This window comes from Lutjanus erythropterus, chromosome 15 (genome assembly GCF_056507025.1).
Source record: "Lutjanus erythropterus isolate fLutEry1 chromosome 15, fLutEry1.hap2, whole genome shotgun sequence".
In the NCBI taxonomy this organism is placed as follows: domain Eukaryota; kingdom Metazoa; phylum Chordata; class Actinopteri; order Lutjaniformes; family Lutjanidae; genus Lutjanus; species Lutjanus erythropterus.
In genome coordinates this window covers 33,806,894-33,946,205 of record NC_139331.1, presented here as the reverse complement: position 1 = coordinate 33,946,205, position 139,312 = coordinate 33,806,894, and the positions used below count along the sequence as shown (strand labels likewise).

Sequence of the window (139,312 nt, the reverse complement as noted above, 5' to 3'; positions counted from 1 at the left end):
AGCAGCACACTGGTCAGGGCCAGTATTTATATACACAATGGCCACAATATAATACTATGTCACTCCTGTGCATACATGTCCATGGTTGACTTTTCCTGTCCAGGTAAAACTGTAACTAATTTTTCACTTCAACCTCTGGGTGCAGTTATTTTCCCATTCTGGTAACAAACGACAACAAAGTTGACTCTTTCAATTTAAACTGAATTTCAATTTTCAGTTTATTTATTTGAAAAGGAACACGTGCATTAATCAACATTCAAACAAATGGAAATGTACCTGACTTCGCCAAAAGGTGACTTTTCATCTGCAATCCTTTTGTCTGTGAAAAAAGCCCAAAAGTGACAATATACACAATGGTAATAAACCCATTGTATACAATATAATTAAACAAGAGTAGATAATATCCATTTGCAGATAATATAGTTACAGTCATCATTGGTTCTTCATAAACCACTTATTGACATTGTACTTAAATGAATAGTAGACTGGAGAGTCTCTGGTTGATTGCAGTACTGAATTACAATAATGTGAGGCTCAAAAGCAAAAGACTGCCAGGCTAAATGCAGTTTTTCTAAGGGGGATTGTGCAGTTACTTCTTAACTGCACCTACAGAAGTTTTGTTTGCAGTAGATTTAAAGTTGATGAATCCGGCCAGAGCAGGAGAAGCTGAGCCATGGATAATCCTACGAACTACAAAGACATTTATATGTATTTAATGGGGTTTTCCCACCTAAGTAAACTATACTTTTATAGTATACAATACTTTGACTCAATGTGAGCTCCAAAATATTTGTATTCTCAGACAACTTGTAGTTTCTGTCCTGAGATAACATCAGCACTGTGACCTAGAAAACACATACAAACTGTTTTTGATGCTTTCAGTTGTAGACTTTAGTTGACCGAGGATGTGACCTTCAGCATGTTCTCTGATAGTTCAGGCTCTTCTGCTGCTCTACCAAGAGTAATAACACCAGCATGCATTAAAATGCCACATTATTCATACACAGAAGGCAGATCAATAATGTACATACTGAACAGTTGAGGTTAAGTAATTCATGCAGCAGGATGTAATGATTAATGATTAATGGCGTCGAGCTGAACTCAAACTAAAGAAAGCATCGTCCTTAAAAGCGGTTTACTACTTTTGTACTGCTTTTTGTAGGTGAACTTTGACCAGACGTCTGTTCTGCCCTCTAGCTGGCTTGTTTCCCTCACTGTCAGATACACATCTCTCCTCATCAAAATCACTCAGTGAACCAAAAGTAACAGAAAGGAAAACTTACTTTATCGATATGCTCACAAGGACACATTTTCTTTTAAAGACATGGGGATATTAGATCTTTTTCTCCAGTCCTCCAGTGCTGGCGCCATGCTGGGGGCACTAGTGGTCCTGCTACTGGTTTACCTCATCTCCTCCTCCAGCTTCAGCTCCCAGGAGGACATGACGGCTCCTCCAGGACCAAAACCACTTCCCCTATTGGGGAACCTGCTGCAGCTTGACCTCAGCAGACCCTACAGGACATTACTGGAGGTGAGGAAGTTTTATTGTAATTTATCTACTTATGTCTGGGTCTTATATTAGAAGGTGTCATGACATAATGTCTCTGTTCATAGTTTTCCAAGAAATATGGATCGGTGTTCACTGTCTATTTTGGACCTAAGAAAGTGGTGGTTCTGGCCGGATACAAGACAGTTAAAGCGGCACTGATCAATCATGCTGAGGTGTTTGGAGAGAGAGATCCTATTCAACTTATGGGAGAATGCAGTCAAGGACACGGTAAGAAAAGAGGAAAAACTGATCTTTTTCCAATCATTCTCCTCATGTCAACCGTTTTTACTGGCCTTTAGCCATAATCAGATATTTAGTTAACATGTTTTGTTGAAATTCTTAATCTCAGGGATTTTATGGTCTAATGGAGATTCATGGAAAGAGATGAGGCGCTTTGCCTTGAGCAACCTGAGAGACTTCGGGATGGGCAAGAAGGTGTGTGAGGACAAAATCATTGAGGAGTGTGACTACTTCATTGAAGTGTTAAAGAAATTTAAAGGTAAGCGTCTCATTTTAAACCGTATTTTAACTGTATGATGAGTAGGGATGGGAATCAAAAACCGGTTCTTGTTGAAAACCAGTTCCCAGTGTTTCAATTCCTTGGAATTATTTGCCAATTTTGTAAAGACTAGTCATAATTCACTTAAAATGTTTTGGAGATTCTGCAGTGTTGTTTTACTGTGAAACTCCAGGGTTAGGGTTAGGTGAAGGAAATTTTTCTCGATGACTTCCTTGAGTGAGTCTTAGGGTTAGGGTTAGGGTTAGGGTTAGGGACTAAAAAACTAAACCTGACCTTCAATCAGCATGAGGGTAAGTAGATTCATTCTTAGTAAATTATTACAGGCACTGTGGAGTTACAGTGGACACTTATTAAATTGAACTTAAACAACCTTTGTGTATCGGTGCAGCCACCCTGTGCACAGGTTAACATCGGTATACACATGCACTTTGTACCTTGCACTGTTTGATGATGTGCCAAAGAGAAAAAGGTAACGGTGCAGGAACCTGTTTGCGTGAGTGCACATCAGAATACGTGTAAGCTTGTCACGCCCCATGGGCTGTACACATTCTCTACTGAAACCAACTAAAGACATATCTGAAAATCACTCACAGAGCATTTATCAGCACACTAGCTGAAGTCATGGGGATCTTAGATCTTTTCCTCCAGTCTTGCAGTTCTAACTCCCTGCTGGGGGCTCTGGTGGTCTTGCTGGTCCTCTGCCTTGTTTCCTCCTCCAGCTTCAGCTCCAAACAAAACAGTAGGGATCCTCCAGGACCAAAGCCACTGCCCCTACTTGGTAACCTGCTGCAGCTGGACCTCAAGAGACCCTTCAAATCATTTCAGGAGGTGAGGCAGTGCTTGGCAGAGCCGGCTGGCCAATTAGGCAATATAGGCAAATGCTAAGGGCGCCGTGGCCTCCAGCAAAATCAATATAATTATATTAAAACTAGTTATTTCTATTAACTCTTAAAATAGAAAAGCTAACATAGATTCAAATGTAAAGCAATGCCCAATTAATATTACTACAATACCACATAAGCCCCCCCCCCCCCCCCCCCTCCTCTGGCTGATCGATACCTGCTCGCTATCTGTGAGGGCAAACTTATTGATGTGACCCAGAGAACTTTGTAAACATGTCAAAACGACCTAAACTGTCCGGAGCACAGGGAAGAAAAAAAAGAAAAGAAGAGGAGGAAAAACAGGAGAAAGAAAGAGGTAAAGTAAAGGTACAGTAATGAAATAGAGCATCTGCAGCAACAGTGTTGCTTTTTGTATATTTTCCACAGCTCCTAATCTGTGCTGCTGTGACACTGCTGCAAATGAAGCAGGAGAAGAAGTATACTGTCAGAAAATTACTGATCGACTTAATGCTGCCGTTTGTCTCCAACATGAGAACCGCACGTTAAAAAATAAAACTTCATACAGGAGATTTAAACATGACGCTGTCAGTCTGACACTATCTCCTGATGACAGAGATGTGGAGATCACATAAGTTTTTGGCCAAAGCAACGTAAAATGAGTGTAAGTGATTTAAGATTTTCCGTGATAAATGATGATGAATTTTCTAATCAGTGATATGAGCTTGCTTCATCATTATTTTAGTGTGAGGATTATATACCATGTAAATTTAAAGTGAACCTGGAGCAAAAGGGAAAAAAAAAAAAAATGACTGCTTCCCCACACGCCGGTTAACATGACAGTGTGACGCACACAGTTTGTGGGGCTGAGACACTATGTTAGATTTATACATTATATGGATTCATTCAGTGATTTTATGAACATACAGCTCAGTTACTTTTCATTTTTAACGTCTTCCCTCAGTTTTTAGGAGGTAATTAGTAGCTGTATTGGAACACATTTTTAAAGTAGCCCCACCCAGGCAGCTGCTGCTTTATTCTGAATCTGTTACACAAATATAACTAATGACATTATGTACCCGTTATCAGTTTTCCAAGATATATGGATCAGTGTTCACCATCTACTTGGGACCCAGGAAACATGTGGTTCTGGCAGGATACAAGACAGTGAAGGAGGCATTTGTGGACCACGCTGATGTGTTTGCAGACAGAGCCACAATTCCAGTTATCCATGAATTTCATCAGGGACATGGTGAGGACAGAAAAATATGTTTTTACGTATTCTGTAATCCTGACAGCCTTAAACCCCCAGTTTAGTATTTAACTTTTTCTTTTTTTTAATTAATTCAACTCAGGTATTACGTGGGCCAATGGGGATTCATGGAAAGAGATGAAGCGCTTCGCCCTGATGAACCTGAAAAACTTTGGAATGGGCAAGAAAGCATGTGAGGACAAGATCATTGAGGAATGTGGCCCCCTCACTGAAGTATTAAAGAAATTCAATGGTAAATGTCTTTATCTTATAATCTATAAGTAATGTGAGCAACATTTTCCATGAAAAAAGTGGTTTAAATTTTTACATTCTGTTTTACATTCCCTGTAAATGCATGAGAGCTAAAGTAACAAGTCTGTTTTGAAAATATAAGGAGTAGAGAGTGCAGATTCTTATGTTAAAATGTATAGAGTAAAAGTAAAAAGTTGTCCGAAAATAAATAAGTACACATACATGAAAAATATTAAGTGCAGTAACAAACTATTTGCACTTAGTTACTTCCCACTTCTAATTTATTTTTTGTTTTTCTCTTGATGCAGGAGAAGCTTTTGATACAACCCAACCATTATACTATGCAGTCTCTAATATTGTCTGCTCTATGGTCTATGGCAGCAGATTTGAATATGATGATCCAGTCTTTACATGTTTATTAGACTCCACCACCAGACGCCTTCTACTTCTGGGCACCATTTCAATACAGGTAAAAAATTTTGTGAAGCTATTCATTTCAGGATAGTGACTGAAACGTTGAAGAAATAGCTCAAAATGTTGCACCTGCAAAGAAGAAATATTGTCATTTTTCTCTGTAGTTTTGAGGATACATGTGCACCGTCAGCAAACATACTTCTAGGGATAATATTCAACCCTAAAAATAAAATTATTCAGCAGCTTCCCTTTACTGTCCCTCAGGGCCCAGTTCTTTGACCATTACTGTTCATCTTTTACATTCTTGCCCTTGGACAAATAGTTCACACTATTTTCCACCATCCACTCCGATCGAATGCTTAAATAATATCAATGCCTGGATGCATTGCACCTATGTCAAGATTAATCAGGACAAATCTGAGGTTGTTCTCAAAGATTCCCATCTAAATCTATCCATTCCTGGTTTCATCACATTCCCAAAAACCCTGGTGTAACTCTGGATTCTACCCTCTTGTTAACAGTCACATCAAACACATCACCAGAACAGTCTCTTCCACCTGCACCTTCCTCTTAAATGTAATTTTAAAAACTAATACATACCTGTATATATTTTTGACAGCTGTACAACTTATTTCCGTGGATTGGCAGATGGATTGTTACCAAGAAAGAATACAAAAAATTGGAAGATGCCATCAGGAAACACAACATGGAGATGTTCAGTCATTTGAAGAAGACTCTCAATCCACAGATGTGCAGAGGTTTTGTGGATGCCTTTTTGGTCCAAAAGCAAAAGTTGGAGGTTACAAAATAAATTTTATATTTTGGTTTATGTATCTGAGGTATAGTGGGAATGTTTAAATGTTGCTATGCATGTACACAGCAACCAGCTGTGTGGTGTTCTTGCAGCCACGTTCATGAGCATACAAGTTGGGGCGTCCCTGTAGTTTAGTCAGTAGAGCATGCATAAAATATACTGAGGCTATCAGACCTTATTTATATGTGGTAACAGATTCTTTATGTATCAAATATGACATTTTATTGCTTCTAACATTCTCTGTCATCACTCACTTTACATGTCAATAGAATCGACATCAAAGCACAGCTAATGACTGCTGGGTAACAAAGTATTTACCAAGCAACGCAAGTGTGCAGGCCTTAAGTAAACAGGCCAGCGTGTAAGATTTATGGTCCATAGGACCAGGTGGTCTACTGCAGCTCCCCTTAGCCTCCTGGAGCAGTGATGGCTCAGCAGTGAGGCGACTGCTTACATGAACAGTGGGAATGGCATCAAAGCTAACAAAACTGAGATTTCAACTCTTAATGGTATGTCAGGTATGGAATTAATCTGCAGATGATGCGGTTTAAGATGAAACTAAACATTTCCATTGGATGTCAGTTTTTGAGTAATGACAAGAACCAAAAAATGGCCTGCAACTGACTAGGAACGCCTTGTTTTTAACCTGATGGTTGTTGATGGGAGGAGTCATCTGGAGTGGGTATAAAACAGAGCAGTCAATAAAATAAGTGTTTCAAGGTTTTTCAAAAATTGTGCATCACCACAACGATGGTGCTTCAGAGTCATAAATATGGACAAAAATATTAGGCTGATTGGTTCAGTAGTGTGTGATATTAGCTGTAGTTAGTAGTTCCAGCCCTAGTGGTTAAGCACTTTCTCTGACAAATTCAACTTACAGCTTGATCTGAATGAATGAGTGAAAACCTAAGAAGCACTGCAATGACAAGTCTATTCACACAGGAATCTGGAAATACCAACAGCCACTTTCACGATGAAAATCTTTTGATCTCAGTTGTGAATCTGTTTGCTGGTGGCACTGATACAACAGCAACCACACTGAGAAGTGGACTTCGACTTATGGCTCATTATCCAAAGATCCAAGGTAGGGAGATTAAGATATCCACAACTTTCACAGAAAAACAAAAAGTCAAAGCCACACTTTGTGCAGAAATTATCTTCATAAAAACAAAAGCTTTTCATCTCTCAGACCAGGTCCAGGAGGAGCTGAGCAGGGTGATAGGAGGACGTCAAGTGCAGGTCGAGGACAGGAAGAACCTGCCCTTCACCAACGCTGTCATCCATGAGATACAGAGACTTGCCAACATCGCTCCCGTAGCACTTCCTCACAAAACTACCCAAGATATAACCTTCCAGGGTCACTTCATTAAGAAGGTCTGACTGAATGAAATGCCCAGTATATTCCATGCTCATCTTAATGCTCTAAAACAAATTGTGACAACTGTTATATTTAAATATTTTCAGTTTGAAGAGAATACTATCATATCATATTGAAAAGCTTTTCAATTTTTATCTTGTCTACAGGGGACCACAGTCTATCCTCTCATGACATCTGTCCTGTTTGATGAGAGCGAGTGGGAGAGACCCCACGACCTTTATCCTGCCCACTTCCTGGACAAGGATGGGAAGTTTGTCAAGCGAGACGCCTTCATGCCTTTTTTTGCAGGTTTGTGAGCCGAGGCATTACCTCTTGTCAGTGTTCAGTCTACTGGAAGATGACCAGAAGCTTTTCCTTTGTTCTCTCTTGCAGGTCGGAGAGCTTGTCCTGGAGAAGGTCTGGCCAAGATGGAGCTCTTCATCTTCTTCTCCACCCTCCTGCAGCACTTTCGTTTCTGTCTTCCAGCTGGAGTTTCAGAGGATGACCTGGATCTCACTCCACATGGCTTCCTCCTTAACACCGTACCTCATAAACTGCGTGCTGTCCCTCGCATATGAGGAGGAGGGCTTGGAAATTTAAGCTGTTTAACCACTCCTCTCTCCCGCTCCTCAGCCAGAGGAGCTGCATAATGATCATGATGATAATAATGAATTATAAAATATAACACAAATTCAAGGTGCTTCAGTGTAAAACATAACCAGTTACATATCTGCATGATATTTTCAGTTCATTTGTTGTATTAACTTTTGCAGGTGTTTTGTAAAATAAAAAATTTCCACATGAAGCTGCTTTGAAGACGTCCTGTTGTCTCCATATATTGTGTGCTCTCGCACTTTCACTCGAACAAGGAGATCTGTCTCCCCACATTATAAATCTTTTCACTTTGTTTCCTCCTGGTAAATCTGCCATCAAGCTGACACAGCTTGCGCTCCTGGAGCACCCGCTTCTCAAAGGTGATGAGAGCCAGCTTTCTGATCAGTTTATTGCATGTTTGACCTAAACTCGCTGGTGAATTAATGGAGGCACCTGGTTGCAGCTGATAGGTTTATCCTGCTTTGTGCTGGTGGCACAGCAGGACAGAGCAGGACACCTCTGCCACCCTGGTGGAAGATGGCGAAGGTGGATTTTGACACACCTTGAATAAATTAAATCCATTGTGCCTCGCGCTTTCCACTTGTACTTTACGTCAGCGTAAGACAGGGCCCGAAGTTTGCAGTTACACTATTAACCCACCAGCTGGCTCTAAAATCACACATATGCAAGACAAATTGATGACACAGTAAGCTTTAATTGATCACATAAGCTATATATTACTAAGCTAATCATTTCTTAATAGTAATCAATAGAACTGGTGTTGTTCCCTGTGCTTCCCTGCAATGGCTGCCTATTTCTCCTAATACTGATGTACATTGTTCTTTGTATAATAAAGTTGACCATTACCTTTATAAATGCATTCCGAGACAACTACTAATTACTTGTTAAAAATGTCAGTAACCATATCCAAGCATCACAATATTAAACTAATGTAACTTGATTGCTTTCAGTTACTTTGATTACCTCAGTAATAAATATGGTGATATTGTATATAATGTTTATGTTTATTCGTTATTTGTTCAGCTATTCCTTCGTTATGTGCGAATTAACTATTAATAGCTTTAATCATGCACATTTAAATGTTCTTTGTTAATTATGCTACTCAGACTTCACATCCCAACTTCAAGTAAACTGTAACAAACTTGAGAATCGCTTGACTAACACTGATAAAAACTCGACTTGACTCTGACTTGGTATTCGTGACTTGAGACCTGACTGAGACAGATGACTTGGTTTTGCATTTTGCAGTTTTCTTCATATTGATTAGGTTTTGTTTTTGAAAAATGATTGCTTTTTCACTCCTTTCTTCATGTTTTGACCTCTTTTATTGTTAAATTTCAACCACAAATCCAGTTTCTATACGTTCGTCTGGCATTCAGTCACTAAACTGGGTTACTGCTAACAGGAAAAAGCAAAAACCAACATTGTTTCACGTTACGTAAACTGGGTAAATTTTTAATCCAGTGTTTTTTGTACTGTCAGTAGAACATTTCAGACAGGCATACTTTTATGATGCTGTTTAGCACAACTAAAAGATGACAATTTAATATGACAAGTTTATATTTTTGGAACACATTTCAAGCAGAATGTCAGAATACAAAAGCATTAAATAATTATTGTTCAGTAAAAGTATGTCCATTCCATTAATATGTATCCATGTCCGACTGTGTATTACAGAGTGTACAGGTCTGAAAAGTGATGCCAATGTGGAAGTGCTTTAAATCTGAATTGTTTCTAATGGCCAACAGGGGGCGTCTCCGCTGCCTAATAGGTTTATGGTCTCTAATCACTGGTTTCAAGTTTTCTAAACAGCATGATACTCATTATTATTAATAACACACAATTTATGTGGTAAAGGGTTGAGGGTGAAGCCCACACGTGGAGTCAGATCCAGGTCATCTTCTGAAACTCCGGGTGGAGGGGTGAAGCGAAAGTGCTGCAGGAGGGTGGTGAAGAAGATGAAGAGCTCCATCTTGGCCAGACTCTCTCCGAGACAAACCCTGCGACCTGCAAGAGACAACGAAGGAAAATGTTCATGTCATCTGCAAGTAAGTGAACAAGAAGTGATGGGTAAATTTACTGACCTGCTGAAAAGGGCATGAAGGCTTCAGGCTTGACAAACTTCCCATCTTTGTCCAGAAAGTGAGCAGGATGAAAGGTGTGTGGCCTCTCCCACTCAGTCTCATCATGCAGAACAGATGTCAAGAAAGGAAACACTGTGGTCCCCTGCAGACAATACAGAAAATAAAAATATTTTTTATATCCTGATAGTATTGCTGTCAAATCATATAAAAATATTTCATGGAGCACAGAAATGAATTACTGGTAGTGAATATGAATCAAGCTACTTGTCTTGATAACATCTCATGTCCAGATACAGTGTCATCAGACAACGGCATGTTTATCTTGAGTTAGCTGGTGGCAGCTAACTATTTTGGCAGCCAAAATATCCCCGATAAGAGCACCACCATCCTGTGCTGGTGATGGTTTTTGACCAAAGTCTGTGTAGCAGTGACCAGCGTGGGAGCCGCACTTTAGAGTTCCTGCCCACACAGCTGACCGACTCAGTTGCAAGTAGAGCTCAGCTGTCAGTCATTGCATGAAATCCTGTTTTTTTAATCATCTGATAAGTAACTGAAACCAAACTGATCAAAAACACCTGAACAAACGTCAGCATGATAAGAACTAAAATGTCATCAATTTAATTTATTTAACATGTATTTTGATGAATGTGAGTGTGAGTGGTTGTCTGTCTATGTGTCAGCCCTGCAATGAACTGGCGACTTGTCCAGGGTGAACTCCGCCTCTCGCCCAGTGTCAGCTGGGATAGGCTCCAGCGGCCCGCAATCCTTATGGAATAAGCGGTTACAGAAAATGAATGACTGAATGAATGAATGAATGTATTTTGATGTCTTAGTCTGGTCCATGTTCCACCTATTAACACTGCAAAAGTAAGATTTATGACCTGTACTGCACCCTGCCACCAGGGGGCGATCAACACACATGGAAATGTTTTTTTTCTAAAATTCACATTTACATGTGAAGACCTATAATTTCATATTTACTTTTTGCTCTGTGCTTAGACAAGTTCTTTATGACGTCATGTCCCTTTCACGCAGGTGTAAACTCGCGTCTCACGTCTGAACTATTCTTATACTAATTAATTTTTTCTCATCTGTTTTATTCAGTCTAACCCTCTTAATGAAGTGACCCTGCAGGGTGAAATCTTGGGTGGTTCTGTGAGGAATCGCCATGGGGATGATGCTGGCCAGCCTCTGTGTCTCGTGGATGACAGCGTTGATGAAGTGCAGGTTCTTCCTGTCCTCAACCCGAGCCTGACGACTTCCTATCACTCTGACCAGTTCCTCCTGGACCTGGTCTGAGAGATAAAACATTGAAAAGTGATTTTTGTGTCGGTCAAACACATTGTTGATTGGACTGTAGTCGGCGTCTTCAGCTCCTTACCCTGTATTTTTGGATACTTGGCCATAAGCAAAAATCCCCATCTCAGTGTAGTTGAGGTTGTATCAGTGCCAGCAGAAAAGAGATTAAGAACTGTTTCCAAGAGGTTTTCATCATGAAAGTGACTCTTGGCTCCAGATTCCTGCAGGTAAAGATGGATCAGTGCAGTTATTCTAACAAATCTGACCCACTTTGATCTATTACGTTACTACATATTTCAGCATGGATGTGTTAGGAGAGCTATAGGCTACGCCGTGTTATGAGATGCCTCCTCCCATTCATTCCAGCTGACTCCAACACACACACGGATGCACGCACACACATGCAATAAAGGTGCTATAGTTTAGTGATTTATATTGGGTGGAACCACTGGATCTCGTCTGTGTGAACCTTTGCACCACATCACATTCAACCACAAAATGGGACTTTATTTTGTCCATGTCGGGCAATCTGTTAAAAATTTTCCAACCACCCTCTGTCGGCCCATAAACCCACCTCCTCTAGTCCTCACAAGTCTAATCTGGGAGATATGTGACGTATGTTACATACCTTTACTACGTCCAATAAACAAACTAACCTCACGAAACACCTATTTTTCTAAACAGACAAATCCAACCGCTGACCTTCTGAATTCAAGTTTCTCCTTTCAACCAAACTAAGACGAGCTTAAGTGGCTCATTAACTCATCGTTAAACACACTTCATTGAAACTCAACAGACAAACGTAACACTCACCAAAACCATCTTTGTTAGATTTTCCAGGCTTCCAACAAATCTCCAGCTCTGGTTTAATCAAAATAATCTCTTAATTAGATGTTTAAGGAGTCTGGCTCTAAAGGCTTTGCTCTCACTCTTCACCCACCTCAGAATTATTGGCTCTGTGCCGCTGCATGAGAGCTCATCACTCTGCAGACCATTGCATTAGCAAAATAAACTAACAAATCACCCACATAATTTATTACATCTCATTCTAGGATCACATCAGCAATCAGTATAATACCAATTTTGATAGGTGATGATACGCTCCTACCTCCATCGCTTGCTTTTGGAGCAGAAAGGCATCCACAAAGCCTCTGGGCATCTGTGGATTGAAGGTCTCTTTCAAACGATCCAACAGCTGCCAGTTATATTTCCTGGAGGCAGCATACCGCTCTTGGAATTCCCTCTTGTTAGCGATCCATCGACCAGTCCATGGGAACAGGTTGTATATCTGTTATAGCAGTATATATCAGTGTGTAAAATGACAAACTTTTATCAGGTAAGAGAACATTTACAAGGGTTTCTTTCATCCTATTGCATTATATATAATAAAATCACCTGTATTGAAGGGGAGCCAGCAAGCTGTATATTTCTGTTCACTCGATCTACCTGGGACGTAAAACCTGGGTCATCATATTTAAATCTGCTGCCATATACAATGGAGGAGATAATATTAGAGACTGCATAGTTTACTGGTTGAGTTGTATCAAAAGGCTCTCCTGCAAAGAAGGAAAAAATATCACAAGGATTTATAATTTTGCAACCAAAATGTTGCTTATCATACAGTTAACATACAGTTAAAATGAGATGCTTACCTTTAAATTTCTTTAACACTTCAATGAAGTAGTCACACTCCTCAATGATTTTGTCCTCACACACCTTCTTGCCCATCCCGAAGTCTCTCAGGTTGCTCAAGGCAAAGCGCCTCATCTCTTTCCATGAATCTCCATTAGACCATAAAATCCCTGAGATTAAGAATTTCAACAAAACATGTTAACTAAATATCTGATTATGGCTAAAGGCCAGTAAAAACGGTTGACATGACCCAAGATCAGTTTTTCCTCTTTTCTTACCGTGTCCTTGACTGCATTCTCCCATAAGTTGAATAGGATCTCTCTCTCCAAACACCTCAGCATGATTGATCAGTGCCGCTTTAACTGTCTTGTATCCGGCCAGAACCACCACTTTCTTAGGTCCAAAATAGACAGTGAACACCGATCCATATTTCTTGGAAAACTATGAACAGAGACATTATGTCATGACACCTTCTAATATAAGACCCAGACATAAGTAGATAAATTACAATAAAACTTCCTCACCTCCAGTAATGTCCTGTAGGGTCTGCTGAGGTCAAGCTGCAGCAGGTTCCCCAATAGGGGAAGTGGTTTTGGTCCTGGAGGAGCCGTCATGTCCTCCTGGGAGCTGAAGCTGGAGGAGGAGATGAGGTAAAACAGTAGCAGGACCACTAGTGCCCCCAGCATTGCGCCAGCACTGGAGGACTGGAGAAAAAGATCTAATATCCCCATGTCTTTAAAAGAAAATGTGTCCTTGCGAGCGTATCGATAAAGTAAGTTTTCCTTTCTGTTGCCTTAGGTTCAGTGAGTGATTTTGATAAGTAGTGATGTGTAGCTGACAGTTAGGGAAACAAGCCAGCTAGAGGGCAGAACATACGTCTGGTCAAAGTTCACCTACAAAAAGCATGCCATCAATCGTTAATCATTAAATCCTGCTGCATGAACTTTTCAGCCTCAGCTGTTCAGTATGTATATTATTGTTTCTGGTTGCACTCAAACTATCAGAGAACATGCTGAAGGTCACATCCTCGGTCAACTAAAGTCTACAACTGAATGCATCACAAACAGTTTGTATGTGTTTTCTAGGTCACAGTGCTGATGTTACGTATTATATTCTCAGTCTGTCCAGCCTGTGCACAGGCCTCATGAAACTCAGATCATTTCGTCAAACTAGACACTGCAGATCATTTCTGAATTAATATTCTGTTTCTGCGTTGCCTGTCTCAGAAACACATTTTGGTGCATGGTTTAGTCGTGACATAAGAAACTTTGTGGCCATATTTCTTGCCAAACAGATGAGCCGAAACCAAACACCACCTAAGTTGTAGTACATCACCCACCAGCTCCAAGCTTGTGTCAGTATTGTGTATAAGATCAATACTCCTGTGATGCCAAAATCAAGGCCTCAGATTGGTAGCCTTTTGTGTGATGCAATGATTCCTGTGTCATTAATCTGATTGTTATCACTACATTTGTGTCCCTGTGAGGGTTGTTCTTTAACCCAACATTGGCAGCCTCAACAGCTGGTCAAGGCTGGCAACATGTGCAAAGAGTTTGTGCAGTCAGTCAATGCACCCCGCTGAGTCTTCATCTTGGAGCAGAAATCAGTGTAGTAATATACATCAAAAACTACACCACAATACACATTCTGTGGTGTCACCGTGGCTTATATTTATAATGTACAGTTTTTAGATTTATGTTTTCGCTGTCGTAGAGTCTGAGAGTGACAAAATCTCGATCCTCTGTATGTCCTGTACATATTTGGTATTGACAATAAAGAGACTTTCACTTGACCTGAGGATCACCAAATACAGGAATATGAAATATCAATGCGATGCTCTACTACTTGAAAAATTCTGACAGAGATCCCAAAAGATTTTCCACAGCTGCAGAAATGGATGTATTGACTATTCAAGGGCTTATACTTGATGAAGCAAGCGTGTATTGACAAGTTTACGTCCTCTACTGACCCACAGTGTTGACAAAACTCTGAGGGTTGAAGTAACTCAATACTGCGCTGCAGAGATAACACAAACTGGGTTATTACACTCAGCATTTTTTAATGAGTATGCTATAGAGATTTTCTTCATTAGACCGTTTCAATTTTCCTTTATTTTCTCTTACAGGGGAGTTTTATGGTTTGTTCTTGCTGTTTGTATATCCTTTTGCATTATTTAGGGAGTGTACTTAGTCACTGCAAGTTTTTTGACTGTGTTTATCCTAAAGTTAAAAGGGGACAGTGTGTTTGTCTTGATGTATGTGGACCCCACAATCTCTGCTGGAGAACCTACCCACTGGTAAAGGGTGTGAGAGACAGAGCTCATAGGCTTATGTTCATAGATAACCTTTGGTCAATTATTTAAATTTTTAATGGCAAGATACTCACAAGACGCACACAAGAGGCTATAAAGATTACAATACACATTCTCATTTACAACAGGACACTGCATGGAATATAAGATGGTACAAATTAGACTTAGAGTTATAATCATGAAACTGGGCCAAGCAGCATTTGGAAGCCCTACTGCTCACCAGTGGTGGACAGTAATGAAGTACATTTACTTGAGTACTGTACTTTAGCACATAATTTGAGTATCTGTGCTTTACTTGAGTAGACGTACAACTTTAAGTCCACTACATTTCAAAGACAAATACAATACTTTTGACTCCACTGAAGTGAAGTCAGCTGTTGCTGTTTTTTCTTTTCTAAAATGCGATTGGCCACACGTTGTGTTCCTCACAGAAGGAAACCAATCACAGTACTCGCTCTCAACTGGGACTGATGTAAAAGCAGAAATACATCATCCAGGAGCTCTGTAACAAGAACAAGCAAGCTCTCCCTCTTTCATTCAAAAAAAAAAAAACTCAAATGACAACAGCTGTTCTTTTTGTTTTTGATTACATTTCTATGTTTTCTAAGTTTTTATAGGTGTTTCTATAGACTTTGTGTAGAAGAAGCAGTGGTTCTACAAGCAAGTCAGTGCATCATTGGGTGGTTTCAGAGAGTTACAAGGTTCAGTAAATGCATCGTGAAAAGAATAGAATAATGTACTATATTAGAAAATGTACCTTGTAATTTGTACTTAAGTATTTTTAAAAGCAAGTTCTCTAGTACTTAAACTCAAGCAAAATTTTGACTTAGCAACTTTCACTTGTCCTTGTGTAATATTTGACCAGGACTACCTATACTTTGAATCATGTACTGGAGTTGAGTACTTTGTCCACCACTGCTGCTCACATACAAGCAACTGCACACAATTTATGTGGTAAAGGGTTGAGGGTGAAGCCCACACGTGGAGTCAGATCCAGGTCATCCTCTGAAACTCCGGGTGGAGGGGTGAAGCGAAAGTGCTGCAGGAGGGTGGTGAAGAAGATGAAGAGCTCCATCTTGGCCAGACTCTCTCCGAGACAAATCCTGCGACCTGCGAGAGACAACGAAGGAAAATGTTCATGTCATCTGCAAGTAAGTGAACAAGAAGTGATGGGTAAATTCACCGACCTGCTGAAAAGGGAATGAAGGCTTCAGGCTTGACAAACTTCCCATCTTTGTCCAGAAAGTGAGCAGGATGAAAGGTGTGTGGCCTCTCCCACTCAGTCTCATCATGCAGAACAGATGTCAAGAGAGGATACACTGTGGTCCCCTGTAGAAAATGCGGAAGTTGAAAAGTTTTTTATATGCTCGCAGTATTCCTGTCAAACTACAGGAAAAACACAGACACACAATCAGCTGGGTCAGTTGTGAGAAGAGCTCAGCTAAGCTAAATCTATTTGACATGTACTTTGACGTTTTAGTTTGACTCGTGTCCCAAATATTAACTGTGAGGAAGCAAGATTTACGACCTGTACTGCAGCCTTCCACCAGGGGGCAGTTGACATGTATGGAAGTGTCTTTTCATCGTGTACGTCTAAAATTCACGTTTACATATGTATACCTATAATTTAATGTTTACTCATGGTCCTCTGCACCTAAAGAAGATCTTTATGACCTCATGTCCCCTGCAGACATTAATGTCCCTTTCATGCAGGTCTTACACCTTGACACCTGGCAAAGACAGCTCAGAAGTAATTGCAATAGCCATTTAACAAAAAAATTGTCTAGTTTCAGTTCAATTTAAACTGCCAATAGTTATTATTTATTCTATGTAATTTTATTTATTGATTTCTCATTTTTGAACTATTCTCATACTAATCCATTGTCCCTATTTTGTTTCATTCAGTCTAACCTTCTTAATGAAGTGACCCTGGAGGGTGAAATCTTGGGTGGTTTTGTGAGGAATTCCCATGGGGATGATGTTGGCCAGCCTCTGCGTCTCATGGATGACGGCGTCAATGAAGGGCAGGTTCTTCCTGTCCTCGACCCGAACCTGACGACTTCCTATCACTCTTCTCACTTCCTCCTGGACCTGGTCTGAGAGATGAAATGTTTTCCGTGAGTTGTGTTTCAGTAAAGCACGTGTTGTTGCTTGGACTGTATTCAGGGTTTTCAGCTCCTTACCCTGTATTTTTGGATACTTGGCCATAAGCAAAAATCCCCATCTCAGTGTAGTTGAGGTTGTTTCACTGCCAGCAGTAAAGAGATTAATAACTGTATCCAAGAGGTTTTGATCATGGAAGTGACTCTCGGTTCCAGACTCCTGCAGGTAAAGATGGATCAGTGCAGTCATTCAAACAAATCCGATGTGCAATTTTGATGTGTTACTTTCCTTTTCAGCTACCGTGCACTGGAAAGCATGTTAGGAGAACTATCGCCTACCTAACCTAACCGTCTGAATTCAAGTTTCTCCATTTTACCGACCTAAGACAAGCCTAATTGGCTCATGAACTCGTCATCAAACACACTTCATTCAAACTTGACAGACAAATGTGCAAAACTCACCAAAACCATCGTCCAAGCATCACCAGCTCTGGTTTAATCAAAATACACTCTTGATTCACCACATTAGACTGGACAGTCTTGCTTGCTCTATGTTTGTCCAATACCTCAACCCTAACATGTTATCTTAGACATAATTTGTTACATCTCAGTCTAAAATCACAATAGCAATCAGTATAGTAGCAATTTTCATGGGCGACAATGTGCTCCTACCTCCATCGCTTGCTTTCGGGACAGAAAGGCATCCACAAAACCTCTGGGTATCTGTGGATCGAAGGTCTCTTTGAAACGACTCAACAGCTGCCGGTTATATTTCCTGGAGGCAGCATACACCTTATGGAATTCCCTCCTGTCAGCCATCCATTTCCCAATCCATGGGAACAGGTTGTATAACTGTTATACCAGCAAATAATCAGTATGTAAAATAACAAACTTTTATCAGGTAAGAGAGAAATTACAACAGTTTCTTCTATCCTATTATATATAATAAAACCACAATGCTTAATGTTTAAGCTTAAAATATAAATAAATATATATGATATGATACCTGTATTACAGGGGAACCTGCAAGTTGAAAGATTCTGTTTGACCGAGCCACCTCAGACGTAAATCCATGGTCATCGTATTTGAATCTGCTGCCATACATGAGGGAGCAGATAATATTAGAGACTGCATTGTTTATTGGTTCGGTCGTATCAAAAGGCTCTCCTGCACAGAGAGAAAAATCATGAGAATTTATAGTCTTGCAACCAAAATGTTTTTTATCATACAGTTGGTTAAAATGAGATGCCTTTAAATTTCTTTAATGCTTCGATGAGGTAGCCGCATTCCTCAATGATTCTTTCTTCAGATCCCTTCTTGCCCATCCCGAAGTCTCTCAGGTTGCTCAAGGCAAAGCGCCTCATCTCTTTCCATGAATCTCCATTAGCCCATAAAATCCCTGAGAATGAACATTTCAACAAAACATGTCGTTGGGTGATTCTGGATAAAGGCTTTAAATGTGAAAAGGGATAATGATTTCGATAAATCTCAGTTTTTTTGTATTTTCTTACCATGCCCTTGACTAAATTCATCCATAATAGGAATTGGATCTCTCTCTCCAAATTCCTTAGCATGTTTAGCAAGTGCCTCCTTAACTGTCTTGTATCCAGCCAGAACCACCACTTTCTGGTATGCAAAGTAAACCGTGAACACGGATCCATATGTCTTGGAAAGCTAAGGACAGAGACATAATGTCATGACTTCTGACATAAGATATACAGATAAGCAGACAAAATGAACTGAAAGAAGACTTCCTCACCTCCAGTAATGTCCTGTAGGGTCTGTTAAGGTCAAGCTCCAGCATGTTCCCCAAGAACGGCAGTGGTTTTGGTCCTGGAGGATCCTTCATGTCCTCCTGGGAGCTGCAGCTGGAGGAGGAGATGAGATAAACCAGCAGCAGGATGAGCAGAGCCCCCAGCAGGAAGACAGAACTGAAGGACTGGAGAAAAAGATCTAATGTCCCCATGTCAAGAAAATCTGCTTGTTAATATATCAACAAAGTAAGTTTTCTCTCTTGTTGCATTTGGCTCAGTGTGTGATTTTGATAAGGAGAGATGCTTTTTGTAGCTGCGTGTATGTAGGAGGGAAATAAGCCAGATAGAGGGTAGGGCTGGTTAAAGTTCACCCACAAAAATGGTACAAAAGTAGTAAACTACTCTTGGCACCATTTAGAGCAATGCTTTGTTAAACTTGAATTCAACTTAGGAAAAGCATATGACACCATCAATCATAACAACAACAAAGCGATATTTTCATGAACGCTGATGATGCTGGTGTTATTTTTACTCACCGCAGAAGGGCAGAAGAGGCTCAGAAAACGCTGACAGTCACACCCTGCCTCAACCAAAGTCAACAGTTGAATGTGTCGTAAACTACCAATTGACCGAGGCGCCTGTGATATACTGCCATTCAGTGGTTCTCTCCCAGTTCAGCTTTTGTCTGATAAGTTGGTCTAATACACACTCTACAACCCTAAAACCACTAGAATCACAAAAACAACCACTTAAAACTTCAGATGATAAACCATTCAGTTTTCATCATTACCATATCCTAAAGAAATGTAGTTTACTTAGCAGGGAAAACTTCATTAAATACATATGCCTATCATTAGAAATGTCTTTCTACTTCATGGGACTGCGCATGGTTTAGTTTCTCCTCCTCCTCTCCTTCTCTGGCTTCATCAACTTGAAATTGACTGCTAGCAAAACTGCGAGAGGTGCAGCTAGGGGGTCTGCAGATCCCCTTCACAAAAACTCTATTTAGCCCAGCAGTCTTTTGCTTTTGAGCATCACATCAGTGGAATTCAGCACTGCAGTTAACCAGAGAGTCTCCATCCTATTCACTGAAGTATGATGTTAAGAAGTGGTTTAATGAGAACCAGCAAAGTCAACACTGATGCTGTCCTTACCCACTTTAAAATGACCGTAACTGTATCATCTGCCATTGGATATTATCTGCCATTGTTGTTTAATTGTATTGTAAATGTCCATTTTAAAATAAATAATTGAAAATTAATTGGAGAATTAACTTTATTGTCTTTTTTGATCAGAAAGGGAGAATAATTGTGTCCAAATTAGTTAAAGCTTTACCTGGACAGGAAAATCCAACTATTTACAATTATGAACAAGAGCGATATAGTATTACATTGGGCCAATGTATATGTAAATAGTGGCCCCATCAAGTCCATTCAGTGTGTGTTAACAAGACTGTGACAAAAATACAGTGTTTTCATCTATAGTCCTCTGAGTTTGTTACACCAGATAAAAGTGTGCTACTGACCACTCAACCAAATTTGAATGATTAAAAAATCGCCAAGGATAAAAAAAAAAAAAAAAAAAAGGTTTTAAAATCATTAAAAAACAGTTTCCCAGTTATACAATGTTGTGCATGTATCCAGTCTGCTGTCTCAAGTGTCAAACATATGACCATATAATATGACCTTAAAAATGGATGCTCCGTCTTGCAGCTTTATCGAGCGCGGATGTTTGAGTAACCAGAATTAGAGGGCAGTGACGTAGTCCTTTCTCTCAGTGTGGAACATGATGTTTTGTTTTGTTTTTCTTCGGCGTCACATTGTTGGAGCTGCAACTGCCAGCTGATTTGGACTGAAAGAGTTGCTGATGGTACGTTTACGACTGACCGTTGTGGTGGGTGGTGGTTGGGGGGGCGGGTGTCGTTCGTCTGTCGGTTCTAGCGGCCTATCTTACACTGATCCAAAGCACATGTTCAAAGTGCAAGTTGCAGTGATTTTAATTTGTTAAAGGCATGTCCAAATCTACCTGAAACATTGCATGATGTTACACTTATCAGCTGTGCACAAGTGCACACCCACTGCTTTACACCCTCTTCTGGGTGATAGTTAAATGGAGAAAATGTAATGAATCATAAAATGAATAAAAAAGGTCTGCTTGCCTGCAGCCATGCTGTTGCCCTTTGAAATTTATATTGCAAACAACTGTGATAATTGTTTTTGTTTGGCCATTTCACATTAGATCAGAGTAAATTCAATGCCACGTGCTCACCAAATTAGTTCGTCTGTTTATGAGTTGTAAGAAATCATTAATAATCTTAGCTGTTTAAATTAAACAAGCTTAACTTTACGTTGACAGACGACTGATGGTTATAAACAGCTGATCAACTTACAGTGAAGGACTCGTAATCACCAGTTATTTTAAAGTTATGATGCTGCACACATCTTGCACTCCTGCAGAGCTCCTGCAGCCTGCAGAGCTTCTGGGGAGGACGGGAGAAAACAACTTGTTAGAACCAGAGACCATATATTAAAAATAGGATTTCAGCCTATTTCACTGACAGTCTATGGCTCAAACGTGCTTGGACTGCTCTCCTCCTTTTTGAAGCACAATCAATACATATTGCTCTTCTTAAGCATAATGTTGCCCATGAAAAATAATGGTTCAACATAAATTTAAATCTTATCATAGATTGCACATCTCACATGACGCTAAGCTCTGTGTCCATCTCACCTTCGGTCACCTTTGTCTCTCGTGGCACCAACAAGTCTGAATTATAGCCCTGCCTTATCTGGCAACCTGAATTCTCAGTGCCAAGAGAAGTGGGGCAGGTCACTGAACCAAGTGATAAAGTGATATTTCAGAGTACATTTTCAACGATGTACTCTATTTTTCAGTCAAGTATCCCCTGACCATTTTTGATAGAAAAAAAAAGAAAAACAAAAACATCTAAACAGGCACAATACATTGCAGTGCAACAGTGTTGTTTTTTTTTTTAGGTAAATCCCACAAAACACTCTCACTGGTCAGTTTTTTGTTGTCTCTTTTGTAGTTTTTAAGTTGGCCTTTTATTCAGCCTCTAACCTGGGTTGCTGCTCACATTAAACAGTAAATACCAACACTGTTGACTCAGTTTTGCATCTGCAGTATATTGACCCCAAACTGGGTAAATTTTTAATCTAGTGATTTTTTTTATTGCCCGCAAAACGAGTCAGACAGGCACAGATTTGTGATGCTCTTTATAGGTGTTTCTACAGGCTTTGTGTAGCAGAGTGGTTCTACAAGCAAGTCAGTGCATCATTAGGTTGTTTCAGAGTTACAAGGTTCTGTAAATGCATCCTGAAAACAATACAGTAATGTGTTCATATTAGAAAATGTACTTTGTAATTTGTATTTTTGAATACTTGAGTATTTTTATAAGCAAGTATTCTAATACTTTAACCCTAGTAAAATTTTAACTGAGCAACCTTCACTTGTAGTTGAGTAATATTTGACCAGGAGGACCTATACTTTGACTCAAGTACTTGGTTGAGTACTTTGTCCACCACTGCTGACCTGTGAGAGACAATAAAGGAAAATGTTCATGTCATCTGCAAGTAAGTGAACAAGAAAAGCTGATGGATACATTCACCAACTTGTTGAAAAAGGCACGCAGGCCAGAAAGTGAGCAGGATAAACGGCGTGTGGCTTCTCCCACTCACTCTCATCATGTAGAACAAGAGCGGAAACACTGTGATGCCAAAAGTATTCATATTAGTAAGCTACATTAAAAATACCTCATGCAGCTCAGGAGTGAAGAGCTTGTTTGCATGTGACATTATGGCGCTGCGTCACTGTGGTGGGAACTACAGATAGAGAGGAAGAAGTGATTTTCTACTGAGGGAGCAGTCTAACAAATGGCAATAATGCCTATGTTCTGCATTATTTAAGGCTGCTCAAATAGATCCAACTGAGAAACCACAAAGAGTTTTTGTTGACTGCCTAAAGCTGTTGTTCATAAAGGGGGAAAATGCAAGAAGCTGACTAAAGAAGGCCATTAAAAATAGATTTTGAATCTTTGTCTGCAGTCAGGAGGATCAGATGTGTGTTTAGTTATCACTTCATAAGTCATCTTTTGTGGCTTTTTTTATGTTGCACTACCTTTAAGTTAATTCTCTCCTTATTTTGTAATGTTGAAGTTGCTGTTTCTTCTGTGTTTGTCACCCTGTAACTGAATAACGATACATGTTTTGTGGGGCGCAAACATCTAATCAGGGATTTGTTGCCCTCTTCGGGCTGCCCTAGTACTTTAAAGGACGTTGAGTCGGAAGACTGGGTTCCTACCCACAGATGTACCCTGCCCACAGAGTATTAATACCTGTGTCCAGTATTGTAGTTAGTTACAGCAAATAATTTACGTGTCAGAGAAGCAACAGGACTTACCCTAATTTACACCAGGCGCGGCTGCGGTGAAAATAACTACACAAACCTAAGAAGATGAAAAAAATAAAATAAAACCAAACACTTTATTTTATAAAAAAAAAAAATCCACTTTGAACCTTTTCAAGAAAGTTCTACCTTGAACCCAACATGAATGATTGTACCTAGAACCATCTGTAAGATGTTTCACCACTCTGCAGAGAGCACTTCTGTGGTGTAATGTTCCACGCAGAACCCTCTCTGGTTGTTGTATCCAGAACCTTTCCGAGTTCTAAAGGTGGTGCTTATATTGCATGTGTTTTATTTAGAACTCACCAAGGAGGTTCTACAGACAACCTTTTTTAGCTTCCAAGGTTTTACTTGTACCCAGGTTCTACTGGGAACCTGTTATATTCCAAAGGTTTTATCTACGACCTACCCAGGGGGTTCTATCAAGAACCTTTTTATAAACCAAGGGTTTTACATAGATCACAGTCAGGGGATTCCACTGAGGACCTTTTTATATTCCAAGGATTTTATCTAGAACCCACGCAGGGAGGTTCTCCCAAGAACCTTATTATATAAGTGTTTTATCCAGAATCCACCAAGGTGGTTCTACAGAGAACTTTTTTAGATTCCAAGGATTTTATCCTCAACACACTCTGGGTTCTACCTGAAACCTTTTTATATTCCAAGTATTTTATGTAGAACCCACTAAGGAGGTTCTACAGAGAATCCACCTAGAATCCTAGAACACAATCTGGCTGTTCTACCAGGAAGCTTTTTATATTCCAAGTATTTTATCTACAATCCACCAGGGGGCTCTATCAACAAATCTTTTATATTCTAAGAGTTTTATTTAGAACACACCCAGGGGTATAAAAAACAGATTTAACAGTTTAAGGAGCAGCCGGATGTTTCCTCTGTTCTCCCAGGAAAGGGGTCCACAGTTTGTAGAGTTCTATTTTTTCTAACTTAATAAAGAACAATAAGTAATGAACTCATTGTGTACATCTATGTTTCCACTGGAAAAGGATCAGATGTAGGGCGAGCAAAAGTAATACAGTCTCTCTCTTGTTTTTGAGAGGAAAAGCTTGGTAGATGAGACCTCAAAAATGGCCAGCAGGGGACCTGAATGCACTGATTTACCAAGACAGGAGGAAAAGGAGTGAAAACATTTCAAGCCATAATTCCTTGATTTTTTTTCTGCATGCATGAGCAGAACATTTGCACAAGAGTGGCTTGATGTGCAGCAGCTGCATGCACAGCTCACTTCCGGTGACTATGGTGGAGTGTTTTACATTGCATAAAATAATGACATGTGAACCCTTTATTATTTTTTTATTTATTAGTTTTTAAATTTGTTTCCCAGTCAGCTTTTAAAGGCATAACGCTGGATGTGATAGGGTTAGGTTAGATTAAAACTGCTGGGAGCTGCAGTGTGCCGACCCTTGGCTCTGACTTTTGCGTCCAGTTTGCTTTTTTGATCCAGCACCTATAAAAGCCTCTTGGATTTTCATACCCCACAGCTATTTTATCATTACTTTCCCTCTTCTATATTCAAAGATTCTGCTGGAAATGTGTTCCAAAATTAACAATGAACAGTATTTTTTAATTTTTTTTTTTTAATTGTGCTAAATTACAAACTATCTGACATGTTGGGCTGACAGTTACAAAAGATAGTTAAAAAGTTACTATGTGTGAGGTCAGTGTGACCCAGAGGCAATACAGGTTCAACTCGACCCAGTACTCGTCATTAATGATTACCGAGAGCACAAAGCCAGATCAGTTACTGAATGACAGATGGAAATGCAGAAGATGGGTTTGTGGTTGAAACATAGCAATGCTGCATGTGTTTTTTTGAGCCCTTGTTGATTATTGTAGAAAATGTATGATGATTAATCTCTTCAGATGCCATGTTTCTAGAAATTAGGCACAACCACAGTTGGTGGTATTTGAATGAGTTCACTGGTATAGGGCAAAGTTAACTTAAATGACCAGTTTTCCTTAAATGACTACTCGCGGGCATACATGTCCATCTCCAACAGATTTCACTAATCAATACAGGAGAATGCAAGTGGCGTCCTCTCTATGAAGAGAAATGCTTGGCCGCCACAAGCCAGTTATCCCTGTGGTAACTTTTCTGACACCTCCTGCTTAAAACCCAAAAAGTCAGAAGGATCGTGAGGCCCCGCTTTCATGGTCTGTATTCACACTGAAAATCAAGATCAAGCGAGCTTTTGCCCTTATGCTCCACGGGAGGCTTCTGTCCTCCCTGAGCTCGCGGTTATCTTTCACTGAGTTGGTATTTTTTTTTAGCTAGTTTACAGTGCATTTCCCTTCCGCTGACCATGCACAATCACAAAACACAAACTTGTGCCGGTCAGGAAATCAAGTCCGCGGTTTTCCTGACAGGAGATGAGCGGGTGCTGGCTCTCGCTCCTGGGTGCGTTTCGTGCAGATGAAGAGGCGGGACGTCACTGCTGCCTCCGCAGTCTGACTGCCTGCTGACACTGATCATCTGAAAGTTTATAAAGTCTGGACTCAAAATCTGTATAACAACATGCATAAAGGGAGGACGGTTAAAAATATTAAATTGTCTCTGGTGTAGGACAATTTGCTTCAAAACAATAACTTTTTAGCTTGGTATTGTGAAAAAGGGGGGGGGGGGTATATGAACAATGCTGATGACCTATGTGCTGCGTAAATACCATGGCCACAAGCTATTAATGGTTTACTAGCCTACTTTCTAAAGGAGAGCCATAAGGGGATGGGCAGTAACGGCAAAAAGGCAAGAATTGAGTAGACTTATTTTTGTCAGTGTCAAGGCAAGTCAATACTTAGTATACTCAATACCAAGTCATGGGGATACTAGACATTTTTCTCCAGTCCTTCAGTTCTGTCTCCTTGTTCGGAGTTCTGGTAGTCTTGCTGTTTGCCTACCTCATCTCCTCCTCCAGCTTCAGCTCCAAGGAAGACTGCAAGGAGCCACCAGGACCAAAGCCACTTCCCCTTCTTGGTAACCTGCTGCAGCTTGACCTCAAGGAGCCCCAGAAAACATTTCTGGAGGTGAGGCAGAGCTGACAAAGAAGCATACTTTTAGGGCAGTTTGTTGCTTCTGTCCCTCTGGCTGCTTTGTTCTGCATGTGTCATGATATTATGTCTCTATTCTTAGCTTTCGAAGAGATATGGATCAGTGTATACCTTCCACATGGGGCTCAAAAAAGTGGTGGTTCTGACAGGATACAAGACCGTGAAGGAGGCACTGGTCGACCACGCTGATGAATTTGGAGACAGAGATCCTCTTCAAATTATGCACGAATTTAATAAGGGACTCGGTAAGAAAAGAAAAGAAAGTTTCCCCCGACATGTTATTATTCTGAATTTTGCTTTACTTTTAACGAATTTTGACAGTCTTCAACCCTAAATTGTGCATTTTGCTGAATTACTTCACACCAGGTATTACATGGTCCAATGGGGATTTGTGGAGAGAGATTAGACGCTTTGCCTTGACCAACCTGAGGGACTTTGGGATGGGCAAGAAGGCATGTGAGGACAAAATCATTGAGGAATGTCACCACCTCCTTGAAGTGTTAAAGAACTTTAAAGGTAATGTCTAATTATTATCATCAACTCTTTGAGCAACATTGTTATAAATCAGTTATTTTGATTTAAAGAAAAACTCTGTGGACAGCACACTAGCTCCTTATTGACCCCCATAATAGGAAAACACTCCTTTGTTCCATCATTTAACAACTCACCAACTTTAAAGAAAATTGTATGGGGAGGTCTGAGCAGATTGTACAAATACTGTGCAACACTTGAGACTTATGTGGCAGGAGGAATTAGGAAAAGAGATTTTAGAGGAGCAGTGGGAGGAGGCACTTGTCTAGATTCATTCTTCACCTGTCTGCACCAGACACTGCCTCATACAGCCTAACGTGATTTAACTGGTCTAAACAAAACCTCAACAGATTATTCCCAAATAATGAAGCTGCCCTGCCTTTGACAGCTGTTACTAAATCTTCAAGTGAGGTGAGGTGAGGTAAAACAAACACCTGCTGCAGCCTGTTGCACAAGCTCTGTTTAAGGTCAAACTTAGCATGGTTTTAATGTGAATTAGTACTAAACTGTGATTAATGCGTCACTAAAAAAAAAAGCAGTGCAGCACAGATCACAAGTTACAACATAAATCTCAGAAACAACAAGTGTTCAGCCTACATGTGTAAGGGTGTAAATCCTAAAATGTATTGATTTTGGTCAGGGAAAGCAGCTATTCTAGTGATAATATCTAGCTTCATTGCTGCTTAGCTAGCAAACTACTACAAATGAAATGTCTTCACAAAACTCTGTGTTTTTCCTTAAAGGGATAGTTCACCCAAAAATCAAAATTCAGTCATTATCTGTTCACCTTCATGCCAATTCAAGGTTGGGTTTAGTTTTTCGGTCCAGGGAGTTTCATAGGAAAACAGTGTTAAAGAATTTCCCAAACAATGTAAGTGAATTATGACTTGATTCCGAACGTTACAAAACAGCAGAATAAAAACATAAAATGCCTCCATGCTGCTCGTCTGGTGTGATCCAAGTCTCATAAAGCCCCGACATGCCAACTTGACTAAAATAACGTTATTTGCACTGCAGATCTTGCATCTCGCATGCACACTGTCTGAATTGGGTGTGTGTGGTGTGACAGTATGCAAATGGCATGCCGAGACTTTAGGAGACTTGGATTATGCCTGATGAACAGTATGGAGGAATTTTATGTTTTGTTTTGGGTTTTTTTTCTGGTTGTTTTTTATGTTTGAAAACTGTGCACACTGCACATCAGTGCACACAGTGTGCAAGCCAGGGCAGCTGGAAACGTGAGGAACAGGGGTGCAAAGTATGTGTAAAAGTGAAAAGAAGACGGAGGGAGGAAGGGCGCCCCAGTTTTTATTTTTAGTCATTTTATTTTTCACCATAGGAAACTACCTTTATGGCTACCCGGTTGATTTCATAAAGCATGGCACGTCTGCGCCACCGTTCTGATCCGTCCTCTGCACGGCTTCAAGCCCCACCAGCAACATTTCAGAAGCATTTTAGCAGCGGAGCGTTTTGCCCGCCTGATTATGTTTACTGGCTCAGATATTGTTGATTAGGCCCTGTTAAAAAAAAAACAAGAGGATAAATTTGATAAAATATGGTCAACTTTTATAAATTACTTCAACCAGACCAGAAACTAAAATATCAGCCTCCATCTCTAATACTTGTCTCCTACTTGCTCTTTGGTCAAACACGAGTTTATGAACAGAGTACAGACAGACCATCTCTAGATAAACCAGTTTATTGTTTGATTTGTCTCTGAGACTGTTCGTAAGGCACCATACTCTCCTGTGTACTGTGAATTTATATTACAAGACATAAATTGCATTTTACAAATGTATGATTCCAAATGTCATATTTTGTATGGCCTCTCATCAGGAGTACCGTGTTGTACAAGTTTCAACTGCTAAAACCACAATAAAAACAGTATTTTAAAAAGTGATTTAATTTTTTTTTTCTTTCTCTCTGGTTGTAGGAGAAGCTTTTGATACGTCCAAACCGTTATCATATGCAGTCTCTAATATTATGGCCTCCATGGTCTACGGCAGCAGATTTGAATATGATGATCCAGTGTTTACATCCCTGTTGCATCATATAAGAAAACGCCTTCAGACTGCGAATACCTTTCCAGTACAGGTATCTATTTGTAAAGCTTTTAAATTTCAGTATAGTGAGTGAATGAAACATTAAATAAATGCTATTAACTATTGCACCTTATATAACTCTCCCAGTAAATGTTGAATGTTAAAGTGATGAATATATATTTTTTGACAGGTGTACAACCTGTTCCCGTGGTTCTGCAAATGGATCGCTAGCAGAAAGGAAATCCACAGATTGGGCGCTGCCATCAGGGAGCAGAACATAAAGCTGTGCAGTCGTTTGAAAGAGACCCTCAATCCACAGATGTGCAGAGGCTTTGTGGACGCTTTTCTAGTCCGAAAGCAAAATCTAGAGGTGAGAAAACTTTTCTATTAAAATTGATATGTTGGCTTTTTTTTTTTTTTACCATTGTGAAGAATTATTTTTTGGGTCTGCATCAAAATAAAAGAAAGGATGCAGACCTTACCTGACTCTCAGGGAACCCTACTAACTTTCCCCAATTATTGTTAATAATTGATCAAAACCGGGGGATAGGTGCAAACTTTTTTCCGCTTCTGAAAGTGTGGTATGCCAGAGAAAGTTTGGTAACTCATTTCAGAGCAGATCTCTGCGAGGCAACCCGAACAAAAAGAATATTTGGATGTGACCTCTTTATAATCACCAACATTTTGATCAGTAACTGTAATTTAATTTCATATTTTTTCCTCAATACCCGTAACAGATTGTGGTTGCATGTATTATCTCTGCCAGGCATAGCAAGGCCAGCAAAAATAGATAGGAGACTGCACTGTTTTTCTGTCAGAATGAAACGGTAAATCAGAATGTTGTTTTGGTTTACAATAATTGTGCTCATAAATCTACACCTGCAGGATTCAGGGATTACCAACAGTTACTATGACGATGAAAACCTCCTGAAGACAGTTATGAATCTGTTTGCTGCCGGCACCGATACAACAGCGAATACACTGAGATGGGGACTTCTGTTTATGGCCACCTATCCAAAAATACAAGGTAGAGACCTCAAAAGGGGACCTGTTATACTCCCTTCCAACTCCAGTTTTACTTGTTAGCAGTAGATACTTTAGCTGCTAGCTGACTAGTTAGCCCAGCAATAGGTCTGTCTAGACAAAACTAAAACCCCAGTGCTATCGAACAGTGTCTCTCATCCTTTTTGCAGATGTGATGGATGACACATGGCAGCCAAAGTAACTAGCAAATAGCAATTAGATTTATTTATTATTCATCAGACGACAAATGAGACGAGGAGCAGGCTGGGGAAGGGGTGCGACAACTCTCCAAATCAACAATTCAATTTGACTTTAAATTTTAAGGTCATCATTTGATTGTATTTTTCCACTTAAACATTACATTTTATTGACAGTTACAAGTGGCTTTTATTTCAAAAAACATGACTTCCTCTATAATTTGATACCAAACATATGGAATCTGCAGCTTTTTAGTTCAGGTTGAATTTACCATATTTCTAAACTGCTATGGAGTGAATATCAGTATCTCTAAAAGAAGAGTCAATTTTATAAGAAATGAAAAACAAATGTGATCAATATTTCTCTCTGTAGCCTTTTTTAGTCAACATCTAGAGTCTCACAAAAACCTGGGCTTTCAAAATAAAAGAGAAAAGTTCCTCACTTTACCCCCACAGCTGTGTTATAAGAATAAGTATCAGTAATGTGGCAGTAAGTTGTGTTTTTGGCAACTTGCATGAGAAAAATCAATGAATTTACAGATTTAATCATGGATTTTGGTGGAACTTGAAACTTGTTAGCCACTTTAACTGTTAGCTGCTTGTTAGCTCAGTTAGCCATGTAGCTCACTCTGCTCAGACCAGGATTTTAACTACTCGGGGTGTGCATGGCTAACTAGCATTAGCAGTTAGCTACTTTAGCAACAGGTAAAGATGTCTGTCCATCATATCTGGGAGGCATACTAAACACGTGGCATTAAGTAGACAAAAAATGTTAGAAATGTTGCATTCAGAGGAGTCTGAAACCAGAGTGTTTGGCTCACAGGAATTACTTATTCATATTTTTACCTCATCTGAAACTTTGGTCACATTTAACATGAACATTCAACATTGTAACATTATGGCAGAAACAAAGAAAAACATATGTCCCCTTTAAAATATCCATAGTTTTCACAGAATAGCACACAGTCCAAGCCGCACAACATGCAAAAATTATCTTCATAAAATCAAAAGCTTTTCATCTCCCAGATCAGGTCCGGGAGGAGCTGAGCAGGGTGATAGGAAGTCGTCAAGTGCAGGTCGAGGACAGGAGGAACCTGCCCTTCACCAACGCTGTCATCCACGAGATACAGAGGATGGCCAACATCAGCCCGCTGGGACTTCCCCGCAAAACTACCCAAGATATCACTTTCCAGGGTTACTTCATTAAAAAAGTAAGACTGAATGAAATGCTGAATATCCTCAGTACTCATCTTCATGCTCTAAAACAAAATATGGCAGTTGTCATATGATGAAAAGAATCATATATTATTTGGAAATGTTTTTCAATTGTAATGTCTACAGGGGACCACAGTGTATCCCATCTTGACATCTGTCCTGTTTGATGAGAGCGAGTGGGAGAGCCCACACACCTTTAACCCTGCCCGCTTCCTGGACAAAGACGGAAAGTTTGTCAAGCGAGACGCCTTCATGCCCTTTTCTGCAGGTTCGTGAGCTGAGGCATTACCTCTTGTCAGTGTTCGCACTGCTTGGAAGGTGACCGGAGGCTTTTTCCTTTGTGCTCTCTGGCAGGTCGCAGAGCTTGTCCTGGAGAGAGTCTGGCCAAGATGGAGATCTTCATCTTCCTTGCCACCCTCCTGCAGCACTTTCGCTTCACTTCTCAAGCCGGAGGTTCAGAAAATGACCTGGACCTGACTCCATCCGTCGGCTTCATCCTCCACCCCGTGCCTCATAAACTGTGTGCCATCCCCTGTGTGTGAGCAGGAAGGGCACTTGAAAATTTAAAACGTAGAAACCCTTCTTTTTAATCAAGCGGCATCTGAGTTTTAGAGGTATACTTTACGGCTAAAAGGGTGGCCTTTTCGTAAAAACTGGGCTGTTTATGCAGCCGCAAGGCACAAATATTTTTGAAAGTGGCGCCACCTGACCTGAGAAAACAGAAAACCTAGAAGAAAACCAGAATGCACTGGGTTTATATAGACTTGACCAGAGCCTCAGGAGTGTATAACTCTTGCTCTGCCCCATCCTGCACATCCTGTCGGCCAACACTGTACCACTGTCTTCAACTTCAGAAGGAGCTGCAGTAACCTGATTCAGCAGCTGCTTCTGAAGCAGACAGAGTTGTGGAGGTGAGGGTGGACTGGGCGGTGTCTTTCAGGGATATTGCAATAGTCAAGTTATCCTCAAACTTTTTCTGGCATGCCCTCAGAAGCCGAAAAAGTTCACAACCCACAATTGCTTATCGGTCATTAAAAGAACTAATAAAAAAGGATAAATGCCAGCACAATAACGTCATTAAACTTTATGTTGGATATGACAAACAGAGGGAGAAGGAGTAGATTACTTCTAGGATGACAACTCCTGCATTAGGATTCCTATTACTGATTTATTAGTTTTACTTTTTGTTGTAACTATACCGGCATGAAACAAACATTTCAATCCTTGGTGGGTGTGAAAATCAGCAGCTCAGCAACTCTAGCCTTTGATATCAACTTCTTACCACGGAAACAAGTAATTTTTCTTTCAATGAGAATCTATTGAAAGTCTAATCTTTACTGCAGCATTGATGATTCACGTCCTCACTAATTATTGTGACATAACAGAACAAACTGCAGTTAACAGATATTTACATTTTATTCACAAAAGTTTAGAAGCAATATTTATGAGCCACCTTTATTTGGACACTGGAAGAATTCTGTGAGATGAATAATAATAATGAATCAGTGTATAAAATCAATTCAGAGTCACATATTAGCGTGGTCATGTGCTGTGTCTTTGAATCTGTTCTACTCTCCGTCAGGTGATGGGAAGTTTGCTCTGATGGCTGCGCCACACAGCTCTGCAAAGCTAGCTTCAATTTCTCTCCGAAATCTGTGTGTCGCCCTGCAGAATCCACGCCAAGAAATAATATCCACCAAAAATGAACACAATATTAGCAAGGCAAGCTAATTTACTGTAAACATCACATTTCATACCTAAGGCAAAGTGTGTTACATGATATGATATGATTCACTACAAGTGGAAATACCATTTTTGCATCACAATTTTCATTTTTCATTTAAAAACAAGAAATAAATAAATAAACTCTTGATGATGTGCCATTTGTTTGGGTCTGCACCAAACAAACAAGATTTGTAGGGTAGGACGTCTCTGCAGCACTACAGTACTTCATAATCCTGTTTGTGACACATTATTTTAACAAAAAAATGCAGCGTCTGTGATTTGGACATTGCATGTTGCTGTATATTTAAATTAATTGTGAAACCGTGATAGATATTACAGGAAAAAGGGAGAGTGACATGCAGCAAAGTCCACAGCATGAACTTGTCATCTAATCTGCTATTTTCTAGCCTTTGTAAGTTTTTGCCATGTGCATAAATGACTGTGTCATCAGCATATATTTAAATATTAATTTATGGAGAGATAGATGGTATATCGCTAATATAAATACTAAAAAAGAGAAGGCCAGAACATGATTTTTCTCCTTTAATTCTTGTATGTGTTCTCTACTGTTCAAATATTTCACCACCCAGTCAACAGTATTTTCTGACATATTATTTGCTGATGGTTCAGATGATGCTTCACTGTGAGTGACTGTATCAAATGCCGTTTTCAGATTCATGAACCCATTTGGCAGAAGGGTTGCAGTTCAGCATGCGCAGGAGCTGTAAAGGACAGCGTGGGCAGTGTGTAGAATTTAGGACAGAAATGGAATATAATATCCATAATTATGTTTTAATCTGCATAATCACCTAATGTTTTCATTTGCCCCTTTTCTAAAAGCAGTCGGCCATGTTTCTACAGAAGCCCAGAATGGACAAACCATAACAACCAACCAAACAATCCATAAAAATCAAAGATCAAATCACTGCTGATCTGATTCCTGCTGTTAAATATTAAGATGTCTTGTTGTTTTTTTGGAAAATATGTGTGAGTGTTATCAATATTTTTTTCAAGTTCCTGGCTGATACTGGATTCTTGGTGCTGAAATCAGCATTAGGGAGGAAAAAATAGATTTTGATATATGGGGCAATTTTGTCCTTATACTGAACTGTGACTCTGAACTGTGACACAAACATGTGATGGCCAGGCAGAGCCACTGATTGGTGAGTGAGTTGACTGTTTGTTGTTGAGACTCCAGACTAACAGCTGTTGGCTGAGTCAAACGTTGACTCAGGAGGAGGAGGAGGAGGAGAAGGAAACTAGCTGCAGTAACCATCTTTGTCCAGAAGATGGCAGCACCGCATCAGACTCGCCCGGTGCAAGGTTTTCCTGGAGGTCAGTCAACTCAGTCAGCAGAGAAGCAGCTCTAAGATTTGTTGTACTGATGCAGAAAAAATCTGACATGTCTAATGGAGACGCACATGAATGCGACCAGTTACCACACCTGTTTATGTGCATGTGCCTATTAACCCTTTAGAAGCCTGCAAGTTTCTACAATGTTGCTGCAGTTCCCAGAGAATACTTGCTTAAATGACAAGTTTCCTCTTTAATTTGATACCAAATATGTGGCACTTTGTGTAGCTTTTTAGACCAAGCTGGATTCAATATATTTCTAAAAAAAAAAAAATGCAATGCAATGTAATGCAACAAACGGGAAAAAAATGAACAAGGTTGTAGCAGCCTGGAATGACAACTGGTCGAGTGCAGTATTTGTTTTAGAAAGTTTCGACAGAATACCATGAGCAGAGTGAGTGTTGTAGGCAGCAGATGTAGTTTATAGTCAGTGACATAAACAGGGGGAAAACAGTCCAAAGGGTTTTTTATATAGGCATAAATATTATGACGGGTGTGTAAGGATGGCCACATGTCAGAAGAGTAGTGCAGAGGACGTTTGTAGCAAACCAGATATCAGTGTGTGTGTAAAAAGCCTGTTTTAGATTTGACCTTGGACTGAAATCTGCTAATATGGTGTGAGAAGGAGGGTGAAGAGGAACAGGGCCAGGACTGTTCCTTGCGGGGGCCCCTGCACTGCAGACAACAATGTCTGACGCACAGTCCTGTGTCTTCACATACTGTGTGTGTGAGGTCATCCAGGGTCCACCGGGCCTTTTCCACCGGTGCTTTTGATCATTCTGAGCCAAACTGTACCACGCTCAATCGCTTTTCCATTATCACTTTCAGCCCCACCCCAGCCCCAAGTCTCTTTGTATTGAGCTCTCAGATCTCAAATGTAGTTTCTTCTCTACTTCGTGGTAAGTACCCTCAGATATCTGCGTCGTTTTGTTGTTGTCAGAGCTGTATTAAGTTACTGCTTATGAAATCCCCCTGAATGAAAACATTTTCTGTTTGTGCTGCTTCATAATAAAAGCCTTTAATAATAAATCAACATGGGACTTTTATTGTGAAGAATTTAAGGAAATAGTGTGTTTATTCCAGAGACGTATATGAACCATTTATCTTCCACTTTACAGCCAATGAACTCGAGCCTTGAGCTAGTCTACAGGTAAAGGACACACCTTCAAGCGGGCAGCCCTGCTGTAATAGAAATGCAAACCCTTGCCATGCTGGGCTGAGGGCCGAGTCAACCCAAGTCGAGCCTGGCCAGCTCTGTATAAAGGGCCACAGGGTGGGAGGTGGTGGTCCACCCATGCACACGCCAGCTTATCCCTCAGTAGCGCAGGTTGTATTGTACTGAAAGCACTTGAGAAATCAAAGAACACGAGTCTCCAACAAAATCTATCATTTATATGTTTGAAAAACAGATTGAGGCCAAAGATCAAGCCCTGGGGGACACCCTCAGTAACCGAGAGGGTCTGAGAGAGGAATTGTTCAGACTTTACACAGATTTGAGCAGCCAGACTGAGACACATTGCACACATTGCATTTGGGCTGGCAGTCTAAAGTGTGTTCATACAAAAAGTGACACAAATATTGTAAATCTCCATGGAAGACATGAGGGACCTTGATTAAATGTCTATTCACCCCCTTTGAATCTTGAGTCATACCTGCCCAAATTCACTGAGTCTTAACCCCTGTACAGATTTAAAGAGTAGCTCTCTGATTAAGATAGGTCAACATTAAGAGGACAGTTTAGATAACACATGCACAAACTAATATTAATAGTTAAACCACACAGACCTCTCACCTGAAAAGACCTAATGGGAAATATTTGCTGGGTTTTTATCAGTTACCTTATCCACATTTGATCCCTCCCATTGAGCTGGCAGCCACATCAGGAATCAGTCAACCATTACTAAAATGCTCACAGAGCTAAATGCTCCATGAGGCAGCTCATTTAATCAGAGCATTAGCAACATCAAAACACAATTTATTTTAAAGTCATGGGGATATTCGATCTGTTACTCCAGTCCTCAAGTTCTGTCTCCCTGTTCGGGGCTCTGGTGGTCCTGCTGCTCGTCTACCTCATCTCCTCCTCCAGCTTCAGCTCCTGGGCAGAAGGGAAAGAGCCGCCCGGACCCAGACCCCTTCCTGTGCTCGGGAACCTGCTGCAGCTAGACCTCAAGAAACCCTACAGCACATTACTGCAGGTGAGAACTGTATTTAATTTGCACTGCATTTTTTGCCTTCACATGTAAGTGTTTCATAAAAATGAAAAAGAAAAAAAGAACTGCAACATACTTTATGTACTTTTAGCTTTCCAAGAAATATGGATCAGTGTTCACTGTGTACTTTGGAGCTCAAAAAGTGGTGGTTCTTGCTGGATACAAGACGGTGAAGGAAGCACTTGTCAACTACGCCGATGAGTTTGGTGACAGAGATCAACTGATATTAGCAGTCGAGGATAATAAAGGCCATGGTAACGAAAGAAAAAAAAGAGACCAAACAATTTTCCCATTCTGTTTAACTTTAGGAAAATGTCAGCAAGTTTTCTTTTTTTTTTTTCATTTTAATCTCAGGGGTTTTGTGGACCAACGGAGACTCATGGAAAGAGATGAGGCGCTTTGCCTTGACGAACCTGAGAGACTTTGGCATGGGCAAGAGGGCGTGTGAGGACAAAATCACTGAGGAGTGCGACTGCCTCCTTGAAGTGTTCAAGAAATTCAAAGGTAAATGTTTACCTTCTTAGTAAATGTGTGATTAGATACCTTTGGACTTAAAATATTGTGCTGTGATATCGATTTGGTTTTGTTTTCCCATCTTAAAGGAGAAGCCTTTGATACGACCCAACCAATAAACTATGCAGTCTCTAATATTATCTGCTCCATCGTCTATGGCAGCAGATTTGAGTATGATGACCCAAAGTTTACATCTATGGTAGATAAAACTAACACAAGAATTCAACTCATGGGATCTCCATCAATACAGGTATCAGTCATTATTTTTTTGGAGCTTTTAGTGTTGTGACTTTAGTACAATAATACTGTATGTAAACTGTATGTTAGTATGTAGAAAAGTACTTAGCATTTTTTTGTTTGTTTTGTTTGTACAGATGTACAACATGTTCCCATGGATCTTCAAATGGGCTGGGAACCGACAAGAAGTGAAAAAGATCACGTCCTTCATTATCAAAGAGAACTTAGCACTGTTCAGTCACCTGAAGGAGACCCTCAACCCGCAGATGTGCAGAGGCTTTGTGGATGCCTTTCTGGCCAAAAAGCAAAATCTGGAGGTTTGAAAATTCATATTATTGAGACGTAGTTCTGTGAGAATTTAGAAATGTTATTTGATATAATGGTTTTGAAGATGGACGGTGTGTCTCCATTTCCTCCCGCTGTACAAAAATGAGGCCAAAATATCCCTGATATATCTTTCGCGGATGGTTTCATTTCGAGCAAGAGTCTACGAGGTAGTGATTGGAGTCAGAGACACGATATCGAGGTCCCGCACATACAACCGGTCACCTCAATCATGAGCAGGGCTGAGTTCTCAATCATGGCATGAAACACCCTTTTATAGCATCAAATAACCAATTAAAACCAAACGTACGTAACTTGAACAAATATCAGTGTGACAAGAACAACTTAAAATGACAGAAACCATCACTGGGAAAATTTTATTTGACATATACTTTGGTTCATGTCCCATCTGCTTACATGGAGGGATGCGGTTTATGACCTATACTGCAGCCAGCCACCAGGGGGTGATCAAGATGTTCTGCATTCAGTTTTGGAGAGCTGTCATCCATCATTATTTTAACTCAGTTGTGAAGTACAAGAGCACTTATTCACTTTTCACAGAAATACTGGCATTCACCGATGTATTTAGGGCCCGAGCACCTCCAATGTGTCTCAACAGGAAGTCAGCCATTTTGAATTTCGTAGTCAATTTTTCACATGTCATATTTTCACAAACTCCTCCTATACAAATAATCCAACTGACTTGAAAAAGAGGGTGTACCATCTAGACAAGTCTGTGATTATCAGCTATTAAACGATTTGGTCAGCACTGAACGGTGTGGCTGTGGCTTGGCGCCAAATTCTGATGTCTCGCCATGAAACATGACATTGTTATAACTTGGGTGTAAATTATCTGATCAGCACCAAAATTCACGTTTGACAACAATCACACCCTGAACACATCTACCTAACCAGGAGACATGATCACGACGCTACATAGTGACAACAGGAAATGACATCGAACTCTGTCCTACGGTGTCTAATGCATGTGAAAATGCTGCATGGACCAGTCGGCATCTTGCAACATGGTCGCGGCTGCCACAGGCCCTGAGTGGCACAGGGGCGCGAGAACCTGTTCAATGCCGCTTGTAGTTTTAATCTTTTTTGGGATTTTGTTTTGTATATGTAAGAACAGAATCTGTGCACATTCAGAGCACAATTGTGCACATTTGAGTGCTGACATGATTGTGCAAAACAACCGGTTTCATATTTTCTTCAATTCCAAAGTATTAAAATAGCAATAATATTTTTAGTCATGTTCTTTTGCTTTTCCTAGGACCATTCTCTCCGAACAAATGTAAGAAAAAACATAGGTCTTTGGGGCCAAGGTCGTATGTGTCCTGCCAATGCAAACATTAAAATCACAGCACAGTCGTCTCCCTGGGTTCAAGGATCACGTCCCTGTCTTTACACCAGCGACTCCCAAAGAGAGGTCTACCAACCGTACCACGATGGTTCAGTGTGAACACACAAAACATTACAGTCCAGAGCAATGTAAACTGTCAATGTTCTGGATCAGATTTATACATTTATACCTTGCAGGAATCTGGGGTGACAAACAGTCACTTCCACGATGACAACCTCATGATGACAGTCCTGAATCTGTTTGCTGCTGGCACCGATACGACAGCAACTACACTCAGATGGGCACTTCTACTGATGGCCAAGTATCCAAAAATACAGGGTGAGGTGCATGGCCAACACAAAAATTGTCATTAAAAAATAAAAAGATAATTAGTGCACTGTACAACATTTGAACATTTGTTCATAAATGGTTTCTTTTTCTGCCAATTCATGCAGTGGATGTTAAGATATTTGAATAAGTGAATGTTGAAATGAAAGTCTGTGTGTGCACCGGAGCCATATGTATCCTAACTTTACTACAAGTACTGTTTTATTAATTATTATACCATACTTTTTGATTACTTTAATTTGGCAGACACTTGAGTCCAAAATGACTCAATATTTTTCCCGCTGGACAGTCAAGAACTATCTTGAGCAACTTTTTCAGTCCAAATCAGCCCAAGAATTATGGCTCACTTCAGTTCCAACAACCCAACACCAAAAAAAATACCATCCTGTTGCACATCAAACATGTCTGTACAAGTCTAATAAAACTGGTAGATGGAGCATCCATTTTACAGGTTGAAGTTATATATTATAGCCGAGCAGAGTCATCCCCAGAATTAGTTATTATTGCTTTACACGCACACAAAATCACCATAGTCAATTGGCTTTATTGTCTCAGCACTATGCTAGTAATGTGGCTAAAAGATAAATAAATGTCATAAACTCGCAGCCATAAAGGAGAGACTAACTGAATCCAGATGATAAGAAAATAATCAAAATTTATTTTGTAATTTTGCCCTTATGCCTCTTTTATTTTCCAGACCAGGTCCAGGAGGAGCTGAGCAGGGTGATAGAAAGTCGTCAGGTGCAGATTGAGGACAGGAAGAACCTGCCCTTCACTGACGCCGTCATCCACGAGACACAGAGACTGGCCAACATCGTCCCCATGGCAGTTCCTCACAGAACCAGCCAAGACGTCAACTTCCAGGGTTACTTCATTAAGAAGGTCAGACTGAATTAAAAGAGTGTACGTCTTTTCATACTTTTAACATTTTGAGTTAGGGCTAATCCACATCCTGAGCTAAATTAACCATGCATTGTATTTAAGTTTAATCCAGACTCTTCAATCTGTGTACAAGTAACACAACTTTGCAGGGTAAAGTATTCTAAAGCATTCTTCTGCAGAAACAAAGTAGTTCCTGCATAAAACCTTCCTTTACGTCCACGCTCCGGTAGCATCATACATGAGAAAATAAGGGAAAACTGAAACAAAAGTAGTGTCTATCATTTCTTATTGTCTGAGAAAATCGTTTTGTCACTGGCTGGCCAGATACTGTTGTACAGGTGATATGCTAATCCTTCCCAGTAATTTCTATCTAGATCAGATGCATAGACACCTGACCTACATCGTCATGGTAACAAAGATAAACACATGGTTTATTTAGGTTTGAGCAAAGTCCATCCTGTGCTGACTTTCCTGCTCTTTGTACTACGTGACCTGATTTCTGCAAGAAATCTGAATGCATTTGCACGTCACAGAAGTTAATTAGAGCGACTGGTGTGTCACTTCAATGCAAAGTTGGTCTTTGGTGCACTGCACGCTGTTTGAAAATATCAAGAGTAGACTGTTATTTGTACACAGATTGAAGAGACTGGCCTGTATTTGTGGCACCGGTTCTTCATACCAATCTTCAAGTTTAACAATAAAATGTGGCAATGAAACAGAATGTAGTGGCTAATTTCTTAGGGTTTTATTTTCTGTATCTGTCTACAGGGGACCACAGTGTATCCTCTCTTGACCTCTGTTCTCTATGATGAGAGTGAGTGGGAGAGGCCGCACACCTTTTATCCTGCTCACTTCCTGGACAAAGATGGAAAGTTTGTCAAGCGAGATGCCTTCATGCCTTTCTCCGCAGGTTCGTGAGCTCAGCCAATCACGTCTTGTTAATGTTCAGTCTCCTGGCAGTCGGGCCTTACGGCGTTACTCTTCATTGTCTCTCGCAGGTCGCAGGATTTGTCTTGGAGAGAGTCTGGCCAGGATGGAGCTCTTCATCTTTTTCACCACCCTCCTGCAGCACTTTCGCTTCAAGCCTCCACCTGGAGTCTCAGAGGACGACCTGGATCTGACTCCACGTGTGGGCTTCGTCCTGAACCCTTCACCTCATAAACTCTGCGCTGTTTCCCGTATGTGAGGATGAGGGCTTAAAAATGCTGCTTCAGTGTTCATCTTAACACTCATTCTAGAAAACTGGGGCAAAACTGTATTTTGAGGAGGTTTAGATTTTTACTCTTCATTTGTGCTGGAAAATATATTTTGAAATATAAAATATCTTATTTAGCTCTGATTTAGAAGGGCTAAGCAGCTGAGATATTTTGATAAAAAATGTGACCAAGTTGACAGAAATCTGGGACACAACTTTAAACGGCCAATATTTTCATTTTAAAAAATCAACTTTAAAACAAAGATCATTATAATAGCATATTTTCATATTAACCAGTAAGTATTAGTTTTAGTGTTTGAAGGCTTTTGACACATTTTAAACATTTCTGGCACTGATCAAGTTTAGAAATTGAAAAGAATAAACTAAAACATTTCATAAAATGCACATATTTCGTATGTATAAATCATTAAAGAATAAATAATAAAGACTTTTGAATTAATGTGTTGTTGTTGTTGTTTTTTTGTTGTTTTGTTTTATTTTTTTGTTTTGGAAGGACATGATTTGTTGTGTCAACTTTATATTTGACAATAAAGTTGTTTTTTACCTTTAAATGTAGTAAAACAATGAAATGAGAAAATGTATGCCTATGTAAATTCTGGCTTTGAAAGGGTTAATGTGCCTTTCTAATAGAAAGACAATAATTTGCTCACAACAAGATGTAAGTGGGTCATGATATTTTTGACAGAGATACCTCTGAAACTATCACTACAAGTCAGGAGAAAAATGTGTGTTTCTGAGTTCGAGGTGAGCCGTCCCTTTAAAGTTTATGAGCTGCTTCCTCTGATGAGAGCAACAGGAAACATGATGAAAGAGCTCTGACACAACAGGGAGGACCATTAAACTGTCTCTTCCTTAAAATTTATAGAAAAACCCCAACACAAGCCTCATGACAGATGCAGATATGCAGAGACTTGCGTGTTTATTTCTAATATTACACTGTGGAAAAAAACAGTCAGACTCCAGGATATTATTACAAATAAAAGCACATAATAAGATCTCACCCAAACTGACAACACATTAGATAAATAGACTAACACATCGTCTTATTGGTCATACTGGCAGGTACAGGCTGATGTGTATATTTTACTGATACTGTGCAAACATCATCGTGCATCCCTAATGTTACATTCACTTGGATTCAGGTAGACGGCAGACGGACACCTGGTGGACAGAACGAGAAACAAATAAGCAGTCCAATGAATAGAATAAAAGTTTTTAGGTGTCTCTCATTTTATGTAATCATTATAGCAATGCATGTGGATATAAAACACTGTTTTCTCTAAATATCGCATTGCAAACTTTAACTTAAAGAGAATGTAGACCTGTTTTTCATTTATTTGGTCCACAAATCTCTGTGAATCTCACATTGTGAAAAAATGTTAGGGAGTGTTTCCCAAAGACCAATATAACATCTGTCTGGTTTTGCCCACAACCCAAATATACACAGTTTACTGTCAGAGAGGAGAAAAGAAACCAGAAAATATTCACTATAATATACAAATTTAATTACCACTTAATAACTAATTAATAGATTAACTGTTGCAGCTCTAATTGGATGCAAACTTTAATTTGTAGAATTCTTTCCTCCTTGTGTGCAGGAGCTTCATCACATCTGTTGGTAAATTCTGTCACGGAGGATGGTAAAAAGTTTAAATATTTTAATTTGCACAGTCTGCCGTCGTTACCTCGTCTACTAAAATGATATCCGGTTTGCAGTCTACCGTCTGCCTGAATCCACGTGAATGCACCATAATTTGCAGTTAATAAGCTACAACATGTAACAGGACGGCATGACTCTTTGAAATGATGCAGTTCTAATGGCTTTTACAGTGATGTGAAAACAAGATGCAGAAAACGAGCTGAAACAGAGAATTCAGGCTTGAGGAGGCAGGAAGAAAGATTCCTTTTTATTTAATATTTCTGACAAGCACACACAAGACACACACAATGGCAAAAAATATCAATTTAAGTGAATCCAGTTGTCTACAGTAACCCTCAACGAATTGCACAGATGAAAACAATAAAACACAGGCTCATATAGCATACAGTACATCATGGTTCAACATGCAAATAATGAACAAGTTAGCTAAATTTATAACATAATATATACATTTATAACATAATATAATAATACAATGCAAAATGCCACCATTGGATTCCACAGTATGTTCTGTTACAGCCAGAACTTATTTGACTTTTCACAATTATTATTTATTTACTTACAAAACTGAACATCAGCTTGACTTAAACACCTTGATAAATTGACGTGCAAAGATAAAATCTATAGTAAGACACTCCCTGCAGGATTTCACAGGCTTATTCTGGGATTGCTGCGACATAAAATGCCTGATTTCACAACAGCTTTTCTAAGAAATTGTGACTCATATTCTGGTATTTTTTTTTGGCATCTTTGCAAAGATATTGTAGGAGGAAGTGAAAATCGAAAAAAAAAGGTTTGTTTTGCTTTTTGTATAATTCAAGGCATCTTGTCCCAGGAAGAATTTGGCCTCACTCTGTTTGAGTATTCTCAATACTCTTACCAAAAAAAGGCTCAGGATTACAAAATTTACAAAATACTTTGTTTGTAAATGAGGAAGTGCAACTGGAGGTATTCTACCAAAAAAAAAAAAAAAAAAAAAACGGAAACTCAAACTCAAAAACAGCAAACACACAAACCTTGAGGTCTTTTCAGCAACTGTGACAAAATTTAAAAAAAGAAAAAAAGTAATAAAACACACAAAAAAACAGTAAATAAAACTTTGAGCTCCTTGTGTTCATGCTGAGCAAAGCAACACAAACGAGACATAACTACTCGATATTTGATAAATTCACTGAGGCACAAATCCAACTGACCACCAGGTCTGAGGAATGACGAGGTACATGTAACGGATTATGTAATCTGGATACAAAAAAAGTAACTGTATACCTTTGCAGTCACAGATAAAAATACATAATCAGATTACGGATACATTTTGTAAAAATTTGGATTATTTTTGTAAAATCAAATTTTGAATACAAGGCAGCACACATTGCTCACACAGCTGTCACAGTCTTAAATCAATCAATCAATCAATCAATCAATAATTTGTGTGCAACAAGGGAAGGAACAGACCTAACAAACCTAAAAATAATGAACATAAAATACTTAGAGGTGCAACAATTAATCTGCTATTAATCAATTATTAAATTAATCTGCATCTGTTTTGAAAATCACTGAATTGTTTGTATTTTTTTAATAAAAAATATCCAAATTCTCCAATTCCAGCTTCTAAAATGTGAATATTTTCTGGTTTCTTTACTCCTCTCTGACAGTAAACTTTATATTTTTGATGTCTGATGACTTTGTTCCACGTTTTTGACCATTTTCTGATATTTGATGGACCAAAACCTAATCGATTAATTGAGGAAATAAACCCATTGATCAGTGATAAAAGTAAATGTTAGTCGCAGCCCTAAAAACACTATATTAAGCTAAACATTTTCACCACACTTTATACTGAGGTAATCCAAAAGTAATGGAAAGTAATCAAATTACATTACTTTAATATTGTGATACGTTACTGACTACATTTTTTTTAACAGGTAATTAGTAACTGTATCAGAATACATTTTTAAAGTAGCCCTCTCGTGCCTGCTGACCACTTCCTGTCAGACAGAAAACACTTTTATGAGCATGACACTATGGGAAGTTTCATTTCCTCTTATTTATTTTGGTTTGCTGACGAAGCGATGGAGGCTGCTGGCATCACTGTCTGCTTCTGTCTTCACTAAGTCCTGACTGTAGAATAAGTGACCTCCTCCTCTTTGGCCTGGATGAGACAAACCAGGGATTAAACACGAATCACACCATTAAATAAAAACTGTAACTTTGTGGTGAACTGTCTATTTTGTGGTAAACAACTGGTTTTCATTCACTTTAGGATAAAATACCAAGATAAAGATCACAACTTTAGTTAACACATTAGTATACACCTCACTGTGCCACTTCTTGCACTACAGAGTAATCAATACACACATTATTATACTAATCAAACCAATAACTAACAGCAGTCAATGTCTGACAACTTTATCATCTTTTGCCTAGTGTTTTTATAGTCACAACAAAATGTTAAAAAAAAATCTACATGTTAGCAGCTTGAATTAAACCAAAACTCCCTGCACTCGGTGGGGGAAGCATTACACCAAACTTCCTTTAAAAATTATGAAATATTAACAATTTCTTGCGTTTCCATAAAAACACATAACTCTAGAAACAAAAAATAAAAGCTGTCATATGCCGACAGGCTTCTTGCCAATTCGGCATCAGTAGAATGTATTTTTGTACAAACTTTATATTTTGGACTTTGTCCTGTCAACTCTCAAACAGCCTCCGCTAGTCAGCTGTGCTATTTTAGTGAGAGAAGACCATCAGAATGAGAAGTGAAATTAAGGTTTATCATTAAAACACTTGGGAGACCTATATCTCCAATAATAGCAATGTTTCCAAGTAAATAAATTATATATACACACATATGTAGATAGATAGACAGACAGACAGACAGACAGACAGACAGACAGGTAGATAGAAAAAAGCATAACTGAATTAAGTATCAAGTCACTCACTTTTCTCCTCGGAGAGGTCACTTGGTTAGGATGGTTGACAGTGACGTAGGTCAGATTGCTCTCTGGTTCATCCTGAAGTACAAACAGAAAGTGAAAACTGTTAGTTTGTATTTATCACGTGGGTTTGTGTTTTTCACTTTATATGGAAATGGATACAAGTGCAACTTAAGTTTGATTTTACAATTGAGATAAAATAATGACCAAATCTCTGATAATGGAATGGTCAGATGTGCTTTATAAAGGGTAACCTTCCTTAATGACTATGTGATGAATTCTGAGATAATATTTTCTGGTGATGTCCAAAACTTAATGTTTTACAGTGTGTCATGCAGGCTGCATACAGGTTGGAACAATAGTAGCAGCAAAAGAAGAACAACATAAACAGCATGGATGTGCAGCACTGAGTGAATAAAGTTAGTTTAATAAAAAAAAAAATAAAGATAAAAGATATAGTTCATTATCATTACCAATGAACAGAGCACTGACCCCTTTTAAAATAAAGGTCTGCAGTTTAATGCTAAGCAAAATGCTACTGACTATCTGTCCCAGTTTGGAATTAATGTGGAATTTTGGATTTTGCATAAACTTAATTGGGTTTTCAGTGTAAGTCATGTTTTCCATCTGCTGTGGAAATCAATGAAGATTAAACATGAGAACCGTTGCTTCACTCTTGAGGCCACTCAGTACCAGGCTACATAATAAGACGGCCCAGCATCCTGGCTAAAATAACTGGAACTAAACCCCACATGGATTGTGATGTGGATAATTATTGTTTAACTACATATAAAGACATCTTTAAAAGCATGAATGTGTTTGGGAACAACTCAGTCGGTTTTTCTCTTGTGGATAAATTTTACTCACAGATTGTTGGTGTGTTGGTTTCTGAGCGCCTGGAGGGAAAAGGTAAAATTTCAAAGATTAGTGACAGAAAATCATTATTTTGTACATGATATACACATTATCCTTTATGCTGCAGACATGGAATACACTTGTTTTTGATTGGCTGGCAGAGGCCTGATGAAATTGTGTCTCCTCACACATCTCTCTCAGCTGAATGTCATGACTTTGAAAACACCAAATGACTTGTTTTAACAACTTTTGTTAGTTTAAAATACTACGGATTGTAAAATAATGCTTGAGGCTGTGCAGTCAGACAGTGACAGATCACAGCCTGAACTTGGAATTTCATCCTCAGAACTGCAGTAAAGTTCAGGCTGCATGCAGCATGTGCAGCTTACGTGTTCATTATAAAATGCCGTTCTTCTGGCTCCATAATTATTAACACCACCAGATAAAATACTGAGGTGATCAGGTGAGGAACCCACATACACCAAGATATTGTGCTTCTGTTTACAGGATAGAAAATGTGTAATTTTTGGGAAAATATTAATCCCTACTCCTCACCACATCACATCACACCTACATATTTTTCGCTCCCGGCGTTCAGCACAAGTCAGCGTCTGTGAATGTTTGTATTATAGGGTGTGAAGTGACACACATTTCAGTGGCATTAAAAATACAATCTGGCTATCGAAGAATGTGTTAACATTTTCAGATGACTCTTAACACACACAATATCGTTTCGGACAATGTTTAACATTTTCAATTTATGAATTGTGCTCATTTTTACCTGATTTCTGGGTGTTTTCTTACTGTTAGACTAGTCAACTAATCTAAATTAAAAATTTGGGTTTAATCGACAATGAAATATATCTCATTTAACATTCAACTCAATACATTATGTGTACCACATTTTGAACAAATGCTGTATTTGTTCTGTTTTACTGACCCTCTCTCACTTCGGCTGGTTTTCTGTGTTTGATGAGGACAGCAGCGATGACAAGCAGCAACACCACCACCCCGACCACCACACCGATGATGATGTAGGTCTGATTAGAAAAGCCATCTGTAGTGAGAGGACACCAGTTAGTTAGTCATCATCTTCTACTTGACCCCTGTCTCTACATTATACTCCAGATTAACAAACAAGCCCTGTGCACTGATGGCCGAAAATGTTTTGCGTAACTTGCTACAAGACATGACTGAGTAAAAGTTGGTTAAATGACATAATCCTGATTGTGACCCTCTCTTCTTTATATGGATATTATGCATTTAGGATAATGCACCAGATGGCCACAGTGCAGTGGCTTCAACATTGAACATCACGTTAGAAATGTTTTGATCTTGAATATGGACGTGATGAAAAACTTTTAAATCCAAAACGTCAACCTTTGAGTAAATGACAAGTGAAACTTTGTCACTGTTGTGCTGCAGATTATCTCACCTGGGTTAGATTTTCCTGGCTGATCGTCTCTTTTGTCACTGTTGAAGACAGGTGTGTAGTCAGTCTCTACCACCTTGTTCCCCCTTTCAATATACTGGCAGGTGTATCTCCTGTTGGTGCCACTCTGACGCTTCACTCTGAGAAAAGAGTGACAGCTGTTCTGTCCGAGGAACTTGTACCCGACACCTTCACCATCCAGCACAGTTCCTGTCTCATCCACCCAGCGGATGATGTTCTGTTGACAACGATTGATTTCACTGTATGTCAACAGAGAGCAGACTAATGTGACTTCACCGTCCCTCTCTGGATCAGCATCTGGAGGAGATGGAGAGACTGAGAGAAAACAAATTACTGTTAACTCAGCATAAAAATGTTTGAGTAACTTTACTATTAGACCCTGTCAAGTTTCTACTCGTCTTCTGTCGTCCTTGTTTTCATGGCTGCAGACGTGGATTAAAGATTAGGCGACAAAACATGTATAGATCTCTGTAATGGTAGATGGAGTTACCTGGTGAGGAGACTCTGTCTGCTCTACCTGAGTTTGGACAGTCATCTGCAGGTGCAGGGAACACTTCCAGTGTCTGTGATCAGTCGTCTATATAAGCACAGTGTTTCTGTTGGTGTCTCTGCCTGTGAAGCCTGACTCAGTGATAAATGTGACTGATCATTTTACAGATCCTGGGATATTTTAACTGACTTTAATCTGGTTCATGGCTTCTAATTTACTAGCTTTATACAGTCCAGATCAACTCTGCTGAGAAGAATGAAGGGAGCTTTTTTTCCGTCTGTTATTATTTTATTTTAATGTATTTCTATGCTCCTGTAAAGCACTTTGAATTGCCTTGTCTTATCTTCTGTGACAGCGAACACAACACATGGTCTTTCAGTTACTACAATGCTGCAAACTGAGCTGATCTACACACAGAACAGATGGTGTCCATAATTATTTTAGTTAAAATAGTAAAAGGAAAAGTATTAATATGGACTGCACCAAATGAATCAGTGGAGTCTGAACAAGTCAAAGGAGTATACGAAATTTTTTAAAAAAAGGAAACCTGTACAGAACATTGATCAATCAGCAAATTGTTTCAATCACTATCCGGGGGAGGGATACTTTTTGCATGACAGAAGGAGAAGGATCACTGCAATTAACACTGTTTTTTTTTACTTTTGCTGAGTTTTGTTTCTGTCTGTTTTTTGTTTGTTTCGTTGTCTTAGTTCAGTAAAAGAGAGAAACTTGAGTTTGGAGAGTTTACGGTTTATTATGGAAAACAGGTGTAAGAATATTTTCTTCCTTCTTTTTGTGAGTTTATTTTGTTTTTTTAGACTAGAAAACAACAACCCCTCTGGTATAGATCTCCCAGTTGAGTATGGAGAAGAGGGGAGGTGAGGGAGGACATCAGCGCTGTAAAGTATGTCACTGCTTTTTGTAACTGCTGAGTCAGCATTTCCATTTGAAAAAACTTGAAAAGAATGATGATAGATTCACCCCTTTAATAACTCTCACTCAGTAAGAAGAAGGATATAAATAAACATGAATTCATCACCGTCCACTTTAATAAGAAAACATATCCTGTCAGACTCCTCGCTTCTCTCTGGTTTTGTTTGAGAAATATCTTGAGACATCAGGGAAGGAGAAAAGGGTTTATAACTGGAATGAGGTTGAGATTTGACACAATGCAACATTTTTGTCCCAAAAAACACATCAAAAGTTAAATTCTCTCTTGATAATCTGATAAACAAGTTTTCATGGAAATGAGACTCACTTTTAAGAATATTTAGATATGTAATTATATCCTGATCAGTTCTCTTCCCTCGCCGACAGCTGAAGCGACCAAAATCCTCAGCAGTGATGTTGTTAATGAACAAAGAGCAGTCAGAGTCCAGACTCAGCCTGTCAGCTCGGACTGAGCTCTTCACTACTTTTCCTTCCTGAACGTCATTGAAAGTCTGAGACAGGTCTCTGTTGTAAAGCCATGAAACGATGGAGCATGTTGTGTCAGAGACTGATGCTCTGCCACAGGACAGAGTGACATCATGTCCAGGACTTTTGTAGAGATAGAAGAATTCTACACTGATGCCTGCTGGAAAGAAAAGAACATGTTCTGTAAGAAAAGATGCATTAAATAAAAAATCATCTGCATGGACTCATTAAACACTGAACATGAGGATTTTGTTTAATTCTCAATAAAGAAACAAAACAGATCATCCAGTTCTGAACTGGGATTTTTAAATTGTTTACATTTGCAGCCACATGGAGGGAGTGTGTCACCCTCTGCCTTCTAATGATGGTCTTTATATGAGAGTCAGTTTAATTTATTTCATCAGTCCATTGTGAAAAACTTGCATGGACCTATTGACAGAATATGGCAGAAATGGAATATAACATTAATAAGTATGTTTACATTTATGTATAATCACCAGAAAATTGAAAAAAAATGTGTTTTTGTCATCTTAGAATGAGCCTTTTATATCTACAGAGAGCCGAGGTCCTCTTATATGGAGGCTGCCATACTTCTGCACTGTAAATACCTCAATTTTATATCACTTGGATCGAGTTTCAAAGAAAACTGTGCAGGATTTTCCACCAAAACAAGGCTTAGACTCATAAAAAAAATAATTTCTCTCAATAATCACCCACAACCCTCCAGGAGTTCAACTTGGTCAAGGTAATTATTCACAATAGTCTTTATCTCATTATGAAAATGTCAAATTTCTCTAAAACTGTGATCAACATTCAAATAAGAAATCAGAGCTTTACCTTCAAACTGAAGCACAAAAATAAGGATTAACTCCAGTTGAGACATTTTGCGTCCGTTCTCTGTCAGCAGGTTGCGTTGTGTTAAGATTTTCTCACATACTGCACATCTTTAGGTTATGATGTTTTTCCGCTTTGTGGTTGAATGACTGTGTGAAAAATAACTTGAGAAACAGCAACACCCACCACCCAGTGAGCAGCCTTACAACACTTCTGTTTCCTCCTAAACAGGCTGCAAACTACAGCAACAATTAAAAGAAACTTCTTTCACAAACTGCACTTGTGTCTGTTCATAGATTACAAAGAAATAACATTTTGATATAATTCTTGGACAGAATGACTCAAATAGAAGTAATCTAATGTTATCAATGACTGAAGAAACATTTAAAGTGACTTGACTGAACAGAGATACAGATCAGACGTCACTGATGCTGCAGGAAATGATCAGACTTCCTCCAAATGTACATGTTAATACTTATTAATATCTTAATTTACAAACACTAAATACAATTGTTTATCATTGTTAATCTAATCAGCTTGTGCGTCTGTGGAACATAAATATGTTGCTCACAGTACAGAGAAATGTAAATGTTTTAATTTCCATTCCATCATTTAAGTGGCGTAATAAAAAGAGGAAGTGTTTGATGAGAACAACATGACTGTGCTCAAAATAACACACTCCTGTACGACACACTACACACTCAATCAGTATGAACATACTGCCGACTAAATGAATTTAAAGCCCATTATGTCAGATTTCCCTAAAACAGCATGTTTCTGGATGATGAACACTTTAAAGTTGAAGTTTCAGTCAACATCAAATCTACTTTTGATCACTTGGGACTTAATGGCATTTGATTTTTTTGTCTCTATTATTTTGCTTTACTTTCTTTTGTCTCTGGGATGTAATAATTTTCCTACACATAATGGTTGTTGGTTTGTTAACTTTCAGCGAGTTGCAGCGACAGTTCATCAAACCGTCCTGCTGATGTCGTCATGCTGACTCAGTGTCAGTCACGCAGAAAGTAATGTGCCATTTCTTCTGTTAAACTAAATTTAGTCACATTTTGAGTTAGCAGAGGAATCACGCTGGAAAATGACATCATGATTTACAGTTTGATTTTTGGTTGAGCTGTTGACAGACTGTAATCACTGTGATCATTCTTCCAGTCCTTACTGCCAGTGAAGAGGAAGTGCCACACACTTCACAGCACAGAGGGAGAGAGAGCGAGTGAATACTGACAGTCACTGCTGCAGTGCGCCCCCATGTGGTCAAATTTGTTGCTTCATGTACACACTTGAGTCACTATTAACACAATATACAGTATGTTAATGACAATTTGTTGTGTCAGAATATATATTATTACCTGAGATAATTATGTTGCAACATAATACAAACACTTCTGTTCAGTATTTTTCCTGCCCCACTCAGATCTTTCATTGATAAACTGATTTCTAATCACTCATTCCTTAGCAAAATTATTGATAAAGTTGTCCACAAGCAACCAACAAAATAAAGCATCTCCACCAATCTGACTTTTGACCAAATCATAGTACAGAAACAGCCTTGGTCAAAGTTACTCATGAGTCAAGGATGAACAGTGACAATCGTAGAGTTTCTATTTCAGTGCTGTTGGATCTAAGGGCAGTTTTTGACATTATTGATCAAGATATTTTAATGTAGAGACTTGAGAGGTGGGTTGGCCTGTCTGGGTCGGCCCTGGACTGGTTTTTATCACACCTCAAAAGACGTGATTTTAGTGTTCGTCTTGGGAATTTCATCTCCTGTGGTGTTCCTCAGGGGTCAGTTTTAGGCCCATTATTTTTTAATCTATACTTACTGACTCTGGGAGAACTTTTCCAGAAGTACATGTGAATAAGGTCACATGCAGGGTTTTTATATATTCTGAAAGTCTTGTTTATGTTTTTGAATATGTAAGTTTTAAAGAATTGTGATGATTTAATGAAGCCTCATAAAATTGAATTCTGTCTTCAAGTCAAACTCTTCAGCAGCCAATCTGCTCTTAACTAAAAGTTCAGATGCTTTAAAGACTAACCAAAGCTTTTAAATACACAAAAATGAAATGCAATGAAGGCTGAAAAACTACAAACATTATATGCAGTACATGTTTCTGTCCTGGGGAACAAACCCTGTCCTCTGGATACTTTAATGATAGTTTGTTGTTTGAAAACCCACAAGATGGCGCTCATGTTCTTTGATGGCTCCACGTCTCAGAAGACAGACTGTAGTCACATTATGGTGGTGCTCAGGACGTACGTTAATGTTTGTAAATGTTTCTAAATCTTTAAATTTCATCACATGTGATCTAATAAACAGACTGCTGGTATGTTCTACTGTGTTCATCTTATTTAAAAGTCTCATTGCTCTTGTCTGTAATACATGCAAAGGTTTAGTATTTGTCATATTTGTGTTGCCTCACACCTCTGTGCGCTACGAAGTGAAGAAAAATCTAAAGTGTCATTTACTTTGTATAAAATTCCAATACTTTTACACACTTTTCTCTTTATAGATTCAATATGAGACTTCCAAGTAAGTTTGTGCTGCATTATGACTGACAGAAAATTAATTATATACATGAAAATTTTGAGTTATAGCATCTTGTCTTTTTGTGGGATTATATAAATACATATAGAATGGGCAAATTATATTTAAGTTTAATTTAAAACATGTACATATAGAAATGTCATAAATAACTGTCACATGTTGCTGTTCTGCAATCAACATTTGGTTTTGTTTAAAATATTCAGTTCTCATCCTTTCTCAATTTATTCTTTTTTGAAATGATATAACTTTTAAAAAGCAATTATTTAGTCATGAAAATGAACCTGTCAGTGCTGTTTTGGCAACAGAATCCAAAAAATGAGTGGGTTAAGCCTTTTCCAGGCAATATGAATGTGAGAATAATAATAATGTTTTATTAAATTCAAGTCCTTGGTAAATAATTGTTGCTGTGAATTTGCTGTTAAATTTCATTATAAATGGCATTAAAAAGGTCTTTAAAAAGTCTCCAGTTTAACTTGATGAACCCTGGAGGTACTCTGTAATAGTTAGACACACTCAGGCTGAACATATAAACTGATGGTTAATAGAACACAAGACTACTAACACAAGAAAAAATAAACTGTGACTGATAATAAAAGAAAATGTTCAGCTCAACAGAAATAAAACAGAGAACAAAAGCAGTACAATCATTTAAAGCATAATTAATCTTTTATTTGACTTATTTTGAAGCAGAAAAACCTTCCAACAAGCTGAAAACATGTTATGAAGCAGAGTAAATAGTTACTGTATTTACACATCCAGCAGACCAGCATCACATCTGACTTTGGTCCAGCTGATAAATCTAATCCCAACATTAACTTGTCTTTTAGCTCCGTTTTGGTCTCCACCAACTCCAAAGACCAATATCTGGTTCTTTAGCTTCTATTTGTTATTACATGTCCAACAAGTTGTCTCAAACTGTGTCCATCTGTTTGATGCTTAACAGGTACTTTACACTAGAAAACTATAAACTTAAATGTGCCATAAAATTAGAACTGTAAGCTAAATGAGGCTAAAAAGATATGAAGAGCTGCAAAGTTTGATATATTTCTCAGCTGTCAACTTTCTTTTACAGTACAAGTACATTTGTCCCTTTGTTCATGTAAAAAAAAACACTGATGTAAATGATTTGCCATCTGAAAATATATAAAATGCTTGCTGGTGACAAAGAAAACTTTTTGGATGTAAAAAGAGCCAGCAATGTCCTAAACATCAAGTCACTGTAACTCAAAGCTTCGATCACTCATCTCTGTGCTCATATTTGACTTTCTGGTGAATCGACGTCGTTGTGGAAGTTGTGGATCAGTGCAGTCTAACAGCAGCTGGACCTGCTTCTACATTTTCATAATTGACCTCGTCGCCGTCCTTCTGCACCTGTGAAACACAAAAACACAACAAATGAGATTCAGAAAAAATCCTTCGAGAGAACAAACTGTTGACGTTTGTACCAGAGGGACTGCGGCCTCTGTGATCACAGAAGTAAAAACAGACTCAAATTAAAAATTACATCTTTAATTTTCAAAAATCATAACATTTTCTTTTACTCACTTTGTTGTCGTTGTTACAAAGTTTAGCTTTCACTGGGGGGGGAAACAATAGAAAGTTGCATTAATATTCTGACAGTGTGATATGAATCTTCTACTAAACGATGCTCTGAATTTCCTCACTTCTGTCTCTGAAGAGAAGAACAGTGATCACAATGAAGAGGATCAGTCCTGTGATTTTCAGAGCCAACATGATGCTGCTCAGAGGCCAATCTGTGGAACCTGTTCAGCATGATTTAGAAGAAAATAACATCGAGTTAGAACATCGCTCCAGAAATATCTAATGAAAATACTTCAACTCAACCTTTTGAGAAACCAACAGGAAAAACTGTGTATCAGGTGTGCTGCAGATTATCTCACCTGGCTTAGATTTTCCTGGCTGATCGTCTCGTTTGTCACCGTTGAAGACAGGTGTGTAGTCAGTCTCTACCACCTTGTTCCCCCTTTCAATATACTGGCAGGTGTATCTCCTGTTGGTGCCATTCTGACGCTTCACTCTGAGAAAAGAGTCACAGCTGTTCTGTCCGAGGAACTTGTACCCGACACCTTCACCAAACAGCACAGTTCCTGTCTCATCCACCCAGCGGATGATGTTCTGTTGACAACGATTGATTTCACTGTATGTCAACAGAGAGCAGACTAATGTGACTTCACCGTCCCTCTCTGGATCAGCATCTGGAGGAGATGGAGAGACTGAGAGAAAACAAATAACTGTTAATTCAGCATAAAAATGTTTGAGTAACTTTACTATTAGACCCTGTCAAGTTTCTACTCGTCTTCTGTCGTCCTTGTTTTCATGGCTGCAGACGTGGATTAAAGATTAGGGGACAAAACATGTATAGATCTCTGTAATGGTAGATGGAGTTACCTGGTGAGGAGACTCTGTCTGCTCTACCTGAGTTTGGACAGTCATCTGCAGGTGCAGGGAACACTTCCAGTGTCTGTGATCAGTCGTCTATATAAGCACAGTGTTTCTGTTGGTGTCTCTACCTGTGAAGCCTGACTCAGTGATAAATGTGACTGATCATTTTACAGATCCTGGGATATTTTAACTGACTTTAATCTGGTTCATAGCTTCTAATTTACTAGCTTTATACAGTCCAGACCAACTCTGCTGAGAAGAATGAAGGGAGCTTTTTTCCCGTCTGTTGTTATTTTATTTTAATGTATTTCTATGCTCCTGTAAAGCACTTTGAATTGCCTTGTCTTATCTTCTGTGACAGCGAACACAACACATGGTCTTTCAGTTACTACAATGCTGCAAACTGAGCTGATCTACACACAGAACAGATGGTGTCCATAATTATTTTAGTTAAAATAGTAAAAGGAAAAGTATTCATATGGACTGCACCAAATGAATCAGTGGAGTCTGAACAAGTCAAAGGAGTATAAGAAATTTTAAAAAAAAGGAAACCTGTACAGAACATTGATCCATCAGCAAATTGTTTCAATCACTATCTGGGGGAGGGATACTTTTTGCATGACAGAAGGAGAAGGATCACTGCAATTAAGACTGTTTTTTTTTTTACTTTTGCTGAGTTTTGTTTCTGTCTGTTTTTTGTTTGTTTCGTTGTCTTAGTTCAGCCAAAGAGAGAAACTTGAGTTTGGAGAGTTTACGGTTTATTATGGAAAACGGGTGTAAGAATATTTTCTTCCTTCTTTTTGTGAGTTTATTTTGTTTTTTTAGACTAGAAAACAACAACCTCTCTGGTATAGATCTCCCAGTTGAGTATGGAGAAGAGGGGAGGTGAGGGAGGACATCAGCGCTGTAAAGCATGTCACTGCTTTTTGTAACCGCTGAGTCAGCATTTCCATTTGAAAAAACTTGAAAAGAATGATTCACCCCTCTAATAACTCTCACTCAATAAGAAGAAGGATATAAATAAACATGAATTCATCACCGTCCACTTTAATAAGAAAACATATCCTGTCAGACTCCTCGCTTCTCTCTGGTTTTGTTTGAGAAATATCTTGAGACATCGGGGAAAGAGAAAAGGGTTTATAACTGGAATGAGGTTGAGATTTGACACAATGCAACATTTTTGTCCCAAAAAACACATCAAAAGTTAAATTCTCTCTCAATGATCTGATAAACAAGTTTTCATGGAAACGAGACTCACTTGTAAGAACATTTAGATGTGTAAATATATCCAGATCAGTTCTCTTCCCTCGCCGACAGATGTAGAGACCAACATCCTCAGCAGTGATGTTGTTAATGACCAAAGAGCAGTCAGAGTCCAGACTCAGCCTGTCAGCTCGGACTGAGCTCTTCACTACTTTTCCTTCCTGAACGTCAGTGAAAGTCTGAGACGGGTCTCTGTTGTAAAACCAGTCAATGTTGGAGCATGTTGTGTCAGAGACTGATGCTCTGCCACAGGACAGAGTGACATCATGTCCAGGAATGTTGTAGAGAAAGATGAATTTTCCACTGATGCCTGCTGGAAAAAAAAAAAAGAACATGTTCTGTAAGAAAAGATGCATTAAATAAAAAATCATCTGCATGGACTCATTGAACACTGAACATGAGGATTTTACTGTATTTTATTCTCAATAAACAAACAAAAAAGGTTGTGAAGTTCTGGATTGAGTTTTTATATTTGCAGCAACATGGAGGGAGTGTGTCACCCTCTGCCTTCTAATGATGGTCTTTATATGAGAGTCAATTTTAATTTATTTATCAGTTCAGTATGAAGGATTTACATGGATCCATTGGCAGAATTAGAACACAACATTAATAAGTATGTTTACATTAATATATAATCACCAGAAAATTAAAAAAAAAAGTGTTTTTGTCATCTTAGAATGAGCCTTTTATATCTACAGAGAGCCGAGGTCCTCTTATATGGAGGCTGCCATACTTCTGCACTGTAAATACCTCAATTTTATATCACATGGATCAAGTTTCTTGGAAAACTATGCAGGATTTTCCTCCAAAACAAGACTTAGACTGATAAAAAAAAAAAAAAAAATTCTCTCAATCATCAACCACGACCCTGCAGGAGTTCAACTTGGTCAAGGTAATTATTCACAATAGCCTCTATCTCATTATGAAAATGTCAAGTTTCTCAAAAATTCTGAGCAACATTCAAATAAGAAATCAGAGCTTTACCTTCAAACTGAAGCACAAAAATAAGGATTAACTCCAGTCGAGACATTTTGCGTCCGTTCTCTGTCGGCAGGTTGCGTTGTGTGAAGATTTTCTCATGTGCTGCAAATCTTTAGGTTATGATGCTTTTTCCGCTTTGTGGTTGAATGACTGTGTGAAAAATAACTTGAGAAACAGCAACACCCATTACCCAGTGAGCAGCCTTACAACACTTCTGTTTCCTCCTAAACAGGCTGCAAACTACAGCAACAATTAAAAGAAACTTCTTTCACAAACTGCACTTGTGTCTGTTCATAGATTACAAAGAAATGACATTTTGATATAATTCTTGGACAGAATGACTGAAATAGAAGTAATCTAATGTTATAAATGATTGAAGAAACATTTAAAGTGACTTGACTGAACAGAGATACAGATCAGACGTCACTGATGCTGCAGGAAATGATCAGACTTCCTCCAAATGTACATGTTAATACTTATCAATATCTTAATTTACATGTTAAAAAAACTAAATACAATTGTTTATCATTGTTTTTTAGACTAATCTAATCAGCTTGTGCGTCTGTGGAACATAAATATGTTGCTCACAGTACAGAGAAATGTAAATGTTTTAATTTCCATTCCATCATTTCAGTGGCGTAATAAAAAGAGGAAGTGTTTGATGAGAACAACATGACTGTGCTCAAAATAACACCCTCCTGTATGACACACTACACACTCAATCAGTATGAACATACTGCCGACTAAATTAATTTAAAGCACATTATGTCAGATTTCCCTAAAACAGCATGTTTGTGGATGATGAACACTTTAACTGAAGTTGAAGTTTCAACATCAAATCAACCGTTGATCTCTTGGGATTTGATGACATATGATTTGTTGTCTCCATTGTTTTGCTTTACTTTCTTTTGTTTATGGGATGGCCTGGTCTCGACTTCGCTGCTGCTCATCCCTCATCTGGTGGTTCTGAACTCCTCACCTCGTCGACCTCGCCTCCTGTAAGCCCCTCTCCGTCACTTCTGCCAGGAAGTGAACGGAGCTGTTCGGGTCTTCGGTCCTGCTTCTGGGCTCAGCTCAACCCACTCCCCGAGCCTGAAACCCAGAGACTGTGTGTGCTCTAAGCCCAAAGAATGAACTGTTACCTGCGCATCTTCATCTGCCTAATTTACTGTTTTGCCTGTGTATTAGTAAACGTCATTACCGACCCTCACAGATTTCCAGAGTGCTGCATTTGGGTCCTAAATACACCCATCACACTGAAAGCAGTCTTGATGCTCACACTCCAACTTTGTTTTGATTTTGGAGCATCAGATGCAAACTGGAGCTTTTTTTTTCTGCAGCCTCGGAACATGTTTGGGGAGAACTAAATGGAATAAAAAAGGCATGGACTTGAGGAGCGAGTGTTGATGGAGCTGCAGGACCACCTGAAACCAGGTAAAGAGGGAGCGAGAGGGAGAGAGCATGTGACCGATGTGTTGATGTGATATAAAAACCTACTACGATCACGGATCATAATGTTACTGTGGTATGATTTGTCTACTTGTAAAAACTTAATTACTCCGTACTCATTAATCATAAATGTGATGGAGGAGAAAGAGAGCCAGCAGAGAGGAGGGAGGGAGGGTGAAGTGTGTGTGAGGTGTCGATGTGATATAAAAACTTGATTTGATCATGGATCCTGATGTTACTGTACAGTTCTGTGGTTTATACACTGCACTTGTCTCCCCCAGGAGACGTTTGTGTAACAACTCTGGAAGGTTGAGACTCAGGCGCAGAGAACACACAGGAGGCAAAGTGAGGTTCAAATAAAAATCACTGTCTTTACTAGAGTTCAAAAGGCAAACAAAAACAGACAGGAAAAAAGGCACAAAACTAGAATCCCATAAAAAGGCAAAGTCCAAACAAAGTCATGGGGCCAAACACAGCAAAACAAGAAGCAGCACCACTGACAACAAAGACAATCTGGCAAAGACATGTGGAGCTGGTGGGGGTATAAATACACAGGGAAGGCAAGGAGGGTAATCAGGGGCAGGTGAGTAAGTGGCCTCAGGTGTGGTTGATGAGAGGCGGGAAAACACAGGAAACTGAAAAGACACAAGAGGTAGGGTTACAAAATAAAACAGGAAATGACATGATGAAAACCCGAATGTTACAGTTTGTCACTGCGCTGCGTTATTGTAAACCATGATGAACACTGTCTCTCCTCTGATGTCTCTCCTCTGATGTCTCTCCTCTGTCTCTCCTCTGATGTCTCTCCTCTGATGTTGTATGTTGTTATTCAGGTTTGCTGTCTGCTGTAGTCTAAAATGTACTCACTGATGTAAATTGTCAAAATAAAACTGATGTAAATTATCCTGCTGCCTTAATACAAAAACAAGAAAACTGTTCACACTATAGTCATTATATAGACTGACCATCGACAATTATTGCTTCTAGTGTGTTTTGACCTTATGGTGATAACAAGGAATCATTTCTTAAGATGTGGAACCGCAGCCTTGATTATTTACCTTCACACTCTTTTGAAAGGCTAGTTACACTTTGGTGGAAGCAAATTATGCCTAATGCCACATAAAACAGTATCTAATATTAATTAAATAACTTTTCCTCTTTCTTTCAATCATATTTCTTGAAACAGGAATAACTTATCTTAATTACCCTTTGTTGTGTGCACTGGGGTGGGTGGGGCCTGACTGACTGTAAAAAATGTAAATATTTTATCTTCACACGTGAGTCTTTTATTCTGAAAATAATAAAAACATGGTTAAAAAAAAGTTTGAATTTCATTGTCTTTGTAGATTTCTCCTCACAGTCCAAAGGCAACTTGTTCAGATAAACAGGTATTTAAAAATTAAGATATTTGCAATTCAATTATGAAGTGATTTAAAAAATATACATTATTCTCCCCATCGTGATATCTTTGAAAAGAAATGAAAATCTACCAGAAACACCAGCAAGGACAGGAGGAGGAAGACAAGAGTGACGTCCCATCTGTCACAGCTGCAGTGCGCCCCCATGTGGTCAAATTTGTTGCTTCATGTACACAGTATGTTAATGACAGTTTATTGTAACAGAGCGTATAATATTACCTGAGATACATTATGCTGCAGCATAACACAAATGTTCTACAATAAGACTATTTTATTTGACCATGAACACCTCTTTACAATTTGATATTTTTCCTGACTCACTCAAATCTGTGACTGATAAACCACTTCTAAAGTGTCGCACTCTTAAGAGAGCTATTATTAATAACTACTGACCGATTTCTAATCTAAGAACCTAAAAGATCCTCAGTATTTTACAACACATTCATCTGGCTTTCACCTAAATCATAGTACAGAAACAGCCTTGGTCAAAGTTACTCATGAGTTAAGAATAAACAGCGACCATGGTAAGAGTTTCTATTTCATCTGACATTATTGATCATGATATTTTAATGTAGAGACTTGAGAGGTGGTCTGGGTCGACCCTGGACTGGTTTTTATCACACCTCAAAAGATGTGATTTTAGTGTTCGTCTTGGGAATTTCATCTCCTGTGGTGTTCCTCAGGGGTCAGTTTTAGGCCCATTATTCTTTAATCTATACTTATTGACTCTGGAAGAACTTCTCCAGAAGCACATGTGAATAATGTCACATGCAGGGTTTTTATATATTCTGAAAGTCTTGTTTATGTTTTTGAATATGTAAGTTTTAAATGATTGTGATGATTTTTAAAATTGAATTCCCTCTTTAAGTGAAACTCTTCAGCAGCCAATCTGCTTTTAACTACATGTTCAGATACTTACAGCCTAACCAAAGCTTTTAATACACAAATTAAATTGTTGTTGCTTGAAAACCCACAAGATGGCGCTGATGTTCTTTCGTGGCTCCACGTCTCAGTGACAGACTGTAGTTACAACATAGTGTACCTCAGGAAATACATGTACATAGAACATGCACATTAGAGAGTAGAAGATGACCTTTATTTTGAAAAGAAAAAACACTTTCCTGAAAGCTTTACTTCATAATATTTTTATATATCTTGAATTATCACCTGGCGCCTGATTTTTGTGTTTTCCTTCACATGAACAAACACATCACCACTATGAACTGAGGCAGAAAAGGCAGACATTGGTGCATAAAAAGTCACCAAAATGACACTAAAGTTTCCAGAGGGAAGACTTAATATGTGTACCCCTCAGTGTTGAAACAAAACATATGACCTTCAGACAGGATATCTGAACAGAGGGAAGTGTCAGTATGAGTCAGTTAATTAATAATATGTGATCAACATTTTAAATCATTGTCAAGTAGCATTAAAAAGGTCTTTAAAAAGTCTCCAGTTTAACTTGATGAACCCTGGAGGTACTCTGTAATAGTTAGACACTCAGGCTGAACATATAAACTGATGGTTAATAGAACACAAGACTAATAACACAAGAAAAATTAAACTGTGACTGATAATAAAAGAAAATGTTCAGCTCAACAGAAATAAAACAGAGAACAACAGCAGTATAATCATTTAAAGCTTAATTAATCTTTTATTTGATTTATTTTGAAGCAGAAAAACCAGCATCACATCACATCATCATCATAAATCTAATCCCAACATTAACTTATCTTTTAGCTCCGTTTTGGTCTCCACAACTCAACAATTTGTCTCAAACTGTGTCCATCTCTTTGAACAGGTACTTTAGACTAGAGTTCATCATTATTATAATTATTATTTAAAGTCACTGTAACTCAAAGCTTCGATTACTCGTGACTGTGCTCATATTTGACTTTCTGGTGAATCGACGTCGTTGTGGAAGTTGTGGATCAGTGCAGTCTAACAGCAGCTGGACCTGCTTCTACATTTTCATAATTGACCTCGTCGCCATCCTTCTGCACCTGTGAAACACAAAAACACCATAAATGAGATTCAGAAAATCCTCATGGCAACAACCTTTAATTTTCAAAATCATAGTAGTTGTTTGCTTTTTTACTCACATTGTTGCCTTTATCACAGGGTTTAGTTTTCACTGGGGAAAAATGAAGTTGCATTAATATTCTGACCATATGATACTTATACAAAATGATGCTCTGAATTTCCTCACTTCTGTCTCTGAAGAGAAGAACAGTGATCACAATGATGAGGATCAGTCCTGTGATCCTCAGAGCCAACATGATGCTGCTCAGAGGCCAATCTGTGGAACCTGTTCAGCATGATTTAGAAGAAAATAACATCAGTTATCCAACATGTACAATATTTAATCCACTGCAGAACAAAATAACAGTAGTTTAGAGTAGAACATCACATCAGAAATATTTATACCAACAGGAAAAACTGTGTATCAGGTGTGCTGCAGATTATTTTACCTGAGTTAGATTTTCCTTGCTGATCGTCCCTTGTGTCACCTGTGAAGACAGGTGTGTAGTCAGTCTCCACCTTTACAGTGTTCCCCCTGTCAACAAACTGGCAGGTGTATGTCCTGTTGTTCCCACTCTGACGCCTCACAGTGAGATAAGAGATGCAGTTTATCGCTCTGAGGAACTTGTACCCGACACCTTCACCATCCAGCACAGTTCCTGTCTCATCCACCCAGCGGATGCTGTTCTGTTGACAAGGACCAAAATCATTCTGTCTCAGCAGAGAGCAGACTAATGTGACTTCACCGTCCCTCTCTGGATCAGCATCTGGTGTAGATGGAGAGACTGAGAGAAAACAAGTAATAACTGTTAACTCAGCATAAAAGACCCCGACAAGTTTCTATTCATCTTCCGTCATCACTGTTTATTGAGTTCAAATATGACAGTGAGCTGAACCAAGTGGAATTAAAACCTTTCAGTGGCAATGAGTTCGTAAAATGAAAAAAGGAAACTTGTAAGGAATATTTATCAGCCAACCACTGGAGGAGGTGTACGGTGCATGAAGAAGGATACAAATGAACACATGCACTTGCACACCTTGCAAGCCGAGGCATGGTGCACAGCAAAAGGGTGTATGGCTGGAATGCAGTTGAGTTTGGCACAATGCAACATTTTTGTCCCCAAAAAACACATAAATTCCCTCTTGATTATCTGATAAATTGATGAGACTTACCAGTGAGGAGACTTAGGTGTACATGTGCATCCAGATCGGTGTTTCTCCCTTGCCGACAGGTGTAGCGACCAAAATCCTCAGCAGTGATATTGTTAATGACCAAAGAGCAGTCAGAGTCCAGACTCAGCCTGTCAGCTCGGACTGAGCTCTTCTGAACTTTTCCTTCCTTAACAACAAATAAAGTCAGAGACGGGTCTCTGCTGTAAATCCATGAAACGATGGAGCATGTTGTGTTGGGGACTGACGCTCTGCCACAGGACAGAGTGACATCATGTCCAGGACTGTTGTAGAGATAGACGAATTCTCTACTGATGCCTGCTGGAGAAAAAAGAACATGTTCTGTAAGAAAAGACACATTACATATAAAATCATCTGCATGGACTCTAAACATTGAACATGAGGATTTTACTAAAAATAAAAATCTGAGTAATCCCAGTTATCAGTTCAGTGTGTAAGATTAACGTGGATCTATTGGCAGAATATGGCAGAAATGGAATATAACAGTGATAATTATGTTTTCCTTTGTGTAAAATCCCCTGAAAATAAGAATTCTGTGCTTTTGTTACCTTAGACTGAGCCTTTTTTATCTGCAGAGGGCCGAGGTCCTCTTACATGGAGGCTGACGTTTTCCAAACAAAGCTATTCTTAAAAATCATCACCCACAACCCTCCAGATGTTCACCTGCCTTGTTATTTTCTCATTATTTTTGCTGTGTTTAGGACTTTTTACTGATTAAAAATTAGAGATGGACCGATTCCAATTTTCTTGTCCGATTCCGATTTCTGATTTTTTAAGGGCCTGACCTGCCAATTCCAATTTGTTCGATTCCGATTTTCACTCTTTTTAAGAACTATAATTGGCAGCATTCACAAACATCTTTGCAGCTTTTCTTGCAAAGTTAAATCGGATGTTCATCATAAAACAATGACTGTTAGAAAATTATTAAATACTATTTCACAGTTCTCCAGGTTTCAGCCAGGCCTTATTATATGATTATATTAAGATTATATATTAGGGGGAACATGATCTTGCGACTTCATGTGATCTCATGTGAAAGCAGATGTGAACAAACCGGAGACTCATGCGGTGTAACAGTTTGCTTTAGTAAAACTTTGCAGTGAGAAAACAAGCAGCAGAAGTTAAACGAGTCTGGATGAGAAAAAGTTTGAGGAGACGCATGAACACAGGTTGTTTATTCCTCAGCCAGAACAGGAGGTGAGATTTTAACTGTTCCTCTGTGAACAGCAGTTGGCTAACATTAGCATGAAGGGCTAGAAAGTTTACGGCCGTTCTGCAATCTGCCACTAACACCGACTTCATGCAAGCATGTGTCATGCAAGTGTGTGTGTGGCTGTGATGAGTGCTTTTGTAGGTGTTACGTCAGGTTAGTGTGGTTAGTGTGTGCTGCGCGCATGATGTAACACTGTGCAGAACACATGTGTGAATATGACGGGCACAGAATCAGATATGTGGCGCTGACCGGCTGGCCACCAGTCAGGACCGTTCATGCTGAAAACTGGTTCCAGTCTCTGGCCGATCGATCAGAGCATCCCTACCCAAAAAAAGTCAGTGTTTGACATCCTGGGAATGAAACTTAATAATCAACTATCTATTAGGGGTGAAATCCTGCATATTCTAGAAACCAAAGAACACAGAGAGCAAAGAGTCTGTTTGGTCATTACTTGTCATCTGCAGATGACGAAGGCCAGAAAGCTTGACACAGCTTGTAAAAGTGTCTTATAAAGCAGAAGAATACTGGCTTGATCATCTAATAATGATGCAAAATTCTAGAATAAGCATAAGAAATAAGCGCTTTACCTTCAAACTGAAGTGCAAAAATAAGGATTAACTCCAGTCGAGACATTTTGTGTCCGTTCTGTGTCGGCAGGCGGACGTTGTGTAAGGCTTTTCTTCTCTACTGCAGATCTGTACATGATGCTTTTCCGCTTTGTGGTTGAATTACTCTGCAAAGATAATTTAAGAAACAGCAGCATCCACCTCCTACTGCGCAGCCTTACAACACTTCTGCTTTCCAGACACTTGTTGTTTGTTGTGTTGGTTTATAAAGTACAGAGAAATGACATTTTACGAGTATTTTATATAATTTGTGAACAGAATGACTCAAATAGAACTAATACAATGTTATAAATGATTGAACATGCATTTAATGTGACTTGACTGAACAGAGAAACAGCTCATACTTCACTGATGCTCCAGGAAATGATTAGACTTCCTCAAAACGTACAAGATATGAATGTATATTAATAGACACTAATGATAAAGATGAAATCAATATATCTTTTTAACTGGAATAATCTAATATTTATTTCTGCAGAACATGAAGATGTTGCTCACAGTACAGAGTAATGAAAATGGTTTGGGGAGAACGAGACTCCAGGTGTTTTGACGCCTGCATTGTTTGGTCCGGTTAAAATGGACCGCGGCTCATTTGCCTGCTTCGTGTGGTTTGTTTGGGCTGGTCACTGCAAGTCACTGCAGGTCAGCGAGGTCAGGTCAGGTCAGCCAACACACACACAGGTGTGCAGTGTACTGTAGGCAGCAAGACGCCTCCTTTTCATCCTGTTTCTATCTCTTAGCCTTAATTCATAACATGTTGCAATTTGCTCAGTAATGCTTAGATTTGGTTGTTTCTATATGGTTGTTTATTTGAGCTTGAACTGAAACAGAACTAAATTGCAAAAAGGTTTAATTGCACTCTTTTGGTCCGGACCAGATGAGCCGAGCTGCAGATGTGAAAACACCCCAAGGCTCAATCACTCTTTCTTTCATTGCATACTGCCCACTGAATTAATTATTAAATACAGAAATTTCCTGAATTTTTATGTATAATAATTTTATTTGTAGAGCCCTTTTCAAGCAATAAACACAAAGTGCTTTCCAGTGTCAAAAAAATAAAAACATTCCTCTTCCATCACAGTTGGTTTTGTGGTTTGTGATGATTTACAGACTCAGTTTGATGAGTTGATTAGTTGGATGACATATTTCTGCTTTTACATCTGTCCCAGTTGAGAACGGGTACTGTGATTGGTTTCCTTCTGTGAGGAACACAGCATGTGACCTATCGCATTCGCAGAAAAGAAGAAACAGCAACAGCTGACAGCTACGCTTCGCCTAAAAGTAACGAGTAACGACAACTTTCCTAGAAATGTAGTGGTGTCTATTTGTCTTTGAAATGTAGTGAACTGAAAGTTACAACTTTCCCCCAAAATAATACTCAATTAAAGTACAGATACTCAAGTAAATGTACTTTGTTACTGTCCATCACTGAAAATGGCACTACAACAGCTGCTTTCCCTGACCAATATCAGTACATTTTATACTTTACATATGTGCTTTACCAAGCTAAGTTTGAACTCACACACTGCAGGTGCAACAGGCTGCAGCAGCTGTTTGTTCCACTCTGCAGCTACATGTTTTCACATGTAACAGACTGATATCCACTCTTGTTGTTGACAGAAAAGTGACATTTTTGTGGATGTAAAAAAAGCAAACAATGTCCTAAACATCAAGTCATTGTAACTCAAAGCTTCGATCACTCGTCACTTTGCTCATATTTGACTTTCTGGTGAATCGACGTCGGTGTGGAAGTTGTGGATCAGTGCAGTCTAACAGCAGCTGGACCTGCTTCTACATTTTCATAATTGACCTCGTCGCCATCCTTCTGCACCTGTGAAACATAAAAACACAATAAATGAGATTCTGAAAATCCTCCGTGGTAACAGAAGTAACAAAGTTACATCTTTAATTTTCAAAATCACGAGGTATATTTTACTCACTTTGTTGTCATTATCAGAGGGTTTAGCTTTCACTGGCGGGAAAAAACAAAACAGTTGCATTAATATTCTGACAGTGTGATACTTATGAATCTTCTACTAAATGATGCTCTGAATTTCCTCACTTCTATCTCTGAAGAGAAGAACAGTGATCACAATGATGAGGATCAGTCCTGTGATCCTCAGAGCCAACATGATGCTGCTCAGAGGCCAATCTGTGGAACCTGTTCAGCATGATTTAGAAGAAAATAAAATCAGTTATCAAATATGTACAATATTTAATCCGCTGCAGAGCAAAATAACTTAGCAAGTGTGCTGCAGATTATCTGACCTGAATTAGATTTTCCTGGCTGATCGTCTCTTTTGTCATCTTTGAAGACAGGCGGGTAGTCAGCCTCTATCTTTACATTGTTGTCTTTATCAGTAAACTGACAGGTGTATGTCCTGTTGTCGCCTCTCTGATGCTTCACACTGAGAAAAGAGTCACAGCTGTTCTGTCTGAGGAACTTGTACCCGACACCTTCACCATCGAGCACAGTTCCTGTCTCGTCCACCCAGCGGATGATGTTCTGTTGACAGTGATTGATTTCACTGTATGTCAACAGAGAGCAGACTAATGTGACTTCACCGTCCCTCTCTGGATCAGCATCTGGAGGAGATGGAGAGACTGAGAGAAAACAAATTACTGTTAACTCAACATGAAAACTGTTAGAGCAGCTTCACTACAAAACACTGACAAGTTTCTATTCATCGTCTGTCATCACTGGTTCACTGAGTTTAAGCTGAACCAATTAAAACCATTCAGTGGCATTTTAACAAGTCAAAAAAATGTAAACTGGAGGAGGGGTACTTTTTCATGATGAACCAGCAGAAGCTCTGCAGTCAACACGGGCCAATCAGATTGACTCCTCTGTTTCATTGAGCCGTCCACTACACCTACACTTGCCCACTATGAGGGTTCTTATGTTAAGGGCCCAAACCCGTGAGGCGTTCAGGTCCATGTGCATATCCTCCGTGAATGGAAGGGGTGTGTTGATTAACCTCAATTAATATGAAGGATACAAATAAACATGTAAACTCATCGCTGTCCACTATAACCAGGAAACTGACAGATTTTACTGACAGACACTTTGCTTGCTCACTGCTTGGCTTTGGGAGACACTTTGGGACAGAGTGGACAGGAAAGGAAGGCTTGGATAACGTGAATGAGGTTGACACAATGCAACATTTTTGTCTCAAAAAACAAATGTAAAAAGTAGAATTCCCTCTCGATAACATGATAAACAAGTTTTCATGCAAATGAGACTCACTTGTGAGAAGACTTAGGTATATATCCACATCCTGGTCAGTGGGACCCTTCTGCCGACAGGTGAAGCGACCGGCATCCTCAGCAGTGATGCTTTTAATGACCAAAGAGCAGTCAGTGTCCAGACTCAGCCTGTCAGCTCGGGCTGAGCTCTTCTCAACTTTTCCTTTCCTAACGTCAAATAAAGTCCGAGATGGTTCTCTGTTGAAAAGCCAGACGGTGTTGGAGCATGTTGTGTCAGAGACTGATGTGTTGCCACAGGGCAGGATGACATGATGTCCAGGTCTGTTGAAGAGAAAGAAGATTTCTGCACTGATGCCTGCTGGAAAGAAAAGACCACATGTTCTGTAAGAAGTAACGTATTGCATGTAAAATCATCTGCATGGACTCTAAATACTGAACATGAGGATTTTATTTCATTCTCCTTAAAGAAACAAAAAAGATTATACAGTTCTGAATTGGGATTTTTTATTATTCATATTTGCAAAGATGTGATGGAGGGAGGGAGTGTGTCACCCTCTAACATCAATAAGTATTTTCTCCTTTGTGTATAATCACCTGAAAATAAAAATTGTGCCATACTTATACACTCTAAACATTTGAATATTCTATCACATGGGTGGAGTTTATACATTTATTAGGCAGAATTTTTCCCAAAGAATTATCAGTTATTACCCACAACCCTCCAGATGTTCACCTGCATTCTTATGTTCTCATTATTTTGCTGTTTTCAGGACACTTTATCAACACATTTTTCACATATTTGACATCCCGGGAATGAAACTCAACAGTCAGCTATGTTTTGGGGGTGTTTGCAAACAGCAACTCAGAAATCCTGCATATTCTACCTTTAAAGAAACCAATGAACACAGAGAGCAAAGACACTATCATGTCATTACTGTTCTTTCTTTGACATCTGCAAGTTTATAAACATGAGAGAAAAAAATAACTGAGAAAGCTTATCGAGGCTTTAAAAAGTTACTTCTAAAGCAGAAAAATACTGGTTCAGTTAAGGTAATTTTTTCTCACAAACCTTCATCTAACACTAACAGTAAATTCTCTGTACTCAAGTACAAGTACTGTGCCGATATCCAACAACTGATTAATCATTAATTATTTATAAGACACAGAACACACATTTATTTCCTCATTTTCAAGTTTTTTTTTTGTTTTGTTTTTTTGTCATTTTTTACACAATTAAGTTTAATTTTCATACATAACAAATGGCTCCGCCAGACAAAACCGCCAGTCTATTGATTAAATATCAATGAATACATTTTTAATTTGTTAAATTGTTAACAGCTAATGATTACTCATTAATGTCTTTACTCCAAATGTGTGCTGCTGCAGAATTTAGTTTTGTTTTTCATTTTGTATCTCCTGGTTTTCATTGGCCCGTTTGTGATCAGATCACCTGATTGGTTTCAGGTTTGGATATTAATTCAAATTGTACTCAGCACTCAATTTTAAAAGTAACTAAGTAGATTACACCTTGTAATGAATACTTAAATATGGGTTAAAGTACAGACTAGAAAATCTACTCTTAAAAGTCTACGTACCACCCCCCCCCCCCCCCAAAAAAAAAACAACACATAATTACAGTAATTTGAGTATTTGTAATTAGTTGCTTCCACCCCTGGAAATTATGATCAACTGAATAAGAAATAAGAGCTTTACCTTCAAACTGAAGCACAAAAATAAGGATTAACTCCAGTCGAGACATTTTGTGTCTGTTCTCTGTCAGCAGGCAGACGTTGTGTGAGGTGTTTTTTTTTTCTCTGTACATGGTGATGCTTTGGGAGTGACTTCCTGCGTGGAAATTTCTTAAGAAACATCATTATTCAGCTTTACACCACTTCTGTTTTCCTTCTATACAGACACCATTAATTAAGTGACCTGACCAAACAGAGAGAGAGAGAGCACACTTCGCTGACGCTCCACAAAGTTACTACACTTCCTCAAAAACTACAACACATAGTGGCTGAGTGGCGAGCAAGTGTCCCATGTCCTGAAGCTGTCGGTCCTCTGCAGCGGCCGTGGGTTTCACTCCCACCTGTGGCCCTTTGCCCCAAAATCTCCTGTCATATATTAATCAATTCCATCAGCTAAGGCATAAAAGCCACCCAAAAATATTTGTAAAAAAAATGACGATATTAGCATACATTAATATGTTGTTATTTCAAGATAAGATGCTAAAAAATGCTAAATACATAATAACTTGATCTTCTGAACTGATCTAATGGAAATATTGTAATTTAGGTGATGTCATCAGAAGAGGAAGTGGCTTATGTCCAAATCATAATACAGAAACAGGTTTGGTCAGTCATTCATGGCTTAAAAATAAACAGTGAAAATCGTAGTTTCTGTTTTAGTATTATTGGATCTAAGTGTGGCTTTTGACACGATAAGATATTTTAATGTAAAGACTTGAGAGGTGGGTTGACCAGTGTGGGTCGGCCCTGGACTGTTTTTTTAAGGACGTGATTTTAGTGTTTGTCTTGGAATTTTATCTCCTGTGGTGTTCACCAGGGGATTTCAGGCCCATTACTGTTTAATCTGTACTTATTGCATCTGGGAGAATTTATCCAGAAGCACATGTGAATAAGGTTACATGCAGGGTTTTTATATATTTTGAAATTCATGTTTATGTTCATAAACTTGCATGTTTTCAAGAATTGTGATGTTTTTAGGAAGCCACTGTCTTCAAATCAAAGTCTTCAGCAGCCAATCTGCTTTTAACTTAAAGCTCAGATGCTTACAGACTAATTAAAGATTTTAATACACAGAAATGAAATGCAATGAAGGATGTAAAAACTACATTATATGCAGTACATGTTTCTATCAAGGGGAATAAAGTATTTATAGAATTAATGTTTGTTGCGTGAAAGGCCAGAAGATGGTGCTCATGTTCTCTAATGTCTCCACGTCTCAGAGACGGGGACAGACTACACTGCAGTGTACCTCACAGTGTGGGTCAAGATAGAACGTGTGCATTAGAAAGTAACAGACAACGTTTATTTTCACAAACCATTTGCCTGAAAGTTTTACTGCAGATATTTATGCTATAACTGATGCAGAAAAAGTACAAATTTGCGCATAAAAATTGCCAGGTGATAGATACTTTAAGACCCCAGACCAGGAAAAATTTAATATGTGGTTCAGTGGAGGTAAACCATCTTCCATCTGTTCTGGGATTGTCCCACACTGAGTTGCGGGTATCCGCAAAACATAATAATACTCAATACTCAAAATCCACATACCCCTGAACTTAGAGACTCTTTACCTGCGCCACGTTTTGTTGCTGAAACAGAAAGAGCTGCTGCAGGCCTGACTGCATAATAATTTTAGAAATATTCAAAATGGAAAAAGCAACCAATTCTTCAAGGATTCAAAAAGACAAATTCTATTTTCTAATTTGGAATAACTTGATCAAATTCATGACAACAATATGAGCAGAGACTCTATGACTCCACTCCCTTCCTTTCACTGATGAGAACAACAGAAATCTAAGTTCCTTTGGTTCTGTTGTATATAGTTACACTTTTAATTGAGTGTGAGTTGAGTTATGTAGGTGAATTCTGATGCACATGTGTATAGATGTGATAAACCTGTATGTGTTGGAAGGTATTCTTGAATGCTTGAATTTTCGGTACATATGCAGATATGTGCAAAAAAAGGGGGGATTTATGGATAAATTCTTTTCCTAATAATGAAAAACAATCACCAGAATGCAGCTACGTTAAGCATTTCATGTTTAAAATTCCCAAGGTGACGACCCCCGTGTAATATGTTCCTGCCCCTAATGTTGAAACAAAACAGGATATCAGAACAGGGGAAAGCAAGAGTCTGACATTTATAGCTTGATTTGTCTCTTCACCGCCAAACCTTTAATGTAGTAGATATACATACAAAGGTCTGAAAGAAAAATAATTATATATATATATATTTACACAGAGTTAAGGCCTTAGTTAGCTAATAAAACATTAGCAATAGCTGCACAATTATTTTTCCAAACGTGGCCAATCAATGGCCAAACAGTCACTGTATACAGTTAAATGTACAATAATAGTGAGAAACATGAGACATAAAACTACTAACAACTTTTATAAATTAAACTGGAACTGATAATAAAAGAAAAAGTGTTGAGCTCAACAGAAATAAATGGAGAATAACATCAGTACAATAATTTAAAATCATTTGAAGCTAGTTACTGAATTCCAACAGAACGGCATCCTATCTGAGTTGTGTTTCAGTCCACCTGATGAATCTAAGCCCAAGACTAAAGGGATAGTTCACCGCAAAATGAGAATTCGTTCATTATCTACTCACCTTAATGCCAACTGAGGGCAGCAGAATCTCTCAAGTAATTTTAGTAAATAGTGGACAAAAAAACTAAACGTGATCTACACTTGGCTTCTTTTAGCTCTGTTTTGGTCTCCACCGTCTCCAGAGAAAAATATCTGGTTCTTTAGCTTCTATTTGTTACCATGTGTCCAACAAGTTGTCTCAAACTGTGTCCATCTGTTTGATGCTTAACAGGTACTTTACACTAGAAAACTATAAACTAAATGTGCCATAAAATTAGAGCTGTTAGCTAAATGAGACATAAAAGGTCTTGAGAACTGTGAGGTTTGTAATATTTCTCTGTACAACTGTCAACAATATATGTGTTGCTTTAATCTAAAAGAACTGATTAAAATGTGAACATTTTGCCATCTGAAAGTGCACATCTGCTTGTTGTTGACAGAAAAGTGACACTTCTTGGATGGAAAAAGAGCAAACAATGTCCTGAACATCAAGTCATTGTAACTCCTGCTTCTACATTTTCATAACTGACCTCGTCGCCATCTTTCCTCACCTGTGAAACACAAAAACACAAACAAATGAGATTCAGAAAAAACTCCTTCAAGGGAACTAACTGTTGACGTTTGTACCAGAGAGACTGCAGCCTCTGTGGTCACAGAATTAAAACAGCCTAAAATGAAAAAGTTGCATCATTAATTTTCAAAACCACATCAGTTATTTTTTTTTTACTCACGTTGTTGTCATTATCGTAGGGTTTCGTGTTCACTGAAAAAAATGGAAAAAAAAGTGGCATTAAACTGATAAAATTATGATTCATAATAACCACTTCTACAAAATGACGATGTGAATTTCCTCACTTCTGTCTCTGAAGAGAAGAACAGTGATCACAATGATGAGGATCAGTCCTGTGATTCTCAGAGCCAACATGATGCTGCTCAGAGGCCAATCTGTGGAACCTGTTCAGCATGATTTAGAAGAAAATAACATCAGTTATCAAATATGTACAATATTTAATCCACTAGTCTAGAATCAGCCTGGCTTTAAGCAGGGTCACTACCCAGACTGCACTCCTGTCAGTAATAGAATCGCTGCATTCAGCTAGAACTGCTGGTCAGTCCTCGGCTCTGCTGCTGTCAGATCTGTCAGCTGCCTTTGACTCAGTTAGCCACCAAATCTCCCTCTCTCCACACTCACCGAGCTCGGTATCTCAGGATCTGCCCTCCGCTGGTTCATGTCCTACCTCGTCCAAACCGTACACCTCATCCACAGGAGTTCCTCAAGGGTCAACGCTCGGTCCCCTTCTCTTGTCAATATACTCCACCTCACATCTCGCAATAATCCACTCTGTTCTGCTGATGATACCCAACTCTTCCTGTCGTTCTCTCCGGAGGATCATACAGTCTCTGCTCACATCTTATTATGCCTAGCAAATGTCCTGACATGGATGAAAGAACACCATCTTCACCTTAACCTCTGCAAGACTGAGCTCCTTGTAATTCCAGCCAGTCTCTCTTTACATCAAGAGATCAGTATCCAGCTGGAATCAACTCAGTTCACAACTACAAAGCCTACAGCCAACCTCCAAGATCCAAGCTGCCTCGATTGCTCAGTCATGTCGATTTACCCTGTAGAATATCAGAAAGATCAGACCCTACCGGTCTGATCCTGCTGCACAACTCCTGGAACAGGCTCTCATAATATCACGCACTGACTACTGCAGCTCCTTACAGGCAGGCCTCCTCGCATGCATGTTCAAACATCTGCAGATGAATCTCCAGAATGCAGAGACACGTCTGCTTTTCAACCAGCCCAAAACAGCACGTGTCACCCCGCTGTTCAGATCGCTCCACTGGCTTCCATTCGCCGCTCACATCGAATTCAAAACCCTGACACTCACCTACAAAACAGCAGCTACAACAACTACACTCTGCCAGTGAAAGGCGCCTGATGCAACCTCAACAGGGCCCTAACTCTTCTCTTTTGTAGTTCCAAGTTACCAAACTCCTTTCAATGTGCAGAATCCCTCTCAGTCTTAGAGAAAAGACTTAAGACTCAAAAGTCCAATGCATCCATTGCCTCTTGTCTTGCACTTCCTGTAGGGACCGGCATCCTCTCAGGCTCACTTAATGGCACTTAATGTTGTTCTCTCCTGACTAAATCCTTGTTTCTGTGGTATTAGCTCTCAGATGTATGTCGCTAAATTGTAATTGTACTCAACCTTTGAGAAACCAGCATGCAAATCCTTGTATCTGATAAGCTGAGTTGACTCTTACCTGAATTCGAATTTCCTGGTTGATCTCTTTTGCCACCTGTGAACACAGGTGTGTAGTCAGCCTCTACCTTCTTGCTCTCCTCATCAACAAACTGGCAGGTGTATGTCCTGTTGTGGCCACCCAGAAGCTTCACGGTGAGAAGAGAGAAGCACTCCTTCTGTCCGATGAACTTGTAGCCGACACCTTCACCAAGCAGCGCAGTTCCTGCCTCATCCACCCAGCGGATGCTGCTCCGTGGACAAAAATGGAATCCACTGTAGGTCAACAGAGAGCACTCTAATGTGACTTCACCGTCCTTCACTGGATCAGCGTCTGGTGTAAATGGAGAGACTGAGAGAAAACAAGTGAGAACTGTTATATGAGCATAAAAACTTTATTACAAGACACTAACGAGTTTCTACATCTATTGTCTTTAAATCAATCAATCAATCAGTAAATTGTGCACAACAAAGGAAAGAACAGCTGGACAAACTACTAAACAGCGAATATAAAACACCTGGAGCTGCAATGATTTGCCTATTATTAATAAACTATTACCTATTATCTATTTTGATAATCTATTAATCATTTTGATTCATTTTTTGACCAAATATATGTCCAAATTTTGTGATTCAAGCTTCTTAAATGTAAATATTTTCTGGTTTCTTTACTCCTCTCTGACAGTGATATGAATGAATATTTTTGAGTTGTGGATAAAACAAGACATTTGAGGACGTCATCTTTGACTTTGGGAAACACTTTTCACCATTTTCTGACATTGTATACCAAATAATGAGAGCTTTGATCAACAACTAATCAATTTCTTGAGGAAACAATCGACTGATTGATCGATGATGAAAATAATCACCTTTAAATTAATTATATAAAAATTCACCCTCCACACAGTTGTCATGAATGGGGGGGAGTTTGGTACTTTAATATGGCGACCTATGGGGACTGACTCACTTTTGCAGCCAGCCTCAAGTGGCCACTCGAGGAACTGCAGTTTTTTGGCACTCTCACGTTGGTTTTAGGAGCACTGCAATCAAGAATGGCCAATCAGATTTGCTCCTCTTTTTTCCTCATGCCCCATCCACTCCACTGATACTTGCTCACTACAAGGGTCCATTCAAATATGTGCTTATGAACACCGGGCCTCATGCATGAATCGTTTTATTAAACAGATTTGATCTCAAATATGTGCGTGTGAACAATTCAAAAAAATTCTGTAGCATTCATCAGTACTTCCTAAGAATAAATTTATAAAGAAGCAGAATTCCCTCTTAATAATCTAAATTAGTTTTCATGTAAATGAGACTCACTTGTCAGAACACTTAGATATACAGATAGATCCAGACTAGGGTTTTCCCCCTGCCGACACGTGTAGAAACCAACGTCCTCAGCGGTGATGTTGTTAATGACCAAAGAGCAGTCAGTGTCCAGACTCAGCCTGTCAGCTCGGACTGAGCTCTTCTTAATTTTTCCTTCATCCACCTCAGTGAAAGTAGATGGGTCTCTGTTGTAAAACCATGAAATCATGGAGCATGTTGTGTTGGATGTTCTGTTGCCGCAGGGCAGAGTGGCATTGTGTCCAGGTCTGTAGTAGTGATAGATGTATTCTCCAATGACGCCTGCTGGAAAGAACGAAACACATGTTCTGTAAGAAACATGTTAACATGAGCATTTTATTTTATTTTATCCTCAGCTCTGGTTAGCAAAGACACTCATTGTCTTTTCTGTGTTGTCATTTGATTTATAGGAGGTTAAGTTGACTTTTATTGTGTTTGTTTTACTTAATTTGAAGTTAACTTATTTTTTCTTAATTTATTAATAAAAAGAACCCTTGTTTGCACTTCTGTCTCACTTTTCCCTCCATCCTTTTTCCATGATTACTTTTAATTATTGCTACACCCCTCATCGCCTAGCCCAAATTTTGGGGTCCTAACAACATTTGTCAAGTTTGTCTGCCCAAACCACAAAGAGTTAATCTGCAAAACAGCAATCAACAGAAACCACACAGTGGTGCGTTAATTCTAGAGGTGGAAATCTCTGCTGCACTGCTCTCCAACATGCAGCAAAGCAAAGCTAACTTGCTATCTAATGTTAGCAAACTGCCTCCTCTGTACCAAAACTCTAAAACTAGGCTCTTCACCCTTCATCTGACAAGATTTAGCAAATCTCCCCTAGCACCACTAGATGACACTGTCCCTCATGGTTCATCATATATTGGGGCAGTGACCATGCAAAATGTGCAAAAGCGCATAGAGTGCAAACCTTTGAGTCCATGCTTTGGACTTTCCTCAGTGCAGTTTCACTGTGTGCACAGCCCTGCAATGACTTTAAAAGACATATTTAAAATCAAGACTCAAGTCTGAACCGTCTTTGTTCTCTGTGTGAGCTCTCCTTTGCAGCATGACCTTTTCCCTGACAACCGCACCAGAGAAAAAGACAAAGGACAGTATTTTTAAGACACAGCTGAATCCTGGTGAATCAGCGGTTTATATTTAGCAACGCCGGGTGGCAGAAACCTACGTCAGACCACGTAGGAAAGTTTTAGAAGAAGGGAAAATAGCATTTTTGGTGGTAAAACACGTGCACTTCAACTAAAATTTGATTGCACAGAGTGGGAAACTGCAAAGTGTTAACAACACAACTAAAAAGTTTTAATAAATAATGGATCCAACCTGTAAAATATATAAAATACATATTTTCCTAAAACTGTTATTGTACTTTTTAGTAAATGCTACTCAAAGAGGAGGAAATGGTGCATGCTGGGCTGTTTCCAGCTGAACTGTCCGCTAAAAAGTCTAATATTGCACATTTTAAAACACAATACAGAGGAGGAAGTGTTTGCTGCTGTTTTAACTGTCTACAAATACTGCATTCCAAACACAACCAAACGTATCTGATTTCAAAACATTTTTTTTCCCTGTTTCTTATAATTCACCAATTTGAAATTCAGAAAAAAGAACCCAAACATTTAATAATTCCCGTTTAAAAGTTTCCATTTTCTTAAAATTAGAATAAACGCAGAACATTTACCTTCAAAGTGAAGCACAAACATGAGGATTAATTCCAGTGAAGCCATTCTCTGTCTAATCTAAGGAAGCAGGCGTTGTTCAGTGAGGTTTTTTTTTTTTTTTCTCTGGTAGAGAACTGCAGGTCATGATGAAGTTTCCTTTTTGCGGTTGAATTTCTGACTAAACTATTTGTAAAACAGCATCACTCAGCCTGCGAGCGGGGGTGGGGTAGAGTGTGCACATTTGTTATTAAATTCACCTGAACAGATATGAAAAATATGACTTGCAGACCACCTCACAAATTATTGAGCTCTCCAAGTGTCATCTTACTGTTTTAGCAGGTGGCATGGACACTTCACAGACACTTCATAAGATGCTAATAGCCGTTGTGCTAGGCTCACTGCCGTCCACTTCATTTTCAACATGGCTGCTCCAAATATTCTCCTCCTGATCTGCACTTCACTTTGAAATGGTTCCAGTTTGGAGCCATGATTACAGTATTTTTTTAAGAATTCATGTTCAGTCTCTTCATTTTACCTCCACTTACTTTCTTGTCACGCTGACGTATGTGCACGCTACATGAATGATTGTTGATCATAAACCAGGCTCATATTTAAACAAAAATGCAGGAAAGACAAAAGCGATCTCGTATTTTATGTATTTTCATTTAGAATTACGAGATTTGAACTGATTATTAACTCATGATTCCAGGCTGAGTTTGGAGATTGGCTGACAGTGACTGATCACTTTTATCACCACCTTTAAGAAGAGGGACAACGTGCTGACCTCCAGACCTGAGGTAAAACTCCACTTGGTCAGTGAGAAATTGTGCAAAGAGCTTTTAAAAAAGGATCCAGTTGCTTTCTTATATAAATAAATATTTTGAAGTGCCTACTTAAGAGCAGAGGAAGTGAAAGCCTGAAGAGTGAAGTGAGAGGTACGGTTGTGTGGAAGGCACGTGATCCAGAGGGTTACTATTATTAAAAGAGAAACCTAAACAATATCAAACTGATTTCCAGCTGCAGCAGAACGTGTGCTGAAAGCATGGCAGATCTCTGATGGAGGATTTATTAAGCAGTCAATTCTACATCTGCTATTTCTGAGGTGGCCTCTACACTGCCTGGCCCAAAAAAAAATCACCACCTGCATTTAACTGATCAAATAGTTAAGATCCTCCCATTGGATAATTACTGCAGTGATTAATATGTTTCAGCTGGTAACAAGTTATTTAACTGATGCAGTGAGCAGCTTCTCATTTCTTCAACAACCATGTCAGAAGACAAATCCTGTGGTCAAGGAAAAGATGTTCCTCTGTTTCAGAAGAGTCAAATTATTGACCTGCATCAAGCAAAGAAAACAACTAAGGAGATTAATGAAACTACTAAAACGGGGTTAAGAACTGTCCAACACATTATTAAAACCTGGAAGGATGGAGATGAACCATCGTCTTCAGGGAAGAAATGTAGAAAAAAATCTTGAGTGATCGTGATCAGAGATCAGTTAAACGTTAAATCAAATCGTAGAAAATCATCAGTAGAACTCACAGCTGTGTTTAATAGTGAAATCAAGGGATTGGGACTAAACAGCTGTGTAGCCTCAAGAAAACCACTTATCAGTGAAACTGATCAGGGAGCATAAAGATTGGACTGTGGATCAATGGAAAAAGGTCATGTGGATTGATGAGTCCAGATTTACCCTGTTCCAGAGTGATGGGGGCATCAGGGTAAGAAGAGAGGCAGATGAAGTGATGCTCCCATCATGCCTAGTGCCTGTGGGGGCAGTGTTACGATCTGGGGTTGCTTCAGTTGCTCAGGTCGAGGTTCAGCAATGTTATGAGCCCAAAAATATGAGGTCAGCTCACTACCTGAATATACTGAATCTTTCCTGATGGACATATTACAAGATGACAATATCAGGATACATCAGGCTCAAATAGTGAAAGAGAGGTTCAGGGAGCATGAGACATCATTTTCACACATGGATTGTCCACCACAGAGTCCAGACCTGAACCCCACTGAGAATCTTTAGGATGTTCTGGAGAAGACTTTACACAGCGGTCCGACTCTCCCATCATCAATACAAGATCTTGGTGAAAAATTAATGCAAATCTGGACAGAAATAAATGTGACGTTGGATAAGCTTATTGAAACAATTACATAATAAAGCTAAAGTTTGTCCAGTGAAATATTATAGTGTGTGACTTTTTTTTTTTTTTTTTTTTTAGCCCATTCAGGATTCAGGATTCAGGATTCAGGACAGCTGCTTGTACTTCAGGACTGTCCTAAATGTTTCTGGTCACCATAGTTGTTGTGAGCAGTTGGGAATAAACGTCCACCTCTTTGAGTGTGGCTTACAAATTAGATTCTATCACCATAGTTTCTCTCTGGAGGAGCCAAACAAACTCAAAATACCGACAGTACTTACGTCTGTGGAAAGTATGCCTCACTCTCTCTCTCTTCCTTGTCCTCCATCCTTCGTTTAGCTTTTTGACAGGCAGCCAACATGACCTGCCCTGACCTGAAGTGAGTCACAGAGGTCTTGAGGAAGTTGTGGGCTGGAGATTGTTCGGGCAATCATTATGCAGTCAACCACTTTTCTTTTTAAGATACATTTTTTGGGGCCTTTTTTGCCTTTATGTTGATAGCGACATCTGAAGATATGACAGGAGAGGCGGTAGAGAGAGAGGGGATGACATGCAGCAAATGGGCTGCAGGCGGAAGTCAAACCGGCAGCTGCTGCTGACTGATAGCTGCAGTTCATACAGTGTACGCTCTACCAACTGAGCTACAGAGGCGCCCCATTTACACAATGTTTCATGTACTTCTGTCTATTAAATAGTATAGTAGTAAAATATAAAGTACCTGGTGTCATTTTCTATTATTGTTATTATTATTATTATTAATTTATTATAGAGATTATTACATTTGTATATTACTAAAATGTTTTTCATAATAACGTCGTGGTGACATCATATTGCTGCCTGTTGCTATGGAGAACAGACCGTTGCTATGGATGCAGTTCTGACCATAGACTCTGCTCATATTCCCTGGAAAAGAAGTAAAATTATTTTTAAATGAATAAAATTATTTTTAAATTAATATTTTGTATCAAATTGATGATTTTTTTTAAAGTATGTCACTATGTAGTAAGTGGGATAATGTACAGTGAGTGGGTCATTATTCTGAAATAAACCCCTGCAAGGTAATTCAACACCATCCTGTTTGTTTTGCAATAATGACCCCCTCACTGTACATAATTCCTGACATGTTACATGTTACACACCTGATGAAACTCGCATTATGTGACTTGTGAACATGTTGAAACCTTTCTAAAAAAAAATTTTAAAAAAGGGTAGGCATAGTGTTGTGTTGAGTTTCTGCTACTGCAAACCAAACACTTTCTATCGCTGCAACTTCACATTAAATGCATTTAACTGGAGAAACGTGTTGACTTTTATTTTGAAGTAGTCACAAGAGATGCAGTGTTTGTCACAATTTGTCAATAAGCTTAGCTTTACTGCTACTGCTCATCAAAAATGTGTCTACAAAACCAGGCAATGTTTTTGGCATTTGGTGACAAAATCAGTTTGAAATACTGCAGGTTTCATTCCTGTTACACAAAAAACACACCTATGGTTAAATAAGAGGCTAGATCGTGCAAATAGGGCCCTTTTTGTCTAAAGAAATGTGTGTTCTGTCAGATGAATGTCAGCTTAAAAACAAATCCAGTGTAGACAGTGTGAAAGTGAGCTACATGAGCCAAATATACATTTTGCATCGATTCTGAAACTGTAAAAAAAAAAAACATTCATTCACACCTAAGTTAAAAAAAGCCAACTTTCAGTTAAAAATCAATAAAGAAGGTTACAAAAAACAGAGTTCCTTCTACAAGTCAAACTTTTATATGACAGAAATAAAACCAACATATGGAACTGAAAATAAATTAACATTTTCTTGTCTGTTACAGAGACACTTTTGTGCTTCTCCTGTCCACTTGAAAACCCACAAGACGGCGCCGTCCTTCTGTCCACATCTGACAAACAACAGCTGAGACGCGCAGATCCTCTGTGTGATAACGGACAGGAGTCGACATTAAAAGCACGTCTGAAGTCATGCACTCGAGTATAAAACTTGTAAAGTTGTGCGTGTGTTCCGCTTTGTGCACTGAACTCAGAACATGTTCACATTCGGTTTGGTCCAATGTGGTTTGTGCAGGAAAAAAAACACTGCAGCACAGTTGTGTTGTCAGTCAAGAAGCCTTTGTACAAGCCGACGACATATTCTACACAGAACATATTCAATTTTACTACTGTAAATAGATATTTCTCTCATGTCATTATCTTCTTTAACACTGTCAGAGACACATTAAGGTCTCGTTAAAAACAAGTCTGTAACTTTGAACCTGGATGTGGACTTCAGTGTTTTACAGTTCACCACGACAGTTACAGAAATCATAAGCATAGTGTTTTGATTGTTGGTGTCGGTTATGTCAGGATCCCTTCATAGCAAATAAACAGTTTTAAGTAGCATCTTTTTCCCTTCCCCTTCCCTCTACTGCGCTTTGTCCATTTTGTGGTGACTTTTGGAAAAGAAAAGAGGGAAAAAGCTCAGGGATGCACAGCTGGAATGTCAATAGGGGTGTTACAATTCGCCAAATCCACGATTTTGATAAGAATCTTGATTTTAAGGTCACATTTGATTTTTCAAATTAAACAGTTTTTTTTTTACTTTTGATTTGCACAGATCAACAAGTTATGGGGTTCATGAAATATCATCTTCAGAAAGAGAGTCAGTGTCAAGTTTGATATAACGGCCTGTAAGATACACTGTGTTGTCTTCAAAGTTCTTTTTAAATTAATAATAATAATTAAATAAATAATCATTTATTAATATTAAAATTAATATTGAAAGTTTGACATACATAAATGTAAAAAAAAAAAGCTTTTCTCTTTTGCCTCCATCAGTAGTCGTGACTTGTCTTTGCTGTAGCAGGTCGGTGCAGTCAGTCACAATGGAAGAACGTCACTCCAACCGTTTCTGGATCTCGACAAACAAAAAGCACGTTCATGTGTAAACCTGTGTCAAAAAACAAGAAGCTGCACAGAAAAACCCGTGAGGATTTCCGGTTGATTTCAGACAGCGTCGGCAGATTGAGATGCATTTACTTTCCTGTACTTTTGTAATTGTCTCGACCTCCAGTAACTAACCGTCATTTGATTTGTGACGACGTCCGCCCATCATTCACTGTCTTGCAGGCTAAAACAAACCGTGCAAAAATGATCTGCAGCTGATTCTTGGCTTTTGTCTTAGTAAGTCCCGAAGGCAAGTGAGAAAAAACAGCATGGTGACACATTTTCTTAGTCTGATCTAAACTGTTTTCTCTCCTTTGTTTATGGCTTAAGATCAGGTGAAAAATGGTTAGGATAATATTTCTAATTTCCTTAAGGCTAGAAATGTGCAATATTGTTTAGTAATGGTGCATCTCCAGCTAGCTGAGAGGTTGGAGAGAATAAAACGATCATAAAAAGATCATTTTGTGTTTTTGTAATACTCATTTCGGCCACAAGAGGCTGACAAGAGGCTGTAACACTAATGTCCCATAACTTGCTATCATATGCATGGAGAAAATTAAAAAACACCTGTAGTAAGTAGTAATGTTAAGTTGAATATCGTACATTTTCTGCAGAAAACTGTCGGGGACAGACTCCAGCAAAAATCACACCATATCTCAACATATCATCTAATGTTTTTTTGTTATTATAATATTATTTATTATGTTTTTCAATTAAAATAAGAAGAATGTTGTAAAAATACTCATTCTCTCTCATAAGAGAAATATGGAAGTATCAGTCAAAATAATCGCAAACAGATATTTTTTTTCAAAATCGTTCAGTCCTGCCTGAAAGAAAACATGAATGTTTTTAGTCCTATTTAAAACACGGAGTAGTGTTAGACTTCAGCCTCTTGTGGCTGAGATGAGTATTACAACAAAATTATCCTGATATTGGAAAAAAAAATCACATGCCAGAACTTTTTCTTTTCACCTGTTTTCATGGGTGAAAAAAAAGGTAGAAATTAGCCTGGAAAAACTTTTTCCCCACCTTGTTTCACAGATTAAAAACAAAATTAAGGAACTTAGAACAATTATCCTGGTAAAACTTTTTTTTCAGCTGTTCTTTCATCACCAGATTTTTTTTCTCACTTGCCTCCACACCCGTCTAATATACTGTAGAAAAATAAACATGATTTAACTCAACCATCCTTATCCAAAGCAGCTTCAAAACAGATCCAGATGTGAAGTTTCTCTTGGATAACGAACATAACCAGTGTCATAGGTAAAGAGGAAATGAAATGAACCAATATTAACAACATCTACAGTGGTTTTACAACTTCAGTCCAGAGCATAAATGGAGAATTCAAGTAAACTCAGGAAACGTTGGCCCCAGTGCAGTGGACAGTGGCCGCAGTGCGAAACCGAACAGAGCGGTTCTCCGGTTCTTTCCTCCCAGACGCCTGCGGACTTCACCCGCTGTGATCCGTCAGGAATCACAGGAGTATTCTCTTTCAACTAACAAACCTTCTGATGGTGTCAACCCAGGAGCTGGAAGCTTGTTTCACCAGCCTAAACCAGATTTACATACAGTAAAAGTAGGAGCGCCATGCTTCACCTACAGTACAGATAAAGTGCAGCGGAGCTTCTTCTGCGTGTCATTGCTTGTACACTTTTTTTTTTTTAACAATCCACAACAACCTTTCCAGGATGAAACCAAAACTTCTCTCAGCTGGAGGTAATGTTTCTTCTATGCGAGTGTTTGGGAGCACGAGGACCTGGATCCTCCTGCAGAGGAGCATTGAAGGAGTCGAACAGCTTGGGAGGAGCGTTTCCTGCCGCCTGGCTTGAATCCACTGCAGATTGTTGCTGTGCTTGATTAGACTTGGCTCACATCCAAAATCTCCAGCTCTCAAATTATCCAGATTATGCTTGGCAATAAAAAAAAAAAAAAAGAAAAATCAAGAGCACCTTTAGGTACTTCACAGAGGCTATAGTGCCAACGTGTGTCCCAGGGCAGCGGGGAGAGCTTTTCGTTCATCCTGCGATCCGCCGGCTCAGCAGGGTCACAGCGAGGTTTCGCGGGAGAAGCTGAGTGAGGGTTCCAGCTTGAAGCCGTTGGTTTTCGTGTCTGAAGGGCAGTCCCCGGGACACTCAGTAGGAAGCTAGACGAGAGAAAGACAAAGACGGCGATGAGCAAACAATTCCTCTAGCATTTGTTGCGCTTTAGAAGAACCAGGGATGAATTAGACAGACATCATAATGGAGGAGCCTCTGCTTTGATGAAGCTAACAGTGTGATTTAATGAAATATAAACTTTATTAGACTTTTGACTTTTGAAGACAGAGTCAGGAAACAATCCTACACTGGAATCTAATTCTACAAATAGTATATAATACTACCAGCAATCTTTAACTGCAGCTGTGCAGAAATACTGGATTTAAACAGAATGAAAGGGCATGTTAATGTTTAAATGTGAATCAGGCTTCAAACTATTCAGTACAGCCCTACAAATATATCATTTATTGCTGGTTTAAAGTTGCTATGTAGATCTTTTATCATAATATGATCATAGAATTTTTAAAATTGTTCTTAACACTTTCTAACCAGCTGATTCCATCAAGCGCGGCACGTCTGCGCCACGGTTCTGATCCGTCCTCTGCATGGCTGTAAGCCCCACCAGCAGCGTTTCAGAGGCATTTCAGCAGCGGAGCGTTTTTCACACCTGATTATGTTCACTTGCTCAGATTTTGTTGATTAGCTCCTCTTTCCTTGCTCTTTGTGCTTCTACCATGGATAAGCAGGCGGCGTGGTTTCTTCTCTGTCTGTCTTCATGATTGTAAATCTGCAAGGGGTCTTTTATTTTGTAAATTAAGCAGATTCTCCCTGCCGTTTCTGTGTCTGACTTCCCGCCCGTTCGATCTGCTCTGTGCTATTGACACGGCATCCATCAAAATTAGACTCGGGGCGGATTTGAAGCGGAGAGCCGCTTCTGGGAATCGCCAAGGCTCTGCAAGCATTATGTAGGCGCAGCTGTAACGTGACGCAGCCGCGCCTGGTGGAAGTTACCGGTAAAGGCTTTCAGTCCACTCATCTCAGTATCTTTACTTATACGACCACCAGGTGGAGCCAAATGAAAACAAAGTTGCATAAAGCACATTCAGATAATACTGTAGCACAGGCAGAGCTTGTGACCCGTGTCACCATGCAACAGTCAAAACTCCAACAAAACTATTTTTTTCTTTTCAAGTTATTGCAATTGATTAATTTTCAGTGGCCACATTTCAATATATATTTCTACATACACTTTCTTATCTCGCAAACCTCTGACTTGACTGTGTGATCTCTAAAGCTTAAGCTGTAACCTCTGAGCTGAGGATGAAGAGGAAGGGGAGGACGGGTTTGATGAATCGCCTCCTCTGAAGGGCTCTTGAGCAGTGACTCAGCAGGACGGTGGGAACATGGGATAAAGACTGATTGAAGAGTTCAGAGACACACGCAGATTTAATGGCCTGGCTCGTCTGGAGGGTGATTTGCAGGGCACCTTCAGAAGTCATTAGAGACAATCAGCTGGGAGCGAGGATGGACTCGAGAAGAGAGACGATTTTACAGCTTTGTCTGTTTAGAGGACAGCTTTGCGAGCCAGGAGAGAAACACAAAAGAGACTTAATGTACAAACTGAGAAGAGCCTCTGTTCAGGGAATGCGGAGAAACGTTCAAGAATCTGTCTCATCATAAGGTCAGTCCAAGTAGGAGGAAAAATACTGAACAAAGAGACACTCAGACTCGGTGCTGTCCTCCTCTCTAAAGGGCGCTCCACAGGAAGTCATTTCTTAAAATGCAGATTTTGTTCCAATTTCCATGAAATCCATCACCCAGAAGGTCAACAGATATACAAAGATACTGAGAAAATATTAACTTACCACTTTTTTTGAAACCTAAACTAAAATAAATGTCTCTCTCAAACTTGAACTGATTATTTTAAAGGGCTAGTTCACCCAAAAATTCATATTCAGTCATTATCTACTCACTCACTCTCTCACTCAGGTTTAGTTTTTCAGTCCATAAAACACTGCTGCTTCTACCTCATCGAAACACAATCTGTTATAAGCTTTTAGGTGTGTGTTTGGTACAAGACGACAGATACCAACCACAGTGTGTGTTTGTGTGTGTTTGTGTTCACTTACTGCTTGCAGGTGGTTGCTGTCTGCTCCCATGTTGACATTGTGTCTTTTCAGGTCTGACTTAATTAAGGCTGAAACATAAGACAAGGAATATATTGGTCTGACATGCACAAATGAGCACACACACACACTCGTATTCTCACACACACACACACACAGCTTACCAGTGAGCAGAATTCCCAGGAAGATCCAAGCGCAGAGGAAGACATTTCCAGCCAGTGGATTGTAGTCTGTGGTCAGTTTGCCCTGAATCAGAGTGAAAATGATCCCGAATATCTGCACACACACAAACACACACAAACACACACACACACACACACACACACACACACACACACACACACACAAACACACAAACGCACACAGGTCAGCAACTGTACAGGTAAAAATCAGCACATACAGAACGGATACGACAAATTTCTCCTCAGATTACACTCAACAAACTAAGACGGTGTAATTTATTCATCAAGTTTACACCGATATCTAAAAAACGAATGTGACAGTGATTCATTAATGTGAATGTGCGACACCTGAGCGAAAGCGTTGAGGAGACCTGACGACGTTCCCTCAGACTCTGGATAGGTGATCTCCACTCCAAACTCAAAGCCCAGAGGCAGGTAACCCGTCATGAAGAACCTGAGACACAGAATTCAGACGGGGGTTCAGACACCGAATAAAGCAGATCAGATCTAAAACAGATAACAAATAAAAAAAGGCGTTTTGTTCAGCCGTCACACATTGCTGGTCGTTTTATTTAAATCCGTTCTGCTGCAGAAAACCTGATCCATTAACACTTTCAACCTTTAGGTAATATTCACATTTTAATATCATCTAACTGTCCTTGCTGTTAAACAGAAATAACATTAATCCAATAAATAACAGGTTGCATTTTGTCAAGGAGTGAAAAGTTTTAAAAACATTTAAAACATACTGGAATGTGTGCAATTTTGTAAACATGCATTTTATTTGTTGATAGGGACGGGTATTTCATCAATACCGATACTGCTTATAGATAATTTGACGTGCAAAGATGTGAAAAGTCTTTTAACTGGGATAACTGGGGTTGAGGGCTGTGGTCACAGCTTGTCACTAACATGAGAATAGCCGGGTTCCACCTTAAAGGTCAGTCCGCCTTAAGTGAGCCTCTGCTGAAGTTTTTGAAACCAATGCTGATACCAATTTTTAGAGGAGTAAAATTCACAGATATGGCGGCTAATATAGTGAATTTTTAGACCTTTTCCATGTGGATTATGCACTAATATCACAGTGCAGAGGTACTCAGAGGGGAGCTTTCTTAAATAAATCACTTTATTGAAATTAAATATTCTTTAACATGTTATACCTTGTAAACCCACTCTAGAAATTAACACTGAGGAAAGGAAGAATAAATAAAAACAAGCTAAATAAACATCTGCATCAGTTAATTGCTGACAGTTTTAATACTGCCTGTCCATTCTGGGCAGGATGTAGAAATAGCTTCTCTGTGTTTACATCCGCAGGGGAGCTTTTCTTGCCCTCCTAAATGTTCCTCATTACTGTACAATGTTCTCTATATTATATGTTCTGTTAAAAAGGTTTTCAAAGGTTTGTGCTGCTACGTTCACGGCTATAACAACACACACACACACACCCATCCTGTCTCCCTCGACTGCACACTCGCTAACAACTATGTTAGCAAGAAACAACATCAAACAAATACTGAAAGCAGCACTGTTTGGTCAGGAGCTCGATATTTATCCCTCTTTGTTGATGAATTGTTATTTACATGTAAACATCTACAGAGTGACTTCCTCATGTCTGCAGCAGGTGTGTTTAAACCCACAACAGCAGAGAGAGAAGCCGACCACAACCTGTCGCCAGACTATTTGTTTTGAAAGCAGGAAAACTGCACAGCGATGCACAATAAATGTCAGACGGTCTAATATCAGGGTTTAAGTCAGGCCGCACATGCTGGTTTATAGCCGGTATCACGTGCAGCTGTCCAGCAGATGAAAACAGAAACAGCCATGGAATGAATTGCCTGTATTTATTTTCTATTCAGTATTAAAGTTTGCTACACAAAGAGCTGAATCAAACAGAGACTTAGAAAAATGACATTAATTGGCTCGTCGGGCCACCAGTATCCACCGCACTGAAAGGAGCAATGGGGATTTTTTAAATCCTGGTTAAATTAGCATTTAATGTTTCATTTTTGTTATATATGTCCACTGAAAATCATGCTTTTTGCAGAGTTGTTGCGTGAGAAGAGGCTTTCTAATCTTTGTCAAACGCTGTGTATGACAAATTGTTGCAAGTGTTATAAACTTCATATCCGTTTGTCTCAGTGAGCTGCCCGTTAGAAACAACAGCGCATTTTGCAAATGTGTTTATTTATATTTAGAACTGGGAAGTAAAACAGCTATTACTAACTCTTCAGCATTCCTTCCTTATTATAAATTCAGCATTAATTGCATGAAGTTGTTTCTTTTGTTGTAAAAACATGTTGCTGAGAAGAGCAGTCAGGACAGACTATGTCTTTCTTCATGCATAACATGAAAACATCAGGTTTGTTCACAGTCAGAAAGAATAAAGTGTTGATTTGCATGTAGACTGAGGAAGTGAGATACGATCAGAAGTGATCACTCAGGGCGTATCTGCAGATGCACTGTACACCAAGTGTGAACTCAAGTACTCAGAGCTGTGCACTGTCACGCTGTACACGCATCATCGTGTTAATGTTCATACCAGGTCTGACCGAAGCCACAGTCTGTCTAACATTTGATGGGGCGGCCGGTTATAGTTGACTAACATACGTAAACTTGCCGCTGTTTCGATCTGAGTGTCCGGGTGGGCGAAGCAACTGCAACTGATGTTCCATCTTCAGCTTGTTTTAGCAGCTCTGTAATCAAAAATGTGTTAAATGTCCATACTGAACTTGACTGTGTTGTGTGATGAGTCATTTTGTGGTTCCTGCTTCACTTTACAGGAAACCACTGAATCAATAAATATAGTTTTGTTGACTGACACTGAACTGAACTGCCTTTACTCTTTTCTTACTTTTCCTATTCTCTATTGTCATGTATTGTCATTTTATTGTTGGGCAGAGTGTAGACTGGTGTTCCCTGCCTATAGAAGTGAGGTCCTGCAGTATTTCTGCAGATACAAGTCGCACTGCATAAGCACACAGGGGTTTTACCATAAGAACATACTGGTGCTGTAGGCATCCCCATGTGAAGGTCAGTGCTGTGGATAAAGGACATAAAGTGGGGGAGGGATTTAATGAATGCAGACTCCACAGAGTCCCTTGTCTTTACGAGCCCTCTGACATGACGAGATGGTTTATGAGGTGACCTGTCACGTGTCGGAGGGTAAAACCTGGGATTTTATGATATACTGTGCAGCCTGGAAACACGCAGCAGCTGTATGACATGCACACAACGTGAAAACGGCACAGCAACATGTGTTGGGACCTGTTTTACAAAACAGCCTCAAGGCTGCATTGATAAAAATCTAAATGTGTCAACTGTCAAATAGGACCATTTTGACTTTTAAGGTTTGTATGTACTTTGACAAGTACAGACCTGCACTTTTAACATATACCATATCACATACAGTATCAATTATTCAGCTCTAGTTTACGTAAGTGAATCAGAGCAGTCGTACCCCAGGACTCCAGCGGTGAAGAAGACCAGGTAGATGTCCTCGAGGTCCAGCGTGAAGGTGAAGACCACCATGCCCAGAAACGACAGGCAGTACACGATCAGAGTCGTCATCCTGTAAAACATGTCAGAGGCGGAGTATCTCAGTCACCAATCAGAGATAAAAGCTGTTACTTCTCTGATCATCTTATGCAGTTTCAAAATTATAATTCCCCTCCTCATTCATTTTCTCCACTTGAGAAACTACGCAGAGACGTTAAACTAGAGCACTGGTTCCCAGCCTTTTTCCTTAAGGGATTTTCTATCATCAAGTAAACTGATAACATGACATATTCTCTGTATATTTCATATTATATTCAATGCATAATAACAGTCGAACACAGAATGACTGATTAACTGTACAATTAACCCAAACAGTGAATGCAATAACTGCAAAAGTTTGCATAAATATTCCATAATCATTTCCTGTGAATATTACATCAGAAATTATTTCTTCTGATATTTTAGGAACTTTTCTGTCGGTATTCTGTATATTTTTAAACAACTATACATAGACTTATTTTTTTCTTCTCCCTGATGTTTTGCCATCGCAAAACAGGACAGGATTAATTAACTGATTAATCGAGAAAATGCAGCCCTAATATTTGTAAATCTAAGTTTTCTTACGCCCTTTAAATAAAGAAGGTCTCACAACTTCCTGTGAAGTTGGTCGACCCTCAGCGGGGTTCAGGAACCCCAGGTTAGGAACCAGTGAACTGATCTGATCCGTCGACCTGACAGGTTTGGGTGGAGTCAGGATTCAGTTTCCTGTAACTCCCTCAGACCTGCGTCAGGTTTCATTTTACTGTATCCATCCTCTCAGCTCGAGGATTTTTTTTTGTTCTCCCATAAAGGTCAGACATATGAAACAACTGTGATATTACACTATGATATAATACATATTACAACATTAGTATGAGGACACGCCTGTGTGTGTTCGGTCCTCTTAGTTCCAATGAAAGGAAATCTTTACCCCACAGCAAACAATGGCATATTAGACAATACCTTCCTTCAACAGTTTGGGGAAAGACCCGCTCATGTTTCAACATGACAATATCACCGCGCACAAAGCAACGTCGATAAACAAACATTTCTCCCAGTTTGGTGTGGAACTTGACTGGCCTCAATCTCAACCCCATCAAATACGTTTGAGACGAACAGGTACGTCACACGTGAGCCACACGTTGTCATCCAACATCAGTGGCCAAGCCTAGAGTGTCCACATACATGTGAGCCTTTTCTCTGACTATTACTAAAAGAAGATACTACTGTATTCTGAACACGTGTGAAAGCAAAGTAATATGTAATGTTGTGTTACTGCTGGGGGTTTCTTTAGAACCAGTATCATACAGATTATTAATAATCACAGAAACTGATAACCAATATTTGGAACTGATTTGCAAAATTTAGAACAACACCAACTGTGGTAACACTTTTTATTACATGGCTCTGTTAAATACTCAATTCTGATTGGTCAATGACAGCATTCTGCGGTCTTATTTCTGGGTCATTTCTGTATAACAGACCATTGTTATGTAGAACAGACCGTTGCTATGGACACAGTTCTGATCATAGACTCCAGGGGATCATTGTTAATCATTTTAAAATTAATATTTTGTATCAAATTATTGTTTATTTGCTATATAACCATGTATCAAGCAGGATAATGTACAGTGAGCAGGTCATTATTGTGAAATAAATCCCGTCAGGATGATGCAGGACCCCGGGGCGAATACATATTAACCATGATTAACAGAATATAGTTATTATAGATAGATATATCTATATATATAGATAAATTACCTGGGTAGGTTTAGGAAAACATCATGCTTTTGGGTGAAATATATTACTTAGGAAAGTTCATAAAACGCACCGCAAACACAACATATCATAGCGTAATGTAACTTAATGTGGCAAAGAAAAGCTCTACTGAAATGAGGAGGTGAGAAAAGTGTGTGTGTGTGTGTGTGTGTGTGTGTGTGTGTGTGTGTGTGTGTGTGTGTGTGTGTGTGTGTGTGTGTGTCACCTACTTGTATGTCTTTGTGTGGTCCAGCCACAGGCCACAGAGGATGGAGCCGACCATTCCAGCAACAACCAGGGTCAAACCGATTCTCCCAGCGTTCAACTCCTGGTTCTGAGGAGAGGAGAGGAAAAATGGTGAATATGGCTTCAGTGAAAACAAACAGCTGACTGAAAACTTTTGCTCCTTTCGGCAACATCTGCAACATCTCAGCCAATCTTTTAATACGTAGGTCTATGGGGATTGATCCGTTCCTCATCAAATCTGAGCAGAAACACAAAGGTTCCACTAACAGGTGGACGATAAGCCGGTCACATGTTCTTTAAGTGTGTTTACACGGCAGAGGGGTGTTATAGTCGGGGGGGAGTCAGGGATTTACAGTCTCTCTGGTGGGAGAGGGCTGTTAGGTCATCTGACAGTTCAGCTGGGAGAGTTTTATAAGTTCAAACAAGGGTGAACATCTCTCAGTGTGTGTGTGACAGCAGATAGTGTGTATTTCTGAGAAAAGCAGAAAGTGAATGAGCGTCAGCCTCTCTGTCAGTTTGTGTGTGAGAGTAAGAATGAAGAGCTTTAGAGTGAATGAATCTGTCTTTCTCTCCATCATTTCGCTCCAAGTGTGTGTGTCCACTGACAGTGTTATGGTGGGCAGCAGGCATGCGTGAAGACAGCTAATGAACTCAGACAATAAGCTCATGTCCCATTAAAGCCATCAGAAGTTCCTTTGTTCTCTTCTCCTCCCTCTTTCTCTCTCTGTCTTTCTTTCCATCCATCTAATTTCGTGTTCAGTTTAATCATAAATAAAGCAAAAAAAATAGCTGAAAAAATGTTTAAGCGCTGGCTGAGAATCGCCACGCTGGCGTAGCGACAAAGAGAAGATCTGCAGTAACTGACAGATCTGTTTGATTATTTTGTTGTTTGACCTGCTTTGTGTCCTCTTCTTTCAGCCATAACCTTTAACACTTGACAATAAATGAGCAACACAAAGATCAACAGTAAACTGACAGCTTTGCTTCATGTTCTGGAATATATTTTCTCTGCTACGCTGACGATACTCAACTGCATGTGCCTGTAAAGAGAGAGGATCATTCTAAAACTGACCCTTCCTAAGTCCCGCCCCTTTTTCGCTCTGTGCACCAACAACAGTTGAGCAAAAAAAAAAGTCATTAGTTTTTAGTATCCTATCATCAAGTGTACAAGCTGCACATTTATGGTGTCAGTGGGACTAAAGTGAAAGTCAGGGGACATTAGGAATCATCCACTGCAGACCACGGATCTCTGCAGAGTATTTCATTGTAATCCACTGAGCACTTGCCAAGATATTCACTCATCACCATCATCCTCATCATCAACACACTTTGTTTGGTCAAATATCTGAAGATCAGGAGGCAAGTGAACCAGCATCGAGGCGAAAAAGATCATTCACTCATTAACTCTGAGCTGTTCGTGGAGTTTTTTTTTTACCTCATAGCAGGCCATGATCATCTGGTTGAGCAGTGTTGAGACAGAGTAGAAGGAACCGGTCATTATACCTGCAGACAGACAGAAACAGAGCGAGGCCGAGAGGCAGAGGAGTGTCCAGTTAGTTTCAGGAGTATCCGTTAAGCTTAGAATTGACTGAGATTAGTGTGTCTGGGTTTGGTTTTGATGTTTTCAAATCTAATTCTGAATACAAAGTCAGCCACGAGAAACACACAGACCTTACAGTAGAGTACGGAAACAGAACCGAACAGAAATTATGCTTTTAAATGTCATTGTCACAGTTTTCTAACAACAAAGACCCACGCATTAGTGTTATTAGGGAATACATTTGTTGGACAATCGGCTGTCTATCCTACTGTTTGTCTGGCTGTGAGCATGAGCGCATCTCTGATTGGCTGTTGCCAAGTTACAGAGTCATCGCAAATGCAGGTCAAATGTATATGACATTTAATATCTTCTGCTTTAAGTCGGCCTGTCAAATGCAGAAGGTGACAACTGAATGAGTGAGTTGTGAAGTGACACAAGGAGGAGACGTGTGAAACGACATTGAGCTGGTCACGCTACAAACATGAGAGTGCAGAGGAAAACTTCCAGCCTCATTCAGCTGTTGTGTTTAAAGTGGCTCTAATGATGACGTCTCTGATGATGAAGTTGTACGGAGCCCGAACCTTCATATGAGCAGTGGTATTTGTCCTGCCTGTATGATTGGATGGCTGGGTAAAAAGCGACTGTGACCTAAAACCAAAGAATTTTTAACTCTCGCCAACCAGACAAAAAAAAAGGCCAAACGTGCAGCGCTCAGCGCCTCGTCACGCTTCATGACTTTCATAAAGTTTCATGACTGCATCTTGCACGGTTTTGTTGCTAATGTGGTGACAGCATCAAGACATTTGCAAATCTGTCCACAGACATATAAACACAACAGCCTCTGTGGGAGTTCCCTCTACAGTAGGCGTCTCCCGGACCACTTTTGGCCACGATGATGCACACAGCCTCGCCGTCGCAGCTGGTTGCTTTCAAAAATTTCCATCGGTCTTGTGGTGTTTTCACGCTTACCGTAGCTGATGAGCAGGAGGACGAATGCTTTATTCATGATCAGGTTGAGGATGGACTGTTTGTAGGAGTAATCTTCAGGAGGAGAGTCTGGTAGGACAGCCTGGGCGTGGCTGGGAGGGAGGGGAGGGCGGTCCTTTATGACTGGAGGGGACAAGTCAAGTTTGGGTTAGCTTGCTTATTTATCAAAAAGCGAGATAAATACATGATGATGTCCTCTAATGTACAATAAAATCCGTCAGTCGTCTAAAATGCACCACTAACTCCACCCTTTTACTCTGCAGAACACTTTGCATTCATAGTCGATGTGCATAAAACCTTAACCCTCCTTAACTACAGGTCTTTCCTTACCTTAAACCTAATCTAATTCTAATCTTAATCCCGAACTCGAGTCCTAATCTTGAACTGGTCACTTAGATTTAAAACTGAGAAAAATGTCCCCACTGTCTTCCATCTTTGTGAGGACATCTGATCCTCACAACGGTGCACATAAACACAAACACACACCTCTGCTCCAGCGTGGTCAGATGTGTTCGTGGTCACATCGCATGACTTCGAGGTAACTGAACCACAAACTAGAACAGATGGCGGCACAAAGCAAATGTGTGCTACTTCCCCTGAGGCAAAGCAGCGAGGGCGTGCTGTGTGTGAGCGGCGTTTACCTAAAACCGCGAGGACGAAGAGGCCCGTGGAAACAGCGGCAGTGCCGTAGAACATGATGCTGATGTTGTGACCCGTCAGTTTGATGTCATTGGGCAGATTGGGAACCAAAACTGGAGGCAGCAGGAAACCTATGGCCGTTCCCAACTAGGGACGAGAGACATGCAGAGAGAAATATTATTATTTTACATGCTTAAATTGTTGTGAATCATCCTTGCAATTTTTCCCAGTATTCCCGCAAAAAATTGCCCACCGGAAAAAAAAAAATTTCCCCCATAAGCCACCATTATAAAGGAGACGTCTGTAAAACTGCTGACAGGACACCATGAACTGCAAAAAGGCTCAGTTATGACTCTTTCTGCAAGGAATTTTAGATTCTGACCCCATCAGACAGCAGCTCATATGCCCTGATGGCCCAGATGTTTTTATAAATTGGACAGATGACAGCCTGTAAACAAGTGCGGTTTGGATGTATTTTAATCTAGAAGGTGAAAATAAGGTTGAATGTAGGCTGTGACACAATGAACTGGTATATAACCACTCAACTGGAGCAACGTGTGACCACATTCAGCAGGGACGCAGACGTTAACCTGCAAGCAGAACAGCTGCTGCTGCTGCTAGCACTGCTAACGTTAGCCACACCATGCAGCAGGCTGCAGACTAACGTCAACTCCAGGTAAACTGTCATTTTCCCCAAGACACTGTGATCCTTTCAGTCTAAAAAGGTGAAATATTTAGTGAGTTGTCATGTTTTGTAGGTTAATGTGTAATGTTTGTATTGCACGGCGCACAGTGTCACACATTTCACCAGCACTGCAACAATTAGTCAATTCATCGATTGGTCAAGTAAAAGAAAATTTGATTTGATTAATCATTTCAGTCATTTCCCAAGCGAAAATGTCAAACATTTCCAGCTTCTTAAATGTGAGGATTTGCTGTTTTTCTTTGTGATTTTTGATGGTAAATGAAGAGTCTTCGGGTTTTTAACTGTTCATTGGACAAAAGAAGTAATTTTAAGATGCCGCACTGGACTCTGGGAAATTCTGATGAGCATTTTTCAGTATTTTCTCATACCTGGCTGACATTTCACAGACTAAATGATTAATCATGGCATTAGTTGGTAGTTGCAGCCCTAACCTAATAGACCACATTGTCAAACATGCAGCCTGTCAATAATAGGGACATGCACACACGCTCGCGCACACACTGACCTGGTTTCCGAGCACGGCGGTGGCACACGCAGTAGAAACCTCCCGGGGTCCGAACCACACCGAGGCGATGCGGGACGGCAGGCCGAGGATGAACACCTGCGCAACGGAGCAGATGACCTGCGCAGTGACGGTGACCCAGAACAGCTCGGGGCTCACGCTGGCGCACTTGAGCCAGGCGCCGGCGCAGTTGAGGCCAGAGCCCAGCAGGGCCGTGAGCCGCAGACCCTTACGGTCCAGCAGCCAGGTGGCCGGGAAGATGAGCGGCACGTAGGCAACCATGTAGACAATGGAGAGCCAGTCCACCTTGTCGTTGGTCACCCCATAGTACCTGGTGAACACGTTGGCGATGATGCTGTACTGGATCCACTGGAAGGCGTTCACCAGAGAGTACAGGCTGAAGATAGTGAGCACGGCGAAGCGGCGCCGGTACAGTTTTGTCTCTAGCTTGTCCCTCTCCTTCTCCTCTGCTTCTCCTCCTCCTCCGTTGGGCAGCATCGCCTCTCTTTCATCCACCGGCACCTCCTTCTCCTGCTCCAGCACCGGCTCTGTGTCTGTCAGGGCTGAACAATTAATCCAAATATTATCAATATTATCACAATATGGCCAGGTGCAAAATCCTATATACTAAATAGGTTGAAATCCTATCTAACATACAATCTATGGTTGAAGCGAGTTGTCTCCTCGCAACCCCAGACTCAGGGAAGCTCCGGCGGAGCTCCACAGGAGTGCAGGGTGTGACAGACTTCATGAATTGGAAATAACATGCAAGGATGAGTCCTTGATCAGTTGATCAGCTGTTTATAACTGTCAGTTGTCTGTCAATGTCAGGTTCGTTATCAAATACAAAAGCCCACTGCTCTGAAAATACACACTCTGGAGTTGGAGTTCAGTGACTGCCTGTCTCACTGCTGCCAAACTCATTAACATTTTGCTCAATTTAAAACTTGTATAAACATCTGCTCATAATAAAAGATTATTAATGATTTCTTACAAGTTTTAAATAGACACTTACTCATTCAGCAAGCATTCGGCATTAATTTTAACTCTAATGAATGTGAAACTGGCAAACCAAAACCAGATATTCTGGTCCAGAGTACTTCAACTTAGCATGTTTCCTTCACCTCTGTTGATTTATTACATGATTTTTTAATAGAAAATATATTACAGAATTCTCCTTTAATTCCTGATTGACCACTTGAATTTTTTGTTTTTTCTTACTGTTTATATCCTGTAATTCCCCCTCTTGTTTTGATATTGTTCACTCAGCTGCTCTGTTGTGAACTGTGTTATCTTAAATATGGCATGTGCCGTTTTGTTTATATTATAATAATGATTAATAATCATGATGATAATTTTAAAAAAAAAAAAGTTCAGATGTTAAGGGTACCCAGCCCTATTCTGCACAGATGCCCTGGCCTGTAATTGTTGTTCTCCAGACGTAGAAAACGTGGTTGCTTGGCACAGACCCCAACAGCATCACGGGATTTTTAACAGTGAAAATGAAGGAAAATGATCGCCATCACCATGAGCACATCCAAAGTAATGACATTTTTATTTTACCATATCGTGCAGCGGTGGTGTCCGTGTCCGCAGCCCTGCAGGTCGGCTCCGCTCCGTACGTCGGATGATGATCCGCTCCCTGCAGCTCGGGACTCTTCCTGCCGGTCGTGATGTCGTCAGGTGCGCCAGGATCTGCGCGCAGATGCTCCTGAACGAGCTCGCCGGCCACCATGCTGCCTGTCGGAGACCGTCTCTTCTTTAACGCTCCGCTGGGCTCACAGATGACAGCGAGGGGCGAGGCAGGAAGCGAAGAGGCGCAAAACGCAGCGGTTTCCTCATTCGCTTACATGCGATTGTCGCTCCGATGATTTTAACAACATGGGGGACTACAACGTGAATACTCAAATATTAAAATAACACGCCTTACTCATGATAAAACCCTGGTATCCTCCACCATCTGTCTCCTCCGTGTCAGCCTGCAGCCCGTCTGTCTCTCTGATGGGTCTCTGCCTCTCTGTCTCTCTATCTGTCTCTTTTGTTGAGCCGTCGCTCGCTGACACGCGGCCTTCCGATGCTCAGCAGCCAATAGCAGAGCAGCTCCAGCTTGTAGTATCTTGTAATAGTAACGGCCCGGGTGTAGCCCTGCATCAGTCAGTGTAATCGGTGACCATGTGGAAGCTGGCATCCCATGATGCAACAGCCCGTAAAGTGAATGATAGACTCTCAGCATGCTGGCATGTTATTACCCATCACATAGGCTGTTATTAATGATAATTCAGTTTAATCAATGATAATAAAACGATTGAAGCACAGAGAAATTATAAGAAAAAATGAAAATAGGAAGTATGTAAAAATAGGTGCATTCTACTACAATATATAACGGGGACAAAATACAAATAATATAACGGTAATATACTTTAAAGCAAAGAATTAAAATCTGTGCGGGACAGGTGGGGGGTCCAAGGGGGGGTTATAGCAACCCCTCATGTTTGAAAAAACTCCACAAAAATGCCCTCCTTGATGCCTAAGGTAAATAAAACATGGTGAAGTTCCTACTTACACGGACAAAACATGGTAAAGTTTCCTCTAGTGTGTCCTTCCTGTGGATGAAACATGGTAAAGTACCCTCTAGGATGTCCCTCCTGTGGACAAAATATGGTAGTTCCCACTAGAGTGGACAAAACATTATCAAGTTCCCTCCATGGCGCCACGCTTGTGGACAAAATGTGATAACACGCCCTCTATTATTTTCTATTCATGTTGATGTTTGCACCAGTATACTACAGCAAATTCCTGATATGTGAAAACCTGCTTGGAAAATAAAACTGATTCTGACTGAGAAAAGGGTCTTGTGAGGTCACGGTGACCTTGACCTTTGACCTCCAAATTCTTCATTTGTGCCAAACTTGAAAATATTCTGTCAAGGCGTTCTCGAGGTATCGTGTTCAGACGGTTGTACAGACGGAACAATAACCCTGCGCTCACGCCTGTCACCAGTGCTGAGGCGTAAAAAGGTCCTCAATTAAAGCTCAGTTCTTAATATCTGTCAAATCTAAATCAGGAACATGAACTTTTTAGAACAATATTTATCATAAATCATGATATACAGAACAGTATAAACTGAAATTAATGTAATTCTCCACCTAATTAACTTAAAATATTCACAGATATCATCTCTCTATTTTCCTATTTTAATATGTGCAAAATACTTCACAAGTATGTAAATGTAAAACACTGACATAAATAACAAAACAAATCAATGAAAATAACAAACAAACTCCTGTGCTTCCTGTCAGCTCTCTTTCAGGTCTGTGATGTCACTGCGTTGTCCATATAATTAGCCCATCCATATGTTCAGGCTGTTATCTGTGTTAATCCTAATCATCGTTTGACCCAGTGGGACTCCTCTGCTGCAGGTACAAGTCTGATCCCACAGGTTCTTACTACACACACGTAGTTCACCCAAATCTTATTGTTTCATTGATATGTCTGCAAAACATATCTTTATAAATAAATACAGATCATCTGGACTTATGGCATTAAAATGTTAGAAAACCTGGCCTCACCCTAAAAGAGTAACTTCATACTCTTGTTAAATGTTTATTTATTTAAGTTTTGAAATGGAACACAGTTTCGGTGAATTACAACTGCAAAGATGTGCAATTTTTTATCATTTAAAAAAGATGGTTTTCATTGCATTCATTTTTATATTCTGTTGAGGAGTTTGCAAGCATTTAGTACAAAAATCTGAATGAAAACTCCAAAGCAGCACATCCAAAAGCTTTAATCAAAGACTGGCATAAATATTTCAGTAGCATCAAATAAACTGACACCTGGCACCAGACTTGTTAGTAAGGAGTAATCACTCAGGTTCTAATAACAGAACAATCTCTAATTTTCTATAATTGATGAGAATGTGCAAGAATAATTAATAGTCCAGTAATTTTATGCACTTTCTGAAATCAAAAACCCCTCTGTTGGTTGAATGTAGGTCTGTTTTAGGAAGATCAAATAACCTGAGACTTCACTGCTGGTTTGGTTTGAGAAGAAAGCACTGAGGGGAAAGAGGTCTCACTCTGTCTCTGTTTTCAGACACCAAAAGGGAACAAGAATTTAAAATAATCAGATTTGCTCGTGTTACCTTTATTGTTATGAAAGAGCAAGCAGTAAGGAGACATTTTGTATTTAAAAATAGCAGATTTTCAAAATCTTGTGGCATTATTTCTTGCCATTGTCTAAAGTCTGTATTTTAAACAGTGGTAGAGGGTAACTAATTACAAATTAGAGGTACTGTCTACTTCTACTCCACTGCAATTCAAAGGGAAATATTGTATTTTTACTCCAACTAATTGACAGCTTTAGTTACTTTACAGATTGATGCATGCAAAACATACAAAGAGCTTATAAAATATGACTTTTTAAATTAATTAAACTACCCAAAAGCATATACAACTACAGCTGAAACATTTTTTAAGCAAATAAAATACATTTCAAAATCCCAGCCTCTCATGTGAGGATTTGCTGCTTTTCCTTTTAACTATTTCAGTTTGTTTTGCCATAACTTTTAATTTTGTCCTTTTGGTTGGATAATGTGTCACTCTGGGGCTCTGGGTAATTGAGACAGAAATTCTTGCTGTTTTTCCAATTTTTTTACAAAACCAAATAATCCATCAATTCATGGAGAACATAGTCATATTAATTAAATATTAATATATTAATTAATAATGGAAAATACGCATTAGTTAGTCCAACACAAACTTTAGTTAAAAATAGATCCACCTCAACTGACTACAACTGTAAAAATCTGCTTTATATTAAGTCTATGATATAATCTATAATAATATAACAGCACAGGGAACAGGCTTCTGCATAGTTTAACTTTTAATACTTGAATCAGTGTTCTAGTTGAACTTTCATGGGCTTCTTTTACTCAATAGTCAACATTTTCAATGCAAAACTTTTGCTTGCAAAAAAGTATTTTTAAAGTGTGGTATTACTACTTTTACTTTGGCTAAAGTATCTTCATACTTCTTCAAGCAGTAATTTATACTGATTTTTAACTTTAAGAAGGGAGCATGAGAAGAAAAGTAGCATGACTTTTGAGAAGAGTAAGAAACTCTAGTAGCCTAATGTGCCTTTAAACTCTCAATGGAGTGACTCATCGTTACAAACATAAAGTATCTTTGTTGCACAGGTACGCCTTCCTCGGGTTTCCCGTTGCCATGGAAACCAGCAACACAAACTGACTCGCCTTTTGGATAATTTATAAAAGGAAAAACACACCACCCCAAAAACGCAGCATTTCAAGATTGAAAAACAAAAATACAATGTCCGGGTCTGAAGAGCGGGATCTCCTGGAGCTGAACCTGCGGAGGGAGACGTGGTGTCATGTGGAGACGAACCCCCGGCAGTCCTGGGAGAGGACCCAGAGGAGACACTACCGGAGCCACCTGCGGACCAGCCCGGTCCTCCTCACCGCTCTGACCGCCGGACCGCAGCGCAGGGCGGCCTGCGGCGAGCGGCCGCCCCCCGCCAAGCTCCCGGAGAGGAGGCACTTTGAAGAGACATGTACGAGATTTTATGTTTGAAGATTTCATGTCTCGGTGTGAAGTTAAAGTGTGTGATTTGTCGTCAATCTCTGCAGTTAACTAAAGTAAAAGTAAAAAGTTTTCATGGCCTGGAGGGAAGTGGTGCTGAATATCTAGCTGTGAAACTACAATATTTTGTTTATTATGGCAGTTTTTAATTTTAATAGTCTTATTTTTCATGTATTATTCATGACAGAACTCAAGGTCATTATGTTATAATTGTTTGTTGATTTTATCACTGTATTTTTAATTAATTAAGGAATGAGAGTTTAGTTATTATTATTATTATTTAGTTTAGTTTTTACTGTATATGATTCATAAATTATTTGGATCCTTGTTTCTTACAATAACTGTATTGCAGCACTTCTTTTAAAAAAAAATCCTGAACAAGAATCTTGACAATAAATAATACATTTAGCGGTTTCTTGCATGCAGAAGGTTTCTGTATGGCAGCTGACTGTTTTGTCTGTACTTTTTTTGGAAGCCACAACAAACTACAGAAGACGGTTTCTAAAGGAAACTGCTGGATGTTGAAAAGCTCATTGCTTCACTTGGGGCTACACTGTCGGCTTTAAAAGTTGAATAATATGAAGAATGAAAATGTAAAATGTTTAATGGTTTGTTGAAAAGCTGACCCAAAACTGCAATAATGACTTGATCTGTATGATGAATCAGCTGAAGGCGTATAACCAGCTGGAAAAGTGGGAAAGGATGTAATTAGTGTGAATGGGATGTTTGAAAGATGTGGAACATTATAAGGTTTGAATAGAGTTTCTGGTTTAAAGTATGAATGATGCAAGTTGAAGAGTATGAATCGTTGGAAAAGTGGGAAAGGGACGAAGGATGAAAAATATTATGTAAGCTTCATTGCCGGCTGTAAAAGCTGAATAATATCAATAAAGAATGCAAAATGTTGAATATTTTAAGGTTTGTTGAAAAGCTGATGCAAAACCACAGCTGAAGGAAAGCTAAAACTGTATCACTGGCTGTAATTTGTATGAAGAAGCGGTTAAAGGAGGAAGAAGAGTTGAAAAAGTGGGAAAGGGATGAAGGATGCAAAATATTATCGTAGCAGGAAGCTAAACAGTATTACTGACTTTAATCTGTTTGTACAAGCAGCTAAGTACTGTGAGGAGTTGGAAAACTGGGATAGGATCTAATTAGTATGAATGGGATTTAAATAACTTGAATAATACCTAGAATACATGAAAAATGTAGACTTTTCCTGCAAATGTCCAGCAATAATGCAGGACACATTTGTACACGTGGTTTGCACTGTAGTTAATGGAAAATCTCCAGTGTTGACATTCAAAAATTATTTCTGAATGTCTTGATTTGTTTTATTATACTATACTAACTGACTCTCTGCACCTTTTGTCTGTAACACTTCTTTCCTCTCTTCCAGATAAATCTCACCTGGTGTAGACGGCTGCAGCCTGACAAGACTCCACAACAAATACATCTGAGACCTGAACACTCTTCAACTTTCAGAATTTTATTTCTATAAACAGAGAACAGAATACTGTGCATCATAATATAATATCCTGTCATCATCTGCTGCTCACCGTACATGAGTTTCTACGAGTGTTGATCTTTGCCTTGAAGGTTTGTCTGTATTTGTTTCTGCCTGAATATAAAAATCAAGCTTGTATGTACAGGATGTTGCCTGTGAAGGTTTAATTAATGTTGACTTGTTGGTCCAGAATAATCAGCTCAGTTTCAGCCACTAGTGTCAACATTGCCTTGACATTTGGAAACAATTAATACTCAGGATGAATGGATTTTTCATCTAGAGCCATTAATGAGTCAAAAGTTCCACTTGTGCAACACTTCAGTTCATGAAAAACCTCAAAAACTTAAGACTAAATCCCTGCCAGCACCAGCTGTACATCGAGCTAAATGCTATCGTAGCACGCTAACACGCCGCCATCAGCATCACGAGTGTTATTGCCTGTTAGCTTTGGGGAAAAGTCTGTAAGCGTTTTGTGCAGCGATGAGCTGAACAGTTTGTGGTGACACACCTTTGACGTTAGCGATGTACTGGCAGGACAGAACGATGTTACTGGGCTCGTTCCTCACCTGAGACACAGAAGAAGGAGGTTTAAATTAAAAACATCTGCAGAGGAGATGCAGCTTCCTGAACACAGTGAATTTTGATCATTTCAAACTTACGTGCTTGTCGAGCCCCAGAGCAGGAGAGTCAGTTTCAAGACAGATGTGTTCCAGTGGGATCTGCCGGATCAGTTTGTCTCTCTGTGGGGACATTAAAATTAACTTTGTCTTTTTTCCCTCCCTGTTTTTTGTTTTGAAGCTTTTACCACTTTTGTCACACTAATACTTTTTAATTCTCTGCAATAAAAACTTAAGCCAAAATAAAACTTATACTTTAAATTTAAATAATTTGAAATAGCATCTTAATTAACTTAACAATATAATTAGTTATTATCTAGCAGAGGTAGGACCAAGTCACTGTTTTGCAAGTCACAAGTCTTTGCACTTAAGTCCCAAGTCAAGACAGGCAAGTCCCAAGTCCTAACCACTGAGTTTCAAGTCCTTAACAAGTCATAATGTGCTCTTCACCAAATATAATACAACAAAGCCTCGACTTAATGGTCTTCAAATTTTGGACCTGCACATTTTGTGTAGTGCGATTCATTTTTTGTTGACCCACTCGTAGTTTTTGTACGTGAATGAAATTATCCTTGGTCTCAGTAACATAACAGTCAGATTGCTTCAGACAAAGTGGATCTGGGGGATTAAGTGTTGCCTTGCTGAGAATGAATACTGTTAACGTGTTAATGAATTCACACTTTTTAATCTGTGGGACTGCTGGAAGGTATCGTGTTATTTTCAAGCCAAAAAGCTCAAATCCAAGTGAAATCACGAGTCATGGGTCGTGGAGCTGAATCACGTGACTTGAGTCCAAGTCGTGAGACTCCACACTCCACACTTCTGCTATTCATGAATATATATTAAAAGGAAAAGTATGACATCCTCCTGCTGCTGTTTTACTATCTCTACTACTAATACTACCATAGATACAACATAAAGTCAGAACACACTGTACTTTGTAAAGTTTTACACGGCTGCAGAGGAGTCAAAGTTCAGTTTAAGTTTTATGGATTTAGCAAAAATGCAGACAAATGCAACAGCTGATCATTCACATGGGATCAAAGGACATTTTGATGATGATGTATGCACTCAGCTCGGCACACACACACACACTAACTTCGGTCATTGGCTTGAACATACAGGAATTTCCCTGACGGCTTATCTTAAGTATGTAATCAGAAATGTTATAAGGCACACCTGAGCTTAAAATACATTGAGTGCAGATGATGGAAGGAGTGTTGAATCTGTTAATGATGGATACCAAGGCTCAAAATGCCAACTTTTGTCTTTTTTCAAAATGATCCTTCATACAAATGTGAGGAGAAAATGGACACTTACCTGTTGGTTCCTGCAGACAGCAGGTGGAAAAGAGAAGAAGTAACCGGCCTTCACGCCTTCCAGAGCTACGGACGGTTTCCCCGCAAAGTTATGAAGCAGAGCTCGACTGATGCCTGACGGAAAACACTGAAGTCGTCACGTCCAGATGTTTGTTTTGCGGACATGTAAATGTACACGGCAAAATGGAGTCGAACACCCACCTTGTTCTCTCATGGTCGCTATGGTGACCTTAGCAGCTGACCGTGAGTGGACGTTCCTGTGCAGAAGAAGAGAATTCAAGGTAGAAAAGTGAGCGGATTTTCAGATGCAATTTGTTTTTTGTGGAGTATAATTTTTAATTTAGTCTGTTATTATTATATTGATTTTCCTGTGGGCTGTCAGACAGAATCATTACTCACTCGAGCATCTTTCATGGATAATGAGTGTTAAGATTAGGATAAACAGGAGGGCAATCCTTCAAAGCCTTTATTGTACTGGCTAAAAAGCCAACATGCTTCAATCACTGTATCTTCATCAGGGCTTTAAACAAACAGACAACACAGGTGTTGACCTACAGCGGTGGACACGTTGGATTTTTTAAGGATTTAGCTGCTACCAGCTTGCCTTCAAATTTATCCTTTTGTTCACGGTAGTTTATCCTGTTGTTTTCCCTGTTTTCCGAGAGCACCGGAAAAGTTTTTGATCTACAGCTGAGTCTGCAGAGCAACCGGTCTCCTCCTTTTCCTATCATGAAAATTTGTGTGCTGAGTGATGACAGCAGATTTGCTAATCAATTGCTTTTATGCAAACCAGCGTCATGACTGAGCCTGTACAGGAGCTACGCCACCAACGATTTCATGTTTTATAATGTTCATGTGGTTACACTAAACTGAACCTCCTCTGTGTGCTGAACGTGATAACAACTTCAGGAATCTGGAGAAAGGAAATATGCAAATTGTGCAAAAACGCTCATGGAAAGTCAAACTGTACGGACAGTCAGGCTTAAACTGTTGCTAGGGAACGGCCTCTTTTGCACACAGCTCTCACTGTCCCACCTCTTTTTGCAGAACTTGCTATTTTTTTATATGGGGTTAGTTTCTGAGTTTCCTAACTGACAAAAGCTTCAATACAAAAGTTTAATTTAACTGACTCTGTTGCCTTCAGAGCTACTATTCAGCTGTCTGTTATTTGGTTCTGTTGTGCTCACACAGGCAGATCCAGCTCCTTGGCGATGTTGAGCTGTTTAACAAAGACATTCATCTGGTCGTCTCTGTCCTGCTGAGTGGGGGTGCACCACGGCGTGAAGTCCAAACCGATCTGGAAACACAGCAGACAATAACATTGCTCATCATATCCCAGGATGCATTAGCACACTTTCATGGCCTCATAGGAGCTGTTGTCATTTGCTCGTAAAATTGTTCTTGATTCATGAAAATGACGAGGAGTTCAAATTTTCCTGTGCAGTACATCAGAAGATAAATAAAGTTCAAAAACACGTTTCATCCTTTTGAAAAGCTAAAACATTTTTCATTAGTTGTAAGTCAAATGCAAGTCCATAAAGGCTTCTAAATGCTAAATTTTAAAATGACACAAAACGTAAATTTTCCTTTAAATGTGTGTTTTTTCAAATCTGAGACCTGGTCCATTCCATGTACAGATCTAACAGCTAAAAATTCAATGTTTGTGCTGTCTTCATTTTGTTTCTTTTTTTTGAGATTTTACAGGTCAAGTCTTGAGTCTAAAGCCTCTTTTACAAAAACCCACTAACATCTTGATACAGATCACGATACATTGGTTACGATTCAGCATATCGCGATATATTGCAATACTGTAAGCAAGATGGTATATTGCTTTGTTTTAATCTAATTTTAAGAAAACTGTTGTTGCATAAAAAAGCAACCTACCTACCTTAAAGTTCACTTCTTCATGTAATCAGAACAGACAACAACACTATTATCCAGCAGTCGGGGATTTTAACACAACACAAAGTGAACCACTGACACAAATCTTTGCATGAATCACGATATCACGATACAGTGATTTCTACACTCTATATTTTTGATATTTTCTCAGAACCCTAAAAGAGACAGAAAGGCAAACTCATCTACTTACAACGAGGAAAGGGTTTATCTCCGTTTTTTGGCAGGTTTAGCTGCATCTAAAAAACCTGCATTTGAGCACTAATTTTGGTGTAAAAGCAGCATAATCAAATCTTGGGGTATAGGGGTGTCACCTCCCACAGCAGTTGAAGTTTTGGGTAAGTCAGTTCAGTTAAATTCCTGACACCCCTGGCTGGGCTGTAGTGACTGAAGGGTGGACACATATGGGCAGCATTAGAGAGAGAGGGCCGGACTGCCTCCGCAGGAAGTTGCTTCTCATTTTGTGATAGACGTTTGACTGCGCAAGTCTGAAGTCAACTGCTCAGGGAAAATTTAGATTTGCAGGTAAAATGCATGCGGGGATGTGTTTACAGACTCATGAATGAACTAAAATGTTTTCCATGCAGCAGAGACCGGACACCGCTGTTCTTCCAACCTGATCCATAAAAATAACAGTCATGGAAACAGGAGCGTGGGACTGTTGACTCAGCCCTGTGACGCCTGAAATCTGCTCTGACAAACACACACATTCCTCAACAGCCTCTACAGCATTAGAGACAACCACAGAATGAAGGGTGTCTGTGTGTGTGTGTGTGAGAGGGGCAAATTGAGAGTTTTAACTAGTTTAATCTGCTTTACTTTAGCCAGAAGTCATATTAAGGGGGCAGCCGTGTGTGTGTGTGTGTGTGTAGTGTGCATTCAAATGCAAGCCTGTGTGTGTGTGTGAGAGAGATGTTTTCTTCAGTCTGTAATTTATATTCTGTATGAATGGAGATGAAGGACGTAAGGAGGATGTGTCATCGTGTGTGTGTGTGTGTGTGTGCGTGCGTGCGTGCGTGCGTGCGTGCGTGCGCGTGCACAGCCTTATATCTTTATTAGGACCAATTAGGAGTTTTAGTCCATGAGAGCGGAGACATTTTGTCCCGTCCTCAGTCCTTTGAAAGGTTGTTAGCAGGTTTAAGATTAGAAGAAGATTTAAGTTACGGTGACAGTTTGGGGCTCGGGGATGTATTCTGTCAGTACTGGTCAAACAGGTATAGAGTACAAATGTGTGTGTGTGTGTGTGTGTGTGTGTGTGTGTGTGTGTGTGTGTGTGTGTGTGTGTGTGTGTTTGTGTGTGTGTGTGTGTGTGTGTGTGTGTGTGTGTGTGTGTGCTGGGATGTGTGTGTGAGCACTTTACCTCTCCAACAGCAACGAGGCGTCCTCCGTGTTCGTAGAACTGTGGCAGGGCAGCATCCAGGTCCTGTGGAGAAGACATCTTTATTAAGAACGGCAGGACAGATTCTCTTTCATTTAAACACCAAGATTTTTTCTGATTTAATCCTGCAGCAGCTGTTTAACCTCTAACACACGGCAGGCTCTCGAATCCAGAAAGTGCATCACAAAAAAACGGGTGTACATCTAAAGACAGAGAGAATCCCTGATCGGTGTGAATGCTGGAAGCATCTAACTACCAAATTTCTCTATTATTCTTCCGCAGCGTTTATTTGCCACAGTTTTCAACGTCAAAACTTCATTCAAACATCAAAATGTTCAGCTCAGTTAGGACATTCCAGCTCTTACTTTTCTCATTCATACCTTTTATACTTTGTGAAATATTTCATGTTTTCCAGGGATTTTTTTACTTACTCATTTATATTTTAAGTCAGAAACTCCATCCAAACCTTAAGTTTCACACCTTTCATAAATTATGTATTCTATTAAACCCCATTCCTTCTAATGACACCTTTTCCCATTTTTCCAACTATTCACACTCCGTCAGCTGCTTCTACATACAAATTAAAGCCAGCAGTTCAGTTCAGCACCAGCTTTTCAACAAACCGTAAGATATTCAACATTTTTAAAACAATATTGGTAATGTTCAGCATTTAAAGTGAGTAATGCAGTTTGACTTTGGCTTTTCATCTTCAGCAATTTTCCAAAATACAAAAAACAAATGTGAACTTTTAAAGAGACATATTCACTCCTTTTAACTCTCTTTTGCTTAATTTATTTTTGTTTTAGTTACTTTTAGTGAATAATCAGCAGCTTGTTTGGATTTTTTCTTCACTCTTCATTTTATCACAAGAGGACTTAGCTTCGGAATAGCTTCGTCTTCTTGCACCAGGAAACACAAAAACTTTTAAGACGCATGAAGACATAAAAATCAAAGTGAAAATCTACTTTCTCTCCTGAAATAATGGTTATTCTAGGTTGAAATTGATAAAAACGAAAACAATAACCTTCCACGGTTTCTTTACAAAGCTTCTCTCTACTTTGTGCTTTCGACATCAACAAACTTTTATGGATTTTCTGTGAGAGGCCCGTGAGTCAGTGTTCTGCTGGTGGTTCCATCAGTCAGAAGTATTAACTCCACAGTTAATCCTCGCTCAGTTGACGTGCTTCAACAACGTATCAAGCAATTAGAGATGATTAAATTTCAGCCTGCTGCCAAATTTTGCTCCAATGGATTATTTAATTGACAAGATGAGATTTGAAACAATTTCCTTACAACTTAACTTCAAAGAAGTTGATCAACTTTCCACTTTACACCAGATTTCCATCAGGGTCAGTAACCTGTGAGGTGTTTCTAGAATGAACAGACATAATTTCACTTATGAATGAAACTGCTTGAAGCCCTCCAGAGGAGGTCCCCATCCACCTTAAAAAAGACTCTGATGTACTGAAAAAGAAATGTTGTATACATTTTTGTACATTAAATAATACAGTGGAGAAAATAAATACACCTTCATCTTTCCCAGCTGCCTCATAAACACACCCTCCCTCCCTCTGTGTCACACTCTGAAGCCCTCACTGCCTGCTTTCCTCACCAGGGACCCCGCTGAGCAAACTGGATACAGTTTCTCTCCTCACTTTCTCAGAATAAATAAAGCTAAATAATCCAAAGATGGAGGAGGCGCAGACTGTTTTAATACCTGAGGCTTCACGCTGCGCTGCTCGAGTCCCTCGCCGCCCTGCAGCGGATGGATGCCGAAACATGGAGCCACCAGATCTGGATAACTGTGAGAAAAGAATTCAATAGTAACACCCTGAATAATAAATATGATGCTATCCAGCTGACAGCAGCTGTACAGGAAAATGTCAACATTCTTATTCTGTACGTTGTGCAACTGCGAGTACATTTACACAAGTTCTGCTCTCACTGTCAGCGCAGCATTTCTCGCACTATATAATTTTGACTACACTGATCTGACAGGTGCAGTTAACCTGGAAATCCTAAGTTGATATGCAAAACATATGATGAGCTTCAAAAATTAAAAAGTTTTCTGTTATGCATTTACTGCACCAGTCCCTCCTGCAGTCTCTATAAAGTGCACAACATAAAGTAAGTTTATGAGACACTATGTATGTCCGAGGACTGATTACATAACACTGAAGACATACAGACCGTTCCTGCAGCTGGAGAACTCTGGCGAACTCTCTGACTTCTTCTGTAACAGCAACCAGAGTCTTCACCCCGGCCTACACACACAAACACACACACGAAACACACTAATTACCCTTTTCCTTTAGAGATAATTAAGGTCAGTCTAGCTTTATATTCATCATGATACTGTCATTACATTAATATCCTGTTACACAATCTGCTGCACACATGGGAAACCATAAAATATATATTTGTATTTATTTCAGGTATATTGTTCAATCCTAAAACTAAGTTTACAGTCTGTAAAAGTATACAGTTTAGTCAGGCAGCAGCTCCCAAATTCAGTTCCCTGTAACAAAGACTGTCCCTTTCAAACTGCTCTGATAAAGGTTCTTAAAAGCAGTAAATTGTATTATTTGTCATTAATTTCCATTATATTAAACAGATGAACTGATAACTGACCTCTGTGGTCCTCTGGATCACATCCTCCACATCCTGCAAAGAAAATAACGTTTGATTTGTTTGCACAGTGATAAGACAAAGAAGTGTAAATAATTATATAAGTTTACCTTTTATTAGTTTCAGTATTACTTTTACTTTTATTTATTTTAATAGTAGGAACATTCATCTGGGTCAATATTTAAAAAGTTCAGAATAGATTTTACAATACAAACAAGTGCTGTTGCTATAAACTGGTTTTGGTGATAACAGTGATATCTAAAAAATGAAATACTGATATTATGGTAACAATACACACAGAGTAATATCGAATAAATTAATCAGCGCCTCTTAAACACACTGTATACTCTGAAATAGTTAGTTACGCTACCCCCCAAAACACTCTACTACTTTTTGTACATTTTTGTACAGTTATGGTTATAAATTCTCTCTCCACCTCCTTTCATTTGAGTGAAATTCATATACATATTTTTTTTTTCCACATATTAACAATAATAACCGTGTTAACGGCTGCAATAAGACTGTAGTGAGTTAAGCTAAAGTTAAATGTTGTGTTGTTGTCTTTAGGGTGTTTAGCTAATTTAGTGCCTACCTCTTCAAACTCGCGAGCTGATATATGACAATGACAGTCAACGAAGCCATATTCCATCGATAATCAAATAAGTAAAGCTAAGAGCTCAAATAATATTTAAAAACTGCGATATATGCCACTGTTGTCTTTCGAAACATTGCTAACAGCCGCCCGGAACACTCCTGCGATGCTGGAAGTGATGTTTCGGGGGGGAACCTTGGCAGACGGACCAGGAACTTGCATCTGGTTTGCGCATGCGTCAAAAATATAAACAAGTTGGCGGTAAAGATGGAGCCCGTTGAGAGTGAATCCTTGTCCAGCGACGAAACAAATCAGGAATACAGAGTGCAAGTAACATCGAAGAAACACGTAATCGAGCAGATCAATAAATACAAAGAGATTCTGAAGACAGCTCTCGACGGACAACCGGAAGTCGCAGAGGAGACGAAGCGAGTTTTACTGCAGGAGCTGCTGGCGGTGGGTCTGAGTCTGACTGACTGTTTACATCTTAATGCTACTAGCTAACAGTTAGACTAATGTATATAATTACTAAAGTGTTCCTGTCAAGTGCCAACAGACCGCTGAGCGTTGTTATGAAGAGTTTGTCATTCCAAGAGCGAGTCGTCTCTCTGTGGCTTAGAGAACGACACACCAAATCCCATTCGAAAAAGGTCGTATTTAATGTTTGTGTTGCTTTTAACAACCACACACACTGACAAAAACACCACTGAATTCCCTTTTCACAATTTTAAGCACAATTCGTAATTTCGGCTTTAAAAATACAGGGAAGCACTGTATTTAAATAATATTATTAATAATAATACATTTTATTTATACAGCACATTAAAATGTTACATTGTGCTTCACAAATCATTAAAAACAACAAAAATTAAGTATAACAGAAACAATAAAAAAGTACTGAACATGAGCAGCACAAAAAATATCAATGAGAATACTGTAGTAAAATAATGAGGTAGGAAGTTGCAAACGCATATATGCACCCACACAGGTATGTGTACATACAAACATGCTGTATTCTCATCCTTCACCACCATATATGCACATAAATGTATACAGACACATTATAAAAATTACATCCTAAAAAATTTGTTTCTTTAATAATTAGTTTTTAAATAAGGCTGCACAGTTCAATCTAAATATTATCAAAATCGCACAATGGCCAAGAGCAATATCGTTATTGCAGAAGCTGAAATGTTTTGCTAAAAGAAAAATGTGGCCAAAATTATCTGGGGTTTTTTTGTTTTTGTTTTAATTTGTCTTGATAGCAAGAGTAAATCTAATAACTTCAAGTTTTGAACAAGACATTTGATGACATCATATGGGGCTGTAGGAAACTATTTATACAACTATTTCCTGTCATTTTCTTGACCAAATGGTTAATCAACAAAAAAAAATCAGCAGATTCGTCAGTAATAAAAAATATAATGCTTAGTTGCAGTTGTAAAAACATGCAGCACTAGAAGTACTAACTAAGATAAAGTTTATAGTGTATTGCAGGCAGTTGATGTGTCCTGTTTATGGTCATATTTTTTGTTGAAACTGTTCAGTAGTGAGAAGTATTTGTATCTGCAGAACTTTGAGGCGGCTGTTCAGGACAACGTGCTGGTGAACGGACAACCATGGCAGGAGGCACCTGATGTCAAAGGTGATTTCACCAAGTTCACTTCAAGCTGTGTAAAATGTGTTTTAACAGCTCTGTTGAAAGTATTGCACTAAACTTATGTTGTCTGTTTCTCTTGTCTGTCCACCACCAACTGACTCAGAGGAGGACAACACTTTTGACCTGGAAAGCCTGCTGGATGACACCATCGTTGAGACTACCAGGAGACGCCGTGCCTACCCAAAAAAGATCCTGCCTCATGTGGTTCACTCCCTGAAAGCTGAACGTAAAATCATGGTGAGAATCACAGCAGCTCTGTCTTTGTTTAGGTCTGATAAATGTGCAGTAAAGTGTGTGGGCCTGAGACACAATGACAGGTCAAAAGTCAGCGCCCTACTTGGGCCACCCAAACAAAAAAGTCTGGACGTGTCCCTGTGTGTGACATCAACTCCAGGGGTCGACTTTAATGTTTTTTTACTCGCCCAGTTGGGCAAGTGGATCAGAAATCTATTTTCCCAAAGTAATTTGTATTTGCCCCTGTATAAATTGTTTTATTTATTAGCAGTTATCAAATAACAACAAAGGCTTAAGTTATCTGTCATGTTTGATTTAGGACTGCAGTGTCTGTAAAATGTCAGAAAAGTCTTTAAATGTCTTGTTTTGTCCGACTGAAAACCCAAAGATAGTTTTTTTGTTATAGTCATTAAATATATGTGCATAAGGGTTTATAAAATTAGTTAATGTCAACCACAAAATTCTGTGGTTCACAGAGTGTGTCTTTATGTTGTTTGTGATAAAACATTTAAATGTATTAGATTAATACAGGTTTGATTACTCATGAGAGGAAATGCATTCGGTCGAAGTTGAAAAACATGTATGTAGAATAACTGCAGCCTGCAGAGCTGATGTGTCCTGTGACGACTTGTCTGACACCTGCTGTGTTTTGTTTTGTTTTTTGTTTTTGTTGTTTTTTTCAGGGGCTGTATGAGCTCGTGTTCAAACCTCAAGAGGTGGTCAAAGATCCTGAGCAAGGTTGTTGCCTCCAATCACTTAAACATCCACACACACGCACACACACACACACACACACATATACACACATATCCAATAATATTTGAGAGTCAAGTTAAAAGAAAACTGTTCCAGCAGTGATTTGCACTGATGAAAGAAAGCACACAATTATTCTTCTCATTGATTTGAAGCCACATTTGAAGTATTTTATACTCACTCTTATGAGTACATATAGAGTATATATGTACAGTTACTGGACAATTTCTTCCTGCATGATACTCAGGAAGAACTACCACTTTAAAAAAAATGACTCAAACTGATTAATGGACTATCGAAGTAGTTTGAGATTAATTTAATAATAAATTAATCGTTGCAGCTCGACTGTGGAGTTTACTTCCGTGTTTCCTAGCTAACAGTGTTCTTCCTCATTCCCTTTTTTTGGATCAGTGGTGTGTTTCTTAAGACCTTGCTGCCAACTTTTGATCAGTTAGAGTAAATTTTCTTCATGATGCTCGTTGCCTGAGGAGTAGACGGTGTGACAGAGCTGTTCTTGTGTGTTTCACCAGAGAGCATCATGAACGATTTGTCAGCAGCAGCTCCTGGGATGGCGAAACAGGCCATCCAGGTCATTAAGGTAACACAAACACACTTAAACACACCAAACTTGTGTCAAGTTAAATGTACATTTTTTGAGCGATATATAGGTGTTTTGTTTACATGTATATTTTTTTCTGTAGTCAATCAACACTCTGCAGAAACAAGCTGAAGGCCTCCGTGAGATCCTCAACATGAAACCAAGTCAGGCCACGCTGGAGATCCACAGAGAAGTGTTCGGTTTCAGCGGCCAATCAGACACGCCCCTGCCTCCTATGAATGGAGTTTCGAGGAACAGGCAGCCAATCAAGAGAGCCGTAGAGGAAGCAGCAGCCGCAGACTGCTATGTGCCCCTCAGTAAGAAACCCGTGGGAGAGGACGGGCCACAGTGACACTTCCTGCCGCGGATACCACAGAACAATGAAGACAGTGTGACATCGTGGACAAATCTGTTTTGTTTTTAACTCTTAAAAGGAATAGAAAGCAGTGGTTAAAATGATATGGCTCCTGAGGTTTATTTGATTTAAACAGTGAAAGATTTTCTCCAAGGTTTTACGTCTCTGATCAGTAATAATAATAATGGTGCGACAACTATAATTCCCATAAACAGCTGATGATCGTCCACAAAAAACTGTTGTTCCCTCTACATTCTTAGTACTGGACCACTTAATGACACAAAACCAGAAGAAAAAAATATTTTATATGTTGATCCTTTTAAGTGAAGCCAAACAAATGTTGCAGGGACATGTGAGACAGAGAAACAGGTTCACGCCTGAGACTAGTTCCTCTAAGTTTTTTCTTTGCCATGAAGCAAGCCCCTTCCTATTTGTTGATTCCTTTCATATTTCCTGTGCTCGATCAGCGCCCGACTGAGTTATGCTGCTGCACAGAGGACGTGTAGTTTTCTTCAATCAATCAATCAATCAGACTTTATTTATATAGCGTTTTTCATGCAAACAGAATGCAACACAAAGTGCTTCACACAATAAAAACAATAAATACCCCTCCACACACACACACACACCCACAAAGCAAAGACTATGTAATCGTGATGACTAAAATAAGAACAGCACTCATTACAAGAACAGGAACTGAGGAAATGCTGTCATAAGTGGAGAAACACCAGAGAAAGGATAAAAACTCAAAATAGAAAACAATTTAAAATCAATCAATAAATAAGTTATAAAGTAGATTTTGCCAGCTAGAAAAACAGATGGATTAATTAAATAAATAAATAGATAAATACATATTAACATTCATAAACCATGTTAATCCTGCCTGGTTTAGAAGAAGCATGTTGTAATTTTAAAGGGATAGTTCACCCAAAAACGAAAAATCAGTCATTATCTACTCGCCCTCGTTCTGAAGGGACGATCACGTCAAGACGTACCAGAGAAATAACGTAGCATGATGTGCCTGGTGCAGGCTCCTCTCTGAGGTGCGATCAGGTGCACTTCGTTTTTTCTGCACACCATCTTTGATACAAGCGAAGCGAAATCATCCAGCAGCAAATAAGTAAAGATTCATTGTCTACTTTTCTTTGCGCTGCACGTGAAACTCTTCCAAAATGTAGAGGAACACTCTAACTTCTCCCTTATGCTTTGCATGGTCAGCTTGCATTAATAAAATTTGTATAATGTATGTGAATAAACTGCTATGAATAATAATTGTAACACAGTATATGACACAGTACTCTGGGCATATATGGGTACAGTTAAAAACAGAAGTCCAGCTTGAGCCCAGTCTATTAAAAGTGGTCTGAACCCAACCTTAACAGACTCAGCATGTCCTGCAGATCTCTAAAGAGAATCTACGGTGGCTGTAATACTCACGAAAAACACAAAAGGCTGCTTCTAGAGCCAGTGTTTGGTTTGTCTGTTCTGGGTTACTGCAGAAACATGGCAACATGATGGCCTCCGTGGAAGAGGACCTGCACCCTCTGCAGATATAAACAGCTCGAAGGTAACAACTCCTCTCTTATCCTGTTCATATTGTATAAAAAATACTTTTGCAGAGACTTTGTATTTTCTCTCAGCTTGAAATGAACTATTTAAAACATTTTATCCTGTTGGTTCATATTTGTCATTTTAAGAAACTGTAAAGACATTTTTTAACTTACACTCTATTTGTCCTGTACCCTTTCAAAAAAAAGACTTGCTTTATTGTATATTTTTCTTCTTGTCAATAAATTCCATTTTAAAAAAAAAACTAACACTGTTTTTGTCCATCTCTCAGTGTTTTCCAACTTGTCTGCAGCTTTCAGTCTGAAGCCCATTTGAACATTTGAAGCTGTTGAAACAGGAGGAAACGGTACATTTGTGAGGTTTCTATTTCTAGCTGTGGATTAACACACATTTGGTGCTGTATTAGTGAGTATTTGCAGCAGCAGGTTGGTGTATGTGACATGAAGTGTCAGTGTGTGTCTGTGCTGTGTGCTGTCAAACCCTCTGTCAGTCCGTAAAGCCTCTTGGTCAGCTGTGGCCCGAGTCATATGACTTATGTGAACTGCCCTCGCTGCTTCTTTTAAAACGGCAGCGAAATTGAAAAGTGTGAAGAAAGCTGAAGTGAAAGTGCAGCCTGGTTTGTTTGAACCTCACTGGACTCGATGCCCAGTCCACAAATAACGCTTCTTATGTCCTGACAGAGCCTGTGTGCAGGATATTCTCCTGTTTGTTTGTTTGTTTGTTTGTTTGTTTGAGTAATTTTAATGCACCCTTCAAAACATCTGTGATGTCAGCCTGTGATTCTTCCTACCAGCCTCAACAGAAGAATAATAACCACCTCTGTGAAGGATGTGAGGTAAGATCCCACTAATACACTGTGCCTGTATGTCTTTATTTTCTTATAATCATAAGGAAATGCTTTTTTTCTCTGGTGCAACCTGCTCCCTATGCCAGTTTTTTTGTGTCTAAGCAAGAGGGCGATGATAAATTACTGTCTGTGGGCTCAGATAATAGGAGAAATCTAATATTTGTACTATAATAAACCATAAAATGATTATCATATGTCATCGGAAATTAAGAAGACATGCTAAACTGCATCCCAAATGTGTAATCTGGTTGCAATTAAGCTTATTCAAAAATATATTGCTGGAATAAAGTTCAATTACAAAAATTCAGCTATGATTGAATGGATATATATTTATGGTACCCTAAAACTTGGAGGGGACCAAAATGCTGGTGAAAAGATGGTGTCCCCACATGATGAGCTCTATAGACTCCCCTGATGTTCCTCCTGGCTTAAAAATACCCACAACGGTTGTTTTTGTTTCAGGGTTCAGAGGATGGAAGCAGGAGGATGAAGAGGAGAGAGAAGAACAGAGTTGCAGCTCAGAAGAGCCGAAAGAGACAAACACAGAGAGCTGACCTTCTGCATGAGGTGAGTGTATGAGTGTGTGTGTGTGTGGGGGGGGGGGGGGTCATTCTGTACATCCACCTCTGTAAGGACTAAAAATAGATCTAAAGAGTGAGGACATTTTTTCTGTTCCTCACTGCTTCAAACGCCTGTTTGAGGGCTAAGACTTGATTCTAAGGTTATGATTAGAGGTCAGTTTAGGTAATGGACTTCCATAGATTTTAGGCCAATCAAAAATAACAAATGGTCAAAATCAATATTTTATTGATTGTATGGTATGCAAATGTATTTGGATTTTAACTTGACCACAGTATGAGATAACCCAGGTGGTGGTTATATTTTGGTCTTGGTGAATACTTGATTCCGATTGGCTGCAGGGTGTCCATTATTCCTGATAATGGACACCCACTCGGTAATTCCAGTGAAACTGTCTGTTCACTGTTCTAAGTTAATGCACTGGAATGAGTAACCATTGTGACATGGACACGTTAACAACCTAGCTATGACCTAATTACAGTGACTTACATTTCTTGGAAAATGTAACAACTTTGATCAGTGATGAACGGCAGCCAACGGTTCACATGGTCGATCATTTGTTCGTGAAAATCTTGATTTTGATTTTGGGACAGAGACGTGGCTGGTTAGCTGGCTATATGTACTTTTTGTTAAGTGTTTGCAGTGTAATGGACTGATGAAACTTGCTAGCATAACTTTTTGGGTAATAGCTGAGCTAAAGGGTTGCATGAGCTGAGCACATGAGAAATTTCTCCTTTTGCCAAGATTCACCCTATTAACTGAAGAAGAGACAAACGTTTCCACTGAATAAAAATGATTTTTCCAGATATTAGTCCAAGCCGCAGAGCCGCTGGAGAAACTATACAACTGTTTTAACTGTTCCCACAACCTGTAATTTTAAACTTGATGTGTAAAATTCAGGCGCTTCCCTTTAAAGTTAGGATAAGCTATAAGGATAAGCTAGGGAATGCATTATGTCTGTGCATATATCACAAATACCTGCATTAAATGTAAAAGAATCAAAAACTCAAAGTGATGAAATGTCTCGTCCATCTCGTCTTGTCTCCTTGTTCTTTCTCTTCCAGGCCTGTGAGGTGTTGGAGCAGAGGAACAGAAAGTTGAAAAGAGAGGTGAGGTACCTACAACATGTATTGTGCATAAAGCATTAATCTCAGATATTATTTGTTCCTGCGGCGATTAGATCACATGTCGACATGTTCTTGCTCTGTGTTCTTGTGCGGTCACCATGACTACCACAGGTGGCGTGCACACAAAGCGGACAATTCACTTTTGAATATAACACAGTAATGAGCAAGAGAAACACAGTTTGCACATTAAATACAAAATACAGTCCTTTAATTCAAAGTGATTTGCACACAGGACACAGAACCACATTGAAATGGCATTTAAAAACAAAATGAACCAGCAAAGAAAATCAAATAAGTAAAGTAAATCTGTGCTTGTTGGTTTGTCTTCAGGTGGATTCTCTGTCTGAGGAGCAGCGCCTGCTGACTGAAGCTCTCCGAGCTCATGAGCCTTTCTGTCCCATCATGCACTGCTCCTTTGCCTCCTCCAGCCTGCAGCCTGACACCCGCTCGGTCTGAGGCAAGGAATAACGTTTCTGACCAGTGTAACTTATTGTCACCCACGATGTAATGCACCAATAAACCCCTGGAGGGCGCCGTTGACCATGATCAGACATAAAACTGGAGATTCAACAGGTGTGAGCTGCTGCTGAACTCTGATGGAAACACTTGTAATCAGTGAACGGCGCCCCCTGGTGGTTAAACTGTTTATACAGCAGCTCATGTCCCTACATGTCCACACTGTACTTTTCCCTCCATTTATTGATACAGATGTTTTGACTCCGTTTTCATCCTTTCATTCCTGAATTAATTCTTACTTTAGCCATTTTATTCCAAGTTTATTCCAAGTTTATTCCAAGTTTTTCTCTGCTATATAATTTTGATTCTATACAGTCACAACTTTAACAAAGACTATACAGACATAATAAATAAAGAATATCATACATTTTGTGTGATGTGTTCATCTAAGGAGTGAATTTTTTAACAATGTGTTCAGTTAAAATAATACAATCATTCAGTCACGTTATACCTGAGGTGGGACCAAGTCATTGCAGCAAGTTACAAGGAAGTCTCAAGTCTTTGCACTCAAGTCCCAAGTCAAGTCCCATATCCTAAACTTTGAACTTCGAGTCCTAAACAAGTCGTAATGTAATGGTGAGTTTCCAGCATCACAGATTTAGTTTTTTAGCTGTTAAGCTAAATAGAAAGTTTTACCAATTATTATATATATATATTGTTGAGATAATTTTCTTTTCTTTTTTAGATAAACTTGAATCCTTTCATTTTAAAAACAGAAAAAAAAATTTAAACAAAAATTGTTGAGTAAATTTGTCGAAGTGAAAGCGAATAATGGTTAATTTAATATTTCCAACTGCAACCATTTGTGAACAATTTTCATTTTCATTTCAAAGATTTGAGTTTTTCTAAAGAAGAAAAGTAAATTAACTCAACAAAAGATTATAGGTCGGCAAAACTTTGTTTAATTGATTGAGAAAAACTCAAACTTACAGTGTAGATATTGTATCTGTCAAATAAATAAATATTTCCCTCTGAAATGCAGCTGAATAGAAGTGACACATAACATTCATTCATCGTCCGTAACCGCTCACTTTGACGGGTCGCAGAGGGGCTGGAGCCTATCCCACAGAGAGACAGACAACCAGTCACACCCATGGGCAATTTAGAGTCACCAGTTAACCTATTTAATGCAGAGAACCGACATGGACACAAGGAGAACATGCAAACTCTGCACAAAAGGTTCTGACCCAGCCGTAAATTCCCCAGCACCCCAGCCAGCTGAGGGATTTGAACTCAGCTCATGCTTAAATTTGTTGGTTTCATTAAAAAAGTATAAATACCACAAGAAGCCCAGATGTTTCTGCAAAACCCACAGTGATTAAACATTGTGATAAATGATGTATGAAAACTACAAAAACCTCAAGTGTGTCATACATTTCCTGTAAGTTTTGGATACTAACATCACTGTTGCAAAAAAAAAAAAAAAAAAAAAAAAAAAAGAGTCTGTCGTCCGGAATATTACATAATTTTACTGAAGCACTTGAGGTCATTTAATGCCTCAGACATGACAGTAGTGTGGATTTATAATCCAGCTGTGTCAGAGCAGAAACCTGTGGTTTGGGTACGTTGGAGGACACTCACTGAAAGTAACCGTTCCCTAATTTCACCACAGTCACATCAATCTGCACAGGGTTTCTTTTTTCATTTTTCCTTCCTCTTCCGTGCTGAACTGAATGAAAAGTTAATCGTGATGTAGATAAGCGGATGCTGACGCAAACCGACTGTGGCGAACTGAAGCAGAACTGAATCATTTCACTGCCGGGAAGCTTGACCGAGGAGTATTCTTAAAAAGCCTTTTTATGAATATTTGGAAGACATTTAAAACAAAAAAGAAGGGCACAACTTAATGAGACAAAGCCTAGAAATAATATGTTCTTCATTAGACAGGATTAGACTTTCTTAGAAGGTAATAAGGGATACATTACAACATAACTGTACTGTCAACTAAAGCGTATGGTTTCCCACTGACAAAATATGCCTCTGCAGTTCCTTTGTAGATTCTGGTTCACATATAGTTCTAAAATACTTCACTTTAGTTTACAGTACAACTCTGATGTCCTTAATTACCCACTAATAAAAGTCTAGTAAGTTTAGTTTACAGTACAGTTCTTTTGTAATAACAGTCTAACCGTAGGAAATAATACACTTTAGATTAGAGTGCACCTTATTACCCTCTAATAAAGTCTAATAAGCATCTAACAGTGGGAAACAATACACTTTAGTTTACAGTACAGTTCTATTGCAATACATCTCCTATTACCCTCCAATAAATTAATTAGGGTCTAACAGTGGGAAACAATACACTTTACTTTAGTTTACAGTACAGTTCTGTTGTAATGTGTCCATTATGCTCTGATTGTCTGATAATAAGTCTAATAAAGGGTCTACCACTAATGAAAACCATATTATTTCTAGTTTTTTGTCTAATTTGATACAAAGTATGGCTTGTTATATCTCATTAGTGTACTGTAAAATAAACTGTGACTGAAAGGAACAATAGACGAGAAGAAGAGTACTATTGTCACTGCTTCAGTGTGTACTTTTCAGGAGTAAAGTCCCATGGTGGTCCACTGAAAAGGGCCTTACTTTGCCTCTCTGTAGGGAGAATGTGCCTCTTTCATTCCCATTCTGTGCACCACATGCCTGTTCTTGCACTATGTAACTTGGGTTGCTGTGTACAATGTCAGTGCATAATGCTTCATGGCACTAAATCACACACCACCCGCCTCACTGGATCACATTTTATGTAGAAAATGTTTCGGATTTTCCGTCCAGTGTCCTCCGGCTGCTTCGCCCCAGTTTCCCAATGGATAGATAGCTTTATTTGTTCCGCTAGCTGCTGCTAACTGTAGCTACCATTAGCTAGTCAGCCATGCAGCTAGCTGACTCTGCCCGGACCGGACCGGGAGCTCAGAGCACCAGGGAAGTGCCGTGTTCACGCCGCTAGCACAGGAGCTTTAGAGTGCTGGGGGGAGGAAGTTTTCAGGCCCGAGGTGGTGGGGACCCAGCGGGGAATACACCTGGAACCAGACTCAGCAGCTTCTCTGCATATCATGGCAGATGGTGGAAGCTAAGAACAGAAAAAAAGAGTGACAGAGGACGAGGCCGCCGGACAAGAGTAAATGTGGGACTGGCTTTTAGTTGTTTGGAGTTTTGTGAAATAAAAGACTGACAGACAGATGCTGAGCTGGTCTTGCTGCTGGTTTGTTATATCTTGTGTTGTTGCACTTGCTTGAGTTTGGCTGCTTTAGCAATGTCATCGACTCGCTAGTTCTTGATCATAAGTAATGTAATGATAACATATGCACATGAACAGCTGTCCGTACTTACGACAGTGGTTAATAAGCGAATTGAAAGCAATTGTAGCGGGCATCAAATATATCAATTCTTGCGTAATGTTGCTGCAAAACTAATGCTAACTGTTTGATTTTGCTTGTCCAACACCCCAGACTTCAGTCACTGTGAAACTGAGCTTTGACCAGTTTCTTGAATGAGCTCCGAAAACACCACCGTAATGACAACGCTGGTCGCCTGGCAACCAGCAACTACAGCTGGGGCAGAAAAGTCACTTAGAGTAGTTCTGAGAAATACAGTAAAGCCTGCACAGACGTGCAAACGTTTACTGTATATGCATAAGTAATTACAAAGATTACGCACATCGTAGCACACCTGCCACCCACCGCCTCATACTGTGGAACAAGATGCTAAGACTTACTGATACACCCTATACTCTACATGTGCATCATTTGCCTTTAGCATGCAAACACACACACACACACACACACACACACACACACACACACACACACACACACACACAAAAGTGATGAGATACTTCTGGTGAAATTCTGATTCAGTTCTTGATAATTTATCAGTTTGAAAGTAAAAGTGTAACAGTCAAAACATCACCCAATGAGGCCATGACATTACATCACTTACTATCAGGCAGCATTCAGACAGAGCTCTGTGTCATGGGCGTGTTGCTTAAGAGGGAAAACAGGATGAAGATTCATGAAGCTGACATCACAACTCCCCTGAAAACCTCCTACAGACTGTGACATGACAGGAATCTTAAAAGTGTACAGCAACCCCACTGTGTGACATCGATCTAATAAACTTTGGTGAGTTTGATGTATGTAGACAGTACGATGATCACCCCGACCGAATCACAGGACAGGACGTAAGTCAATACACAGGAACACATTATCAGTGTGTGTCATCCGTCTTGTGTCACTGTGGTGGTAAACAATGAAGCTAAACAAGAATTGAGCCCTTGCTGTGGTGGTGTTATGGAAAAAATTCCAAAAAAGAAGAGGAGGAGGAGGAGGAGAATGTGGCGAAGGAAAAGAGGCCAATTTTGCGAGAGCTTGAGGTAATGATAAGTATTTGTAATATGCTAAAATAACATACATAACTGTACGTTTCTGCAGTCGTACTGGTCAGTTAGTAGACGTGATCCCATGGTTAGACGTGACACTTTGACACTGACAATTTTGGTCGCAAGACCGTGAGAACGTCCGTCTTTGAAGCGCTCTCTCAGCCTAACGTAGCAGTGACCAGGGTTTTGGAGCCGCGACCAAAGATATCACCATATTTCTAGGACAGACCAAAATTACACAGTGTAGGCCTATAGCCAGCTTAAAGTTACCTTGGCTACCTTTTGCTAATTTTATTTTCCAACATGAAGCTCTAAATGATGTTTCAAATTCTTCTCCAGGCTGCAACACTCTAGGGGAGAAATACCGAAGCCATTACTTGTTGTTTTCTTGGCCTAAAAGGGCGAGTCAGAAAATACTCTCATTGATTCTTAGTATGGTTTCAATCAGAGTCTGAACTTTCCTCAGGGTTCAGTGTTTCAGTGTTACATTGTATTGTGACAGAAAAGATGATTTCCTCAGCAGCTCAAGCTTTAGAGTTGGCCAGCGAGCTATAATGACGAAGCCAGGCTGAGAAAACGGGAGCAGAAATTACAGTGACCTGCAGAAAAGAAACAGTATCTTGAATTTGCCAAACCGGGCAGAAGAATCAGCAGAACATAATCGGACACAGAGACGTAACGAGACCAGCGGCTACAGCTTCTTTTTGTTTCCTCTCCCAGATGTCAAAAATTTAACCTTGCCAACCGCTGCATTACGTCGACTCTGGTGGGACGGACTACATCAAATCCAGAAGGCGTTTAAACATAATATTACAACAGCAGAGGGTCGATTCCTGTCAGCCACTGGCCTGACCTTACATCCCGGCCTGTTCACCCCGCTGCTGTCTGCCAAGTGATACAAAAGAATCTGCTGTCGTCCCGCCAGACTTCCTCAGGCTGTGTCATCCTCAGTACTCCACTGTGAAAATAGTTTTATTTTTATGAATTACTCTTTATTCACCTCTTTATGTAGCACACAGGTTCACTTTGTACATACTGTTTTATTAAAACCAGATTATGATATTCATAGGTTTTGCTTAGGTATTGCCATCAGATGGACATTTTTAGGGGTGCTAATTATTAATTAATGATTACTTAATGAAAAAATGAGTGAGGACCAAATGAGGAAGTAACTACTAGTTATCCATTAGTTAATGAGCAGTGGTGGAAGGAGTACGGAAAATCTGTACTCAAGTACAAGCACTGTTACATTGTTACAAATATTACTCAGTTACAAGTAAAAGTACTGCTGTTAGAAATATACTTAAGTAAAATTACAAAGCATTCCTCTCAAAAGCTACTCAGAGTACTGGCTACAAACTAGGGCTGCACATTTCCTGCATTTTCCAAAACAATAAATGAAAACGCTAACAATCAATTAATCATTTATAAGATACAAAACACTTGTTTTTTGTTTCTCATTTTCATGTCTTGTTTTCTTTTAACTGAGTAGATTACAGCGTGTAATGCATACTTCAGTATGAGTAAAAGTGCACAATCTACTCATGAAATTAATTAATTACAGTAACGTTTTCCTTTATTTGTAATTAGTTACTTCCACCCCTGTTAATGAGTAATCCTTAATCTAATTCTATTCATTTTTTTCACTGAGTATCATAAGTAACTGTAAAATATGTGATCAGAGGTTACTCATTAACTTATGGTTAACTAGCAGTTAGTTCCTCATTAGTTCCCAGTAACGCCTCAGTTTCTGTGAACGTTGTTACAATCTGTGGCACAGCAGCGTCGCGTTTTGCTGCAGTCTGTGTCTTCATCCAACAGTAGCTGAAAGTTATTTTTGTGATAATCATCACCTTAATTTTGGCATCCATGGGCAAAACCATAAATCCATGCCTAAGCATTGGGCTAGAAACAATGTGGATGTATGCTCAGGAGACGGGCTCAGCTTGCACCAATTTAACGACCAACAGTCGAGCCAGGTTCAACCAAGACAACCCTCAGTTTGTTGTGCTGGAGCCAATTCACTTTGTTCTTCTGAACATATAAAAGCACGTAATTTTCATGTCAGTATCTGCTCCGGTAGAGGATCGACTTTATGGGCATTTATTTTTTACTCAAACTCTCCAATAAGTATAGTTTAGTGGACACACTGAAAATAACACAGACAAGCAAACCGAGGAAACAGACACACACCAGTCACACCAGCATAAACACACTTCACACACTTCACACGCACACACACTTCCACTGAAGTGAATTCTTGTGTAACTTCCCTGGAAGAGCGTACACAGCAGTGCCAATATATTTCCTCACCGGACTTATCAGTAGTTTATTATTCAGGGTTAATGGTTCAGTGAGAAAGCTGATGGGCGTCACAGCTAGTGTTTCTCACTAAAATAATACAGATGCCTTAGGTTGGATATTTTTTTCTCTTAGACTCATTGTCTCAATTTGCAACTGAGAGCTCAAGTAACATAAAAAAATAAAGTAAATCTTTTGACACGTTACTTGTCAGAGTATTTACACATAAATTGTCATGCATTTTTCACCTTCACGTCTCAGAAACGCTCGCATTTTAAACAATGCAGTTGTCTGCACCAGTTCCATGTGTCTCACGTCACAGGTACACCTGACAGGTGTAAACCTGAGCTGAAGCATTTATTTAGACCTAAAAACTATTTTTTCAACAATACATGCGCAAATGTGAGGATGTTGCCCAGTAAAAAGGCACTGAGAGTGTATATTAGACACATTTTGTAAGCGAGTTGGAGCAGCGTGTTCTCTGGAGCTGCTCACTCTGCACCAGTTTAATCCCACAGACTCCTTTCACTTCACCCTGCAGCTGCTTAGCAAAACTTCTTTAACCTTTTCTGGGCAAACTGTACATTTACTGCCACTAGACAATTTCACTGCTAAACTTTATAATTATTTATAGCGTATATGAATGTTTATGGTATTTTGGCTGGTTGCTTAGCAACTATGGCACTTAAGTTGGACAGGCCTCACACAGAGGCATTGTGGGAAACTTCAGGCCCACCCCATAAGAAGACGGAAGGTATTTGGAGCTGCTGAACTGTGTTAAACCTTCACTCTCTTTTAAGATAAGTCACCTGGATGAAGACAACAGAATTGCTCACGTCCCCAAGGGCTTTTTGAGCTTTTGATTGTGAACTCACCCCTGAATGAGAGGCCGGGCACCAAAGAAATCGGACAGTGGGGTGTTCAGAATCCCAGTGGAACCAGGCAACAGGCAGCGCAGGTTCAGCAGGTCAACGCTTGACTCGCAACGGGCCGATACAGGCTGAGAAACCACACAAAGTGACATTCAGCCGAGTCGATGTTAGCTTTCCTGCCAATGGGCATTATGTCCCCCATATCACATCTAAAGCTCAAGACATATGAGTGAATTTACGTGGGATATGGGCCACTTCATGGGCCACTTTTGGTGAGGAGAACTGGAACCGAACACCAGATGAAAGTAACCGATAGAGACGCACATCAGACCCCAGGAAAAGTGTTGGTGGTGACCATAGAAGTTTTAATCTGCAGAGGAGTGTGTAACAACTCACCTGCTGAGTCAGCTGGCACTGCAAACGGATGGTGCTGGAGCCTCGGGTGCAAACCTGATTGCTGCCAGCGACAGGAGCTGCAAGGTCTATGCAACAAGTAGGAGAGTCTAGCCTTGGGCGTGGGTCCAGGTGAGGCTAGATTACCTTCTATTAAGTAAATAACTACATGTGCTGATGAAGAAAAGAGTGTGACAACTTTTCATTGTAATTTCATGGACTTTTAATGATTTCAGCAACATTTTGGGTGTAGTCTTTAACACATGTTGACATGCAACACACAGTTTTATCATTTAAATTTACTGATGTCATAAATTCTGTTATTACAAAATCCTCCAGCAAATGTTCCAGAAGTTTTCCCACAACGCTGTGAGAAAGTTTTGTCTCATTTCATATAAAACGTGAGAAATTCAGAACCTTGGATGCCACAGTTTCCCCTTCTGCTTCTGATCTACAGCACTTTTCGTCCTCTTCATGCAGCTTCATGGCAATTTTTCCTCCCCACCCAAACATATTACTCATGTGAAAACACCCTCCATGGACACTGTTACAACTGCACTGGTTGAAAAATCCACCGTTGCAGTTGGCCCACACATTATTTAGAAATATTTCACTGTCTTTGCCTCTGTCCTCTCACTGTTGAAGCATGCCATGCTGCTTTGCATATTGAGATTACCCTTCTTGCAAAATAGGTTCTGGATTCTTCAGACTTCCAGTGAAGTCCAGCAATCTTGTTTTTAGTCTTGGCAGGTTTCAGGCTAAATAAATAAGAATTAAAGCATGTTCTAACAATGTTAGCATGTAGGCAGGTGTTAACTGTGCATCTCTTGAGTTTGAACAGTTGGATGGATTTATAAAAGGTTAAGATTTAAATAATACTCTAATACTCCGCCCTGAATTGTCCACTGACCTGCCATCCATCCATAAACTCCATATGTTCTAAAGCAACCTATTCTGTGGAAAATAAAGATTGCCTCTGAATCCTATAGAAGGAGTTTGCTAACGTGTGATTGTGTAAATTTGATAACGCACCTCCTGTGAGTTTTAGTCCAATGACTAAGACCAGAACACAGTTGTTTGCTTTGTCTGAAACTTGGTGAGAATGTCAGGAATCCATTCAACTTGGGCTTGCACCATTTTCAATTGTCAGTGACATAGCTGGGATACCAGCACCGTGCCATCACCACAGACTGTATAAAAGAAGTGGACGTAGCCAAAATGTCACCCATTGATTAGTAGACTACCATTCTGAAGTTTTTTTGGCCATCGCCGTTTTGTTCTTTTGAAGCCAGAGGTGACCATATTTTAATGAGAGGGCGCAGAGCTGGGGAGCCACATGGAACATAGCAAGTTAGCTATCTTGGTTAGCAAGGTGCATCTGCAATTTATGTTAATTGTGATATGAAGATATGCAGACTTAAAACAAAACCTGCAGGAATAAAATAAACAGCCAACTCCTTAAAGTCATCATTTTCAGGCAACCAAAATAACTAAAAGCACACTGAGAAAGGTTCAAAGTTCTACACAGCAGACACCCAAAAAGTGGTGTTCAAGTTCATGGATGTTTAAATGTACGCAGTGCCATGGATACAGGTTTCAACACCTCTGTCCTGTTTCTGGTGACGACAAAGAAAACAGCAAGTTCAGGCGGGGCCGGGAGAGATGTGAGGATGGAGATGAGACTTGTGAGAGGAAGGTCTGTCATCAGTCAACGCCTACCTCTGGAGGCCTGAGCCTATCAGACTAACAAGAGCAAACAAGAGCCCACAAGTCATGTTGTGTCACATTGTGGGTGGGGATTGGTGGATCGTGCAGATTTTTTTTCTGACTACATGAATTAAGTAAAACTAATCCAGTCTCACCAAAACTGTGGCACAGGATTTATATCTTTACACAAACCCAAAGATATTCAGTCATTTTTTTTTCTTAAGAAATTACTCAACCTGATAAATAGATTACCAAAATAGTTGTCAATTAATCTAATAACTGATTAATCCATTAATTGTTTTAGCTCTAATTCACATATATAAAGATGGACAACATGACAGCTCCCTGAAAGTGTTTCTAAAACATACTGATTGCCCCCTGGTGGTTGGCTGCAGTATAGGTTATAGATCCCGCTCCCTCCATGTTAACAGATGGGACACAGGCTAAACTAAAAAAAAAAAGAAATAGTTAAACAAATTTCTGTTCTGTCATTTTAGGTAGTTCTTATCACACTGATGTGTGTTGAAGAGTTATTTTTTTCTGAAATGTTTGGTTTTAATTACACAACTCAACTACAACTGAAATATTATAAAGTTTGTTTGACGAGGTTTATTTGTTTTAAAATCACTGCAAAGTTACCTCAACTTGTCTTTTCAAATTCAATCAACTTGAAATTCTAAGGCAAACATTGATTGATACAGTTGATCTGAAAACAGGTGAGTAAACTCATTGGTTTACCTCCTGATGTGTCTGATTTTCCTTGATGTTAGCAACTAGCAGTTAGCTATCAACAGCTAACAGGAAACGCACTGTTACCTAGAATAATTTAACTTCTCTGGATTTGAACTGTTGACAAACATATATTAGAAACTGACAACATGAAAACTCATTAAAAGTTAATCCAAAGCATCTCCATCGCCCCCTGGTGGCTGGCTGCAGTATAGCTCATAAATCCTGCTTCCCCACTGTTAATAGACATGAGCCAAAACTAAAATATCAAAGCACACATCAAATAAATCTTTCCCAAAGACGGTTTCTGTCTTTTTTAGGTAATTCTTATCGCAGTGATGAGTGTTCAGTTATGCATTTTTCTGATCAGTTTGTTTGTAATTAGTTATCTGCTGCTATAAAAAGAGGGTTTCATGTCAGGACTGACAGCTGAGTTCTTGCTTGCGATTGATTCGGCCAACTGTGTGGGCGGGACCTGGTTACCGTGGCTCCAACGTTGGTCACCGCTGCACAGATTCTGGCTCCAAATGACTTTACCAGTGCAAGATGGCAGTGGTTATGTCGTAATATTTTGGCTTCATGCGGGAGGAAGTGGAGCTTCATCATCCATCTTTACTTTACAGTTAGTGGGTTTTTCCCATCAAAGTCCCTTTACTGCCTGAGGACTCATCAGAGGTAAACTTCCTTGTCCTGCTGTGGTTTTTATTGCACACACTTTGCACTTCTTTGGAACTCCTTGCTTTCAGTTATATTTTGTCCAATTGTTTTACAGACTTCAACAGCCTTCGTGTGATTAAATACCTTTTTCTTCCTTCTTATTTTTTCCCTCCTCAGTTTTTCTCCATTATTTTGTTGCCTTTTTTAACTTCCTTCTTGTTTTAAAAGCTAATTCAGTGCAACTTCCTTGAACAGACACAGAAGTTCTGTAGAATTACAGATAAAAAAGATGTAATCAGATTACAGATACATTTAATAAAAATAGGGATTATTATAGGATTACACTCTTAGAATAAAGAACAATATACTACCATGCACAGTGCACACACATCTGTCAATTCATTATCATGGCCTCTGGTGAAAAAAATGCTTCGTTCTGCTGAAATTTCCCCATTTTTTTAACTTTAAATCAATCAGTCAATCAATAGATTGCACACAACAAAGGACGGAACAGCTGGACAAACTAACAAGCCTAAAACTAACGAACATAAAATATTTTGAGCTGCAATGATTAATCTATTATTAAATTAATCTGCATCTATTTTTATAATAAATTAATAATTTTGAGTCATTTTTAAATTAAAAAAAGTAAAAATTCTCTGATTTCAGCTTCTTAAATGTGAATATTTTCTGGTGTCTTTACTCCTTTATGACATTATACTGAACATTTTTGAGTTGGGGCATTTGAGGACATCATCTTGGACTTTGAGAGACACTGATCAACATTTCTGCACAATTTAAACATTTTATTTACCAGATAACTTATTGACTGATATAGAAAATGGATGATGAATATAATCATTGCAGGAAAGACTTGAAAACCTGGTCCAAGATTGACATTGTGATTGAAAATGAAAAGATTGTAACAAGATTGATTACTTGATTAATCATTTTGAGTCACTGTGTAATTAAAAAAGTTAAAACTCTCTGATTTCAGCTTCTTAAATGTGAATATTTCCTGGTTTCTTTACTCCTCCAATAAAGTGAATATTTTTGACTTGTGGACAAAATAACACATTTGAGGACGTCATCTTGAGCTCTGATCAACACTTTTCACCATTTTCTGACATTTACGGGACCAAACATCGATTACTTGAGAAAATTATCAACTGATTAGTCAGTAATGAAAATAACAATATATTAGGGTTAACAATGTCACTATATTTTATATTGAGGTAATCCAAAAGTGACAGTACTCAAGTTATGTTACTTTAAAGTTGTGATACTTGGATTACATTCCTGACTACATTTTTTAAAGGTAATTAGTGACTGTACCTGAATACATTCTTTGTACTATAGTCAACAGGTGAGTAATACTTTATTTCACCTGGTGTTTTAGGTGTCTGTGATCAGCCTGATGAACTGGTAATACGTCCAAATCGACGTGCTTGTGTGTTAAGCTGTGACCTCTGACCTCAGCACACAGGATGTTGCTGTTTAAAGATTATGACACAGACGTTGCATCAGTCACCTTGCGTCCGTTTCTGACCAAGTTGCATCAGTTTCTCCCTCAATCGAGAGAATGACAAAGCATCTTCTTTTTCCTTTTCACCCTCCTTCCCCTGTGTGTGTGTGTGTGTGTGTGTGTGTGTGTGTGTGTGTGTGTGTGTGTGTGTGTGTACTTTGGCCCCGTGTTGACCAATATCCGACGTGGGATGGACAGTCACTGTTCCGGACCGCAGGACCGCAACACTTCAGGATTTCACGTTTCACTCCACAGCCAGCGAAACGAAGACAAAGCCAGGTAGAAACTTGCTGATATGATGAATATGATAGCGAAGTTGGTGGTAAAGACCGCGATCACTTCCCTGAGCGAATCCTGGTTAGAGAGCGATGAACTAAACTCCGCCTGACCTCAGGTATGACCCCGAGCTGACCTGAGAATAAACTGTACTGTACTCTGCTTTCCGCGAGCCTCAGGGTGTGTTGAAACTTCACACTTCTGCTTCTGCTTCAAGTGAGAACCAACTGAATTTCTCTGCGAGGGGAAACACGGTGTGCTTAAACTTTTTGGAACAGACCACCGGTTGCATAAAACTAGGTCAATTCATTTAAAGGCCCAGTATGTAAGATTTATGGGGCTTTATTGGCACAGTATAACAGAAATGGAACATAATATTCACAAGTCACCTGATAAGAACCTTGGTTTTTGTCACCTTAGAGTTTTAGACATAGTTTTTTGACCAAATATCACAAGATTTTAGTCAACTAAAAGGTAACGATGCATTATTTAAACATTCTGGAATTTCCAAGCTCATACTCCTGGAGGAAACATCTATTAACCTAAAATCAAAAACGCATATTTGTCCTCAGGCCTGTAGTGCTGTTCATCCGTCTAGACTGAGTGAGCTGCTGAGTTTTGGAGATACTGGCCTGCTTTCTCTCCAGTATAATGGGACTGAATTGCACTCGGCTTGTGGTGCTCGAAGCATGACATAGAAATGCTACTCCCCCAGCTGGGAAACAACAGACACTCAGGAGCTCTGCTTTTATTCACTGACAAACTCAAACCTAAACTGTACATTTACTGCCAGACTGACAAATACTCACCTTCTTTTCTGTTCAGTGCACATTCACGTCTCTCTCTGCCTCTTTCACACTCACTACGCTATTCTACTCTGATCAGTTAGTGGTCTGCAGTGTTTGCTTGCTTACCTTCATACTCGCCAACCCTCCTTATTTTCCCGTTTTTCAGTACCCTCTCTCTATTTCCTCACAATTCGCCTGTATTTCTCTGGATTTCCTTTTCATTATCACAACCTGTTTCTAACACTGTTCATCGCGTATAAGCCCTATACGACTCTAAAAGTCTACTTTTTCCCCCCACACAAGCTACACCAAACCACACATCCTCAGAAAAATCCCCAAAGTTTTAAAAGAAATGAAAAATGCATTTTGTAAAATAAATATTACATAAATTTTCTTTTAAGGGCAGGAGCAAAAAAAAAAAATGAATGAAAGAAAACATTACACTAAAGGGACAAATTATTCAATATCCTTTCTAGAGAATTGAAAGCATTCAGTGTAAAAATGATGTTGCAGTGCACTTAATATTGTGTTATTTTCATTCTTTAAGCATCATCAGAAAGTACCAAAATTTTTTTGGTATTGAAATCCTCCCTGTTTTTTAGGTATCAAGTTTGGCAACTATGCTCACCTTTATCGGTATGACTACATCCAGACTACTTCCAAACAGGGGCAAAGTAAGTTTTCTTTTTTACTAAGGAGTGTTGTAAGTTTATCCTGCAGACGCCATCTTCCATCTTTCTCAGCCGCGTCGTCATGACCACCAGTAGAAAGACACACCGCTGGTGGTGCAGGCTGCACACTACAATGCATCACCTCAATACCGTATCTCTGTGTTGGTTTAATAGAAAGAGGAGCGTCTTTATTTACTGAAAATCATATCATCACGATTTCTTATTACCTTGATATGCTGTAATGCCATCATACCACCGAAGCAAGCCTAATTAAATTCTATGAACCAGTAAAATTTATAATACAGTGAGACAACTTTATACCTGCTTTACGATACCAGAGAAAGACTGAGGAGTGTTCAGCAGGATTTTTTGTAACCATAAAAAAAAATAAAAAATCCAAGGTCTCATTTTCACTACAAACACATTCATGTCAGATCCTGTTCGCACCACCACTGTTTCTGCTCCCAGCATTCCCATCGAACCATTTAATTAAAGCCTGCAGAACAGACAGCTGAACCTTGGCTCACTTCTAAAAGCATGCCATAACCAGATGAAATATTATCTGCTTTCTCAGAATCTCCTTGTATGGAGCAGAGAAGAGCCAAATCATGTCATCTCTTAACAAGAGAAAGCAAGATACATAAAAGGAATCATACATCTAACCACATTTTAGAATATTTCCTCTCAATAAGACATTTGACTTGTTATGTAACGAATAACAGTAAAGATAACACCAATGTCTGCATTCCATTTAGCTGCGCTAATTCTAAAGCCTTGGTGTTGTGCATGACGGCTCACTGATACTGCTTACTGAGCCTCTGGAGCGTAGCATCATGCTATCATTAATAATGTTAATAGTTCACCTGTGCTATCACTGATGCTTAGGGAGGCCTGTAGCTACACTTGTGCTGTTATCCAACTAAAAGTCAGTCTGTCATTTTTGAACTCTGTTCATGTCACAGTTCTGCAGGCCCAGTTTCCCTTGACCTGTTCCCCATTCTCCCAGTTTCCCTCCTGTCCCTCTGCCTCAGTAATTTTCCATTCTACCTGCCAGACACTCCCACCTCATCAGCCCAACTCCACCCACCTGTAAGCTCATCTGCAGCTCATCCCCAATCAGCCCAGTATAAAGCCTCTCCAGCACGCTCACTCTTTGGCAGACCGTTCTTCTGTATACCCTGAAAGACTCTCCAGCCTTTTTTCCTGGATTGTTCCTGGACATATTTGTTAGCAGTGCGCTCCTCCTGCCAGAGGTAGGAACACACCGTGTTGTGCGTTGACTGGGCACCCCTATGAACTGTTACAGAACAAATCAGCACGCTGGGTACAGCTCGCTGTCTGCAGCTCGCCATAGTTCATTCAAGAACAGATTAAGAAAGAGATGGGAGATTTTATATTGTAGAAAAGTCTTGTAAGTTTGGCATTTTGTTTCTCTGAACTCAAACCTTCTCAACATGTACATAGGTATTTTTTCTTAAATGGCATTTTAAAACAAATTATCTCAGAAGTTTTGTGCCCAGAAATATCCTGGTATTTCTACTTTATGTCTAACCCTGTTATCAGTGGTAGAGAGCGTACTGAAAATCTGGGCTCAATTATCAACAGCAAGCATTCAAATCTTCAGTCAAAATTTCTCCTAACTCTCCCAGATCTGCTCTGCTCGGTGGTCAGACTCTCCAAACCGCTGCATACTGCAGCATTAGTTTTTGTCTGTAAGTCATGGTCTTCATTTGTGATCAGAAAACTTTACTGGCTACAAAAAAAAAGAGTCAAATTGTACTCAGTGCTCAAGTATGATTTTAACAGTAGCTACATAGATTACATAGTGTAATGCCTACTTAAGTAATGAGTAAAATTACTGGCTTGAAAGAGTACTCATAAAAATACCTGAAAAAATTACTTGGTTACTTACATCAGTACTAATTGTGTCCTAAGCATGTGTCATATTAAAGTGTGCATGTCCGGGGCATGTTCCATTCAATAAGTTTGCTTAGTTTCATGTTCACTTTTGCATCCAAGTGACATGTAAACTATCGCATTGCAAGGCAACTATGTCATGGTCATGGTGGTGTTGCCAGATTGGTTTGATGTTTTCCAGCCCAATAATCCCTCAGATTCCACCCAGATTGATGGAAAATTGCCCAAATACTATCTACAATAAGCAATGCAAATTAAATCATGAACAATAGCAATAGTGTTGTGGTTCATAACATTAAATATTAAAACAATTTAAGTGCTCACAAGTGGGCTATACTGCAGATCTTCCCTCTGCCTTAAAAATAAAGACAGGTCTGAAGAACAAATAACAGAAATAAGATTTTTAACTAACTTTGTCAAGTGCAACAAGCCTTTCAGATTAAAGTACACCCCTCCATGTACACATGCACAACGAGGGTGAATGGGAAGTACATGCAGTCCCATGCTATCAAAAACAAACAAATGATTTTGTAATTTTTTAAGGGGTTTCTGTTATAACGAAAGGACAGAAGTTCCACCTGTGCTAATGACAGCCGTGCTATCACAGACTTTAGTTACATCTGTGCACTTCCTCTTGTGCTCTCACTACTGTTAGCAGTTGCACTTGTGCTCTTGAACTTAACTTACACTTCCTGTGCACTTTCACAAGCACTTTCCTGTGCCTCTCCTGCAATGACAAGTGAAAATGTCCCCCGTATGACAAAGGGCCATGAAAGTCTTCAGTCCTGTCTCATCCTCACCCCGACCTGTTGATTCTAGTCAATAGAAATATATTTAACATATCAGAAATTTTGTCAGAAATGCTTTATTTAATATGATTTTGCTGTTAAGTTAGACAATAACCCAAGTGACCCTTCTAAATATAGCCTGGCGTAATCCTATAAGTAAAGTGTT

The 139,312-nt window shown here is 39.3% G+C and overlaps 14 protein-coding genes, 1 long non-coding RNA gene and 1 pseudogene across 18 annotated transcripts; 7 read left to right on the top strand and 9 right to left on the bottom strand.

The window, feature by feature from the left end:
* The first annotated feature begins 1,259 nt into the window (after window positions 1-1,259).
* LOC146314765 (cytochrome P450 2K1-like) lies at window positions 1,260-2,101 on the top strand. Its single transcript, XM_084736986.1, has 3 exons — window positions 1,260-1,531; window positions 1,615-1,777; window positions 1,899-2,101. The coding sequence occupies exons 1-3, from the start codon at window positions 1,325-1,327 to the stop codon at window positions 2,084-2,086; spliced, it is 558 nt and encodes a 185-aa protein (XP_084593112.1). The 5' UTR covers window positions 1,260-1,324; the 3' UTR covers window positions 2,087-2,101.
* A 532-nt stretch (window positions 2,102-2,633) lies between these two features.
* On the top strand, window positions 2,634-7,615 carry LOC146314764 (cytochrome P450 2K1-like). The gene is made up of 9 exons (XM_084736983.1): window positions 2,634-2,897; window positions 3,998-4,160; window positions 4,264-4,413; window positions 4,721-4,881; window positions 5,446-5,625; window positions 6,583-6,724; window positions 6,830-7,014; window positions 7,165-7,306; window positions 7,391-7,615. Exons 1-9 carry the CDS (start codon window positions 2,691-2,693, stop codon window positions 7,573-7,575), a joined length of 1,515 nt encoding a protein of 504 aa, XP_084593109.1. The 5' UTR covers window positions 2,634-2,690; the 3' UTR covers window positions 7,576-7,615.
* A 1,352-nt stretch (window positions 7,616-8,967) lies between these two features.
* LOC146314763 (cytochrome P450 2K1-like) lies at window positions 8,968-13,494 on the bottom strand. Its single transcript, XM_084736989.1, has 9 exons — window positions 13,152-13,494; window positions 12,906-13,068; window positions 12,648-12,797; window positions 12,391-12,551; window positions 12,104-12,283; window positions 11,078-11,216; window positions 10,807-10,991; window positions 9,697-9,838; window positions 8,968-9,619 (listed from the first exon to the last, which is right to left on the bottom strand). Exons 1-9 carry the CDS (start codon window positions 13,356-13,358, stop codon window positions 9,417-9,419), a joined length of 1,530 nt encoding a protein of 509 aa, XP_084593115.1. The 5' UTR covers window positions 13,359-13,494; the 3' UTR covers window positions 8,968-9,416.
* Window positions 13,495-15,782: 2,288 nt separating this feature from the next.
* On the bottom strand, window positions 15,783-19,100 carry LOC146314762 (cytochrome P450 2K1-like). Its single transcript, XM_084736988.1, has 9 exons — window positions 18,800-19,100; window positions 18,552-18,714; window positions 18,290-18,439; window positions 18,047-18,207; window positions 17,713-17,892; window positions 17,122-17,260; window positions 16,850-17,034; window positions 16,126-16,267; window positions 15,783-16,048 (listed from the first exon to the last, which is right to left on the bottom strand). Exons 1-9 carry the CDS (start codon window positions 19,004-19,006, stop codon window positions 15,861-15,863), a joined length of 1,515 nt encoding a protein of 504 aa, XP_084593114.1. The 5' UTR covers window positions 19,007-19,100; the 3' UTR covers window positions 15,783-15,860.
* A 6,924-nt stretch (window positions 19,101-26,024) lies between these two features.
* Window positions 26,025-32,204, top strand: LOC146314761 (cytochrome P450 2K4-like). The gene is made up of 9 exons (XM_084736987.1): window positions 26,025-26,258; window positions 26,365-26,527; window positions 26,649-26,798; window positions 28,747-28,907; window positions 29,046-29,225; window positions 29,741-29,882; window positions 31,102-31,286; window positions 31,417-31,558; window positions 31,645-32,204. Exons 1-9 carry the CDS (start codon window positions 26,052-26,054, stop codon window positions 31,830-31,832), a joined length of 1,518 nt encoding a protein of 505 aa, XP_084593113.1. The 5' UTR covers window positions 26,025-26,051; the 3' UTR covers window positions 31,833-32,204.
* A 4,033-nt stretch (window positions 32,205-36,237) lies between these two features.
* Window positions 36,238-41,882, top strand: LOC146314760 (cytochrome P450 2K1-like). Its single transcript, XM_084736982.1, has 9 exons — window positions 36,238-36,563; window positions 36,670-36,832; window positions 36,933-37,082; window positions 37,181-37,341; window positions 37,466-37,645; window positions 39,195-39,336; window positions 40,043-40,227; window positions 40,996-41,137; window positions 41,226-41,882. Exons 1-9 carry the CDS (start codon window positions 36,357-36,359, stop codon window positions 41,411-41,413), a joined length of 1,518 nt encoding a protein of 505 aa, XP_084593108.1. The 5' UTR covers window positions 36,238-36,356; the 3' UTR covers window positions 41,414-41,882.
* A 2,630-nt stretch (window positions 41,883-44,512) lies between these two features.
* On the bottom strand, window positions 44,513-58,349 carry LOC146314758 (uncharacterized; annotated as a pseudogene). Its single transcript, XR_014771906.1, has 7 exons — window positions 58,304-58,349; window positions 57,315-57,629; window positions 55,555-55,887; window positions 47,835-47,951; window positions 46,907-46,935; window positions 46,046-46,117; window positions 44,513-45,252 (listed from the first exon to the last, which is right to left on the bottom strand). The product of XR_014771906.1 is annotated as an uncharacterized LOC146314758 (transcript).
* LOC146314759 (uncharacterized) lies at window positions 54,180-55,419 on the bottom strand. The gene is made up of 3 exons (XR_014771901.1): window positions 55,318-55,419; window positions 55,199-55,230; window positions 54,180-55,024 (listed from the first exon to the last, which is right to left on the bottom strand). It is a non-coding gene; the product is annotated as an uncharacterized LOC146314759 (long non-coding RNA).
* Window positions 58,350-63,098: 4,749 nt separating the features above from the next.
* LOC146314757 (uncharacterized) lies at window positions 63,099-65,870 on the bottom strand. The gene is made up of 6 exons (XM_084737091.1): window positions 65,843-65,870; window positions 64,363-64,677; window positions 63,639-63,974; window positions 63,377-63,475; window positions 63,270-63,301; window positions 63,099-63,170 (listed from the first exon to the last, which is right to left on the bottom strand). Exons 1-6 carry the CDS (start codon window positions 65,868-65,870, stop codon window positions 63,099-63,101), a joined length of 882 nt encoding a protein of 293 aa, XP_084593217.1.
* Window positions 65,871-68,118: 2,248 nt separating this feature from the next.
* On the bottom strand, window positions 68,119-71,859 carry LOC146314756 (uncharacterized). Its single transcript, XM_084736985.1, has 4 exons — window positions 71,140-71,859; window positions 69,467-69,784; window positions 68,488-68,823; window positions 68,119-68,380 (listed from the first exon to the last, which is right to left on the bottom strand). The coding sequence occupies exons 1-4, from the start codon at window positions 71,246-71,248 to the stop codon at window positions 68,256-68,258; spliced, it is 888 nt and encodes a 295-aa protein (XP_084593111.1). The 5' UTR covers window positions 71,249-71,859; the 3' UTR covers window positions 68,119-68,255.
* A 1,453-nt stretch (window positions 71,860-73,312) lies between these two features.
* On the bottom strand, window positions 73,313-81,873 carry LOC146314755 (uncharacterized). Of its 3 annotated transcripts, none has more exons than XM_084737382.1 (5): window positions 79,062-79,147; window positions 77,342-77,650; window positions 76,041-76,370; window positions 74,501-74,723; window positions 73,313-74,320 (listed from the first exon to the last, which is right to left on the bottom strand). In XM_084737382.1, exons 1-4 carry the CDS (start codon window positions 79,105-79,107, stop codon window positions 74,596-74,598), a joined length of 813 nt encoding a protein of 270 aa, XP_084593508.1. In that variant the 5' UTR covers window positions 79,108-79,147; the 3' UTR covers window positions 73,313-74,320; window positions 74,501-74,595. The 3 variants fall into 3 exon arrangements, with proteins under 3 accessions (XP_084593508.1, XP_084593509.1, XP_084593507.1); XM_084737383.1 differs by lacking the exon at window positions 79,062-79,147 and adding an exon at window positions 81,464-81,873 and having other exon boundaries at window positions 73,315-74,320; XM_084737381.1 differs by having other exon boundaries at window positions 73,316-74,320; window positions 77,342-77,653; window positions 79,062-79,171.
* Window positions 81,874-85,663: 3,790 nt separating this feature from the next.
* Window positions 85,664-100,622, bottom strand: flvcr1 (FLVCR choline and heme transporter 1). The gene is made up of 11 exons (XM_084737887.1): window positions 99,933-100,622; window positions 98,373-98,932; window positions 97,164-97,308; window positions 96,505-96,645; window positions 95,431-95,498; window positions 93,980-94,083; window positions 91,915-92,025; window positions 88,803-88,908; window positions 88,437-88,548; window positions 88,276-88,343; window positions 85,664-86,253 (listed from the first exon to the last, which is right to left on the bottom strand). Exons 1-11 carry the CDS (start codon window positions 100,102-100,104, stop codon window positions 86,155-86,157), a joined length of 1,686 nt encoding a protein of 561 aa, XP_084594013.1. The 5' UTR covers window positions 100,105-100,622; the 3' UTR covers window positions 85,664-86,154.
* Window positions 100,623-103,520: 2,898 nt separating this feature from the next.
* On the top strand, window positions 103,521-105,505 carry spata45 (spermatogenesis associated 45). Its single transcript, XM_084738022.1, has 2 exons — window positions 103,521-103,940; window positions 105,366-105,505. Exons 1-2 carry the CDS (start codon window positions 103,700-103,702, stop codon window positions 105,383-105,385), a joined length of 261 nt encoding a protein of 86 aa, XP_084594148.1. The 5' UTR covers window positions 103,521-103,699; the 3' UTR covers window positions 105,386-105,505.
* Window positions 105,435-114,063, bottom strand: tatdn3 (TatD DNase domain containing 3). The gene is made up of 10 exons (XM_084738020.1): window positions 113,907-114,063; window positions 113,318-113,350; window positions 112,877-112,950; window positions 112,404-112,488; window positions 110,669-110,731; window positions 108,597-108,706; window positions 107,611-107,666; window positions 107,411-107,523; window positions 106,133-106,213; window positions 105,435-106,039 (listed from the first exon to the last, which is right to left on the bottom strand). The coding sequence occupies exons 1-10, from the start codon at window positions 113,961-113,963 to the stop codon at window positions 105,905-105,907; spliced, it is 807 nt and encodes a 268-aa protein (XP_084594146.1). The 5' UTR covers window positions 113,964-114,063; the 3' UTR covers window positions 105,435-105,904.
* Window positions 114,064-114,123: 60 nt separating this feature from the next.
* On the top strand, window positions 114,124-117,610 carry nsl1 (NSL1 component of MIS12 kinetochore complex). The gene is made up of 6 exons (XM_084737542.1): window positions 114,124-114,362; window positions 115,479-115,551; window positions 115,670-115,803; window positions 116,484-116,538; window positions 117,084-117,151; window positions 117,255-117,610. The coding sequence occupies exons 1-6, from the start codon at window positions 114,174-114,176 to the stop codon at window positions 117,501-117,503; spliced, it is 768 nt and encodes a 255-aa protein (XP_084593668.1). The 5' UTR covers window positions 114,124-114,173; the 3' UTR covers window positions 117,504-117,610.
* A 2,061-nt stretch (window positions 117,611-119,671) lies between these two features.
* batf3 (basic leucine zipper transcription factor, ATF-like 3) lies at window positions 119,672-122,770 on the top strand. The gene is made up of 4 exons (XM_084737806.1): window positions 119,672-119,910; window positions 120,385-120,489; window positions 121,566-121,610; window positions 121,959-122,770. The coding sequence occupies exons 1-4, from the start codon at window positions 119,842-119,844 to the stop codon at window positions 122,082-122,084; spliced, it is 345 nt and encodes a 114-aa protein (XP_084593932.1). The 5' UTR covers window positions 119,672-119,841; the 3' UTR covers window positions 122,085-122,770.
* The last annotated feature ends 16,542 nt before the right edge of the window (window positions 122,771-139,312 follow it).

What these genes read in the sequence shown, in the direction of transcription:
- LOC146314765 (XM_084736986.1), top strand. Translation starts at nt 1,325, where the DNA reads ATGGGGATATTAGATCTTTTTCTCCAGTCCTCCAGTGCTGGCGCCATG. An exon ending in CCTACAGGACATTACTGGAG is followed by an intron (nt 1,532 to 1,614) that starts GTGAGGAAGTTT and finishes CTCTGTTCATAG; the next exon opens with TTTTCCAAGAAATATGGATC. An exon ending in AGAATGCAGTCAAGGACACG is followed by an intron (nt 1,778 to 1,898) that starts GTAAGAAAAGAG and finishes TCTTAATCTCAG; the next exon opens with GGATTTTATGGTCTAATGGA.
- LOC146314764 (XM_084736983.1), top strand. Translation starts at nt 2,691, where the DNA reads ATGGGGATCTTAGATCTTTTCCTCCAGTCTTGCAGTTCTAACTCCCTG. An exon ending in CCTTCAAATCATTTCAGGAG is followed by an intron (nt 2,898 to 3,997) that starts GTGAGGCAGTGC and finishes ACCCGTTATCAG; the next exon opens with TTTTCCAAGATATATGGATC. An exon ending in CTTCATGCCTTTTTTTGCAG is followed by an intron (nt 7,307 to 7,390) that starts GTTTGTGAGCCG and finishes TCTCTCTTGCAG; the next exon opens with GTCGGAGAGCTTGTCCTGGA.
- LOC146314763 (XM_084736989.1), bottom strand. Translation starts at nt 13,358, where the DNA reads ATGGGGATATTAGATCTTTTTCTCCAGTCCTCCAGTGCTGGCGCAATG. An exon ending in AGTGTTAAAGAAATTTAAAG is followed by an intron (nt 12,552 to 12,647) that starts GTAAGCATCTCA and finishes CCTTCTTTGCAG; the next exon opens with GAGAGCCTTTTGATACAACT. An exon ending in CAAGTATCCAAAAATACAGG is followed by an intron (nt 10,992 to 11,077) that starts GTAAGGAGCTGA and finishes TTTATCTCTCAG; the next exon opens with ACCAGGTCCAGGAGGAACTG.
- LOC146314762 (XM_084736988.1), bottom strand. Translation starts at nt 19,006, where the DNA reads ATGGGGACATTAGATCTTTTTCTCCAGTCCTTCAGTTCTGTCTTCCTG. An exon ending in CCTACAGGACATTACTGGAG is followed by an intron (nt 18,715 to 18,799) that starts GTGAGGAAGTCT and finishes CTCTGTCCTTAG; the next exon opens with CTTTCCAAGACATATGGATC. An exon ending in AGCATTAAAGAAATTTAAAG is followed by an intron (nt 18,208 to 18,289) that starts GCATCTCATTTT and finishes CTCTCTGTGCAG; the next exon opens with GAGAGCCTTTTGATACGACC.
- LOC146314761 (XM_084736987.1), top strand. Translation starts at nt 26,052, where the DNA reads ATGGGGATACTAGACATTTTTCTCCAGTCCTTCAGTTCTGTCTCCTTG. An exon ending in CGAATTTAATAAGGGACTCG is followed by an intron (nt 26,528 to 26,648) that starts GTAAGAAAAGAA and finishes ACTTCACACCAG; the next exon opens with GTATTACATGGTCCAATGGG. An exon ending in CACCTATCCAAAAATACAAG is followed by an intron (nt 29,883 to 31,101) that starts GTAGAGACCTCA and finishes TTCATCTCCCAG; the next exon opens with ATCAGGTCCGGGAGGAGCTG.
- LOC146314760 (XM_084736982.1), top strand. Translation starts at nt 36,357, where the DNA reads ATGGGGATATTCGATCTGTTACTCCAGTCCTCAAGTTCTGTCTCCCTG. An exon ending in CGAGGATAATAAAGGCCATG is followed by an intron (nt 36,833 to 36,932) that starts GTAACGAAAGAA and finishes TTTTAATCTCAG; the next exon opens with GGGTTTTGTGGACCAACGGA. An exon ending in AGTGTTCAAGAAATTCAAAG is followed by an intron (nt 37,083 to 37,180) that starts GTAAATGTTTAC and finishes CCCATCTTAAAG; the next exon opens with GAGAAGCCTTTGATACGACC.
- LOC146314757 (XM_084737091.1), bottom strand. Translation starts at nt 65,870, where the DNA reads ATGAACGGTCCTGACTGGTGGCCAGCCG. An exon ending in TCTTCTCTTCAGAGACAGAA is followed by an intron (nt 63,302 to 63,376) that starts GTGAGGAAATTC and finishes ATTTTTCCCCAG; the next exon opens with TGAAAACTAAACCCTGTGAT. An exon ending in CCTGTGATAAAGGCAACAAT is followed by an intron (nt 63,171 to 63,269) that starts GTGAGTAAAAAA and finishes TGTGTTTCACAG; the next exon opens with GTGCAGAAGGATGGCGACGA.
- LOC146314756 (XM_084736985.1), bottom strand. Translation starts at nt 71,248, where the DNA reads ATGTACAGAGAAAAAAAAAACACCTCACACAACGTCTGCCTGCTGACA. An exon ending in TTTTGTGCTTCAGTTTGAAG is followed by an intron (nt 69,785 to 71,139) that starts GTAAAGCTCTTA and finishes TTTTCTTTCCAG; the next exon opens with CAGGCATCAGTGCAGAAATC. An exon ending in GCCAGGAAAATCTAATTCAG is followed by an intron (nt 68,381 to 68,487) that starts GTCAGATAATCT and finishes CATGCTGAACAG; the next exon opens with GTTCCACAGATTGGCCTCTG.
- LOC146314755 (XM_084737381.1), bottom strand. Translation starts at nt 79,107, where the DNA reads ATGGCTTCACTGGAATTAATCCTCATGTTTGTGCTTCACTTTGAAG. An exon ending in GTTTGTGCTTCACTTTGAAG is followed by an intron (nt 77,654 to 79,061) that starts GTAAATGTTCTG and finishes CGTTCTTTCCAG; the next exon opens with CAGGCGTCATTGGAGAATAC. An exon ending in ATATCTAAGTGTTCTGACAA is followed by an intron (nt 76,371 to 77,341) that starts GTGAGTCTCATT and finishes GTTTTCTCTCAG; the next exon opens with TCTCTCCATTTACACCAGAC.
- flvcr1 (XM_084737887.1), bottom strand. Translation starts at nt 100,104, where the DNA reads ATGGTGGCCGGCGAGCTCGTTCAGGAGCATCTGCGCGCAGATCCTGGC. An exon ending in TGATCATGGCCTGCTATGAG is followed by an intron (nt 94,084 to 95,430) that starts GTAAAAAAAAAA and finishes TCCTCTCCTCAG; the next exon opens with AACCAGGAGTTGAACGCTGG. An exon ending in TCCTCAACGCTTTCGCTCAG is followed by an intron (nt 88,549 to 88,802) that starts GTGTCGCACATT and finishes GTGTGTGTGCAG; the next exon opens with ATATTCGGGATCATTTTCAC.
- spata45 (XM_084738022.1), top strand. Translation starts at nt 103,700, where the DNA reads ATGTCCGGGTCTGAAGAGCGGGATCTCCTGGAGCTGAACCTGCGGAGG. An exon ending in GAGGCACTTTGAAGAGACAT is followed by an intron (nt 103,941 to 105,365) that starts GTACGAGATTTT and finishes CCTCTCTTCCAG; the next exon opens with ATAAATCTCACCTGGTGTAG.
- tatdn3 (XM_084738020.1), bottom strand. Translation starts at nt 113,963, where the DNA reads ATGGAATATGGCTTCGTTGACTGTCATTGTCATATATCAGCTCGCGAG. An exon ending in CAGCTCGCGAGTTTGAAGAG is followed by an intron (nt 113,351 to 113,906) that starts GTAGGCACTAAA and finishes TTTTCTTTGCAG; the next exon opens with GATGTGGAGGATGTGATCCA. An exon ending in GCCTCGTTGCTGTTGGAGAG is followed by an intron (nt 108,707 to 110,668) that starts GTAAAGTGCTCA and finishes CTGTGTTTCCAG; the next exon opens with ATCGGTTTGGACTTCACGCC.
- nsl1 (XM_084737542.1), top strand. Translation starts at nt 114,174, where the DNA reads ATGGAGCCCGTTGAGAGTGAATCCTTGTCCAGCGACGAAACAAATCAG. An exon ending in TACTGCAGGAGCTGCTGGCG is followed by an intron (nt 114,363 to 115,478) that starts GTGGGTCTGAGT and finishes TTGTATCTGCAG; the next exon opens with AACTTTGAGGCGGCTGTTCA. An exon ending in GGAGGCACCTGATGTCAAAG is followed by an intron (nt 115,552 to 115,669) that starts GTGATTTCACCA and finishes CAACTGACTCAG; the next exon opens with AGGAGGACAACACTTTTGAC.
- batf3 (XM_084737806.1), top strand. Translation starts at nt 119,842, where the DNA reads ATGTCAGCCTGTGATTCTTCCTACCAGCCTCAACAGAAGAATAATAAC. An exon ending in ACCTCTGTGAAGGATGTGAG is followed by an intron (nt 119,911 to 120,384) that starts GTAAGATCCCAC and finishes TTTTTGTTTCAG; the next exon opens with GGTTCAGAGGATGGAAGCAG. An exon ending in GAGCTGACCTTCTGCATGAG is followed by an intron (nt 120,490 to 121,565) that starts GTGAGTGTATGA and finishes TTTCTCTTCCAG; the next exon opens with GCCTGTGAGGTGTTGGAGCA.